The sequence below is a fragment of the Oculina patagonica genome, chromosome 13, assembly GCF_052425735.1.
Source record: "Oculina patagonica isolate OP01 chromosome 13, crgOcupat, whole genome shotgun sequence".
Taxonomy (NCBI): domain Eukaryota; kingdom Metazoa; phylum Cnidaria; class Anthozoa; order Scleractinia; family Oculinidae; genus Oculina; species Oculina patagonica.
The window spans coordinates 11,025,159-11,159,505 of record NC_135770.1 but is presented as its reverse complement, the minus strand read 5'-3'; the positions used below and the strand labels follow the sequence as shown (position 1 = coordinate 11,159,505).

Below are 134,347 nucleotides of genomic sequence, written 5' to 3'. Positions count from 1 at the left end.
TTCGAGTGGAATTTCAGCTGTTTCAGTCAAAGACAGCAAAATTCTTTCGTATTTCATCTTCAAATATAATTCGAAAGCATTCACTGTATTTTGGCTTTTGTTTAATCCTTCTTTAGCCCACGAAGAAGCTGTCTTGATATCCGACCCTCGCAGAGCCTAGAGAAAACGCAGCTTGAGTGTATCGATTTGTTTACGCCGCAATTATATGCGCAATGTTTTCTCCGACAGTAGTCGGAAATATCCGTATTTTTTTTCGTGCTTTTTCGTGGAGCAATCGTAACGATACGGCCTTGAACACATTGAACAGCGGTGTACCTATAACAATTCAAATATGGCGTCACAAAAACAAAGCGTCGAACGCATATTTTGCTGTTTCATTTGCTAATTTCGCTGCCGTAATCGACTGCCTCGAAAGGTCCTTGCAATTTTAAAGTATAGAATTGTCAGATCTTGGTGAAATTTGCACTGTTTATTTGTGTAATGTTGAGGAATACAGTCAACTCTCGTTATAGCGGACACGCTCGGGACTTTGTTTAGTGTCCGTAATAGCGAGAGTCCGCAATAGCGGGATGTGAGGAAAAAAATGGCGTTAACATAGGTTAAAAAATATAGACTGTGACAAGCTTATTAACTGTAGTGAAACTACTTAGTAGTCGTTGGTTATAGAGAATGACAATGGTCGAGGGTTTTAGGGTTTGATCTCTCCGAAGGAGTCGTCTGGAAGAAAAAGGCGCAAGCTGAAGTGAAAAAGCAAAGTCTGTTGAAAAGCTACTGAATCAGTTGATGCAAAAATAAATATTCCAGAAGACATCTGAAGTGTGTTTTGACAAATAGTATGCGCCAGACTGTAATTTTTCGTAATAATGTTATGTGAGAAGTTGATGGTGTTCGCTTTATCGCGAGTCAAAACAATAAAGTTGTTCTTTTGGTACCACGAAAGTGTCCGTAATTCCGTAATAGCGAGAGTCCGTAATAGCGGGAGTCATTTCCAGTCAAAGCTCTATAACTTCCGACGGGGATCTGGATTTTGTACGTAATATCGAGCGTCCGTAATAGCGGGGTGTCCGCAAGGCGAGAGTTGACTGTATGTGTATAAATACCCGGCGCGGACGAGCCATTTTTGACAAAATTATATGGCTGCATTTCCTCCGCGAAGATAGGAAATTGTTAAACTAAACTACAAAGCAACTGTAATGATAAGTTCGAAGAACAATGCACAGGATAAACCTTCGACTCATACTTCATGCAAAAAAGTCGGTATCTCGAAGAGACTTTGATTTACCTCTATTAAGCGGCCAGCAAATTATCTTTCCAAGCAAAATGGTCACAGATTATATAAGATGGTAACTGATTACATACTAACTGTTGATGCAAAAAGGCCTAAAAAACTTGTCAACGATGTTTTGCATATTTTTCTGTACATTATCAACCCGTAGAAATACTGGACATTAAAACTAAGTGCCCTTTGTGTTAGAGCTAAAACTATGCATGGGCTGTGAAATCCGAGATGGCGGACCAAGATGGCGGCTCTAATGACGTCACAGCCAACAAAAATTATATCATCTTGTAGAGTTAGCGAAGGGCTTTCGACTCAATGCAAAATGATTTCGCTGTGCCTTAATAGAACGAAAACCCTGGGGAGGGGTTCCTTCCACCCTCCTCCCCCCACCCCCCTTGTACGATGGTGGGGGTCTGAGTTTGCTTGTACGTCTGAGGGTTAAACCGATAGACTTACCAGTCATTTGATTTTCAAGCTTCTCAGGGACACGTTTCAATAAAAATCCTAAAGGATTCTTTAAAGGATCACGTTTTATAGAATCCCGATCCATGAAAGCACCAGCAATATCCTTGGCGCGATTCTTGACAGCATCGCGTTCTCGAGAATCCCTTTTAGCAGGTCGAGGAAATGACATCGCCACGCTTAAAATTATGAAGAGGACAACAAGGCACTTCATATTCCTTCAAAAATACATAACAGAAATTGGTAGATTGCCAATGAAATGTAGCTTGTAAACAGTATTAGATGCAATTTCTATTATAAAATTTCCCGAACACGTTTTTAACCGATTTTTAGCAGAATAACACATTTCTACCGAAAAATGTTGAAAAAGAGTAATGGAAAAACCTACGCTGAGGGAAATAAGTAGAAAATCTGAACATTAGTCCTAACATATAAGAATTGGGAATAAAGTGAAAGAAATTATACTTGTTATGTTCAGTGATTCATGATATTTCGTGATTATTAACTCTGATTAAACTCTGATTATGAACTAAAACAGTGGATAGCGTTGTTGGGGCACCCTCTGACTAGCTACTTAAACTCGGGATATCCTTTGCTATTCACCTCCGAGCAACTTGCACGGGAAAATTGTAATCGTTGACAAGAATAAATTAGTTAAAAATCATCCTTTTAGGATTATTTAATCTCAATATTTTAGTATATACTAAAACAACTAGAACAACCTCAGTGTTGGCAGCCAGCGGCGAGGAAAATATCCCCCACTAGCCACCTCCACTTCGATAAATAGTGGTTAAATTAAGCCGGGCTAAATGTGTTTCTGTGTTTTTTTTTTGCAGGTGGGACAGGGGGGGGCTATCTATTATTCACATTACATGTAGAGGGGTCGTGACCTTTCTTCTTTTCCTTGGAAGGGGCTCAACAACTTTTGTTTTGTTTGATGATGGATCTTGCCAGCCCACCCCCTGGCATAAATAATGAATGGTCCCTAATACGAAAGTGCGGCACCTCCCTACTAACTACGCATTTGTAAAATTCCACGTTCTACTGAAAGGAATACACCTTGCGCTCCGAGCAACTTTACGTTTTAGAAATTCTTCATAGCCAGCTAAAGAATTGATAGATTAAAAGTTAAACAATGTTCTGCGCCGTGCAAGCTTAAAATGCCTTAATAATACTGAGATAGTACTTACCTGACTGTTGATTGTCTTCACATGTACACTGATGGATCTCGTGTCTCGATTTTTACCGATATGAATGCGCTTGAAGAGTGTTTGCACTGAAATCGCACTTTTGATTGACGTCCAGTTTTACTAACCAATCACGCGAACCTTTCGCAGTGTTTACGAGAATATTACACATCACATGCGTTATGCAAATGAGATTGTGAAGCAAACTTGCCATTTTTCAATAAAAGCGTTTTTAAAAATTGTTAGATTGAACCATTCTAAGTCGATGATACAAGGCAGCCCAGACACAAAATTGGTGAAACGTTTTAATTCGCTTAAATGATTGGCGAATTCTTCAAAATCGATCTTTGCGTGATTTGAAAGGAAATTATGCAAATTACGTTTCTCATAAAAAGTTGGACCGCTTTTTATAGAAAACTTAAAAAATTATTTCGATCTCGATGTTTTCCTATGAGGAGTTTACAAAACGAACACGAGCTGTGCAATATCTGTAGGCTTTTGATGTATAAAAGCTAAAAGATTTATTCATGTGGCTTTCGTAAATTCAATTGTGTTCAGTTAGTTGCCTATGAGTTTGCAACTTTTGTTTTGGAAACAGCTTATAAGGCAGTTTGAAAGACCATTAGTTCAGGGACCGCCGAGAGGGAGGGGCTAGGGGAGCTTTAGCCCCCCCCCCCCTCCCCACTTTTTTTACAGTAAAATGAAAAAAAATATAATTAATAAAAAACAACGAAAAATTACTGAAAATATTTCGTTTCTGGACGCCATATTATTGATTTAGTTTGTAAAGGACGAAAGTAACAGCAGTTACTATTACCAAAATGGACTCGCCTTCTACTTAACAATTAGACTACGAGCCCAAGTTTTCTATGAGCAAATAGTCAACGAGGCGCAGCCGAGTTGACTATCGCTCATAGAAAACGAGGGCGAGTAGTCTAATTGTTTTAGTAGAAACTCTAAAGGATTGCAGTCCAAAACCTACAATATTGTGCACTTTGAAGACAAAAATCAGGAAAATTTACCGCTTAAAGAGCTACGCGAGCGCGCGACTGTTTTCTATCGGCGAATAGAAATCAGTGGGAGAACCAATCAGAATCGCGGATTTCCATTAGAACACAGCTAAGTTTCTACTAATTAGATATATAAAAAACAAGTAAATGCGGAAAATTGTCTTAAAGGTTTTCAGCTTTAACTGAAATATGTTAGGCTACTACAGAAGGGCGAGAGAGGCCTCTCAAGAAAAAGGCCTGTTTCATCATTGGCCAGTTTCGATCTGAACAAATGGGTTAAGTTTATAAGACAATACGATTTGTTTTCGAGCTCGTGTTAAATGTAATTCTTTTTGTAACAATGAACGTGAAGTTGTCTTTTCTGTTTTCGCTCGTTCTGGTAACATCTCAGTTGCTGGTACTTCAACATGGTGAGAAAGGTTCGTGTCTTGATGTGAGGTTTAAAGGGTCAGTGAGTAGTTATATTGAACGTTTTGTGGAGCAACGTCTCTTTATCACAACGTTTTGTCGTGTTAAGCAATACTTTTACAAAAAAGATAAGTGCTGAACGTTAATTTTTTTATTTCAAAAGCATTTTCCGGTATCTAAGAGAAATTGAAATTCAATTTTTCCCGGGGGAGAATGTCCCCGCCCCCCGCCCACCCACCCTAAGTTTTCTCACTTCCGGGTTCGAGTTTAAGCCCCCCACTCAAATTCGTCCTGCGCGGTCCCTGTAGTTCGGTAACATTTTATTTACATAACAACTTTCTGCAACAAGTTCTGTTATATGTTTCTTGTCAGTGTCAATTTGAAATCATGTAAATTTGTTACCATAATTTTAACACAAAACAAAATTTCAGGAATACGATCATGACCATCGCAAATACTTTTCGAACAAAAATGACGATACTGATTCAAAACAATTGAGCGTTTGGAATATGCTGGAAATCCGGTTTGTTTACTGTGTGTTAATGGCGTTTTAGGTTTACTAATATAGGATGCATTGAAATAACATGAAACTTTTACTTTTAGCCAGGGGATATGGGAAAACACATTCACCTCCTCGACAACGACAATTGCTTTCACAAAAATGCGAAGGTCTAAAATGGCCATATATAATACTATTAAAATTTATATGGTTGAAATCAGTAAAACAGACACGAATTAGGCGATTTTCCTAGTATTTTACGAAAAAACTTGGTAACTTTTACGTTCTTGTGTATATCTATTATCCTGTTATCCTTCGATACAAGTCACTGGGCCTGATAGCTTGCGACATCAGTCATCGGGAGACTTTGAGATCAAAGGACAAACTCTGCATATTATTGCTGTATTTTCCCAAGTAGAATGTAGCCAAACAACCCACCAAACTTGAAACAAGAACATAATATTCGAATAAAAGCAGATTGTGTGCGACTTTTACAAAGGAAAAGCTAGCTAATTATTGCGCCAAAAACCTAGTTGCCCCAAGCGCTTCACCAAATGGTTCACGTCTCGTACGCTCTCGAAGGTTCTTTGTAAAAAAAAATTCAAAAGTTGTCCTTCGCCAAGCCTTTCAACAATTCCAAACCGACGAAATTCGACAATTTAACGATTCTTTCATTAAAAAATTAAGGGAAAGAGGGCATTTAAGATAAGAATGAAAGAAGTCTAACCGTAAACACGTTATTTTCAACCCCCAAACACCTAAGATAGCGAGTAACCTACCAATGAAAAGAAAACCTGATGCTATCAGACGTTTAACGAAAGTACGGCACCTCCCTACTAACTACGCATTTGTAAATTCCGCGTTCTCCTAAAAAGAATATATCTTAAATTGCGCACCGAGCATCGTGGCCAACTAAAGAATTGATAGATTAAAAGTTCAACCATGATCTGCGCCGTGCGAGTTTAATATGTCTTAATAATACTGAGATGGTACTCACCTGAAATGTTGGTTGTTTTCACACTGATGGATCTCGTGTCTCAATTTTTACCGATATGAATGCACTTGAAGAGTGTTTACATTACCATGGTCCCTTTTGATTGACGTCTGATTTTACTAACCAATCACGCGAACTTTTCGCAGTGTTTCTGCATATATTACACGTCCATTATGCAAAACAGATTGTGAAGCAAACTTGCCATGTTTTCAATAAAAGCGATTGAACAAATTACGTTTCTCATTATTAAAAGCAAATGAGCGTTTGGAATATGCTGGAAATCGGGCTTGTCTACTTTTTGTTGATAGCGTTTTGGGTTTACTGATATAGGATGTATTGAAATTACTTACAACTTCTAGATATGGAATAACACATTCGCCTCCTCAACAACGACAATTGCTTTCACAAGAATGCCAAGGACTGTTTTGGCCATATATATTGCTATTAATATTTATTTCATTTAAATCAGTAAAACAGACATGAATTGGGCGATTTTACTTCCATTCGACGAAGAATTTAATTCAGTGGAACCCCGCTATCCGGTCACCTTGTTAATACGGCCATCTCGTTATTACGGTCATTTTTTATTGTCCTTGCGTAGCCTGCGAAGAAGGTGCGTGTGTGGTTTCGAGCGCGCGTATGGGAAACGCGAAAGGCGCGAGACGGCCACGCGAGGAAAAGTGGCCTTTTACAACAGGGCGCCCAAAAGTGTGACCACTTTTAATTTATTCACATTCTTTCGTGCAGATTTAATCCAATCAGAAGTCAACTGCAAGCTATCCACGGCTTTTGATTGGATTAAATCTGCACGAAAGAATGTGAATAAATTAAAAGTGGTCACACTTTTAGGCGCCTTGCTGTAACACGCGCGCATGAAAAACTGCTGCGCAGGCTAGTCCTGGCGAAACGCCCATATATTGCTTATAATAAAACACCGTTGATGCGGCCACCCTGTTGATACGGCCAACGCCCACATTCTGAAATCACAACCTGTATAATTCTTTATAATTTTACCCCGATAATGTCGCGCAGGACCCTTGTAATTATTATGTATGTATTTATTTAAAGAGTATACACGAACTGCTTCGACTGGAGCCGACAACAAACAAATATTGATGAGAATTTTTTTCTTAAGCTAGGCACACACTACACTAGTTGCAGGGAATAGTTTGCAGGGACCTATCCCTTAATGTGTACTGGTGAAGGGACAAGTCCCAGGGACTGGCAGGTCCATTCTTAACCACCATGAACTTGACGACCCTACACCAGTATCGATTCATTTCAACCAACCTGGCCATTCCATCAACGATGTTCTCCTCATCCCGCTTGAACTTATACGTAGCAAACGTGACTCAGGAGGAAGGCTCGTGAAGCTCATTTTATTAAACTCTACATCCTCTTGGCATAAACAGACGTGACGAAACACGTCATTGACACTTGTTAATTAGTAGAACCAATCATTCTTTAGTATTTTATTTTAAATTTTTCTATTTGTAACGATCCTTTTACTTTTCTCACTTTTTTCCCGCCCAGCCCCTGAGGAAGGTTTGTTTTGCAAACCGAAATATTGGGCAAAGTTTTTTTCAATATATTCTAGTTTTTTTTATCGACTTTGTTTATTTTTTACCGCTTTGATCATCAGGATCAGTTTGCCGTCTATATTTTCCGTTTTAACTACGTTACTGATCCAGGTCTTCAATAGATCCGGCACCACTCATCGGTTTGTCGCTGTGATATTATATTGCAGTTTTTTATTATATTTGGTCGCAACTATGGTCGCATGTACGGTACATACTAGGGGACCAAATCGTGGGATCAGAAGACAAAAGTCTAACCGCGAAAACAAATGAAGACCCACTTACACTCCACTGTTTTTTTTTTTTCAAATTGCGAATGGATGTGCTTCGAAGCCCGTGCCATCGTTTTTTCACAGCCTCCTCTGAGAGTAGCTCTTCTCTTTTCGAGCTTCGCCAACAAAGGCTTCAGCGTTTTAGTGATTATATTTTTTTTTTCCCATACTCTTTGTGGCTTTTATCCCACAAAAGATGGTTTTCATTGTAAAACTGGATAAGGACTCGGGACGTGGAAACGCTCCATCCTATTTCGACCGTTTCAGCATCACTTTCTGCTTCTTTTTCCTTTTAAAAAGGGCGCGATGGAAGCTGGGTTCTAAAAACGCGGCTTTGCATTGACTAGAATTGAGGAATCCAATGCCATGAACGGTGAAAACGGATACACACTAGAGAATTGACCGATTTGTGGGACTATTGGTCTTTACGACTAGTCCCAGACATCAACCCAGCTTAATTCGTGGGACTAGTCGCATGGGACCAAAAATGCGGTCCCTGCGATGCAAAATACGAGTACACACTAGGGGATGGGTCCCCGAAGCAAGTCCCTGCGACTAGTCCCCTAGTGTGCGACGACCTTTAAAGTTCTTTGTACAAGTGATTACACCTTATCGTTCCCAATTTTGTGTCCCGTGTGCTGGAACAAAGCGAATCATTATAATCAGCATACGTTGTTGTAAACATTGACTCGGAAGATCTTCGGAAGCCTCAAAACCTGCAGTCAGATTCGCGAGGAACATAAACTTGGTGTTCTCTATTCAGTTTTGTTTTGACAAAAGCGAATTTTGAAACGTCCTTCTCAAAATGAAGATAGCACGTTTCACGTTAGAAGCCATCAACTTCTAGAAGGTTTTGAAATCGAAAATTTACTTCTTGTCAGAACACAAAAGAGGTTATGATTTATCACTAGGTTATATAATCATTAAATTTGGTGCGCTGTTCTAGCTGAAAACTTGTACGGCTGGAGCTTTCCACAAGTTTATCGAGATTTCCCAAAAAAGTTGCCCGTAATTTCTAAAAAACATCGCAAAAACATCCAAAAAAACTCCAAAAGTTGCTCAAAAGTTGCCACTAAAAAATCCAAAACGGTGGCTCGTAATGGTTTATATATTCCCATCCTTGGCATTCTATTACAGCTACACCAATAATGTTGAGGGTAATCTTTTAATACAACTTTGTAAAGGTATTACCAATGATCAAATTTAAGTCACCGTGACGTCAAAAATCGTTACCATAGCAACGTCCAAAGTGGTCAAAGATACGCTATATTTGACTTTTTGAGGCTAAAATCTTAAAAACTTATTATTAACATTTTTTTTATGGACAAAACAACAATCTAACAATTTTTTTAAAAATTCTGTAGGTAGGGTTCAGAGCCACCTTAAATTTATGACAAAATAACGTAACTCCGAATCCTGCCAACAGATTAAAAATTGGCAAAAATGTTCCTGACGGGCATGTCTAATTCTGACTAAACTATTACGAGCCACCTTAATCATGAAAATTTCTCAAATATATGCTAATTTCCCTTTGAAGGTAAGATTTCTAAGCAGTTTCATAAAAATTTCACTGCAAAAGAAGTATCTAAATAACATTTTAAGGCAAAAATTTGGAAATATCGATGACGTCATGTTTGGTGACTAGTTTTGTAATGAGCCGAAAGTTGAAATGTTTACGGATGTTCCTCGGCAAACTTCGTTTATCTTCGGAAACGTTTGTATGCCCTTCGAACAACACTCAGACAATTTTCGGAGATCTTCGGTCTAGAAATTGTTCAAAATGCAACAGGTTGCTCGAAGGGGAAAAAGTTGCTCGAAATATGAAAAGTTGCCAAAAAGTTGCCGAGCAACTTGTGGAAAGCCCTTTTTAATACCCATTTTCAATCCAAAAACATAGTTTTCGATGAAGAAGGAGATCCTTGTGGCATTTCTAGTGAAAAAGAAAACAATTTAACAGGAAACTCAGACGTCAAAGCGAATTAACAAGGTAAGCGATCGATAAGTTTTCTAGCACATGGCTTCGCAAGGTCAACTCAATTGAGCATACGGTCTATAAATGCGAGGAAATACTCTTCAGATTGCCTTTTTACATTCGTATTGTAACCAGTTTCATGAAATATATCCATAAATTCACATATGAGAGTAAACGGCTGCGTTATGAGGCGGTTTAGGTCAAGCAAATTCAGTATGTTATGTTGCCATGGTGAAATGTAATCGGCCTAAAATTGTTCTCTATAAAAATTCATAATTTTGGATTTTTTTTTTTTTGCAGCCAGATTTTCATACCCTGGGTGCCACAGGTTGTTCTTGCGCGGCTTCCGGTGTCGGTCATGTCTCTATTGTGACCCGCGCGAAAAAAAACTCTGTAACACAAGGCTATTTCTTCGAGAGCGCCGAGCCAATGACAAGCCTATTAAAATCGATCAAGTCCAAAATCTGGACTAAAAAGGTGACTGGCTCCTAACAACCTTCCGCGCAAGGAAAACGTCTGGCATCCAGGGTAAATAAGAACAAAAGATTCCCGAAGAGGTGGGGGGGGGGGGAGAGTTGGTATAAAATCTCATTTTCCAATCTATTGTTTTCCAATTTTGTCTAATTCCAGTTCCAGGTATGATGATTGTTTGTTTGTGATTCCTAGTCCCGGTGATCCAAATCCCGTGTTCCTATTGAAAATTTGGTAATGGTCTCCTGCCAAATCCCAGTTCCAATTTTAACCCATTTAGGCCCTTCCCAATAAATAAAAAGCAAACCTTACTTGATATAAAAATCTCGATGATTTGGTAAGTGCAGAATGCAATATGGAACAATTGAAAGTATGATATTTTATATATGTTCGTGTTTATTTGCTTTATTTTACTTTCGGAAAAACTGTTCACAGGCTACTTGTACTCTTTCCCAGGTGTTCCTTACGCTAATCTTTGCAAACGTAACACGACACTTTTGTTCGTTTGTAACAAAATACTTTTGTCTTCCTTGAAAATGCGATAACATGAAGCTTTTGTTTTTTGTTTGTTTTACGGCGGCATCGATGACATTTGTTTAATTTAATTAAGTTACGGTTTAGACCTGCACGAAAGACGATTCTCAAAAACTAAAGAAACAAATCTAATCAAAAAACATCTTTTTCGACAGGTTTTTTAAAACGCAGTACAGCTAGGATATTTCTTTCCTGGTTATCAGGTGTTCACGCCGAAAATCCCGGTGCAAGTTTTTGCATACCTAATTACGAAAGCGCTGTGAAAGTCTCAAAATCTACTTTAATTAATTTGCGGTTTTTACTTGGCGCCACGAAGTCTGCAGGAATCCTACCACAAACACGCAATACAAGCAATGTTCATGAGAGTTCCAGCAAAAAATGTAGACTAAACTGCGCATGCGTTTGGCGTAAAGAACGTTGCCCTAGAACGTCGAGTAGTACCACAAGGAGAGCAAAGGGTTTTCTGAAACAAATATATACGTTTGAGATCTTCATATGAAAGTAACGTAGATGTGCTCCAGGTTTTACCTAGGGGTACGGTCAGGTGCTCCCCACCCCCACCCCCTCCACAAGGAATAATTAATTAATTGATATTAATTAATTAATTGCTGATTAAAAGTTTACACCATAGTGCTTTAGCGCTTGAGGGGTTTAGGGGTTTATCACACGACTGCCCACCAAACCATCACAAAAGTGCATTCTGCACTAAAAAGGCTACTGGCTAACAGCAAAAAACCTAAGCATGACTACTGATGAATGCCACTTGAGCTTTTATTTCACTCTTTAAAACTTGAATAACTTTGAAGCATTGAAACAACACTCATCCTCGTTTTCTGCGAATTCGCGGGAAAATATCTCAAACAACAAATGCTTTAAATATAGTTGCAGAAAATTAAACGATTTTACATGTGGATTCATTCTTTAGCTTGCAGTATAACAACACTTAAATACATAAGCCGGAGTTCCACCTTTTTCCAAGGCCGCGTCTGCCTTAAACACATATTTCAAATTATTCCAATAAGGGGTTCTTTCTTTAGGACATTGGAAGTCTGTGTTAAATGTCACGTGATCGGTGGATACTGCTTTCCCGTTTTGGCCACATAGTAGTTCAGCTAATTCCCATTGTGAATAGTCTTTAACAGTAACCTGCGGGCAAAATAAATAAATAAATAAATAAAAGTGAACGACCATTAAAGTAAAAAAAAAAACATTGAGTCAGTCAACCGACTGACACACACATTTTAAATCGTCGACAAAAACCGCAAAAAGATAAGCTTAAACATTGAGTAGAAGTTCTACTTTATTTTAGAACAAATACACAGCCGTAAAAGCCGATTTTAGAAAGCTTTTAAAAATAGTTACAATAGAATAAGTGAGGAAATTTGAATAATTATATTGGCAAGCTGTGACCACGCAAACTTAGGATGGTAAGCCTGTGGTCACACCAGCATGCAATGTCGTTCAACTCTGGTCAATCAATGCATCAACCAAAATGCACATGATCTGAATTTTCGTATGCCATGCAAAAAAGTCCTCTAGAAAACTGTAACAAGTTTCTCTCAAAGACAGTTTTACGCACCTCCACAACCTCTCTGCGAAAACGTTGAAAAGAAGCAGACTGAACTTGGGCTAAAAAGACGGTCATCACGGCAGCGAAAAGAATTTGTTGTGAGGTTGTAAACTTCATCTTCTTGACTGGACGCTGTACTGAAATAAAAAACAAATGAGCAGTCAATTTTAAATAGCAAAAATTTAGTAATAATGCATCGATTTAAAATCTGGAGCGCGAAAAGTAGCGACTTTACAACGCTACTGGCTCCCGTTTCATGTCAAAGTTTGGCTCGCACACGAATTTCGGAATCCTTTGCCGGTTGAGCAAAGTTACGGGAAGTCCCATTCCTGTTGCTCTTCCAAGCGTGAAAAAAGACGCTTAAGATAGAGAAATTGAAGGGACCGTGTCACGGATTTTAGCCAAACTTGAACATAGGAAATGGCCATCAAATTCGTTTAAATATATAAAATAACCTCGTAAAACAGTAAAGGAATATTTAACTAACACACCAAATGCAAAAGAAGGTAGTGATGGCGAGAAGTGTCGAAGATTGAAACGGATTGTGATATGGGTTTTTGAAATATGATCCAGCAGAACAGTTTTCAAAGTTAGTGTTTTCTGCTGTAACTTTAAATTATAACGCTCGGGAGACACATTTGGCTGCAATGAAGCTATGGTTTGTCATGTAGAATCATAGAATTTTAAAATTTCTTTGCAAACATTTAGTTTCATAACGAGTGTTTGGTGAAATTTAATATTAAACATAAAATTAACTAAGCTGTGACACAGCAAAAGAAATCCAGTAGTCTTCCAAACAGCAAGTCAACACAAAGAATAAAATGTATTTCATCGTTCCTCAAAGCGCCCAAGTTGCCTTCTAGACTACTAATAAACTGACACTGATGTACAGAGTTAGCGCATGATCATGACCTGTGAACTTTTTCTAGACTTTATATTTTTCTTATGAAAGGCTCGAATCGCGCAGGCAATCTTTAATGCTGGTTTTCAGTCCAACCAAGAGAATTGTTTCAGTTAACAAAAATCATGGGTGTTTCCCACATGATTTCCCAGCGAACACGAGGTGAGATATAAACACCAGCTTGCCGCAAAACTGAGAAATTTAGCCTGATAGCGAGAACTTGTTCTAAATACTTCGAGAGAACCAGTTAAAGAGTAGAAGAAGATTGATTTAGTGTCCGCGGAAAAAAATAGTTTTGTCAAAATATTCACTCGCGATGGTCTAACTTACCTAACAGGGAGTAACTGAATTTGTAGGATAACTTATAAAACTTGCAGTAGTCTTGTGCACTCTGTTATGGACTGCCAAACACTGACAATATATCAGTGAACTCGCTTAATATATTAGTGGAAGTGATTTAATGGGGACATCACATTGGAATGCCGCATTGTCCTCGGGATTAGCGGCAGCTTTTTGTGAAGGGTTTATCTGACCAAAGCAACATAATAGAAGCTAGTAAAGTTTGTCTGGTAAATCGAGGTTATGGAAGCCAGTTCTATCATAAACGCCCGTTTTCAGCTACACGAAAGCAAGGAAGAGACGCCCCTACCTCTACCCCCCAGAGAGAGACAGTGAGAACGAAATGCGGCAAAAACTGGAAGATAAAAGTATGACAGGGAAGATCGACTTTCCAAATATTTCTTTGCACATTTTCCAAGTCAGGTAATTAAGCGTAAATGGAACGTCACATTGTCCTCGGGATTAGCGGCAGCTTTTAATTTGTAAAGGGTTTATCCAAGGCGAACATAATGGAAGGTTTTTCGGGGTTTTGAAAGTCATTCCCTTTAAAAAAAATCCTGCCTTTTTGCATGAGCCAAGAAAACCTCTTACACATTTATAGTCCAGTCCCTGAACTGTCTTTCATGGCCCTTTATAGGGTCTCTCGCCTGGGTTGAAACCCCATAAAGGGCGCTCGAAATAAAGAGTTCGGTGACTGGACTTACACAACTTTTAAAACAGTCTCAATGACTTTGTGGTTTTTTTAAAGTCCTCAAAGCGTTTGAGCAATTCAATGTTGGTTATGCTAGAAAACTTTTGATGTAAACTTCCCTTCTTTAATGTTTTGGTGGAGTTAATTCATTTTCTAAGTATAAGTTTATAATTAATGAGCGTAGTGATAATTGCTTTGAATAGGCGTGTTCTGTTTTCGCTGCGGCGTGGCGGCAAGCTTGTGAAATTCCCTCAGCCGTATTCAGGACAGAGGAACTGATGAAGAATCTCAAGTTAAAATATTTATTTAATTAAACGGAGAGCCAGTCCTAGCTGTAAATGCGATCCTCGCCAAACTTTAAAAACCTTTTTGGAACAAGTACAGTGTTCTTTGAACCAATAAACTTTTTCACGGCCAAGTCGGTTCAGTTCTAGTGCAATTCTTATTCTAATTTCTTTTGAAGCTTTTCTTCTTTTGTATACTTTAAACACGAAAGTCAAATAGAAACGCCGTCACGTACCTATTGAGTTATTTTACTTGTAAAGGCGTTTCTGTTGGCAAAACGCATGTCCCACTGTCAAATCATTCCAGGAATAGTGACTTCACAGTGTAGTTGCCTTTCAAAACTGTTTTTCATTTTGATTTGTAAATTTCTTAAGTTATAGCGGAGCTCCTCAGCGCGCGCCAGCGCGCGGAGCGGAGCACCATGGGTAATGCGGGTACGAGAGAATTGATGTAAACCCAGGAGGCCGAAAAAATTTGGTGCGTACGCCCGCCGCGCCTACAGACTCTCGGGGAGGGGGACGGGAGTCCCAAGGCAACCCAAGCAGAGGGGGGAGGGGAGACAATCTTCTGCCTCCTTCGTTAACCAGAAATGAGTGAGGTAATCGACTAAGATCTTTGATATTGGACATCCATTTTATGGTCAATTGACAGCTGTCAAAACAACGTATCCGCTGGCCAGTATCACATGACCATATCGCGGGCTCAGGTTTAGAACTGGTCAAGGTCGCGTGTTTTTGTGAAGTTGACCGCCGACCAAGTGATAGCATTGCTATTGGTCCGCGGGCGCAAGTACTTTTTCATGGTCAGTCCATTTAGATTTACATGAAGGACAAAGTGAACAACCCGGTCAGTTGAAACCGAGCAGGAAAAAGAAATGTCTACGTAAATATTTCTCGGTCTACCCCGTCTAAAGGCTTCACACATCATGGAAGTTATGGCAAACGATAAGGGCTTACGGGGAGATCCGAAAAAATGGCACAGGTGGAGAGCGAGCGAGTTTCTACCGTTTCGGCGGCTGACCAGCTCAAGTAATTGAGCTAAACGCAATTAACTGAAGTGAAGGAAAAAAAGAAGTGTCAATAGATACACGGATGGAAAAGGCTGAAATAGACCTGCGCAGATAATTCAAAGGTCGGTGGTGCTGGAGTAAGTTATAATTTATAGCTTACACATGTACTACGCGGTTGGATAATAATACGAAAAACTGCGGCCGCTTCGCCTCCGATTAATTCATGAGCTGGTTGAAAGCTTTGCCCTGCTGAATTGCTGTGAATTGACAAGCATTCTCCGACTTCAAATATGAGGTAACAAACTTTGACTTTACTGAATACACTAAGTCCATGTTTTTTGTGAAAATCTGTAATTATATGCTTACACATGTACTACGCGGTTGGATAATAATACGAAAAACTGCGGCCGCTTCGCCTCCCGGGGGGGGGGGGGGGGCACTTCCTATAAATGGGCTAGTGGGGATGTGCCGCTGGATGGGGTCGCATTTTCACGACTGGACTGACTATAATGGGGTCACACTTTTCCGGGATTTTGAGAGTACGAAAATCTGGCAAGTTGTGATTTATGAACGGAAATATTCGCCGAAAAAAATGTTACCGTATTTATTGCTGTTGTTCAATATTTGACAAACGGCTCCCAGAAAGTGACTAAGTTGGGGTCGTAAAAATTAAATTTACCCAAAAGTGACTAAGATGGGGTCTATAATTGGCCATAGAATATGACTATAATGGGGTAGGGGTTCTGAGAGGCCAGCGGCACATACCCAACAAAAATTTACCCAAGTACCCCCCCGGGCTTCGCCTCCGATTAATTCATGAGCTGTTAATGACTTAATGTTTTTATTTAAACTCCCAGCTAAACTTAGTGTTTTAGTTTTTTAATTCATCTATTTATTCTTATTTACTCGCTGTTGGAATTCGTTTGAACGAACTATTTTAGGGTCGTGGACGAATACGCTAAGAGATCGTTACGTTGCGAATTTCTTGCGTTGACACGTTTTTACCACACCTTAGCAGAAACAAAAAAAAAACTCAGTTTATTTCCACATAAAACTATCTTAGTTAATTATTTTGAGTAATTTTATAAAACACAATTGTTCGCTCTACTAGTAATTCATGCCATTTTAGACACTGTATGCAGCTGTGTATGCAAACTTACATTGACTATCACTATGACAGTGTTTAATGTGTATCTTTGCAATGGCAATGTTTTTTCTATACTTGTAAGTAAGTTAACAAGAAATCTCCAAGTAGAAAAGCTAAATATCCCATTGTAGGAAGGAAGGGTCACTACACTGAGTGTATAAACGAAAGAGGCTAATATTATTATATTTGATGAGATCCATTAAATAAGACAGAATTTTTTATAAATTCTTTTTATAAACAGGGCCATTAATTAGAGCTAGTGTGGTGGTTTTTAATAGATTATTATGTCAATCCTTAATTCTTTTAGGTAGTGTTATATTCTGCCATTAAGCCGCAATGAATGAAGAATACCTACTGGCTACAGTCAAGTTTTGTTGAACTTGGTATAGAATGCTCTGTGCAAAGTGGACAACAGCAAAGTAAATCAGGTATCTAGTTTATATTAGTTATAATTGAAATATGTTTTTATTCAGTTTCGTTCTTTTTTTACCCAGCTGCTTTAATCTGCATTTGGTTGCTGCTGATCTTCTTACTTTGTGAAATATTTGCATTCATTATTCAACTCCTCAATGGATGTTGCCTATTCACCGAGTTAAGATTTCGAGTTGGATTTCAAGTTAGGATTTCGAGTTGGATTTTCGAGTTGGATTTTGGAGTTGGATTCCGAGTTAGATTTCGAGTTGGATTTTCAAGTTGCTTACCGTACTAAGCACTCCGGTTAGCCTACTATACACGCCAGTTAGCTTACTATGCACTCCGGTTAGCCTACTACACACTCCTGTTAGCCTACTATTCACTTTGGTTAGCCTACTATGCACTCCAGTTAGCCTGTTTATGGTTAGCTTTCAATAATTGTAATGGGTTTTGCTTTGTCAAAAAAAATCCAACTCGAAAATCCAACTCGAAATCCTAACTCAAAAATCCAACTCGAAAATCCAACTTGAAATCAACACGAAATCCTTACTCGAAATCCAACTCGAAAATCCAACTCGTAATCCTAACTCAAAAATCCAACTCAAAAATCCAACTCGAAAATCCAACTCGAAATCCTAACTCGAAATCCTAACTCGGGAAATAGTTTGTCTCTCTTCAATGACATTCAAAACAACTACAATGTATTAGTAGACAATTTAAATAATTAATATTTCATTTTCATGAAATGCCTAGATCTTGTACCAGAAAATATCTATACCCTATCCTCTCTGTGGAAGTTTAAATGGTTTGAATGTCACCTCCCCTCACAAACTCCTCACAAATTCCAATGTGTGGTTATGGCAGAAATCCATGGCCAGCTAATCCTCAGTGTATGAACCAGTGAAACAAGGCATCAAAGAGCCTCAAAACAACATGGAGCAGGAAAACAATAGCTTCAAAACAGACATTTTTCACAGGTTCTTATACCAAGGAGAACCCAAATATTCAGATCCATCCCATGTAAGGTCAATGGAAGTTCTAAAAGGGCTAGCGGGAGGGAGAGGGGGAGGGGGGTTGATTAAAGGCCAAACCTTTTAATTACCGGTAAGAGGGGGTGTTAGGGTTTGCAGTGATGCTTTGAGTTTATTAAAATATTTAGTTGACTTTGCAGTTATCAGTAAAAAAAATAGTCTGTGCTGATCCATCTCTGTTAAATATCTAATGGATCCTTTTGCATCCAGTGGTTTGGCTTCAGTTAAACAAGCTCAAGTTAAGTGTTTTGTTTTATAAATTATTGATATTGATGACAATTAATCAATTTTAATTTAATCTGTGGCATTTGACTTTTTTCAGGGTTAACATGAGTTGCAGAGTTTGCAGTGCCACAGACACAAAAACAGACAAGGACAAGGACATAAATAGAAAACAGGAAAGATTAAATCCAGCTCGATGTTCGGGTGTCGTCATGATGCTATTTAATTTTTAAGAGACTAGTAAATTACATGTAAATTAAAATCAAGAAAAGCTGCAAATAAGCAAAATTTAGATTTTAAATGTTAACCTATTTACAGTGTACTTCAGAAAACGACTTCTTGATTGACCTGTCACTTTCACATCTTGTTAGATGTAACAAGGGCATTATGAAGTGATCTTTTCAAAAATATGCAGCGAAAACAGTAACAGCAGAAATGGTGGTACTGTAGTTTAAAATCCCGGGGGGGGGTACTCGAAAAAGTTTTGTACGGGGAGGCTCCGCCCGGAGATCCAACCCCATACCCTTTTATATACCATTTTGATAGAAAAGGTACCCCTTTTATATACCTTTTATTGCAAAAAGGCACCCCTTTCATATACCTACGCGACATCACATTTACCTAAAACGGGAAGTTTTCTTGTCATTTTTATGTAGCGCTTAATAAATTAAGACGATACAGCCAAAAGTTGCGTCTGCTCAAAATATTTAATGTAAAGGCCTTTTAAAATATCATTATGGCAGATTTCCCTACCCTTTCATATACCTAAATTTGTGAAATCCCTACCCTTTTATATACCTGAAGCCTGAAAAAGGTACCCCTTTCGGGCGGAGCCTCCCCGTATAGGCCATTATAGGGAGTACCCCCCCCCCCCGGGTTTAAAATTGCTATTTTCAATGTTTTGACTGGTAAGAAACCACATGTGACCAAGCTAAAATCTGTTTGGCCAGTTAACATGACCTGCAAGTGTCCAAATGTTTTGAGCCCTCAACTACACAGGACTTACATGTAGTTGTCTAATTATATGATAAGATCTTTGGTTGACTTTGGGGGAGGTAGTGGAGTTACAAAGCAATGTAATTATTTGAATTTGGATTAGTTATGCTGAAACTGGTGGTACTGTAATTCTAAAGTATAGGTGAGTTTAAAACCGTTATTGCAAGCAATATGCATTACCAATTTCATTCTTATGTATTGTATGCTGTGTACAATTTATAAGAACAGCTATATTTTTAAAATAAGTGAAATATTCTAAAGCCAGATAAAATTTGCAGTATCCATAAGGTACCATGTAGCAACCAAATTGTGACTCACTTGCTTACTTTGTGAACTCCATGACAAATGGGCAACATGACTCCATAAAGATGTGGACAATAATACAAACAAATTTTTAAAAGAGTAGTCAAAGTATTGATGTTATATTTTTTCTTGCATAGTTTTATACACAAGCAGACATGATTCTATTTTTTTCTGGGTAATCAAATAACAAAACTGAGTTTGAGACTCGCAAACAATATTCTAGCTTCCCAGAATTTTTGCTTTTTTTCTGTAAGTGAAGTGAAACCCCTTAAGAGGAAGGGGAGTCAAAAGACATGTAAAAGTGAACAAGGTGCTATCTTCTTCTTTTCTTTTTTTTTTTTTTTTTGGGGGGGGGGGTGGGGTTGGGGATGGGGTGACCCTGTTCGGTGGAATGACAGAATGTCACTTCTTTGTTTCCGGAGTTAGGTTCACCCCTGTTTGCTCGCAGTTAGCTTTATTCATCTGGTTTGCTTGCGGTTAGCTTTCACTCTAGTTTGCTTGTGGTTAGCTTTCACTCCGGTTTGCTTGGAGTTAGCTTGGTTTGGGCAACATGCTGTAAACCATTAGCTATAACCTCTGCCATTTCCATTCAAAATTAAAATATAGGCAAATAGTGAAAATGAAAATGAATAAATGAGTGAATGAAAAAAATTAAAATCAACCTTATTATAAATGTAGATGTTTGTTATTTCCTTTATACTCTAAATGTAAAGTGATTTTTTCTTTCTTTTAAAGCTGGTAAAGCAACAACAAAAATGCCTAATTTGCCATGTGATATGCCTATCTACCCCGACATGCAGCCCTACTCCTCCCTCCTTTTTTTCTACATGAAGGTAACATAATTGCCCGTTTTGCAACATAATTTCCCATCCAGACTTCTTTATGATAATGCTTTCGGTGGAATTATAACATTTTGATTGATTTTGTTTGTTCTCTTATTTGGTGTTGCTGTACACGGTACCCGGAGGGGGGATGGTACTCCCATATAAGAGCTATACGGGTATGTGCTGCTCAACATGGTATGCTTTTTGTCTCTCCGACTCTGAAACAGGGTATACAAATCACCCTTTTGACTCTGGAACAGGGTTGATTGTTTTCCCAGAATCCTGATTAAACACTATCAAGTACATAGCTATGAAACTCCGCTCCTTTCAAGTCAAGTGAGAGCTTTGTGATGTACGGTAGTGTTTTTATATCTATCTTCATATATTTCCATTGTGGATATTGCTGGAACAGGGTACCTACTTTGCAGTGTTTGTCTGGAACAGGGTCGCAAATTGAACCTTTTGTCTCTGGAACAGGTCCAGAGTCTCAGCAACTCAACGGCACACCCCCATAGTAAATTTTAGGGAGTACCCCCCCCCCCCCGGACACGGTAAAAAAGAAATAAGGAAAAAATATTAATTATTATTTATTAAAAAAATAAAACGAATATAAAATTCTTAGCCTTAAAGTTTTACAATGGCCAGAATTCAGAGTTCAATAAAGTGCAAAATAATTAACTGGGGAGCTCCGCTTTTAGGCTTGCCTAAATTTATATATTATGTTCACTCTTGACACCTACAATTTTGGACAAAACTGGTTGAAACAACCCCGGCTTACGCAATTAATCCGTTCTTAGCTGACTTAGTAGAAACCAAGCACCTAAAGTAAACCAAAACATTTATTATCTTCGTTCCCCTTGTTTATTGTTGGTAGCGTTCAGAGGCGGTACCAAGCAACACTGATCAGAGGGGAGGGGAAGTGAAAACAATCAGGAAACAATAAATTTGCTCTAATCAGTGGGGGCGTCTCGACAGTTTGTCCGAAATGGTAAGTGCAAGGATTATCTTTTATTAAAATTTCCATCCAAGCACGCCTTTCTTTGTGATCGGTTCTTACAAAGGAAAACCTTAAAACCAGTTTCGTTGTAAATAACATGCATGAGTTAATCTACGAAAAACAATGCAGGTTCTTATAACATTAGAATCCCGATTTTTTAAACCCTGGATTTCCCGAAACTCCCAATAACTGCAACCAAAGTCGCTTCCGATTTCTCGGTCGAACACTGGCATTTTACCCCCGATTTCTCACAGGTGCAAATTATGCTACGAAGTACTTTTCCAAGTTGCCTGTAAAGTCCTTTGCGTAACATATCTCCCTTCTTTTAAAAAAATCTCCTGGTATTCGAGAAAAGAAAGTAAAAGCTCATCTAACAACAACAATATTATTATCTCAGGTAACATGCGAAAGTTCAACGTGATTATATTACAGTGTGAACCAGAAAACCGTGAACACTTCACTCTATCTTGCATGTGTAAATTCCAGGAGAAAACCATTGAATGGTAGCTCAAACTGCGAGAAATATAAACAAATGTACCGAGATGGAGCCAGTTGGTTATTTTTTGTGAATATTTGTCAACTATTTCCTCTACTTCCTTTTTAAAAAGTATAATGAAAGTGTTCACGGCTTTCGTGTTTTCGCTGTAAGCGTAACTAATAACATGGCAAAATTTTGTTCACCGCGTTTCCATCGCTAAAAGGGCAATCAATGATCTGCCATTGTTTGAAACGCCGAAAGAAGTACAGTAAAAGCCCGCGAGAAACAACCTAGTTTTTCCAGGTTAGCCCTTTCAGGTTCTTACATAAATGGTAGTTAACACAAATTTAGGCTACTTAGGTTCTTAATAGTTTCTTATTTTCTGAGGAATAATTTACATTGTTGGTAATAGAACTTTTATAAGTGATATTCGGCCTATTATTTGTATAAAATTTGCATACCACACAAGTGTTTATGTAAAAATAGGGCCCCAATGGGTCCATGTGTTTTGCTGCTAGAGCAAAGTCTTAGGGAACATGTTGATGAAAGACAAGTGAGTCGAGATTGAAATCCAACGTCTTTTATTGTCTGTCACTTGTGTGCAGGTTAATAATTGCACTATATTGTAGTCACTTTGTGTTAATTCAATCCTGATAATTTTACTGATCAATGTTATGTTGAAATCAAAGACAGCAAACATAATTTAATTACTAGTAAGTTAACGTAATGTCTGACATGATTGTCTCTTTGATAAAAAACAGTAACTCTTAACATTATAAAAAAATCTCAATGAACTCAATGTGATTCTTTTAGTGGCGTTATCTCACTGGTTACGGTTAGTTGTATTTGGAATCATTGTCACAATGGTAGCGTTTTAACAACAACGAAAAAGACAGAATCTATTGACCTTATAAGAACTCAATGTGATATATTTATTAGTGACAAGACAGTGGTTCTTTAACCACTTTCACCCAAATTAAACACTGGAACAACTAACTCTTAACAAACTTGTTGTGTCACCCTGAGTTAAATATGCAAAATTCAGAAATTATAAATAATCGCACGCGCACCGGCGTACAACAACAGAAAGACGGCGTTGAACGTAACGCAAAGTTCATTTTGAAAGCGAAAGTTTACAAATAATTATTATCATTCGTCAGTCATCCCTTCACGCATGAACACTCGTCGAATTTCAGTGTCTTCACAACAAGATCGGAAGATCGATAAGGACCAATTTTTGATTCTGCGAAAGTTCGTTTTCTTAAAGTTTTAGAAATTTGTGAAGTTGGAGGATTCACTGAGGACTGCGTAGCCGAAGATGCAGTGGCTCGCTGGACATCAAATTCTATTTTTCACGGCGTTTAATTAATCTTCACAAAATAAACATGTGGCGCCAGCGCGTCTGGCAGTCAAAAATTCATTTTTCAAAAAACTTTCCCTTTCCAGCTATTTTAGCGGGGCTTATACTATAGTACCTACCTGTCAGTCGTAGAAAAGCTGAAATTTAAGGATGAACTGTTTATTAAATGAAGACCGTATTATTTTTTAATAACTAGTAAACAAACTGGTCGCCACGCATTTAAACACGAACTGACGAATGTTGCATCTGATGCAGTGAATCTGGTGAATGAGAACTTCCTTTAATATTTCTTTGTTTTCGACGGTGTGCACCACTGAATAAGTTTCTTTCCCATTGTGATGTTACTAGTATTAATTCGTTTCTAGCTGTCTTTTATATAGCTCGAATACAGCTACAATTAGCGGTGCAGCCTACCAGCATGGTATATTCCTTTCCAGCTGTCTTTGCGTGACAAGTTACACGTTCATACATTTTATTTTAAAATATGAAGTTCAGAGTTAATACAGTACTAGTATGCTGTAGACAGTGTAGACAAGGTGAGGGTAAGTTTATTTTCAAAGCGAAAGTTTACAAACTGTGCACTAACCGGTCCTTTGGAGAAAATATTTATGACCTTCGGCGAGGTTCCAAGTCTTCGCTCTTTTCGTAAATGATGAAAACTGCAGAATAATTTTCTCATAAAACTGGAGTGGTCGCGCCACAGTTTGTTTTCTTTCCCAATGCGATATACTTTTAAATCGGTTTTCTGTTTTCCAACGTGTCCAACGTGGTTTGCGTTCGAATACTTTGGCCCGTAACTTCGAATGCGATCAGCGCTACGGTTCATTGGTTTCGATTTTGTTTGTTCATGGATTTGATTGACATCGGTAGTTCAGATTTCTCCTCTGTTACGGCACTTACACCTTACACCTTACGGTCCTTACGGCACAAACTTCAGCTCTCAATGTGTTTTGCTTGCAGCCATTGCGGCTGCAGCAAAACACAAAAATGAAGCACTAATCATTCAGAACATGACATTGTTCGGGGGTGGAAGGGGAATAATGAATAATGAATAACGGGCACCACTGCTCACCATTAGAGTTCTCAGTAGCTCAGTGGTTAGAGCGTCCGACTAGTGTACGGAAGGTCGTGGGTTCGAGTCCCATCTGTGAACTCAGAATTTTTTTCTGAGTTCATTCTCTCCACACATCAATCCATTGTTATGAATAACGGGCTAAAACAGAAGATGAATAAGGAAAATTTAAGGTTCAATGCTTGGAATAATGAATAAGTCATTTCCAGTAAAGAATAATGAATAGTGGTTATTCACCGTGCTCAAACATTATCTTCTTATCTTCAGGCCAAAGAGAGGGTGGGAAACTAAAAATAATTAATTTATGATGGGCATCTAAAATAGTGCAAAACTTCTACCAGAATGCCTGAAATAGCGTTTCTGGGGTTCAAATAATGAAAATTTTCCCGGGGAGCATGCCCCCGGACCCCCCTACTTTGTCAGTGTATCAGGCAGCATCAAGTCCATCTCACTATCTGGTTGCAAACAATTAAAGCCCACCCACAGTTATCGACACAGTGACAATTACGTCCCATCAATATACTACAGTATTTTTGTTATCACTTTAAACTGCAATTTTGTCTGATATTCGAAATTTAGCTTGATACGTTGTCATTTTTTGGGGGAGGGGGGTCATATAAAAAATTACAATATACGAATGGGGGCAGGGTAAAAATATCTGATGACGAAGGAGGGCAGATGCATTTTTCAGGCACTGTCGATCAAGTTCCACCCCCATCCCACACAATATGAACGGTCACTTTAGTTAGGCAATAGGGAATAAAGAAAATCAAGAAAAGTCTCAAACTGAATAATGAATACTGGTGAAAAATGCGAAGGAATAATGAATAAGTCACTCTGATAATTCCTCTTCCACCCCCGAACACTGTATACATGTACAGTAAAGCCTTGTCTAAACTTTTTTTCCCAAAGTAAACATTTTTAATCAATTTAAGAAAAAGAACCTGTTTTCAAATTTTAGGCTAAATAGGTTCTTATCAAAATGGGGTCTAATTTGCAAATTTTAGCCTAACAGGTTCTTAAATGTTAGGTTCTTATTCGCAGGTTTTTACTGTATCCGCATTGATAGTCTTCTTCAGTTCTTGTAAAAACCTTGTTAAGCCTATTCAGCAAGGAGGGTCTCGATGGGGTTGAGGCATTTACGTTTAACGGTTGATATTATGGCTTTTTTTCGGCTTACGTCTAACCCCATTGAGACCCTCAGCAAGTAGCCGACTACTATTTTGCAAATCCGAGGGTAAATTAAAGTGATGGGCCGCGGGTATGACGCGGGTACCCTCCATTCTTCCTTTCGCGTTTTGTCCCTCCCTTCCCCTTCCACTTTTTTATGCCTGTCACTCAGGCTAGCTTCGTTTTGTAGAGTTGTTGCCCTTGGGCTTGCCACAGGGTTACAATCCTTACTCTGTTTGTGTGATCACAGCTTTTCAATGTAATTACATTTTATGGTTATTGATATTGACAACAGCGAATCCTCCCTTGTCATGGACTAATGCATTATTGAACATAGCAGTTTTACAATGGATTCCCAGTTTCGTCCAATTTTTAGTGATCTATGATTTCTGTGAATTTTTTTGTGCCGTTTTCAACTTAAAGCAAGCTTAAAAAATCCACGTGGATTCTCCTGAACTACTCCCAACAGGTGAATATCTCGATAGCCCTGTTAGCAATCGGATTGCAGCCTTGGGCCCCGTCCACACTAACCCGGATAAATTTAAAAGCGGATCATCATTTTCCCTTTGGATAGACCAACCGAAAATGGAGCTTTTTGAAAATTTTCTCCATAGTGGAGAAATTTGACAACGCCGGCTAGGTGGTACAGTGTGGACGGCCGAAAACTGAGCTTTTCGAAAAAAAATTGCCATGTGCGTTATAAATCTTAGTATATTTCTTTCGCCGTCCTCTGGCTCGTCCTCTGAGCAAACGTGAATTTTCGACTTTGCCTGCTCAACTGCCTGCCCCAGGCTCTCCCTTCCCTTAGCAGGGGACCAACGCAGAGGACAAACGTAAAATGCCACTTGTGAGCCTTTGGGCTAATAACTGGGAGCCGATTTATTCCGAGAGGGTTTGAAGAAAACTTTGCAGTTAAACCACTAGCCCGTCAATTTATGATGTCATTTCTATGGTGCAGTGTAGACCATGGAAAAATGTAGTCGATAAATTCTAATTACTCTGCCTAACTGAAAAACATTAACGTTAATTGACAGAAATTTGCTTTTTGCTGTCATTCAAATTTGCCAAATATTTGAAGAAGGCAAAATTTAAAATAATGTATTTTACATGTCTGAGCTACAGTCTCCTCAGTTTGCTGGATGTGGATCATCACAAAAGCATTTTTAACCCTCTGGGATGGAGATGTTATTTCTTTGCACTGGAGACTTTTGTATTTAGAACATCTTTCAGTTGATTTTTTGTGGAACTTTTTTTTTTACATTATTGCTACCCGTGATAATTATTGTGAATATCATCACATCATAAGTTTTTTGTCATCCTATAGGACTGTAAATAATCTGGTACATTTTTGCAACTTAGCTTTGCTTATAAGCACAAATATATAAGCTTTGCAACATCATCATCATCATTATTACAGTAGAACCCCGGAAACTCGAACTCTGAAGGGAAACAAAAAGGTGGGGGAGGGGGGGTCGAGATATCAGGGTCACTTGAATATTCAATTTGCCAAGTTAACAACTTAGCTTTGCTTATAAGCACAAATATATAAGCTTTGCAACATCATCATCATCATTATTACAGTAGAACCCCGGAAACTCGAACTCTGAAGGGAAACAAAAAGGTGGGGGGGGGGGGGGTCGAGTTATCAGGGTCACTTGAATATTCAATTTGCCAAGTTAATAATTCACAACCTGGTTGAAGAGAGAGACCCTGGGAACAAGGTGGAATAATTCATAGTTTACTAATTTTTCAGCACTTCAGTATCCAGTACAGTTCAATTTAAATTTGTCTCGTCAGAAACTGTGATATGGGTCACTGCAAGATCAGGAAGTGTTTCTCAAATATATGATCTGTTCATTGCACTTATTAATTGCTGTAGTACTGTTTGAGAGTTTCAATCCGATAACATGACAAGAAGGACTAATGGGATATTTCAAAGGGCATTCGTGGCAAGTTGCAAGAACCAGAATTTGAGTTATCAGGGTAAGTTTTGATCAAGGGAAGTGGAATTTAGTTTGAGTTAGCAGGGAATTCAAGTTAACCAAGTAACCTGGGGGGGGGAGGACTGCCACATGAAAAAGACAGGGATGTTTACTGTTGTTATGTCCAAAACCCCTTAAGGGAGACCAAATTCCATATTTCATACCCCAACAAGAGAAAACACATTCCTGTCCCCTTCATATGGAAGTCCCCCCCCCCATGTAAAAGATGGAGAGAGGTGAGCTTGTTTTAGCTTTAATAGTATTTTTGCACTAGACTACCGTATTTATTTGATTAAGCGCCCAACCTCGAATAAGCGCCCACCCTGTAGGTAGGAAAAGTTAATAAGTGCCCAGCCTCGAATAAGCACCCAACCCCCCCCCCCCCCCCCCACACACTTCCCTAAAAAAAAACCCTGAAGTGCACAAGAGGTATTGATTATTATTGAAATTGCGATTGAAATTGACTTAGTCCTACTAAGAGACTTTGAAGACCGGGTTTTCTTAGTATTCTACAAAAACTTTCAATTATGATCAGTTAGAGTTTTGCTTTGGTATGTCTTAACGTTTTATTATTATTCATTGTTTTGTTCCATAACAAACTTACTACTTGCTAAAAATGGTAAAAATTTAATAAGCGCCCTGGGCACTTAATCGAATAAATACCGGTACGGTAAGTCAGTTATCTTAGAGAATAATTGACAGAATACATATTTGTAAAAAAATGAATGGAGGATTGCAGATCTACATTTTCCCTCATGCATATTTACAGTCAAAGCTTTTAAAAAAATGCTTATAGAGCTGGTTGCTTATGAGAATGACTCTCATAAGGGACCATGATAGAGGCTGGTCTCTTGCAAAAGCTTTTAGCATAAAGCTTGGAATACATAAAATGGTAGAATGATGTCTGGCCCTAAGGAGCAGAGCAAAATGGTAATAAAACTTTTTTAGTATCATTTTTTTTAAACGAACAAACGTTTCTGGCTTAGCCCTTCTTCAGTGTTTTGAAATAAAAAAAAATGAAAAAATAAAAAAAATTGCTAAGAGTTTTATGGATGTTACTTCAGGAGTCTTCAAAGAAAGATCAAAACTATTAGTGCAATTCTGCAATATATTATTTATTTCACTGTTAATGCGATAATGTAGTGTATATTTTTATAAAAGTATTAACTAATACGAAGCGGACTCTATGAGCACCGTAAATGATTGATTAAGCCCCATGGCACTTATTTAATTTTCCCTGTTAAAGGTGCAGCGCTTATTTCAACTACCGGTAAGACACTGAGGGGAATATAGAGAGAATTGAGTGAGGCGTGCATATATGTATTATAGGTATGCACAATTTAATATAAAATTATTTCAAATGAAATGCAAGCGGTAACATGAACACAGTTTCACAGTCTCTTTGTAAATACCCAAATTAGCACTGCGGCGCTTATAAAATTATTTTCAGTAAAGGTGTGGCGCTTACTTGATAGCGGCGCTTATTAGAGTAGAGGCGCTTAATTGATCATTTTTGGTAAACTGTTGGTGAAAGAGCATAAAAACAAAGGAAAAGTCTAGCTGGTAATTCCCAAACGTGGTTGTGTACTAGAGTTTCTAATGATATAGTTTCAGAGACAGTTCAAATGGGGTTTTGTAATGGTGGTGATAATTAGAGGTGGTCACCTACAAAGAGAATGCATTCATTTTATCTGATAAGACCAATATTTTTCAGTACAGTAACAATTGTAAAACCATTGTAAAAAACACATTTTGATAGCCCCCCGGCCTTGACACTTTGCTATTAATAATGGCCCTGTAAACAACACTGGCTAAATACGAGAGGCCTCCAAGACAGAGGTAATGCCTTGGATTGTTTACAAAAAAGCTAATATCAGAAAGAGTTTTTCCTCTTTACAACTTAGCTCCTGTTATATATTATATTGCAGGTATTCTTAATAATGAAAAGATTTACCATGAGTTGGCTTAATTCTATCTGGTGATCCTTGTGCCTTTTTATGAAATAAATTCTTAAAATGTAGCCATTTTTCCGGGACCTATTAAAAGAACATGATGTAATAATATAAAGAGAGGCTTTATAGTGGTATTTCACTCTCTGACCGAGTTATGGCTTAATTCTATCTGGTGATCCTTGTGCCTTTTTATGAAATAAATTCTTAAAATGTAGCCATTTTTCCGGGACCTATAAAAGAATATGATGTAATAATATAAAGAGAGGCTTTATAGTGGTATTTCACTCTCTGACCGAGTTATCAATCTTGATCTAATATCACCTTGATCTTGAAATTAATGTTCATGGGGTGGTGCTTATTATCACCATTTTCTACAAAAATCAGTGCAGATTACCTTACTAACAAAATTTACTGCTACGAGGAAATATAAAGTAACTTACAGTGCAGTTCGGCCATGTTCGTACGAAGTTGTAAACAGTGTTGCTTCTATCTTGAATCTTGGAAATCTTTCGATCCCTCTTTCTCCCCGCTACAATCAATTCCCACCGCCACGTTGTGCAGTTTCCTCGGCTAAAGGTACAGTTAAACATCGCTACATCGATCGACAAAGTCAGTGTACAAAATTGTGTTCAAACAGGTGTTTATAATACTCAGTAGAAACTAAGCTTATTGTTTTGTGCAAATGTCAAATTTGCTAGCTACAAAGGATTTTCACACGACTCCGCTTGGCGGCGGCTCAATGTAATCTGGTTGCTTGCTCTCTCCTGAAGATTGTTGCCGTGCTTCATCTTGCATACTTCTGTACGCCTTGAAATGCAGTAAGGCCTCGACAGCGAACAACGCCAGGCAAACGAAACCGAAGAAAGCGGCAGCCCCGGCGGTACTTGCTTGTGAAACACACCCATTAGCACATGAAGCTCCGAGCGACGCACCGATCAAAAAACCCACGACTGCTAAAGCACACAGCACTGTAAAAACCGCAGGATGGCGGAAAATCCACAGTAGCCTATCCCATAAGCCAAGCAGATGGATGATCATATCGATAAGTGCGTTGATGAAGGCAGTCCATGCCACGAAATCGAAGAAACTGAATTTCGAGCCACAGTTACAACCATAAGAGATAACTGACGAGCCAATAGCGCCAGCAAGAAGCGTGCATACCAGTTCTGCACATTTCAATTTCCCTATCAGGGTCTTGGTTATGTACTCCGGCGTAAACTTTATGAAGTCGTCGCCTGGTTGTGCCGCCATGTTGAATGCTTCGCAGTCGTGACAGGGGCGGTTGCGGAAAAAATGGGCAGAGAGAGGGGTGGGTAAGGAATTTATGCCTGCTGGAAAAACCTGTGTGATGTCATTGTCTACTAATAGAATTTTGCAAACAACGGTCAAAAAGCTAGCCTCCCACGCAGTCGTTCTTAGGGGCGTATAAAAATTATTTACTTGGCTATCCCCTCCGTTCAAGAGAAATTAAAAGGTCTAAAAGCAATAAAAGGCCACTTGGAAAGATTTGGTTTTCACGTGACGTCATCAAAATTCTAAATCCCTGAAATCCAGAATCGCGAGCCCCCTGACTTTTTATCCTTCACTGGTTATTAGGCGTCCTTTCCAGTATATATATCTTATTGAAGGTTTTCAGCTCGATTTTTTTTTTTTTTTTACTTTAATGCTTCAGAAGACTTACACTACAGTACATTACATTTTTATAACCCTACATACATTACATTACACAGTACATTATATTATATTACACAAACATACTACATTACTTACGTTATACGTTACAAAAGTAATTACGGTACATGTTAAACACCTAATCTCCAAAAAAACTTAATAATCTTATACATTATATTACAGAGAGTTGATAATTGGCTTCCACTTTTCAACGTGAGTTTTCAGTTTGTTATTTTTTAGGGCAATGGATCGCTCAATTGATTCAATGTTTTTTATTTTTATGATAACATGTGGCAAAAGGGGTAGAATATTCTTGAGCCGGTTAGAATAAATGACCTGTTTACCAATAATAATAATATGATTTAGAAGGGTCCAATTGAGATTCTTTTGGGCTAGGCCGAAAATGATACCGAAATCATTTAAAAAATCAATATTTATGTCTATGGATTTTAGGCAAAGAACAACGGACTTCCAAAAGGTTATGCTATGTTTACAATAACAAAAAAGATGCTCGAGAGATTCCTCAGACGTGTGACAGAAAGTACAAAGGGGAGAGCTGACTATTTTCATTTTGTATAGAGATTTGTTGGTGTACAGTATCCGATTGAGAATTTTGTATTGAAAAATTTTTGTATTCGTGTCAATCGTAACGACATGTGGGAGTAAATAAATTGTTTCCCAGTCTAGCTCGTGATTGTGAAATAATGTTGTATATTTGTGTCGTGCCGCTGGGTATACTTGAAACGTCTCCTCCAATTCCCAGTATAGCTTTTTCGAGTTAATCAAATCAAGCGAAAAGCATTTACCATTTAAATAGAGGGTATGTTGCAATACAGGTGGGCTGTAAGATTCAATAGGAATCCCATTCGAGTTAATTAGGGCTTTCCACGGAGAAGGAAGAGAGTCAAAAATACCCAGTAGTGAGAAAAATTCAATAAGCGTAAGCCCCATTGTCGCAAAAGAGGGCCAAGGCTTTAGCTTGCCATTCTTGGTCAGAATGTCAGAAATGAAGGTGATACCTTTTGAGAATAGTTTTCTGTAAAAAATAGGTTTGCCGTTGATGCGTACGAATTGATTGTTCCAGAGGATTTGCTTTAAAACTTCGCCACGGGACTCGGCAGGTTTGGCCGTTAATTTTGACCAGACATCAAGACAGTCTTTGTAAAAGCTGGGAATATGGTCTGGTAGGTCAGCAGGATTGAAATTGCAGTATAAGAGAAATTTACCGCCATAGTCCTTGAGAAAGAACGAAAGAAAGTGTTTTCATGGGCTGTCGTAATCCTTAATGTATTTTTTAGGACAGATAATGCGTTGGGTATCGATAAGGGTTTTAACATGAGGCATTCTTAGACCACCATTCTTATAATCACTGATTAGTGCTTAGCGTTTAATTTTGTCACATCCCTTCCAGATGAACCTGTAGATAATGGAGTTAAGCTCTTTGATTATTTTTTTCGTGGAGCACATGAGTAATGCGCGAAACATAAATTTTGGTATAAGAAATGTCTTAACGACCTGTATTTTGCCATATAAAGTCAAGTTCCGCCATCTCCATCCAGCTAGGGTTTCGGAAAGCGACCTTAGAGTTTCATCATAGTTGAGCTCTTGTTTTTTCTTCAAATCGTAGGTAAAATGAACGCCAAGAATTTTAATTGGTTTATTTATTTTGTCAATACCAGCAAGAAAGGGTTGGTCGTTATCGTGGCTGGTTCCTAGCCATAAAGCTTCGGTTTTTTCCGCGTTGAGCTTCAAGCCAGAACACAATCCAAATTTATGAAGAGTCGTGGAGAGATTTTCGAGGGAGTTGACGTCATGTAAAAACGTTGTCAGATCATCGGCGAAAGCTGCAAGTTTGATTTCCTTGTCAACGACAATACCTTTTATACTCACGTCACTTCTGATTCTAACAAGCAACACTTCGAGAGCAATGATGAAGAGGTATGCCGACAGCGGATCCCCCTGCCTGACACCTCTTCGAACGTCAAAAAGCTGAGAAGAAAAGCCGTTGTTTAAAACACAGCTCGATATGTTACAATATAGTACAGAAACCCAACGGATAAACGATTCACCGAAGTTAAAAGCTCGCAAGGCTTTTAATAAGAAAGACCAGCTTAGTGAGTCAAAGGCTTTCTCGAAATCAAAGGCAACCATTAGACCAGACAGCTGTTGAATCTTGGTGTACTCCATGATATCTTGAATGGTGCGGATAGCATCAAAGATCGTTCTTCCTCTGACATATGATATTGGTCAGCCTGTATGATCTCTGGTAAAATTTTCTCTAAGCGTAGAGCGAGGGCTTTTGAAGCAATTTTCATATCCACGTTAAGAAGAGAAATTGGCCTCCAATTTTTGATGTACCTTCTATCTCTGTCTTTTTTGTCAATTAATTTAATAATGGCTTGCTTTTGTGAGGTGGATAGTTCGCCGTGCTCAAAGGAATAGTTCTAATTATAGAATTCAGCTATGAGTCCGTCATTACCAGGGGTCTTACGATTAGGAAATTTATTTAGCGCTTCAAAACATTCAGCGCGCGTAAGCAGTCCTTCACAACTCATCGACGAATTGATATTTAACGTGGGTATGTTCGGATTTTCTAAAAAGTCAAAAGCAAATTCTTCGCCTTCTTCGGAGTCATGGTTGTTATATAGATTTTGATAAAAGTCTCTATGCTCGTTTATTATAGATTTAGGATTGACTGTAATTTTTCGGTGGAATCATAAAGTCGCCTTACAGCAGTTTTGCCACTCCTTGTTTTTTTCCAAATTTAAAAAGTATTTTGAGTTTTTCTCGCCGTTCTCGTACCAGTTGATTCTAGACCGCACAGTGTAGCCACGCACGACATAGTCATGGAGAAGCTCATATTCGTGTTTTGCAGCTTCAAGGTCGTTTACATTATTTTGTGAGGGGTCGTTGTTACAGATCGATTCGTGTTTCTTTACCTTCTTTTCCGCTTCAGCCAGGCGTTCTCTGCGCTCTTTCGCTTTTTCATTGCTGTATTTGATAGTAAAAGATCTAATCCTATATTCAACTAAGTCCCACAGAACTCGTTTGTCAACAGCTTCTTTAAATTCCTCAAGCCATTCAGAATATTTTAAAGGAGAAGTTCACTCCAGAATGGCCATTTATTTTCTTTACGCCAATAAAAAGTTTATACAATTTAATACAAAGATATGTTATTCACCAAAATTTCAGCCTCCAACGTGCGCTATAACCCTACGAAATCTTTCTTTGAAGTAGCCCAAAACTTGACAACTGTACGCCGCCATTTTGGAGCCTGGTAATGTATGCGTGACGTCAAAGAGCTCAGCCTGAAGTTTAGCGGGAAAATTTAAATAGTCGAAACTCCTTGTTTCTTTGTAGTGGCGTTTGTTTGTCAAAATACAATTGAGATACAAAAATCATTTCGCCGTCTTTCAATATCTAAAAGAAAAATTACTCAATAAGAATGGGTAGCGACGAAAAATTACTGCCAAAGCGAACACAAATATTTGTGTTTCGAAAGCTATACGGGAGACTGCTTTGAAGAAGATCACAGATACAGTCTCCTACGTGAAAATACCCACACACAAAAAAAGAAATAGCCAGACGAAATACCAACCACTGATGTGTTTATGTTATTTCACTTTTTAGTTGATTTCACGGAGGACTTTTAATCAACCAGAGAAACTCTTCTTGATCAAATATAAGATCGCAACTCCCAAAGTGAACTTTATGTCATTTTTGTAGTTGACTGACTGAGCTAGAAATGTTTGAATTATTTCATTTTAGATCAAGCAAAATTTTAACTTAACGTATTACTTGTTTGTATCTTTTTCTCTGTCTTTTTCTCATTCTTTATTTATTTACATGTACAACCCAGTCATTGCATCCAAAATTTTTAACAACTTAGCCTGTTTTGTTATTTCTATTCTGAGAAGTGTTGTTGCCAATTTAAGTCAATTTTTGTTCATGCTGTAATTATTTGCCGTCGCCGTATTTGCTCGAGTAAACGCAGGTCACCGATTAAATTCCGGCTTCGTATTAATAAACGTCGGGTCAAAAATGCTAACTTTTAAATAAACACCGGGGACGTTTGATCGAGGTCCCGGCGTTTATTTGCGGTCGAGCAAACAAGTAAATATATTCTCTTAAATAGCACTGCTACGACAAACTGGTACGGTTTGCTTCTTTGGTAATTTTTTTATAATGTTCAAGGAAAGTCCGGCGTAAAATAACTAGGATGGATGCTGTAAGCAAAATGAAACAGAAATATGGGCGTTCGTGTTATCATGACTGACGCACTGTTGTTTAATAAGAGTGAACGTTTATAACTGCGGAGGACGTTGGCGACATTGCCGTTTATGGACTCATTGGTTGTTTATGTTCTGCAGTTCGGTTTGTAACAAATCTTGTTTGCAACATGCACGTGCCGTATGCAATACTGTTACTTTGGTAAAAATCATCCTCGGAGACCCAAGAGCAGTTTGTCGGCCGGGACGGCGAGAAAAATCGTGGTTCTCGGGACTGAAAAAATAACAGAAAATTGCACTTCGTTAATAAACACCGGACCCCGCCAAGTTTGAAATAAACGCTGGAGGTGTTTGATTTGAGAAAACACAGTAAGCAAAATGGCTAACCTCCATTCTTTTCTTATTCTTTCGCCTCCTTTCGCTTGCATGTCGTTTGAAGGGAGTTACAGAAGAAGATTTCTTAAAAAGTGGTTTATATTGCGTCTGGCTTTTTCTATCTTTTGTGGGTATTTCCACGCAGGAGACTGCATCTCTGATCTACTTTGAAGCAGTCTTCCACATAGTTTTCGGAACACACAAATAGTTTTGTCCGCTTTTGAGCAATTGTTCTTTTAAATATCGAAAGACGGTGAAAGATGGAAGCTCTGTGTAAGCAAAATCAGTGGTGCTGCACAAACAGGCATTTTGACAAACAAAAGCCAATACAAAGAAATAAGGAGTTTCGAGTATTTAAATTTCCCCGCCAAACTTCAGGCTGAGCTCTTTGACGTCACGCATACATTACCAGCTCCAAGATGGCGGCGTTCAGTTGTCAAGTTTTGGGCTACTTCAAAGAAAGATTTCGTAGGGTTATCGCGCACGTTGGAGGCTGAAATTTTGGTGAATAACATATCTTTGTATAAACTTTTTATTGGCGTAAAGAAAATAAATGGCCATTCTGGAGTGAACTTCTCCTTTAAGGTGATACGTTCAACGTAGGAGGAATCTTCTAATAAACTGGAGTTGAATCTCCAGTAGGACGGACCATGAGGTTGTTTGTCCAGACTGTTAAGAAGCAGAGTAACTGCTGAGTGGTCTGACTTGATAGCAGGAATAATCTCAGTTTTAGATACATCGTCTTGAGTTGCTCTACTTATGAGCCAGATCGCCGCGAATACAGCCGCCTCTCATTCGCGTCCCGCAGCGGGACGCGAATGAGAGGCGGCTGTATTCGCAGGCTAATGGAACAGCATTTTCCAACTTTTCCGGTTGACTGCACGGAAGGCAAAACAAAATTTGCATATGGTCAGGTAGTGCGTCTAATATGGAAATTTCTACGGTGCATTAAAATAATGCACTGTTGCCGGTTTCCTGCACATATAACTCGATATTTTTGCAAATAAAAAGGATTCCGAGCACTGAAAATAAACGCCATGAATGACATCGTGGCTACAAATACAGGGACCTTTCAAAAGGCAAACTACAAGCAACGAAAACGTCGCCAACCCAAAAAGTTTAATGAGCAAAACAATGGCGTAGCCTGCACGCGCGTTATAAATATTTGTACATTTCTTTGCTGCCGCCTGCAAAACATCAACGAAAAACAACCGAGTTCACCAAAATTTTTTATTTGGAGTTTCAAGAATGCTTCCTTAACAAATCGCTAAATTTTCTGCCGAAAGAACTCAGGCTGAGTATAAAATGGTAGTTTTTTCCAAAATTTCCGGAAAAGAGGACAACCTCGCAAGGTAGACCCAAATTTTCGAAAACAATTTCCGGCAACTTTCAGTTCCATTTGATTTTGCTTCTGGAATTTCCGGGGTTTTCGGTTGAATGGTTCGCATTTCGGAAAGTCAACACTTTCCGGATTTTCTGGAAACTTTCCGAGCAAATTTCTGTACCATTCGTCCTTGTTCCGAAATTTCCGGAATTTTTGGTCGAATGGAAAGCGCCCCTAGTATCTTGTAATTTTCTACAACCTGAAATGTTCTTTTGACTCAATAGCTTTTTTTTTTTTGCAGCGCGTGACAGTATCATTACTTGCGTGACAGTGACCAGCCATATGCATACAATAAATCCCGCGAGTAAGAAGTTGCATTTTCCCAACTTACCTAAACAGGTTTTTTGGTAATTAGCACGAAACTAGGCTCTTTAGGTCCTTACTAGAGTTTTCTTAAGGACGTTCGCGCGAAAATCTTCTAACATTGCAATTTTTCTTAAACTTTCACCACTGTTAGTTTACGAGTTACTTATGTCAAAAATGTAAAAAAATTTGGGGGTCACCGAACTCGTTTCCGAGATACAATATCTGAAAGAAGGCGCTTATTTGCATCAATTTGACTTCGTCACTCGATATGACCTCAGCGACTTCTGGCGACAAAATATTTTAAATGAATTGATGCAGGCCAACTTTCTTTATCCGAGCTTATTTAAGTGGGTCTATTGAACAAAAATATGTCGCTTTTGAGGTGGCTTAAGGTAAATCTTGTCTTCCAGAACTGCATTTGCGAACATTCAAGACTGCAAAATGTGACTGATTTGATCGCGCGCGAGAAGAGAAAAGGAAAAAATAACATACTTCCCAACATTCAAATTTGGCCCATTTTTTGTCAATCGCAGGGGCGGATCCAGGGGGGGTGGATTGGGTGGCTAGCCACCCCCCTTGATCAACCAGAAAAATGAAAATAAACATATTTAAATAGAAAATAAGGACAATGTCCATCAACCTTTCATAGTCAGGCGGCCGTTCAAAGTTAAGGACGGCAAATTTTCCAAAATAGGAGATTTTCGACAGCCTGTTTTACGAAATTCTGTAACGAAACATGTGTGTATAATTTTAAAAATTTAGATTCCTTTTAGTTTTCAAGAGATGTTTTAGCCTTGCTCGAATGATTTTCTTCTCCATTTACATCTTTTTTAGCTAGTTTTCTTACCGTTTTTTTCGCATCGAAACGATTTCACAAGCAAGCAAAGTCGCCAAAGTTGTCCCCAGGGCACTTTGCCAAGGGCTAAAAATGTCCACGCACGTGGTTGAGCGAAAAAAACTGCACATCTTTTCTTTCCTGTAAGTTCGTGGCCTGTCAACTTTAAATTTCAGTCACTGTTCACTTCATAACTGAGAACTAGACTTTTTCTCCGAAATATAACTCAAGGTAAGTTGAGGACAGAATATTTTGCCGAATTTTCGAGGAAAATAATAAATTAATTGACAGCTGTATAAAGCTGCCCAGAATCGGGGAAATCACGTCTAAGAGGCTTCAACTTTTCAAAATTTTCTGAGGGAGCATGCCCCCAGGCCCCCCTAGAGGGATGGAGCCTACGGCTCCATGAAATAGAAACCTTAGACCCAAAATAATATGCACTCCCACTCTTAAAAAACTGCCTAAAAGCCTGAAACCCCCTCCCCCCCCCCCCCCAAAAAAAAACTGGGCCTTGAACAATATAGTAAACAAAAATATTGGTAAACAGCCACCCCCCTTTGAAAAATCCTGGATCCGCCCCTGAATCGGTAGAGATTTATTAGAAAAGGTTTTATATCCCGAAAAAAGTGGGGTTCACCGACCGTTTAAGAGAGGAAAATGCAAGCGAAGTTAACGCAGCAGCAACCTACCCTATATATGTTTAGGAAGTTTTTTCAGCGCGCGCGCTCGTGCATGACGTGGCGACTTGAATTACGTGCGCAGTGAGGATGCGCATAAACAATTCGCGCGAACGTCCTTAAATAAAATTTCCATTTACTATTTTTTATTTATATTTCTGTGATTTTAGCCTTAGAACAGGTTCTAGAAATTAGGTTCTTACTCAAAGGTTTTTACTGTATTCAATAAAATTCTTCACACATAAACGACAGTCATGAACAGAACGACAGTTACAAAATTGCATGCATAATACAAATGTATGGCGCTCTGCGGAAATCTTTCCAGCCATTTCTTTTTTTAAAAAATGCCTAAGGCCATCCCCTTTTTTTTTTCGTTTATCGTCGTATGTGTTTTCTGATTTTGTAAAAAAGCCGAGGAGGGACATCAGATTTCAGACTTCAGACTTCAGACTTCAGACTTCAGACTTCAGACTTCAGACTTCAGACTTCGGACTTCAGAATTCGGACTTCGGACTTCGGACTACAGACTTCAGACTTCGGACTTCGGACTTCAGACTTCAGACTTCGGACTTTAGACTTCTTTCTCGTCTCCCGACGTCGGACATGGGCTTCCGATTCTTCGATTCAAGACTATAAAAATATCTGCGGTACGTAGTTTAGCAGATATTTGCTTTCTGCACGATCTGTATTTCATATTCTCATTGTGTTTTTCACAATGAGGTGTTTCAGGTTACGTCATAGCTGTTAATTGCGTTTCATATAAATACGCCGTTGTCAGTTTGTGTTCTTCCTTCGGGTCTAAAGACGCCACACGATACACCACTACTTTTTTATCATGTCTGACTCAGAAGAAGCCAGAGCACGTGGCAGGTCATCTTCTGGAGTGCTGGATCCTTCCGTTAGTTCCGTCATTCAATCTACCGTTTCCGAATCCATCAGCTCTTTAACTGATAACCTTACGCAGGTTATCGAATCTCGTCTCAGTGATTTCGCAAAGCGATTTTCCGAGCAAAACAGCTCGTCCGTCGAACAAGCCGTTAAGAAAGCTCGCCGCGAGCAGTATACCTGCAAGAGAAAAGGAAATCAGCAGCAGCTAGACCACTCTCTCCAAGTTCTGGATAAGCTGGACGAAGCTTCTGATGCTCTCAAACACAAATCGTACGAAAAAGTAAAAGTCGCCGTTGAAGCAGGTACTGAGTTGGTCTCGAAGCGTATTAAAGCAATTAAATTAGCCGACAAGAGTGAGTTTGGATGGGCGACCGTCAACGAATATTTGTCTGATGAGCTCGCCTCGGACTCCGACGACGAGAAGAGAATTTACCGGGCCGAGAGGAGAGCCGAGAGGAAAGTGAATAAGGAAAAGCGTCGACGTGTCCGTCCTGTCGAGAAAGGAAATAGTTCCACTTCTGCATTCCGAGCTGCTTCTTCCCCAAGAAATTCGTCAAGCGATTTGGCTTCTCGTTTTGAGGCTAGGCCAGCTCGTCGATTGGGCCCTTGTTTTAAGATAAGTATTCAGCACTTTTTCGCTATACTATCTTTGTTCTTTACTTCGTCGATTATGGCGTTGCACACTACCCATAATCCAATATTCTCAGTGAATTGCTGTGTTTTGTTGACGTTCTAAGTTAGTGCAGAATATAAAAATATCTGCGGTACGTAGTTTAGCAGATATTTGCTTTCTGCACGATCTGTATTTCATATTCTCATTGTGTTTTTCACAATGAGGTGTTTCAGGTTACGTCATAGCTGTTAATTGCGTTTCATATAAATACGCCGTTGTCAGTTTGTGTTCTTCCTTCGGGTCTAAAGACGCCACACGATACACCACTACTTTTTATTTTTATGTTGCGGATATTATTTTAATGTTCGTTCTTTATTGCCTTTTTTGTTTTCAGTGTGGGGATTATGGTCATTTGAGTGCCTCCTGCACGAAAACCGCGGACACTTCAAAAAGCAACGCTCGCCGTGATTGACTAGATGGCGGTTCATTGATTACAGATGATGCTGAAGCTCAAGTTGAGTGTGATTTAATGCATTTATTGTCTTGTAGTAGCGATGAATTCAGTGTTAAGGGTGGTAGCAATGGCGTTAAGGGTCGCTTGAAGTCCTCACTTAACTTCTGGGTTGAAACTTTAGACGCACCAGATTTTGTGCTTGACATGATTAGGCGCGGTTACAGGTTACCATTTGCGGAGTACCCTGCACAGTGTTGCTTAAAGAACAATAGATCGGCTCTTCAGCATCCGGAATTTGTGGCCGAAGCAATAAGTGAGCTTCTTAGTATGGTTGTATTGTTGAGCATGAAGTTCCTCCGTTCTGCGTGAACCCTTTAACAGTAGCCGAAGGAAAGAAGTTGCGCTTGGTTATTGATCTTAGGCATGTCAACAACTATTTAGTTAAACCTAAATTCAAATACGAAGACCTCCGCTCGCTTTCTCAAGTTCTAGACGAAGGGCACTGGTTTTTCACTTGGGACCTCAAGTCAGGCTACCATCATGTTGACATTTGTCTTGACCACCAAAAGTATCTCGGGTTTGCTTGGCCTTTTTCCGGCGTTGTCAGATATTTTACTTTTACAGTTCTTCCTTTTGGCCTTAGTAGTGCCTGCTTTTGTTTTACTAAGTCAATGCGCCCGTTAGTTAAGCGTTGGCGTTCTATGGGGCACAACAGTTTCATTTATCTAGACGATGGTTTTGGAAGTCTACCTGACAATTGTTCCGCCTCAGCAGCTAGCTTAATTCAACGCAAAGAGCTTTCTTCTTCCGGTCTTCTTTGTAATGAAGAAAAGTCACATTGGTCCCCTATGCAAATTGGCGAATGGCTTGGTTTCGTCATCGATACTATTTCAATGTCTTTCCAAATTCCCGAAAAGAAAGTCTCCAAGCTTAAGGGCTTGCTAGATTTTGCAATTCAGGCCGGGTATTCTTCATTCCGCTAGTTGGCTAGAATAGCGGGTTCTATCATATCAGTTGCATTAGCAGTCGGCCCAATTGCTCGTCTTCTGACTAGGCAGATGTACTTCGCCATAGAAACCAGGTCTGCGTGGGACAGCGTAATTCATTTTCCTCCCAGTCTACAGCAAGAGCTAAAATTTTGGTACTGCAACATCGATTGCCTGAACGGTTATTCTATAAGGCCGCCATTAGCAACACATACTGTTGTGTTTTCCGACGCAAGTGACGTAGCTTTTGGGGGATATTCAGCAACTCTAGACGGCACCGTTGTAAGGGGCATGTGGGAAACTGAGGATATCGGCCAGAGCTCGACGTTCCGCGAACTGAAAGCCATTTATTATGTGCTGCTTTCTTACGTTGCTCAATTGAAACACAAGAGAGTCAAGATATTTACCGATAATCAAGGCGCCGCCAGAATAGTTGCTATTGGAAGCTCCAAAATTTATCTTCAGGCAATTGCTATGGACATTTTTAACCTCTGTCTTTCCAACAGCATCGTCCTAGAAGCGCAGTGGATCCCAAGGTCGCTTAATGAAAAAGCAGATCTTCTCAGTCAATATGTCGACAAGGATGACTGGTCCGTCAATCCTTCTGTATTCCAAGTTATTGACGCCAAATGGGGCCCGCACACGATTGATCGCTTCGCTTCCTACTACAACGCCCAGCTTCCAAGGTTCAACTCTAAATTTGCCTCCCCTGGCTGCAGCGGCGTTGATGCTTTCGCTCAAGATTGGCGAAACGAGAACAACTGGATCTGCCCTCCAGTGAGCGCCATTGTGCCTTCTGTTAGAGCTCTCTCTTCCTGCTCTGGTTACGGTACTTTGATCGTTCCGCAATGGCCTTCAGCCTATTTCTGGCCTTTTTTGCACGACAGCCCTTCCCAGTTCAAGTCTTTCGTTAGGGATGTGTTTGAGCTTCCATGTATAGAAGACCTCTTGTTGGAAGGTCCTGGCCAGAAACAAATTTACAGGTCGCATCCCTCGGCCTTCAGCGGTTGCCCCAAATTCAAAATGTTAGCTTTGAGGGTAGATTTTAGGTGAGCTCTGTCTTGCATATTTATTTTCCACTAGGTAGCTTATCTCTAAGCGCTACGCTGATCGCGTTGTTTTGATTTGTGTTTTTTGCCTGATTTGGCAGCGTCATTTTGGCGCGTAGTTTGTTCTCCGATTGTTTTATGCCATGTTTGCTATTTGTTTGTGTTTTGCCTGATTTGGCAGCATCACTTGGGTGCGAAGCTCGGCCTCCGTATTGATATTTTTTAGTACAAGTTGTGTTTTCGAAGGATAATTGGCTGTGTTTTATGCTTCTTGCTATTTTTATTTTCTGTATATTACGTTGTTATACGTCTTTCTTGCTTACTTATATTTTCTTTTTTAGATGTTCTACAATCCGGGATTTGGCTTGAAGCAAATTCTTTGTCCGACCCATCTTTGCGTAGGATTGTTCCAGGCCTTCTTGACTTGCAGTTAGAGTCCAAGGCTCCCTCCACCTTGCAGAAATACAGATCAGGCTGGCTGAAGTGGCGTGACTGGGCAGCTTCTAAGATCGGGGTTCAAGTTATTCACGCAAAGCCTCTACATATTGCGCTCTTTATTAGTGAGCTTACAAATAATTCAGTTAAGAATAATACGGGGATATCTCCAATAGAGTCGGTAGTTTACAGTATTAGATGGGGTCATAATCTAGCTGGGATTGAAAAATGCCCTACTAGTCACCCCCTTGTTAAGTCATCCTTAGAGGGTGCTAGAAGGAAACTTGCTCGCCCCGTTCAGCCCAAAGAGCCTTTATCTGTTGACACGGTCCTGAGGATCGCTGGTCATTATATTTGTAGTAGTTCACTCGCTGTTATTCGTTTTCTTTTCATCCTTTTAGTTGGCTTCGCCGGGTTTTTTCGTATGGATGAGATTCGTAATTTGTCAGTCAAGGATGTCTCTATTTGCAGCGAATACATGTCGGTTTTCATTCCGAAACGCAAAAATGATCAGTATAGGGAAGGGCATACGTCCTTATTAGCCAGGTCTTATAAGGCTACTTGCCCAGTAGCTATTACCGAGAGGTTACTCAAGCTTCTTCCTTCGTCCAGTGAGTCATCTGCTCCCCTTTTAGACGTATTGTTAAATCTAAGTCTAAGGAGTATTTTCATGCATCTAAAGGAGTTTCGTACACAACTCTTAGGCAGGAGTTTAGGAAATATGTTAGTCCTTTTGTTGATGACATTACTAATTATGGCACGCATAGTATCAAGTCTGGTGCCGCTTCGAATCCTGCGTGTAGGAGTGTTTCTGGTGATCTTTTGGACATGCATGCCGGCTGGAAATGTGCTTCCACTAAAAGCCGATATATTAAACACACTGTTAGTGATCGCTTGAAAGTTTCTAAATCTATTGCTCTTTAGTTTCGCAATATATTTGCGAAATAGTTTTGCAATATATTTGCAATATATTTGTTAGTTAGTAGTCTTGGCGGGGGACTTAAGTCGTGCCTGGCCCGCTCCAGATTTCCTATCCATTTTTTCCCACAGGGTTTTTTAGGTTAGGTTTTTTCTGGCCACCCTGGCACGGCTTACTCTAGTTTGTATTCTCGTTAGTTTTCTCATTTTGTAGGAGTTTATTGTTAAAGTATTGCTTCAATAAAGTGGTGTTATGGCGTTGCACACTACCCATAATCCAATATTCTCAGTGAATTGCTGTGTTTTGTTGACGTTCTAAGTTAGTGCAGAATTAACACGTTTTCACGCAACACTAGCTAGTAAAATTAACATAACAGGACTTACTGGTTCAAAGAACCGATTTTGCCAGTCATTTTGCCTTTAATTTCCTCACATTTTATTGATATATTTTCCTTCAAAAGATTGTGGCACTGTAGGAAAGAAATCTGACAAGCGTGATTCGATTATTTTGTGATTCATTATAAATATAAAATATACTCCAAGTATAATTGAGTTTTTCTTTTCCTAAAGTAGTCATTTTCAATAAATCACATGTCCAGTGAATTCCAAAATTGCAAAATCGCACGTTCTTTTTCCTTAAATAGTTAGCTTAATTAAATAAAGAATGCAGTTACATTAGCTCATACAGAATAAAAAAAAACTTTAAAGGACTTTGTTTACAAATTGTGCAATCTTATGTCATGAAATCTGACAAGTGTCATAGCGTGACTTTTGTCACACAATCTCTAATTAATATTTAATCACCAAATAATCGAGTCACGGTTGTCGGATTTCTTTCTTTCCTACAATGCCACAGTTCAGTTCTTTTGAAAAGTTCTATTGTGACTGTTAAGTCATGTTATCTGCCGTCAGTACTGTTGTGTATAAATTTTACTAGTGTTGCGTGAAAAAGTATAAGTCTCGAATCGATGAATCCGAAGTCTGATGTCTGACGTCGGGAGATCTACGTCGAGAGTAAGGGCCTGTTTACATGGAAGGCGGGTGCCGCGGCTAACCGAGTTACCCGGCTAACCGAGCTACACTGGGCGAGCCAACTTTTCATACGTTTCTTTAGAAATTGCACTGGAGCGTTACATACTAGACGTGAAACCCGCCTTGTCGGGGGCACTCGGTCTACTTGCCCCGCCGGGGGCACCCTTCTAGGCGGGATAGCTTTTTGCCATGTAAACGGTTATGCCCGGGTTATCCCGGCTTGCCGGGAAAAGTCTTCGCGCATGTTTTTAAATTAAATTTGAAGTTAATGACATAAAATGTATAAATTCTGGATCCAAATTAAAACAGTGCTATTTGACCAAAATTAGATCAATTTAGTTTTATCTGTAGGCTAAAAAATGCTTATTTGAGCAACAGCTAATTAATTCGAAATATTCGTAGGAAGGATTATCCTAGCTAATTTACGAAACAACAAATTTAATTTCAATTTGGCGGCCAATGACTGTTGAATTTGGATTAAATTCCCCCCCCCCCCTCCAAAAAAAAATGGACGCAGTAAATTTCTAAGAGCTTGCACATTAAAGTAAAATAGGTTTGATGACGGTGAGCCTGGATTATTCAGTAAAAAGTCATATTTTTCATCAATCGTTTGGAGCTACATGATTTTCCCTGTGACACGCTTCAATGACGCTGTCTCAACTTGGGTAGAAGGGCTGTGAGTTCTGCATGTAAAGGCGGGCCATGTTTCATCCCTTCTAGCCGGGTAACTCGGTTAACCGGGGCACACTCCCACAACGTTAACATGCCGTAAGAAGTCTGAAACCTGAAGTCTGAAGTCCGAAATCCGAAGTCTGAAGTCTGAAGTCTGAAGTTTAAAGTCTGAAGTCTGAAGTCTGAAGTCTGAAGTCTGAAGTCTGAAGTCTGAAGTCTAAAGTCTGAAGTCTGAAGTCTGAAGTCACTCCTCGGCTTTCGTACGACGCTTTCGTAGATTTTGGGTCGGTCGGTCGGAATTAAAAAAAAAAAAAATTCAAAAAAAAAAGTGGATAAGGAGTCTGGAACTAGGAGGCCCGGTACCTCAGCATAATGTCCGTGGAGCCTGGAAACAAGAAGACATGGTTACAAAGTCAACATGGCGGCAATGGAGGAAGGAAAAATCGACGTCGTGGTTAAACTCAAACAAGAACAGCGTAAAAAGGATCGATGGATGAAACATTATTTAAAATAATGTGTCATTGCCTTCTATACCTTCTGTATAAATTTTTTTTTTTTTGAAAACACGAAAATCTGGGTCGGTCGGACGATGCTAAACAGAGAAAAAAAAGGGGATGGCCTAAATGATTAAAAATATAATACAAACAGCTGTGATAAACAGAGGTGTATTATATTTTTAATCAAGATACGATGGCCTAAAACCAAGTGCCTAAATGATACTTTTTCCTACCCTTCCTATACTTCAACTTTTGAAAACCCTTTTACATTGCTCCATGCATGCAACCTGAATAAAAGCACTACTCAGATACTACCCCTTTAGCGCAAGGTCTCTCGGCATAAGTCGACTATAGCGATTAATTCTCTCCCCACCCCACACCCCTCGCTCCATATTTGTAATAAAGGGAGAGGATGAAAATCAGGCACATCCCAACGTAAAAGAAATTCCATGACTTTCCATGACCTTTTCTATGTCTTTTCAAAGTTTTCCATGACCTAAATTCGACCACTTTTCTTGGTTCAAAAGTTATCTTGATTTGGGGTATGTTTTTCCCCTTTCTTCACAAAAACTAACCTGCCTAATTTATTTTGTAAAATCAATACCATTTTCCACGACTTTCCATGACCCACACTTAAATTCCATAACTTTCCAGGCCTGGAAATTGAAATTCTAAAATTCCATGTCTTTCCAGGTTTTCTATGTCCCATACGATCCCTGACAGTTGCCGTTCAAAAACCTTGCTTTTCCAACATATATTTAATATCTAGTTATTATAGGCTCTATAACAAAATTAAACAAGACGCCTAAAGCTTAATGCTTAAAACCGGGCGGTTAATGTTTAACTACTTGATTAGACAAGTACAGCAAAAACTTTTAAAATACCATTTAATTTATATTGAGTAACACACAAGTCTGTGGATTGCTTGTCCATGCTTGCACAAATTCCTGCTTAGGCCTTCAAATTTTTATTTTTCTTCCGAATACTGAATAACCTAGGTATTGAAAACGTTTTGTGTGCAATCTTGAATAAATGAACTCAAACCAGTTGAATGGCAGTACAAATGATCTCCGACCAAAAAAAACAAACAATTAGAAAGATTTCGTTAAAAAACTAAGAAGCGTTTTTAAATATTTTTAAAAATGTACCACACCAAAAAATGGGAGTAAGAACAAGATAAGAAAGCTTTTCAGCTTTCAAACATGCAAGCTCTTCACGTCAATTTTGGGAAGCAGTCACGCAAACGCAAGTTCTTGATTGCGTGATTCATTGCAGGTCATTTCTCCATCGCCGTTCGGTTCCGACTGAAACTCAAAACCCTTGAATGAAAAACAAACAATATATATTTTATATTCCTCGCTAAAAAGAGCGGAGTAACCAGAGAATTACAGTATTGGCTCCTGCTCGAATAAAACGAGTCACATAAATAATAAAAAAAAACGAATAAAACGAGTCAAATATCAAGAATAACAGAAAGATTTCTAAACAAAATTACAAAAGAACATAAAAATACTAAAAAATCTCGATGATTTGGTAAGTGCAGAATGCATATTGGAACAATTGAAAGTATGATATTTTATATATGTTCGTGTTTATTTGCTTTATTTTACTTTCGGAAAAACTGTTCACGGGCTACTTGTACTCTTTCCCAGGTGTTCCTTACGCTAATCTTTGCAAACGTAACACGACACTTTTGTTCGTTTGTAACAAAATACTTTTGTCTTCCTTGAAAATGCGATAACATGAAACTTTTGTTTTTTGTTTGTTTTACGGCGGCATCGATGACATTTGTTTAATTTAATTAAGTTACGGTTTAGACCTGCACGAAAGACGATTCTCAAAAACTAAAGAAACAAATCTAATCAAAAAACATCTTTTTCGACAGGTTTTTTAAAACGCAGTACAGCTAGGATATTTGTTTCCTGGTTATCAGGTGTTCACGCCGAAAATCCCGGTGCAAGTTTTTGCATACCTAATTACGAAAGCGCTGTGAAATTCTCAAAATCTAATTTAATTAATTTGCGGTTTTTACTTGGCGCCACGAAGTCTGCAGGAATCCTACCACAAACACGCAATACAAGCGATGTTCATGAGAGTTCCAGCAAAAAATGTAGACTAAACTGCGCATGCGTTTGGCGTAAAGAACGTTGCCCTAGAACGTCGAGTAGTACCACAAGGAGAGCAAAGGGTTTTCTGAAACAAATATACAGTCGAAGCTCTCGTAAGCGGACACCCTCGGGACGCGAAAAAAGTGTCCGTAACTGGAGCTGGCCGCTTACGAGAATGGTTCTCGTAAGCGGCCACTGGAGGTATAGGGGATAGATGGCCGCTTACGGGAGCATATGCATCCCAGGATGCATGTAAGGGGTGTTTCGAAATGTAACCGGACGTGGATGACGGCAAAACAAACACTGAAATATGGTACTGTTATTACTGTAAAATCATTGTGACGAACGGCGATGTGAAGTTGATTGATAAAAATAAGATACAGAGGTTGTTAATAGGATTTTCTTTGGGGTGTCCGCTTACGGGAGCTTAAAAACAAAGAAAAAGTCTAAGTCGTAATCTCTGAAAGTGTCCGCGGCCGCTTACGGGAATGTCCGCTTACGAGAATGTAAAAATACAGAGTTTGTATGGGAGTTAAAACGGGGTTTCAAACAAGCCGGCCGTAAGTAGAGCTGTCCGCTTACGAGAGTGTCCGTTAAGGGAGCTTCGACTGTATACGTTTGAGATCTTCATATGAAAGTAACGTAGATGTGCTCCAGGTTTTACCTAGGGGTACGGTCAGGTGCTTCCCACCCCCACCCCCTCCACAAGGAATAATTAATTAATTGATATTAATTAATTAATTGCTGATTAAAAGTTTACACCATAGTGCTTTAGCGCTTGAGGGGTTTAGGGGTTTATCACACGACTGCCCACCAAACCATCACAAAAGTGCATTCTGCACTAAAAAGGGCATGCATTAGACCACACGTATTAGATAACAGATGCTGTTAAAAATCTCAACTAAATGTGAAAAAAAGATTCAAGATGAGGCGAAGAAACATTTGAATTACATTAAAAATTTTGAATCCTTAAAAGCCGTGAAAATAGCATGCCGTGATAAAATTTAATTAATTATACGCGCCAAAGGGCAAGTTTTCATTTTTGCCGGCCGTCTATTATTTCACACGATGGCTTTACCGATTTACATTCCATTCTAGTTTGAAGAAATTATTATATTATTACTTTGCATTTCCATTTTGTTTTCTGAGTTCTTGAAAAGTGTGCAAGTAAAGTTTTTACATCAAGAACAAAATAAGGTTCTTTTGTTGTGTAAACATTCAATTCGTCTGTGACACACGACTTTGTCGGCCCAGCTGTACACGGATGGACTGAATAGACAAAATGGACACAATTCTTGCTAAATGAAAAGCATCTTCAAAGTAGAGTCTGGAGCCGTTTTTAAATGCAGGAGCTTGCTGCAAAAACATTGCGTGACTGATGTAAAAAAGCTTCGACCTCAGCGACCTGTCGAAACAATCACCGGTTTCGGACTCCAGTACTGGCTTGAGTCTAACGCTTGAATAAAAACACAAAAATATATCTTTCACGTTTAACAGAAATCGGGGTATTAGATAAAATTTTAATTGCTCCTGCTGAGTAAATATCAAAAGTGCGGGATCTGAATCCTGGCCAAGAAAGCGGCCGAGTGAACTACTACGACAAATAACGCAAATATGTAAACATCACACGGTGCCTCAATCTATAAATAGATGCCGTGTTCGTTTCAAAAGCCTAAAAAGGCAACTAATACAAACGTGAAAAAATAAAAAAGAAACATGAAAAAACTTTTAGATGAATTTTTATTCAAGATGGGGTCAAGAAACATTTCAAAAGGCAAAAAGATTAAGAAAATTTCAAAAACGTGAAATTTTGCATGCCGTGGTAGAATTTAATTACATGTGTTAAATTACCCGCGCCAAGATTTCATTTTCATTTTGCAGACCATTTGTTTTACTTGCTGGCTTTACGGATCCCGTCACAAATACCATCATAGTTCGTAGAAATACTATACATTACCATTTTGTTTACTGGAGTCTTGGGAAGTGTGTAAATAAAGCTTTTACATCAAGAACCAAAATAAGATTATTTTGCTGTGCAAACATTCAATTGTCTCTGATATGCGACTTTGCCAGCTCAACTGTGCACGGATGAAAATGGACATAATTCTTCCTATTAAATGAAAAGCATCTTCAAAGTATTCCGGCTCAAAAATGCTCTGGCTACCAGCCGTTTTTGCGAGTTTTTTTGCTTGTTTACAAGCGAAAATAGGAGAATAGCAGTTATGTGGGGCAAATTTGGAACATTCTTGTCTACTCTCAAGGGACTTTTTTAATTTCTCAAGGGAATATTTTAATTTCTCAAGGGATTACTTTCCGCTGTGGGTGATCACGCGATCTCGTGGAAAAAACGTGACTTGTCATTTACAAACGTTATATAACAATGTTAAAAGTGACATGTCAGCTTTCTTATCTCAACGCACGTGTGTCTGAAAGGCGATCTATAAAAAGCGTCGCACAAACAATGGATTGCGTAACTAAAACACGAATAAATAGCCACTAGCACTTACATCGTTTAAAAATTACAAACGTCAAAAATAAACCATACCAAAAAACTTGCTCTTTTCAAAGATATTATTGAAGTTAAAACAAATGCAAGAGATGGGGGCTTCTTTTAAGGCTTCTTTTTTAGGCCAAATTTGGTCGCTACAAGCGCCCATTCTATTTCGTCATCAGCCTAGGTCGTTAGGGACGTGACCTCGCGTTGACAGCAATGTTGCATCACAGGCAGACCACCCTATGTGTTCGTGGTTAATTATTGTTGTTGACATGAGACGAACAAAAGAAATTTTGAAATCTATAAGGGTTACTGAAATAAAGCTCTGGAAATAACATATCTAACTACATTTCGCTCTAAATATCTCAATAAAGTTTAATGAAACGTTTATCGACTCATGTGTTGTATTTCTTCGCCTGCGCGGGCCGTTTTAAGCACTTTTTTAACTGATTTAGCCGGCCGAAGGCCAGTAAGAGAGAAAGAGGAGACAAGGCTTGCAAGTCGGCGGCCGCCAGCAGCGACCTCCTCCACTTCAAACCGGAATTAACGCCAAACTACTGAAAATCTCACCTATCTGACGACGGCTATCGATCGGTGAGTTGTTGATCTATCTCTTCGCCGAATTTGAACTTCATCCCTCCAATAGTTTCCGAGAAAATCCACGCTGAAATCATGCATACGGCTTTTTGACTGCACAGGATAAACCTTCGACTCATACTTCATGCAAAAAAAGTCGGTATCTCGAAGAGACTTTGATTTTAAAAAGCAGTTACGCGTAAAGCTTGCTGCAAAAACATTGCGTGACTGACGTAGCGGTTTGGAGCTGTCAAAACAATCACCGGTTTCGCAATCCAAACGCTTGAATAACAAAAAAATATATATTTCACGCTAAACAGAAATTAGGGTTTTAGATAAAATTTAAAATAGAAGAGTGATTTAATAGCTGGGTTTAATAGCTCCTGCCGAATAAATATCAAAAGTGCGTGATTTGAATCCTGGCCAAGGAAGCGGCCGAGTGGGTCTGGAACGATTTACCGACACGACGAAAAAATTCCGGGCGATTTATGAACCGGGCCGGCCCAGTCCCCGCCCGGTTAATTAAGCACAATAAATAAATAAAACGAATGTTCACTTACTAAACTTTAAGTTAATTGTAAATAATAAAGATGGTAAATTTTTTAAGCTCGGTGATAAATAATGAAGATGAATTTTTCAACAATGACACAAGCATGGGACAAAGAAAAATTCTGAGTCCCCGACGAGAATTGAACCCATGGCCTCCCAGATACCGGTTGGGCGCTCTAACCAACTGAGCTACGAGAGACTCGTAGTGACTTGGGCCATTTACTAGGTTGATATGTGACACGCATCCTGCATACTGCTAGGATCAGCAGTGTCGAAATCATTTGATGATTTCGACATTGCTGATCCTAACAGTATGCAGGATGCGTGTCACATATCAACCTAGTAAGTGGCCCAAGTCACTACGAGTCTCTCGTAGCTCAGTTGGTTAGAGCGCCCAACCGGTATCTGGGAGGCCATGGATTCGATTCTCATCGGGGACTCAGAATTTTTCTTTGTCCCATGCTCGTGTCATTGTTGAAAAATTCATCTTCATTTTTAAGTTTATTGTCCTTTAATAGGAACTAGACCAAAATTGAGAGCAAAGCCTACCAAAAGAACAGCCTCGTCCCCAGTCGTCCCCGGCGAATTTGGATGTGACGTCACCCGCCAAGCTTGTCGGGAAAGTTCGCCTATATGGCGGAGCCTGTCCAACGATTGAACTTCAGTAAACTTCTTGGAGAACTTAAAAACGCGTCAGAATTAGGCTGGGATTCCTTCATCTATGTCTTCCAGCAAACTCGTGAAGTAATTAGAGATTTTTTATTTAAGGTAGAAAAATTAAATGTCGATTTTTATGCGCAGCAAATTGTACCATCTAAAGAGCTTGAAGAATATGTTCCACTAAAAACTGTAACTGGCGATGGGAGCTGTCTCTATCGATCGATTTCTCTGTTGTTGAACGGAGATAGAATAGTGGTCGCTCGTGGAAAGTTGTATGATGAGTATTTTTGCTTCTCGCTTACACAACAACAACAGCGGTGAAAAGATAAAAGGCTCAAAGCTGATAATCCATCAGTACTTTCAACTGAGCTTTCGTGTGTGCTTTCTTTGTTCCTTTGCCTTCGCTTTTTTCGAATATTTTTCGCAGTTTTATCCAAGGTAAGTGAAGTTGTAACTATTTATTCGAAGTATCAGTAGCAAAATATATGACTAATTAAAGCTACTTATCAGAAAGCTGTGCAGTGGTTTGTTTTCTGGGAAACAAACGCTGCAATTCGCCTACTGTAGGTGACGATACCGAGTTGTGATGTGTCAACTTAGCTGCTTAACAGATTCAACTTCTCTCTTGTGAACCTCAGACTTGTGAGACTCTATAACATACCAAATTCATTTCGGCCACTAAGCATTGACAAGATTATGATTGTAAGGAAACAAAAAACTGTTCCTAATGGACTGGTATCAAAATGTTTAGAATGGCTACATTTCAGTTTAAAAGTGGTTTGTTACTGTTAGTTAATGTTATATATTGTTACTATACAAACATTATCCAGAGTATCTTCTAGATATACAATGTACTCTATTTGGATTCATTAAAGACCTTTAGCCACTTAGCTTGGCACAATCAATCAAAAGGCTTTATTCTTCTCTTATGCTTTAGACAGATGGGTTGGTACAAGCAGATCAGGTTTCATCAGCTGGTAATGTCATACATTTTCTATGGACAGACCTCAAATATCAAGAGAATATGAAAACATAATATAACACTTTCCACTGCCTCCAGCTTTCCCTGCCTCCTCCCCAAATCACCCCACCCTACCAAATGCACTCCCCTAAATTCCAATTACTACTAGTTTTAGTATATATTGCAAGAGTTGAATACATGTAAATACTTTTGTATACTGAACTGTGTTTATGTGTGTGTGTGTGTCAGTCAAGCTCAGTTTAATATCTCTGCAAGTAGGAGTTAAAAAGGTGGTAGTTTAAGGAATGGGAAAAATAGCCAATGTACCCATGTGAGGAAAAATACAAATATTTTTGGGCTGTCAAAAACGCAGAATGGGGCTCACAAATTAAAAAGAAGCTGGTCCAAAAGCCCCAGTAACCAGCTTTTCTGGAGCGGTTCAAACAATATTTAAACATTATATATTTTGATATTTTAATTTATTTGCAAATAAACATATAAACACAGTATATATATATTGTGTTTATGTGTTTCTTTGCAAGTAAATGTCAGAGAGAATAGCAGAACAATCATACTTTGTTAAACGAGCTATGTCTACAATGATGCAGTATGTACCTTGTCTAAAGGGGAAAGCAGTGCACTTCTGTTTCTTTTTTAACATCTCAGCAGGTAAATTTGTCAAAACTACACGAAAATTGGCAGCAAAATATATAAACTTCAGCTTAAATGCTAACTCTGCAACTGAGGAAAAATGAAATAAATTTCCACACCTTTTGGGCTGACAAGAACTGTTGGCCATTTAGTGGTGCTACACAATGGAAATGTTATCAATTCACACTTGAAATCTGCAATAAGTCATGATCAGCTGTAATTTTTATTTAATAAGCTCATTGAATTGACGAAAATGATTGAAGCATACTTGTTATATATAACCTGAACATGGCCCAGGATTTGGATTAACATCTCCTGCTAATGAAATGAGCCAGAGTATACAAGAAAAAGACAGGCTACATCAAGATCAAATAAAGTTTTGGTTTACGAGAGTTAGATTATTTTTTTTCTTTCTCTAAAAAGCTAAATAAAAAATTACAGGTAATCAATGACAAGCTTTAATACACGCATCGGGGGATTAGCCCTCTTCTCTCAAGTAAGCTGAATTGTTTCTTTGTTTTCGCACATAAATTTGTAAACAACAAAGGTCGAAAATCCCGACCCTAGCTCTATAAACATTGAGATCGACGCCTTTCAGGTTTAAATAAAACTAACACAGTTACTAGTACCTGGCGAACGTGATTTGCTTACCACAAAGAACTTCTAGATACATGTAGACCCATGTATCACTACGAGTAGTGAACGAAAACAATGATAACAGAATAATTTTCTTAAGGACGGTGCCTACTAATAACAAAGTATTTTTGCCCGGCCGAAGACTATGCAAGAAATGTAGATGTTACCAAGGGCTACTGAAATTCAAAAAGAAAATTGGGGGTAGCCACGCAAATTTTCGAGATAATTAGGTTTGAAATCTGGAAAAAAGTGCTGACGTGGCATTTTAAAATAAAGTAAAACTAAATACAATTTCCTTTCAAATTCCATTTGAAATTGGTTTTTCATGAACAAAATCAACATTAAATATAACAATCTTTACAATAACTAACAAATAATGTCTTCGGAACTGCGTGATCCACGTTTTTATTAACAAAATAATTGCGTTTGAGCCATTTTCGACTCTAGCAGCTCTCACTTGCACGGCCAGAAAATCGGCCTAATTTTTTTTTTTCATTTAATGAAAAATTAAACATGTGCTCTATAGACTTACCACTTACATTTTATAAAATAAAAATTAGGGGTCACCACGCGTTTTTAAAAGTTATACCAGTTGTTTTCAGGTTCTATGAAATCGCTTTTGGGGTCTGTTACATTTTTCCTATCCCCTCCCTAGCGAGTTAAATATTTGCATCTCGCGCGTGCACTACGCCATTTGTCACGGTTAGCAGTTTGCGGGTAACGTTTTAGCGCTTAGCGATTTGTTTTTAACTGTTAATGTGAGCCATTTTCAGTGGTTAGCGGTCAATGGTTACTGATATGTTGCTTTTCCGCTGTTCCTGGCTTAGGATATGTCCATAAACTGGATTTCGTCGCAGAGAAAACTTTCTCGATTTTTAGTCGCGCGCTTGCTCGCGTAGTTGAATTCGTCATTTTGAGCGAGCAAATTAATTGAAAGCGCGCGCGCCCAGTGTGATCGATGCATTGCGTGATGCGCAGAACAAGTGCGCAGTAGCAATAGGAGGCACCGTCCTTAACTCTATTAAATACGACCAATACCATTCTGCAAGGCAGGAAAAAAACGGCATTACAGTTCGTCTCTGCCATCTAAAATAGTCCACAAATGTTCAAAAGGGATGCAGTTTCCTCATGAACCAGATATATTTTCTTTTCCTCGCAGAAAAACGTATATTTTCGTCGAGCTATATTTGGGACTTTTTCTCGCTAAACTGGGACTTTTTTGCCATTTTGTGCCAGGCCTCGCGCTATCGCGCTCGGTTCCAGTCCTCCTCCGCTCACTCGCATAGCGCGGTATGGCCTGGGGACGAGGCTGCCAAAAGAACTGCCTTCACTAGCTGAAGACAAAAAATAGGCTACAGTATTAACTAACAGAATTGGTGAACGACAAAGCACCAAGTCAAAGACAATAGAAACCAAAAGCTAACAGTTTAATATTATAAGAAATATAATACTAATAAAACTGATTAAAAAATGTTTCACTTTTGCTAAATGTTTCACTTTTGCTAATACTTTTCGGACATGTACATGTAATGAATGGGCTTTCTCTCAATCAATATTACTGTAGGAACCCATGTAGCCAATGAAATTGGAAGTTTGTCAGCAGTCAGCCACCTTTGAGGGTAAGACTAAAACACTTTTGGAAAGAGGGTCTATTATAGGGGATCATACATTCCCAAACCACCATATTTATCTTTCTAGACCGCGGAAATCTTTCGTTGTCTCCTAAAGACCGAAACCGACATAATTTCTTGACTGTAAACCGCCAGATAATAGGAATGTACCAGCAATCCGACAGTCAAAATTGCTTTAAACTGCCAAGCCGACATAGTATAATAGACCCTCTAGAAACACAAATAAATATTGTTCTCTAATGGTCTTAGAGTTGTAGAAGCAGTTGTCAAATCTAGGGGGAGCTTAAGACTGTTGTATGTGGAAATCTTGTGTACAAATTGAGTTTCCACATTCTCTGAAGATTTAATTCCTGTTTCTATAGCTCTAAGTACAAAACAGTAGTTTTAGTTAGACATAATCACTATTTTTGGCCTTGCTTATTAGGTACATTAAAAACAGCAAAACTTTAGGTTAAGAAAAGAGTACCTGCTTCTTCTTCTTCAGAGTTCTCTGTTTATTTTAGGCAGAGTTTACAGTATTCTATGCTACTAAATAAACTGCTATGGCCTTTGAAACTGTCTCATAAATATAATTTACTTATACAGTCTAAAACTAAGTAGTGTGACCCCTTCTAAGCAGGCACTTTTAGGCTATAAGTGTTTACTCTTAAACTTGAACATAAACTTTTTATATATACCATAATTTTATTTTGTTGTGCTCTTGGCCCTTTAAAAAATTATACTTCTTCTTTTAATGTTCTGTAATATTGAAAGGTAACCTTAAAAACCAGAACCATTTAATAATTTTATCATAGAGAAATTTTTGATTGAGTATCATAAAATCAAAACCAAAGTAATCACTCTGACCAATCACAACGAAAACACACTCCAGTGTAACTGTTCTGTGAACCAATTAAAACACAAAGCAAGATACAGTCAACTCTCGTTATAGCGGACACACTTGTTATAGCGTACACATGTCGTTTAGTGTCCATAATAGCGAGAGTCTGTAATAGCGGGAGTCATTTCCAGTCAAACCTCTTTCGCCAGGGATCTGGATTTTGTCGGTAACAGCGAGCATCTGCAATAGCGGGGTGTCCGCAAGGCAAGAGTTGACTGTAGACTTATTACACTGCTACCTACTGCCTAGACCCCCTCCTCTTCCTAGGGGTACTCCTTGTGAAGACAATACATGGGGAGGCAGAGTCCGTCGAGCTTGAAGCGAAATTTTTTTTCAAAGAGTTCGTTGGGCTTGAAGCGAAAAAAAATTACGCGGGGAGGAGGTGGGGCGAGGCGAGAAGCGAAAAAAAATAGGGACTACCCGCAAAGCCACAGGACTCTCGACGGACTCTGCGAAAAAATAGGGACTGCTCGTAGTCTAAATTGTTCATAGATTCTCCTGATGTGAAGGCAAAACACACAATAATAATTATAGTGGCCTGCTAGGCCACTAGGCAAGACCATAGACTTTACTTTTTAAACTGTACGCTTAATATGACCTCAATATATAACATTTTTAATATTTAATGCATCTTCTTCTCTTCTTAATTCAGCACTTGTAACTTTATGCATCCACAAGTAAGTTCTTCTTTACCTGTATGGCTCAACCTATCCTAAAGATGATCAAGATAGGGGCATAAATAACTTTTAAAGCAATAGTGACTTAAATAATAGCTATCTAATGTTTTGAGACAGGGTTGATGCCTTATGGCTAGCATGTTGGACTTTGGTTTGGGACGCTGGGGTTTTAGTCCTGACCAGGGTTACTGTGTTGTGTTCTTGGGCAAGACATTTTACTCTCACAGTGCCTATCTCCACCCAGGTGTATAAATGGATAGAAGGGCAAATTGGAAAATGCAAGGGTGACCTGTAAAAGACTTAGGGGGGGGGGGGCGGTTGGGGGGGGGGATGGTGGTGTGGGATAGGGAGGCTGTTCACAGTTTTACTCTTAAATTATGCACAATTTCCCTGGCTGGTCTGATAGTCTGCCCTGCCCCTAGAGTGTGCTGATGATAGATAGGAAAAGTGTTCAAACCATATAGACTGAGAAGATTATAACAAAACATGACATTTTACACCTTGGTTAAATTGTCCAATATAGTTTGTTTTCAAACAAAGAGAAAGATGGTTTTTACAAGATTTAATGTGACTTTGATTTTTGTCCCATCTCAAATATTTGTGACTTGATAATGCACTTGCCATTGGCTCCCCTGTGGAGTTCGAGTACTGGGACAGCTTGGGGGGGGGGGGGGGGCAGTTGTGTAGAGGAATTTTGTTTACATTATCTTAAAATTGCGTGGTTCCAGAAAATGTCCATACTCCCCCTACAGAAGGGATTGTAAATTACTGGGGGTGGGAGGGGTCTCAAAGGCCAAAAACTTTAAGGAAATGTATGAAGCTTAATTGGAATTACCAGAGGGGGTGGTAGCCTGAATTTCAGACATCCCTCTGTGCTCGCCTGCTTGCCAGAAGGGACGTCTGAACACATTTGCGCCTAATGCCGTCCGGTGACGTCACTACCCGAAAACCGGGTAGTGATTTTGATTGGTTGATTTAAAAATTATTTGCATATAATTATGTGAAATTATGACTGAATTTTACCGTGCGAGGATTGTAATTTGAAAACGTTTGGAAAGAGTTCACCTTCCCAGAAATGAATTTATTAGTCATTTACCTTGAGTTTATTACTTTATTAGTTTACCTACAGATGAAGAATAGTAATGGCAATCGGTAGGTTTTAAGTTGGCGGCATTCGTCGCTTCGACATGCAGTGTTTTGCCAAATTTATATATGTATTCTTGTTTTGTCAACAAAGCCGCTCGATGCTTATGTCCTGCAGCCTCGATCAGCCAGTGATTTCTGAACTCAGTGCCCACAGTCAAGTAGCCTGGATATTTTTGTATTGAATTCCGTTTCTTGATGCCTCTGTAACCGTCTAAATTGATTCATTTAAGTACTCACGAGTGTGTTGTATTTGTCCGCTGCGTAACATATATATATTTTGATCGCTAGATAAGTTTAAAGCAAATTAGTTCAGATTAAATCGGTTCCGTAAAAGAATATAGCGTGCAGTCGATTAAAATCTCATTCATTTGTCTCAAGTTTTCAATAGTTTACTATTAAAACAATTTTCTACCCTGTTATCCTTTATTGAAGCGATTTTTCTTTCACAATTTCATGGCCTCGACAGAAACTTTTCCGCATGAATTAAAACCAAAGCGTAGTGACGTCACCGGACGGCATTAGGCTCAAATGTGTTCAGACGTCCCTTCTGGCAAGCAGGCGAGCACAGAGGGATGTCTGAAATTCAGGCTGAGGGGGTGGGGGTATAGATAATTTATGGAACTACAGTTGATTCCCGATAACTCGGACCTTTAAGGGAAATCAAAAAAGGTTCGAGATAGCAAGAGTTCGAGTTATCGAGGGTACAATTAGCAAAAAAACAACCTGGAGGGGAATCCGAAAAGGTTTGAGTTAGCAGAGGTTCGGGTTATTGGAGGTTCAAGTTATCGAGATTCAACTGTACACATTAAAAAAAATAAGGTGGGGAATTTAAAAGTTTAAAGATCATGGATGGCAACCACAGGAATATCATAGGATTTTGCCACCATTCTCAACCTATACACATTGAATGGCTGACAATATGGAAGTTAGTGAGGAAAATACACCTCTTTAAGCCAGAGAATTTCTTCCAAACAGCAGTACAAAATGCTTCCCAGACAGTCTCAAAATTTAATAATTAAAACGTAAACTTGTGTATCAAATTTTATACCAAATTTGCATTGTTGCATTCTCAAGTTTGTGTTTGAATTTTTTCCTTTGATTACAATTTGTTTGGCAGAATCTGGTAATGGAAATCATGATTTCCTTTCCTTCAGTGAACATTTAACTGTTTTCAATGTTCTTGACACGTACCAGCAATAACCTCTCATGATTAAGTAATGAACTTCTGTATCAGATTTCAATACCAAATTTGCATGTTGTACTTTCATGTTTGCATTTTAATTTTTTGTCTCTGATTACCGTAAACACCCGCGGATAAGCCGCACCCGCAGATAAGCCGCACCCTGAGTTTAACAACTCAAATGCTGGAAAAAAAGTTTTTTGAAAGTAAATCAAAGAAAATCCAAAGTCGAGTCAAAAATCCAAAGTTGAGTCTTTGGGAAGGCTAGTCTTCTTCATCAAACGTAAAACTCAATGAACATTGAAACAGAAAAACTTCAGTCTTACCCACAATTTGAGCTCTTTAATATAATGAAAACCAACTTTGACATATGGTTGATCTTTTTCTGGTATTTGTTGACAGGTATTTCTTCATTCAACACAGTTTTTCCATAGATTTTTGTGTCACAACAACAAGAACTTGCGTTGTCCGAACGTTCGTAGCTTAGTAACCAGGCATTTGATCGGACGCAAAATATGGCACTAGGGCGAGAACGTAAAGCAAAACAAGATGGCGATGGAGGCGTTCGGGTTTCGTGGCTATGATATGGACAAATTAAAGAGATTTGGGAGCCATCTATTGGAGATAAACTCATTGCATGAAGAGAGTTTCGTAATCAGTTCGACAAATTTTCCATCAAAGTGCAAAATGAGAAAGAAACAATTGGCCATCTTACTCGTGAATACTCGTGGTATTTTCTCGCTCGTAAAGTATCAATTTTACTGTTAAAGTTATAGGCCATTGTCGACACTGCAAACAGTATAGGAGCTGTCAAACTTGCAAAAGCAATGACCGGTACTCTCTTGTAGTTTTATGTTATATTAATTTACATAATTTGCCATAAATTAGCATCAGTTCACGAACATTTACGGCACCTTTTCCGAATGTTCCCGCAGATAAGCCGCACCCGCGCTTTGGAGCGAAAATTTTTGGAAAAAAGGTGCGGCTTATCTGCGGGTTTTTACGGTACATTTTGTTTGGCAGAATCTGGTAATGAAAGTCTCTCTTTCCTTTCAGCAAACACCTAGCTATTTTTAATCACCTGAAAGGCATCCTTGTTTGGTCTAGAAAACTTACAGGCTGAATCATCAAAACTTGTTTTTTTTGTGGGTGTGTACTTCACAGAACTATTGACAGAACTATATATATTTCATAAAGTTTATTTAATTCTTAAAATTTTGCCTAGAATTTAAATTTTATATTGACAAGATTTGAGTGGCATTTCAAGCAGCACACACCCAGGAATTTTGTGTATTAACCTAACTACAGGAATCAATTATTCATCTCATTTTTTCGTTCTGCTTAATGGCTCACATTGAATCAAGTTGAAATTCCTGCAGAGAAAATTTTGCCTTTGAATTTGGATAAGCACTAAATTACATTTTGTGAGTCACAACTCACAAAGCAACGAGAGATTTAAAAATCAGCTGGCTTCTTCAGTTGCTTATTTATAATTAAATTATTGCACATGCTTTGGTTCTAAGTTATTGCAAGTTGTTTCTTGATCTTGGTTCAGACCCTTCAGCAAATTATTCACTTTCAATACTGATTAAACATTTTGGCTCCATTTAAAAATATTATCATTTTCTCACTGCTTGAAAACTCCACAAGCAATCTGACGATACAGAATCTAATGCATTCTAATCAGTTTGGCAACAACTAGATAGATACAGGATAGACAGCCAATATAACCCTGTGTGAATCGCATGTGTAACAGATCCGATTCTGTTCAATCGGGTTCAATTTGTTCAATTGAGTTTGACTGGTTCGGAAATCGTACTCACACAAAGTTCGGTGTTCGATTGAGTTTGATTGCCGAACTTAATCAAATTCAGTCCACGGTTTGGGTTCGATTGCATTTGATTTCTGAAATGTTCAATTTACTATGTCAGGTGTTTTGGGAAAGATTTCCCCAGAGCACTATACATTAATTATCCATACAATTTTGTGACTCTTGTTCTGTTCATGACTGCCGTTTGTATGTGAAGGATTATATGGAATAATTATTCCATATAATTATTCCATATAATCCTTCACACACAAAAGTATACCTGCCAACTGTTTCTTGGCGAAAGGGGTGGGATTTTTTTATCCTGAGAGTGCCAGGATTACCGAAGACGATGCGACAATGTCCGACGCCTCCCGAAAACGTCTGAGGCATTCCGAAGACGTTCCGAACATCTCCCGATCCGAGTGCATGGAGTGTTGTGCTAAACACGACCCCGTTCCAAATGCTTTTCTCGTCAAAATTCTGAGATTTCAGAGAAAGTATCATCATTTACTCATTTTACATGGAGTTATCGTTTTTTACATTGGTTTGAGTTTACATTTTTTAGAAAGTGTATCCGTTTTGGTTGTAAAAACTCACATTTTCGACCAGGCGTGAGAAATTGGTTCGCATGCGTGAGTTGGTGTGAGATCGAAGTTTTCAACTCGCAGGCATGAGACTCACGCCCAAGGCGTGAGAGTTGGCATGCAGGTATACAAATGGCAGTCATGAACAGAACAGAGTCACAAAATTGCATGCATAATTAATGTATGGTCCTCTGTGGAGATCTTGCCGCTCTTTCGCTTCGCTGCACAGCAGTTAAGTTTGCTCGACTGATTTTATAATACCCTCTGGCCGTGGGCATAGTGGGGGACAGCTCGGCAGTCGACCCCACAGGGAGTTGATGACACATGCACAAAATTCTATAGACTGTCCACAGCCCTCTATTTTTTCATGTTTTTTCGATCGATGAGCGCGCAGTGAGAATGGCGAGAGAACTGGACGTCAGCACAAAACGGAAGAAGCAAGGGGGTGGGGAGTGGGGAGCGAAAAAAAATAGAGGGGCTGTAGACATCTTTGGAAATATTGAATTTCCCGTTTCTCCAGAAACGGAAAATTCCCATTGGTTGAAAGGCGGCAAAAGTGTCATCTCCTTGACAACGGCCGATCATGATTGCTTGCACGCGGTGTCTTGCGGTTTGCTCGAGTTGTCATCATTGTTGACATGTTGTGATTTGCAATGGATCGATTATTGGAATGCTCTACGGAGAAATTTCCAAACGTTTCGTCGCTCAAAGACGAGCAGAAAGAGGCTGTTCGCCACCCTCTTTGTTCGAAGGATGCAGACGGAATTTTGACGACTGGTTTCGGAAAAAGCTTTATCTACAAGCTGTATGATACGACGAAACAACTGCATGAAGATGGGAATGTCGTTGTTCTTGTTGTTTTGCCGCTAAAAAGCATCCTGAATAATCAGATTGAATTACTTGGCCGGCATCACCTTTGCAGCATAACTTTTGGCGAATCACTTGGCCGGCATAACTTTGCCTCGCAGAAGACGTGTGAGGCGAACGTGACATTCTTTTGAATCGCTCGTCACGATCAACTTGCCTTGTTGTAGGAGATTCTACGCGCTAGATATTTCTTTATAAATTCAACATTGCTTGCTGCAAGTCTAGCTTAGCTTTAGATGCACAAGATGAACACACTCTACTACAGACCTCTCAAGTCTCACGATTTTGTCGTGAGACTCACGGTTTTCACTTCAATCTCACGATGAGAAACAGAGATCTCACGGTGAACAGAGTAACAAGTCATTTGATTAGCGCCTGGTTTTAGGACTCTTTTAGTTATTTTTGTCTGTCAGTTGATCAATCTCACGGTTTTTACTGAAATCTCCAGATTTTTTGACCTCACTCTCCAAATTTCCAGTGCTTTGAGGTTGAGAGGTCTGCTACTAGAATGAATTTCGTCTTCTTGCACTGCAATTCCGAAATCGACCAAGACGTTGCCGACTTTCGTCGTAAAACCCCTCCGCGTTTTGGCTCGGCAAATAATTTTTCCGTAGAAATGTACGATGTCTTGCCCAAGTTCCCCAAGCGAATCGCAAATGAGCACCCGCATATTCTGCAAAAATCGGAGGGACCACTTTATTTCGGCTTTCTGCCTTATTTTGCATGTTTTTGGGGGATTGAAGAAGTTGTCTCAGACGACATCCTCAATGACCGAAATAAAAACTCTGGTGTTGTTGTCACCACACGTGTAGTTGTTTTGTAAACTGAAACTTGTAGTCAATTAAACAAGCACTTTACCGCCTAAATTTAATTGGTACGATTTAATTGAAAGGTCAAGGGGCGGAGTTCTTAATTACAAGGCGATGACAAGGGGAGGAGTCTAATACTTCCACTTTTATTCAAAGATGTCTAAAGCCTCTATTTTTCTTTCGCCCGTTTCGCTCGCTCCCACCCCCCCCCCCCCGCACACTCGCGCTTCGCGCTCGCTTCGTTTGCTTTTTTGCCTTGAAAAATCGAGAGGCTGTGGACAGTCTAAAATTTCTACTCTAGTCCTGCCCTTTTATGAGAAAGATATAACTTTAACTTTTGTACTGTTGTAAAAATGAAATAGAAAATTATTTAAATAATTTATAATACGATCAACTGCAGTTCACAACTCACCCAATATCCTATTTCAAAGCCAGCGCTAGCTCAGTAGGCTGGTTTGGAAGGCTGCACGAAATCATCAACTTGAACTTCTTCGGTCGGTTTTTCCTCTGCACGATGTTTTGGTAATCGGCGATAGAGAAAGACGTAATAGAGCCCTTCCAAAAAGAACAAAACTGTAGATATGAATCCGCACACCCCAGAAGCTTCCAACTCTTCTAGGTTAGAGTAAGGTTTTCCTTTAGCGAAGACTATAGCAGAACCAATGAGCAGCAAAAGGGCGACCAGAAAACACCCGACTATACCTAGGATTGGATGTCGGAGCGCTGCCGGGAGCTTCTCAAACAGATGTACCATGCGAAGGATGATGTGCAGGACCACAAAGACGAACGCGGTGGTCGCTACGAAGATCAAGAACTCGCCCGGTTGGAAATCAGAAGTGTAAGGCCAACTCGACATAATAACGAACGTCAAGAACGTCATGATTGCTTCAACAAGCTTGAGCCATCCCTCTTTTGTAGTCACGACCCATAGAACATCACAGCAGCTGCAGCTGCACTTTCGTTCTGTGGTTGTGGTTGTGGTATTTGCTTCAACGTCAGCCATATTGCTTTACATGTGGAGTTACATGCATGTGGAAGGGATCAGGAAGGCGGGACCTCGAAACTAATTCCGCTTTCTAAACCTCTTACTTCCGGTGACCTCGTTCCCAATGTGCTTCCGGTCCAAAATTCCGCTTTGGATCAACTTTTAATACTCATGATGACTCTGCTGGCTAAAATATTTAGTAAATAAACCCCTTCAGGCGGCTGGTATATTATAACAATAGAGTTGATGTTCGCGGGCGTAAATATGTTTTTGGCCCGACTCAGGCTCATTTTAGCCCGAGCCGCAGGCGAGGGCTAAAATGAGCTCTGAGAAGGGCCAAAAACATATTTACGCCCAAGAACATCAACTCTATTACTATTATAATCATTTCAGAGGGCATTAAGTTAAGGAATCAAAAACAGTAAGCGATAACTTGAACACTGCCATTGCGAGTCGGCGTTTTATTTCTGATTGAAAACTAGGTTTAAAAGTTTACAAAACTCGGCAGAAAACCGCAAAATTACTCAAAACAATCTTTGCTTGAAAAGGAAATTACAAAATTCTATCGGCAGCAAAGAAATAGTCGCCATTTAGAAGTGTTAAAATTACTTGTGCTGTTAACTGAACTGGCAGTTTGGAATACCGTAATGATTCGATTTAGCGCCCTCCTTCCAATAAGCGCCCCCTTCCGAATAAGCGCCCCCCTTCGAATGTGTTTTTGTAAATAAGCGCCCCTATTCCAATAAGCGCCCCCATTCTTATTAGCGCCCCCATTCTTATTAGCGCCCCCATTCTTATAAGCACCCCTATTTTAATAAGTGCCCCTATTGTGGATAACTGGCCCTACTGAAGTCATTGACGTCAACTAGATAAACTCCTGACCGTTCACCGTACAGTTCATGTATATATTTACTGTTAAAATGAAGAATTATTTTAAAAGTAACTGAACTTTTAACAATTTCTAACTGTTACAGTTCCTGTTATTACAAGATACATTTGGTTGTTTCTCAAAAAATTAAATAAGCGCCCTGTCCCGAATAAGCGCCCTGTCTCGAATAAGCGCCCTCCCTTGAGGTGCCAAAAGTAAATAAGCGCCCCGGGCGCTAAATTGAATCATTACGGTATGCCTGAAATTCAACTGAGCGAGTTTCGCTCGACGAAGACAAACTTACATTCACTTCGCCCCCTGGATTCTTCTTTGAGTTTCTGTAATTCCTCTTCATCTAGCTGAGAAGACTGAAAATTTGCTTTCCCTTTCAGTCCTTCAAACATTTTGTCGTTATAAAGCTCAAAAACAGTTTTGAAGCGTGCTTGAAATTATGCCAGCTTGTGCCAGCCAGCAAGAAAACGGCGCGAACAGTTGAATGGTTTTCAGTTCTGATTGGCTGGCTTCGTTTTTTTCTTGTTTCTGATTGGTCCACCACACCGGGCTAAAATATATTTTAGCCCGCTGAATTCTCCATTTTAGCCCGCAAAATACGCCACAATGCCCGATGAAATGACTATAAATACTACTTATTAACCGAGAGTGAGGGCATTACAGGGGAATCTCAGACCGAGGCCTTGATGTATTGACCGAGCGACAGCGAGGTCAATACATCAAGGTCGAGGTCTGAGATTCCCCTGTAATGACCGAACGGACGAGGTTAATAAGTTATTTATTATATGGCCTTTAAGCACTATTCAAAAAAAGAGTATAATCAAGGGAAAAAACACTGGAGGTAAAACTCGCTCTTACTCTCGCTCTCTGTGGCTCTCTTCGTCGCTCATACTAAAGAAGTATCGGTATGCTTATATTTTTCTTTCAGTTATTGAAAAGATAGTTATATTTTGTCTGCATTTTTTGCTGTTTTTGCCCTCTCGCTAGTAGCTTTTACTCACAACTCAAAAAACCGTCGAGCCGAGAAAAATTTTCATAATGCCCGGTCATTACAAGAAAATAATGCCCGCTCAGCAGCCAATCAGAGCGCGCGTACTATTGTAGCCATGTAATAATGGAGGATAATGCCCGAGGCTGAAAGATTGTCGAAAGATGAACAGTTGACCGAGAAGCGAAGCTTCGAGGGCAACTGTGAAATTTTGAGGACAATCTTTCAGCCAAGGGCATTATCCTCCAATATGCCAGCAAGCCAGAAAGGGGTTTATTTATTTTATAACCCTCCGATTAATTTCTACAACGCGCTTTATCGCCAGTAATTTATAGGAAAAACCTACGTAATAAACCCGGCGTAATTGTAGTTAAAACAAATGTAAGTTGATAGGTTTACGTGATTTTTTAACTCGGTGATTTCATTTAAAGTTAGAATTGAGTATAAGGTGACTTCATTCGTTTGTTTTGTGCTGCCTACAAAATCGGGCGACGGATATCAAATCGGACGGGGTATATTCGCTGATACCCGTCGTCCGATTTTGTACCACGTGATGCGTTTTGTCCAATGAGCGCGCGCAAAAATTAATGGGTGGCTTATAATGTCCAATAACCGGGCCAATAACGTACTACTTTGCCTTTTTGCCGTATTGCCAACCTTGCAATCAATATAATTTGGCTTCCAAAGGAACTTTCGATCAAAGACCGGGTATGAGGTTGAGTGTTCATCGGACTGTTTTTCGGTAATTCCAAAGGGCACCCACACAAACTGAGGATGTAGAGGGCCGAGGGTAGCCTGAAAAGCAGGTAACCAGAGAGGGACGTCTGAAGTTCAGACTAGGCAGAGGGACTTTGTGCCTTGCCGTCCTTGTGGCTCTATTAAAACAGCGAACTTTTGCGATTAACTAGATTTCGCTTTGCCGTCTACTATCTCCCGGCATCGCAAAACTCCGTACGACTTACTTCTCACAAAGTGAATCTGGATATGGAAACCAAAACATCGTATGAGAGGTGGCAAAGGTCGTTTATTCGTAGTATAGGGATATCGAATGGTCTTTGCGACATGCGAGACGGTACTGCGTTTTTCTTTGCGAGCACGAGCATTGACAAATTTTAGCCTCGCGAGCAACGATCTCTTCTCATAAAACTACCTCCACTTAAAGCCAAGCATGCGAGCACAAGCATGCGAGCATCCACTAAAATTTTGCGAGCATACTGAGCAGAAGCCTAATTTTGCGAGCACTATGAAATTTTGAAGGGCCATTCATGACCTCTCAGTTTCTGTAACCTCCAGTCAGGAGCTTTCCCGCCAGAGTATTACCGGAATCTGAGGACCTAGCGCGCTTGCCGGGACAGAACTTGGTGCTTTCGTGACTCGCTTTTTCATCTGGAGTGCTAACTTGTGGAGCTCTGTGCCTGACACTACAAAAGATACACCGATTCTCTCTCAAGTTTTAAAAATAAACTAAAAAAATGTTTCTCTTGTCGGAAGAGGGGTTTTTGAAATAACTAGTTTGTAACACTTCCACGCAACGAGAAGTGTAGAACTAAGTAAAGAAAGCTAAAGAATGACAAAGTAGAATGGCTCGGGGAAGGGTCGTTATATTCTCTTGCATGGCAAAGTATTATGCACTTTAACATAAAAAAGTGTGGAACTATAATGAAGTGAAAAACCGGGATTTCCTGGCCAGTGCTGGACACATTAAAGGAAAGCAAGGGATTATATTGTACAATAGATCTTCTTCTGTAACAAATACGAATACAAAGTAACAGTAAAGGCAAAATAATCCTTTATTTATTTTATTACAATGCGAGTATTTCTTTCATGTTCCAATTGATTTTTTTTTCTTATAAAATGTTCCAGTTCATTACAAAAGTCAATGTTCCTTTCATAATTCGTTTTTGTTTGTCTTTTTGTAAAAATAACAGTAATAACAGTTTTTGTACAATATTTCCGGTTTATAACAAAAGTCAATGTTTCTTTCATGATTCGTTTTTGTTTCTCCTTTGTAAAACAGTGCAGTTATAACAGTTTGTGTACAATATTTCAAGGTAACGTTTCCTTTCATTACAAAATCAGTTGTTTTCTTTCGTGTACATGTAAAGATAGTTTATTAATTTATTATCACGAAGGATTTGATTTTAAAAATAGTACAGTGTTTATCCTGATTGTTTCTTTGCAACATTTCTTTTAGAAGACAGATTTTTTGTTTTTGTATTTTTTTTTTCATTTTCGCGCAATTAAAATGTTCCAGTTTATAAATAAAATGTTCCAGTTAATAAAATGTTCCAGTTTATAACAAGAGTCAATGTTTCTTTCATGATTCGTTTTTGTTTCTCCTTTGTAAAACAGTACAGTTAACAGTTTGTGTACAATATTTCACGGTAACGTTTCCTTTCATTACAAAATCAGTTGTTTTCTTTCGTGTACATGTAAAGATAGTTTATTAGTTTATTATCACGAAGGATTTGATTTTAAAAATAGTACAGTGTTTATCCTGATTGTTTCGTTGCAGCATTTCTTTCATAAGACACATTTTTTGTTTTTGTATTTTTTTTTTCATTTTCGCGCAATTAAAACCGGGGTGTGGTGGAGGGGTATGAGGAATAGTGTGAGGGAGTGCGGTGTGCATATATGGTGATAGGGTGTTGGGGTTAGTTTTGAGGGAGAGAGTGTGTGTGGAAGTTGGGGTTAGAGCTTAGTTTGGGAAGTGGAGTGTGATTGTACTGGGTTGGGGTTGGTTCGGGGGGAGGGTAAGGTGTGGTCTTGGTTGGTTTTTGGAGATATGGAAAGTGGTAGTGGCCTGGTAAAGGGCAGTTTAGTGGTTGGTTTTGGGGGATGTGGAGTGGTGGTGGGAGAGGTTTGGGTTTGTGTTTGGGGTACATGGTGTGGTAGGGCGTTGGATTTTGGGGAAGCGGAGAGTGATGGAGAGAGAGGTGCTCGCTTCAGGGAGAGCAGAATTTGGTGGTGGAGGGTTGGAGTTGTTTATAAGGGGAACGATGGTTGTGGTGGGAGGGAAAGGATGGGATGTTGCCATAAAAATTGATAAAAAGAGTTGGACAAGATGAGAAAGCGAACTTGGAACCACCAAACGTCTTCTTGTTGAGACCACCACACCCCGGCCTGTGTCGCTTTAGTCTAACTTTAGCAGTGATGTACAGCTGTCAGTCACTTCTGCAGCCTGTCCATCTTCCTGTCGGGAAAAAGATCACATGTAAAATATTAGGCACAGCTAACACTAAGTTACTTGCTAATTGTAAGATTCAAAGTGCGTGGAACTTTAAAAATAAAGATAACAAACTCAGTTGCTTCTACGGTCGTTAACTGTTGTAAGTTCTAGCGTTTGTATCAAACTATCGTTAAGGTGTCATTTTTACCTTCTTTGACAAATCTTTCAATTTTTTCTGTCTATTTTGCTATTATCTTAATTATTGTCAAATAGTTTTACTAGAATTTTACGACTGAGAAAATACATAATTTCCGCACGGGACTTTTCTTTTCTCTGCTTCGAAGAGTAAAACAAAGGGTTCTCGCGCCAGCAAGGACTGTACCAGAAGTGAGGCCGATGCGATAGAGCAGTTTTCAATTGAAAACCAACCAAAGCAATTACTCTGGCCAATCACAAAACACAGAGACAATCAAGTGGACCAATCAAAACTCGAAGAAAATACATGTAGCTGACGCGAAGCGCGGGAAAACGTGTGTGGTTTTGGTTTTAGTTTCGATTGGTCGAGAAAGTGGCGCGAGATTTCTAAACCAATCACTGAGCGTAGTAATGCAAAACCAAAGCAAACGCAAATAACTTGCGACACTCAAGTGAAAACCGCGTGTTAGTAAATCTTTGTTACTACTTACTGTATTATCATCCTGATCGTTATCTTCGCCTTGGTGTCCTTGGTAGTAATTTCTCCAGCCTTGGTACATCAAATAACCTCCACCAATCACTAATCCAACACCAGCGCATACAAGCAAAAACCTCTTCATTCTTCAAAGCTTTGTTATCGTCTTTGTAATCGTTTCGATAAGAAGCAGCGTCTATAAACTGAAAACTTTGCGAGTTACCTCTTACGAAAGCGTAACTGATTATAGTGACGACATAAAGACTTGCTTGCGTGTTTCATAAAACGAACAAATCAATTAATACTCGATTGCCGTTATTTAAGTAACGATATTTAGAAGGGGTGGTAAGCAAGATGCGCATTTCTTACAATTAAAATCTATCGATACTAGAAAATACAAGAGACTCATTTATAGAGAAAAGAGACTGTTCATTTAAAGAGCAGACTTCTGCCCACACGTTTGCCGGAGTTTGCGCGAGCAGGTAAGCCGGAGAGAGCCAGCTCTCAGCTCAGGTGCATTTGCGTCAGCCGAGTCATGATTGCTCCTGATTGGCTGTACATACTTATTGATTACAGCACGTTATAAAAGGCTAATCGTGAGGTTTGATTTGCAAAACTGAAAGATTTGCAATTTTCAAACTGCAACGAAGATTTCCAAAGTTAGTACGAAGCCGTGCCGACGGTTATCCGAGGTATTGCAAAGATGACCGAAGTTCCACCGTTGCCCTCCGACAATGAACGAAGACCATTAGAAGACTTCCGAAAATCACCGACGACGCTCGAAGACATCCAAAGATATCCGAAGATCATCCAGAGTCCAGAGGATTTCTGAAGATTTGTCAGACTTGGGTCTCAAAAATTCGCAAACTATTTAAATTTTTCAGTTTTTCAAGCGAAATATCGCTCAAATTATCACGAAAATGTACTCAAATACTGGAGCGGAATTGCGCTGAAAGCTCGCGGGGAAAAAAATTCGTTCACTTCAACACTGTAGCTACTGTAGCTGTAACAAGCTTATTGGGAACACTCTGTTTAACTGCTTATTTATGAAAAAAATATAGAAAATAGCAACGCTATCTTTTCAAATGAGAACTTCTATTTTGGAACTCGATTTGTTGTCAGCGGTAAGCTTCAGTTCACTCATGCGAAGGAATTTAAATAATGGCGCACGCGCTCAAACTTCCTAGCAAAGCATAGCGTGCACCATTCAATAATATCAAACTTTTTATTTGTCTCCGCTTTCTTTGAAAAGCGAGGTTTCCGCTCATGTTGTATGGTAGACATGCGAATAGATGATTCAACCGTTAGTCCCACTAGGGACGAACACAGGGAAATGATTTTGACGTCGAGTTCGGAGACAGCACTAAACAAATCAAGCGTACAAACTTTGGGCTGTGGAGACAATTGCCTGAATGGCATTAAATGGCCGCCCGAGCACCACACAAAGAGTACGACTAAAGGAGGTAAAAGAGAGTTTACTTTGAACGGTTTAACGCTTAATCCCACTCCAGTTATCACTCATGGTGGAAGAACGCTAAAAAAGCCCGCACGATACATGGAGTCAGACTCGGACGACGGGCCAAGCTCGCGCAGGAAGTTTCATTCGGTGAAGAAAAGAAAGCGTCTGTTGTCCGACTCGTCGCGTCCTAAATGTAGGAATGGCAGAACAAAGTCTATGGAAAGAGACTCTTCTAGTTTTTTGTCGAATCATAAAGTGAGAGGACAAATGATGTCTCCAAAACGGCAAAACGGCGAGAGGACAGATTTGGAGTTCGAAAATATGGCTGGCTTTGGTTCGCCTTCTGGCATGGTTAGTTCTTTGTCATCATGTAGTAATTCTCGTAGTCAACCGTCTGAATCTGTTTGCCTGAAAAGGACGACAAATGATCTTCAAACGGAGTCAGAAAGTTCAAATCTTAGCGAGACACCTACTAAGCGAAAGAGGGGTAGACCTCCAGAAAATCTATCACAGTCTTCAGAGAAATTGCATTCAGTTGACATTCGCTCGCCACATGGCAATTGTGATACAAGTGCCACGAAAGCATCTCTCGCGTCACCTTCAACTTCAAAATTTTGTAAGAAAAGAAAACTGTCGAAAGGCACACGCAATTTGCAAAAGAGCTGCGTTTCGTCCAGTAGCGATGAAAACGAAACCGCGCCAACAACTCCCAGGAGAAGAGGTCGGCCGCCGAAGAAATTGTTATCAGGTTGCGAAACAAAACACAAAATATTCCGTACACAAAATGGCGTGAAAAAACCTTGGGTGCGGCCTCTTTTGAAAGCAGTAGACAAACGCAAATTGCTTAAACCTTCAGAAAGATCCCTGGATTATTTGCTACATTCACCGGAAACGTTTATGAGCAAGGTGAACTCCAAGTTTGTAGGGGTGAACGGTTGCAGGCTCCTGTCGCCTGGCAAGGAGGTGAAACGTAAACGCGGCCGTCCACCAAAGCCGAAACCTGAACCATCATTTGAATCAGACAAGATTGAAAGTGATGCTTTTCACTTTACTGGAGAGGAGGACCAAAATGGTGGCACGCCAAAGTTGAAACGTAAGTTAAAGAAGTTGAAGTTACAAAGAAAGGAAGACAAAAGACCACTTGGAGCTTCTGTGTTGAAGAAGAGAGCTATTGCAGAGAAACTCAAACGTAAGGCTTTGAATATTAAAGCCAGAAAAAATCTTAAGGTAAGAAGTGAACTGAATGTTTCTCAAAATGATTGTGAACCAGTGATAGGAACTGAACAAAGTCCTGATAACCTTCATAAACGTAGAAGGAGAAACAAGGCTGACAGAATTCTTGGAATGAGACGAAATGTCTCAGGCATGTATGAGTATTTAGTCCAGTGGAAAGATGGGACCAGCTCTTGGTCTCCGTCAAATGAATTGGCTGATTACGAACTAGACTTCAAATGTTTCCTTGGGCACGACTGCCAGGACGTGACAGTTGTAAACAGACTGTCTTACCATGCATACTGGAAGGATGACTTGATTGAGTGTCATAGCAACCAGTCTGAAATTGACAGATTGGTATCAACCAATGACATGCCTTTAGTGCAAGTCAATTTGAAAGAAGATGACAGTGTGCAAGTTGACGAATCTGAGCCTTGTGAGAAACGTGTTATTTGCAAAGAAGTCTCTGTGCAAAAACTAGACGATTGTCTTCATGTCACTCTCGGTCGGTCTTCGAGCAAGAGAAGAAAAATCAATCAGAGAATTGTGGACTCGCTTACTCTGGTTATGGAGGATGCAGCCACTGACGAATCTGAGTTTGTTGTTATAAGCGGTTTAGGAGATGAGACTTTCTGTGGTGTCGATCTTAAAGATCTCACAAGAGTGCCATGCGAGGAAGAGCCCAGGCATTATAGGAAAGATGTGGATAAAATAAGGTATGTTGCTAAATTAGGTAGAAAAAATCTACAGTAAATAGTTCTGAAAAATTATATGTGTTTAATAATCCTACCTGTGAAGATAACAGAATTAATACAAGCAACAGAGAGTTAACGTCATCTAGTTATTTTGCGTGGTAAGATTAGATATTTATGTACAACATTACAAAACTGTCTTCACAAAAGTTGATAATTCTCTGGATTATCTACAATAAAAATAAACAGTTTTGTTGCCATAGAAACTGGAGTGATAACAGAAATAAAAAAAAGGATTGTCACTTTAGTAACATTACATAATGTATTCATTTTCAATGCAAACATGCTCTAAGCACACCTTTGTCTACATTATTTTGTTATAAGCATTAATAACAGACGGCCTGCCAAACAGGAAATTGATATATTGACAGAACTTTTGACACTTTGTTAGGGTGTCAAGTGTTGGAAAATTTGTTGAACAAGATAAAAGTTAATGTGTAATGTCAAATTGACATTATGTGTACAGGGTGTTTGTATAAACACCCGGCCATTTGATTGTTTAAAGCAGGTTTCCCTTCATTAATTTATGCTTGGACTGAAAACTTGTACTATTTCTTGTTTAGTCTAAATATCACCTACAATACCAAGAGTGTTTCTTTGTCTTGCTTTTCTTGAGCCAAGATGTGTACATGTATTTCGACACAGGCATGGCTTCATAATTTGGTATTTTTTTTAGATCAACTTTTGTCACATTGAAGTAAAATGTTGATCATGTGGTAATGACAAACAAACCACCTGATGCATGTTTAAACAGGTGCATCTGATCTGTGTTTGAAACAGACTTGTGTAAAAGCACTTGGCTGTTTGTCAGATTCTGTTTTGTGCAAAAGTCTTGTTTAATGTGTGGTTAGAGAAAATATCCATACCCCCACCACAGAGGGAATTGGAAATTCTAGAGGGGTGGGGGGTCAAGGGCCCAGGAAATTCCATTTTTAGTGCAGAATGCACTTTTGTGATGGTTTGGTGGGCTGTCGTCTTCTAAACCCCTAACGCGCTAATGTGTAAACTTTTAATCACCAATTAATTAATTAATTAATATCAATTAATTAATTATTCCTTGTGGAGGGGGTGGGGGTAGGGAGCACCTGACAGTACCCCTAGGTAAAATCTGGAGCACATCTACGTTACTTTCATATGAAGATCTCAAACGTATATATTTGTTTCAGAAAACCCTTTACTCTCCTTGTGGTACTACTCAACGTAATTTACACCAAACGCATGCGCAGATTAGTCTATGTTGTTTTCTGGAACTATCATGAACATCGCTTGTATTGCGTGTTTGCGGTAGGCTTCCTGCAGACTTCTTGGCGCCAAGTAAAAACCGCAAATTAATTAAATTAGATTTTGACACTTTCACAGCGCTTTCGTAATTAGGTATGCAAAAACTTGCACCGGGATTTTCGGCGTGAACACCTGATAACCAGGAAACAAATATCCTAGCTGTACTGCGTTTTAAAAAACCTGTCGAAAAATATGTTTTTTGATTAGATTTGTTTCTTAAGTTTTTGAGCATCGTCTTTCGTGCAGTCTAAACCGTAACTTAATTACATTAAACAAATGTCATCGATGCCGCCGTAAAACAAACAAAAAACAAAAGTTTCATGTTATCGCATTTTCAAGGAAGACAAAAGTATTTTGTTACAAACGAACAAAAGTGTCGTGTTACGTTTGCAAAGATTAGCGTAAGAAACACCTGAGAAAGAACACAAGTAGCCCGGTGAACAGTTTTTCCGAAAGTAAAATAAAGCAAATAAACACGAACATATATAAAACATCATACTTTCAATTGTTCCATATTGCATTCTGCACTTACAAATCATCGAGATTTTTTTGTTTCCAGTCCCCCGAAACTTGTCAAGTGGTTTGACCGAAATGCACTGGTGTCGAGCGTTGCTTGTTTCACGTTCGATCAAAGGAAAATCATCCTTGTTTGTGAAAAGTTTCATGTTTGTTAGCGATGAAAATAGCATAATGATGTCAGAGACTCGAGATTAACTTGTTCTTGTTATTTCTGGCTATTTGTTTGTAATTTTCATGTCAAATTTGCTTTCTCAGCGAACATTTAGCGATTTTGTGATCACGTCTACGGTGAATGTTTATATCAACACTTTTCAGACCCGTGTTCTGTCAGATACATTTAACGGTTTTCTAAAGCGATTAGAATGAAAAGGGATGGATGGTTATACAACAAGGTAATTTGACAAGTGACTACCAGATATTTTGTCTGTTTACTTTTGAGGAAGTTTTTTGTATTTTGTCTTCAACAGTACATGTATTGTTTTAACATATCTTCCGATCGATCAGTTATATACTATAACTGTTTACAAGACAGATGGCCTAAAATTTAGAGCATTGTACAATTTATCTTTTTTTCCAGAGGGGCTGGGGGGTACGCAATATACTTTTTGAAATTCCGGAGGGGTGGGGTGGGGTAGGGTTTATTTTTCTTAACAAAAACAGAAATTCCAGAGAGGTGGGGGTCATACATGAAATTGCCTCAGTGGTGGGGGTATGGATATTTTCTGGAACCAGTTGTTACAAGTCAGTGTTTTTCTCCCTAGGTATCTGGCTCAGGTTATGATTGACTTTCCAAAGCCAATAGTTGCTGCACTGAAGAAGCCGGCTCAAGGACTGGGTGCAAAGCTTGTGTCTCTATGTGACTTGGTCTGTGATGAGGTGAGTGCAATAGGCACTGTAAGGTGAAGTCTGTTACATTCCTTGGAATCAGTGAGAAACAAGGCCTATCATTAATCAATGTTGGCACTGAACTCCTGGGGGGACTCCCATATGCAGGGCTGTAACGTAATCCCTGTTACAGCTGAGTCTACTATTTCTTCCTGACCTGAAACAAGACCTTTATGGCTAGTAATATTGGTGTTCTTTACTGAAAACCCTTAGTAAGACCAGTGTCTATAACATTTACATGTACCTTCCTAAGGGAGATGACAAGCATCCCTGCCCCTTTCATGTGGGACCCCACCCCCCCCCCCCTGAGTCAAACATGCAAGAGGGGGCGTAAAGGTTTGTGTTATTGGTGTGGTTTTGCAGTATTTTATATTTTAACCTGCAGTATTACAGTTTACTAGACTAATCAGTTTGTGGAAATTTTTGGCTCAATTCGATGCAGTATTGCAGTATTACAGTTTTTTTAAGTTTTTTCTGTGCGGTTATGCCCCTCTCCTGCAATTTTGTCTCAATTGCTTGAACTTCTGATTTCCTGATCTAGTTTTCATTTCCTGCTGTTGAGAAAGGAATTCTGCTGTATTTTGCAAATGAGACAAGGGATATTTTTTGGTGATTTTTACTCTGACAATCATAGTAATTTTGTGTATTCTGTGTTTCAGGCATCTCTTGGCGAGCCAGTTAGCCTTCAGAATGTTTCCAAGGGTCGGGTTCCTTATGGTTTTGCGAAGCTCATGGGACACACGTCAATAAATGAACAAATTCTTGTTGGGCACAAAGTACCCACTTCTCAGCTAGACTGTTTCAATTCAGCATCTGAAGTCTTCAATCACACTCGTTACACTGCCACAATGTCAGCGTCTCTAAAGGCCATGAACGTGCCAAATGGAATGTTGTTTGATGATTGTTTACAGACGCAATGTACCACTGATACACTCTCGGAACTAGAACAACAGCTTCTGCAAGAAGAGCAAAAAGCAAGAAATGAATGCATTGACGAGATGAAAGCACTTTGGCAAGAGGTGTTATCTCAAAAGGAATATAACTCAAAGTAGATACTGAAAGTTAAAATTAATTTTGCTGCCCTTGATCACAAGCCATGCATTGCATATCTAGTAGGTATTTATTTATTTGTGAACCTCGAGGACTAAGCATTCCTAGTTGAGATTATGTGATGTTTGCTGTGGAAAAAAAGGGAAAAGGTTTGAGTGTGTTAAATGCCTTTTGGTGAACAAATTCTTCTTGTAGATAACAGATTCCACTGCCTGCAAATCAATAGGGCTGATTTAGACGGTACAACTTTTTTGCATGCGAAAACTTACGGCAAGTTTATGACACTGCTTGTTTGTGATGATCAATCTTACAAAATCAATAATAAAAAAATTATTGTTTGCAACTATCATTTAAAACCCTTTGACCATCATAGCATCAAACAATGTTATACTATCAAAATCACTAGAGTGGTAAAGAGCATAATTTGCTAAATTTCATCTGGGGCTGCATCAATCTAGATCATGTGAATTTAAAACTTTTATCACATGGACACTGTTTCTTCATCAAGAAAGCCAACACAAAGCTTTGTGTTAAGTTTCAAACAGATCTGAATCCAAATTTCTAACAGCAGTTTTACCACTTTAGTTGTCGTATATGGTTTTTGCATGACATAGGCAACATGCACAACAAAAGTCACATGAAAACAAAGTTGTGCAGGTGTACATGTACCTGCTAAATCAGCCCTTACATAGCCACAAGCGGTTTTCACTTGAGTGTCCAAAGTAATTTGCGTTTGCTTTGGTTTTGCATTACTACGATCAGTGATTGGTTTAAAAATCTCGCGCCACTTTCTCGACCAATCAGAATTAAAACCAAAACCAATTGTGACTTGCTCGCGCACGTTTTCCTGCGCTTCGCGTCAGCTACATGTATTTGCTTGTCTGTGTCCTTTGTGATTGGCCAGAGTTATTACTTTGGTTTTGGTTTTACGACACTCAATACCCGATTCCCTCTATAGCGCGCGCCTGCAGGGAATCACGGTAGTTGTATTCATCAAACCATGCGCGAGACTCGGCAACGATGCACGTTGCCGAATCTCGTGCATGGTTTGATGAATACAACTACCGTGATTCCCTGCAGGCGCGCGCTATAGAGGGAATCGGGTATTGAAAACCTTTCTGAGTAATTAGCAACATACTACTATTGGGCTTTGTTCTTCATTACTATAATCCCACTCTACTTCACAACATGACCAATTTTTTTTGTATAGTAATATAAAAAAGCTGGCAAAAAGCTTGTTTTGATAGACAAAGAAATTATTTCGTTTTTGTGACTACCATTTGTAAAGAGATTGTAATATTATTATTGTTAGGAATGTTTTGTAGTGGGGTTAAAGATACACAAAATGCTTATAAATGTAAAGAGACAATACAAGATTTAGTTACGATACCTCAATATTTCTTCATACGTGCATACAAATTATAAAGTATACATACACTCGCCTAGAATTTAAAATGATCGTCATGAAATTTTTGAAGTGATTGATCCAAAAATTCAGGAAATTAATTTATAAAATTTAACGCCTCTATGGAAAGTATAAAAATCCCAGATGCCAGTTCTAATAATATTTCTGGTACCCAAATCTCCAAAACTTTGTTTCATAAAATTTGTTACAATGACCAAGAAAAAGTAAAAAGATTTGTATAATGTGTTTTGACAATAGCTAGTCATTAGTTTAAGAGATCACTAAGCCTTTTTTTTTAAGGAAACCAACAAGTTCACATACATTTGTAAAATATTTTTTTGGGCTTTCTGAAGATCAAAAATTCAGTGCAACAATGATAATAGAAAAATGTACCTCCTAGTCAACTTACTATCAGTGATACACACAAAGTGTTGCCTTGTAAAACACTTATGGGGTGAAATTTATGAACTTTTCAACTAAACAAATAATTTACAAACTCGTTTGTTACAGAAGGTTGCAGCAAGATGTTTGCAAAATTTGAAAGTAATTCCTACACTAACTTCTCCATGTTCATGTTGACTCCTTGTCATTCTGTTACCAGTCATCCATGTTTTCAAATAAATTTGTCATGTTATCCAATACTGTTCTTCAGAATCAATCCATTATTGAGCATATTTCTGAGGGCAAATAATGCAAACATAGTTGAGTTACCCTTCCACAAAGAAACTTGTTGAAGTATGAAATTGACTGAAAAATAACAAGTTGTTAAACAATATGCCCTTTTATAGTATAGCTGTATTTATACATAGTGCTGTATTTATTGTACACTCACTGTATGCCATGTCTCATATCACCCTGCCAGCAGTACATATCCACTGCTGCATAATCCAGAAGATGTTTATCATGTACTCGCAGACTTAAGAAAATTAATAAATACCCATATTTTTGTGCATTTTGTGTGCCATGTATAGATAGGTTTTTTGATATTGTTACCTCATGAAAAAGATATTAAAAGTGAACATAACTTGTTAGAAAAGCTTGTTTTATTTGGTATTCTTTCAGTGCTACAATAAATCCCTCCCACAGAACACTGAAAGCCAGATTAACAGGTTGGAGTCCTGAGCCGTGCTGTTCGAAAGCTGATTAATTAACACTAACCCAGGATTAAGTGTAAATCAAGAGTTTGATTTCTCTTGTACAAAAGTGTTTTTATTGCTTACGTTTTGTGGAGTTTGGGATAACTGAATGGCAAAACTACAGGGGAGAAAATATAAACAGAAAATCTCACTAAAAGGCTGTTTAGCTAAAATTAAAATACACGCTAATCCTGGATTAGCTTAATCGTGCTTTGAACTACCTGGCCCTGGCTGGGGTCATTGTGTTGAGTTCTTGAACACAATTTACATAACTCAGTGTCTTTCCTTCCAGGTGTATAAATGAGTACAACAGCAAAAGGATAGCGTGGCAATGTACAAGCATTCCATCCTGGGGGAATAGAAATACACCTAGTCTCTTTAAGGGGTGATGAATGGTCCTTCAAGTAAGTGGGTCTCACAAAATTTTAGCCAAATTTCAGGGGTCTTGTCTCAAATTTTTCTTTGATGCCTTCTCGAAGTCTTGATTTCTTTTGCAAGGCTAAAAAGGTCTCGGGCTCGCAGAAAAGATATCAGTCTGGCCGTCTTGCAAAGTCTTGCATTTACCATTCCAGACCTCTTCTTTGTTCCAAAAGGAGAGAGACCATATTCCTTCGGGTGGGGATGGGGGGGGGAATTTTTCAAGGAGGGTGAGCAGGGTTTGTACCCTTTTGAGCTTTTTAAATTCCATGACTTTTCAAAGTTTTCCAAGACCTATTAAAATTTTACCATTTTCCTTGGAAATTTTTTAAAAAATATCTTGATTTCAGGTACATTTCTACCTTTTTCTTCACCATAAATAACCTGCCTAATTTAAATCTTGTACGGTCAATACCATTTTCCATGACCCACACTTGAATTCCATGACTTTCCAGGCTTGGAAAATGAAATTCTAAAATTCCATGACTTTTCGGGTTTTCATGACCAGTACAAACCCTGATTAGGGGAGGTCAATCATTACAATATCAAATATTGCCACCAAAGGGGGTGATTTTTCAATGGCGAGATTAATCAAGGGATGGTTGTTATTCAAGGAAATTTGATAAGTGGCAGAGCCCGAGTGTAGTGGCTTGAATAAGCAATAGGTTTGAAACACGGGTGTTACCTTGCGCACTGATTTGTTTTGTTTGAGAATGTGGGCTCCTTTTCCAAATGGCAGCTGGTAATCAACCCCCCCCCCCCTCCCCCCCCCCACACACACACTGCCTCCGGGGGACTCCCACATAAAAGGTACAGGGTTGCTTGTAGTGCAAATTATTGATTTTGGTCTCACAAATATGTTTAGCTTCTTAACAAAAGTCTTGCTTGGGGTTTGCATGCAAAGAATTAAAACAACACTGTCGTAACTGTTCAGTGGTCTAGACTAATCAGGCAAAAATGATATCTTTCAGGGTCCAAAAAGCTCGAGCCACACCCAGATTGGTCTCCATGACAGGTTTAATTTTCTGACGGCATCCCTGTCCCTTTCATACGGGAGCAGCCCCCCCCCCCCCCTCACCAAGCCCAGGATCAAGCATGAATGAGTTTGTCCTTGATGAGTCAAAATAATGTATACATAAACAGAATTTTTTTATCATGATGTCAGCGACAGGTTTACAGAGGTTAAAGCCAATGGAAAATCACACAAATAATCATTACACATACACCAGATCTGGACATTTAAATAATGTAATATCAATATTTACTACCAGATTCAATTAAGTACACAAACAAACAACATCACAATGTACACATTAAAAAAGCCTATTCGTTTGGTAATTAAAATAAGTTATATTTATCCCCTAAGCAATAAATACTGTACACATGGCACCTTAATGAGCCTTGTAAGTTTAAAACTTAGTGTGAGCTGAAGTACAGTATCTTAGATTAAATGCTTAGTGCAAGGGTTCGTACACATTTTCAGACCAAAAATTCAAAGACTTTTCAAGGACTTTCCAGGACCCTTCTCAGAAATTTCAAGGACTTTTTTAATGAAATTTACCACAAATCAATCATTTCCGGTCTGTTATGCCATTGATATGCGTGCTGAAGAACTAAAAAATTCGCTTATTTTGGTGGTCTTTTCATTGGCTTGAAGCCTTTTGACGTTCAATAAAAAAATCAAGGACTTTCAAGGACCAAAAACCAGTTTCAAGGACTTTCAAGGCCTTGAAATCAAACTCCTGAAATTCAAGGGTTTTCAAGATGCGTACGAACCCTGTAGTGCTATTTGGAGCACCACTACCAGTTTCTGGGGTATTTTGTAGAATGGTAAACACAATTGATACAAGTCTTACAAATTGTTCTGTTACAAGTTGAAATGTAAACAAGTTAATGTATTCTTTTTCTTATCAGTTCTGATTTAAACTTTATGTTTGATGCTAACAATTGTCAGGGGAAAAGATAAAAAGATCATTAAAATATCCTCCAGCATTGTCGCCACCACCAAACACAGCAATTTCTTCTTTGTCTTCCTTTTCACTCTCTGCAGGTAAATAAAGAGCTACATGCCCTGCGCGTGGTGTAAGACTGTCACTAGTTTGAACTGTAATCCAGGTCAATGTTCCTGAAGAAGATGAATTCAAAATTAAATTCAAGAAATATTACATAATGCTCAATTTCAACACTGCACATCTTAAAAAACAAGTTTTCGACATATTTTGGGCTTATATCGTTCAAAGGCTTTTCGGTGACCTTGAAGTGAAATGGGGGGGGGGGGGGGTATTTTGGAAAAAGGAGTATTTTCAGCAGGGGCATATTTTAGGATGGCAAGCTTCAACTCAAAAATAACGCATGTGGGAGTCATAGCTAGTGGCCTTAAATTATTCACGAATTCATGAATAATTTTGTCCTTGTGTTATGTTCTTCTTTCAAGAATGGAACATTTTATCTATGTTAGTTCCTCCCTTTCCAGTGTAATGTGGGGTAATTGTAATTGTTGGGGTAATGTAAGTGGGGAATTGAAAATGGACTAGAACAAAAAAGACATTGCTGGGTAGAATTAATTTCACTTGGCTCAGAGAGGGAGGCGCGATAGCCTAATGGTTAGCGGGCTGGACTTTGGAACGAGCGGTCTGGGTTAGAGCTCTGGCTGGGGTGGTTGTGTTGTGTTCTTGGGCAAGACACTTTACTCTCACAGCGCCCCTCTCCACCCAGGTGTATAAATGGTTACCGACGGAGTAACCCCGCTATGGACTAGCATCCCATCCAGGGGAGAGTAGAAATTCTCCTAGTCACCTTTTGCTACTGAAACCAGGACAAGTTCCGGCCTGATGAACCACTTAAAAGCAGACTATACCCCGACTCCCCTCCCCCCTTAAACTTTAATGTAAGTGGGGAAGTAGGGGTGGAGGTTGGTGGGAGAATACATCCCAAACCTTCCTCTTCCATGTTCTTGTCAGATCCTACTGTTACCCTGGATTCACTGTCATTATAAGAAGACCTTTCTAATCTAAAAATAAGAAAGTTTATACATGGTTACATGCAGATCAAGCTGGCACAAACTGAACTTACCGAGTTCAAAAACAAATGAGTCTGTTAGAATCTGATTACCGTCATATCCACCATGAACAAATATCCTTTGTCTTGGAAGAACAGTTGAGGCATGCCAGCTACGAGGTGATGGTAATGTGCCAATCATAGTGGGACAGGAAAACTCCATCATAGCTGCAACGTGTAAATAAATTAATTATGATATTGCTGTCAAATACCTTATTATAGGAAATTAATGCTTCATGAAATTAACATGAATTTTGAAAATTCGCGTTAATTTGATGCATAATTAATTTTTGTTAACATTAATTTCCGCGCCTATAATTAAGTGGAGCATTAGTTTCCATGACTTTAATTTCCATTTTTTTGGACCCAATTTCTTGATACAGTCCAGATGTTCTTAACTCCTAAGAAAAAGAATTATTTTTAACAGGGTGGAACTGCCGATATTATTAAAACTGTGAAGAACGCTCGAATTGATCTGATTCCTTCGCTTAACCTCTCCGTTTGGGAAAAGTACCCCAAATACTGTTTCCATTTAAGATATATACGCCTAGTATTGAAATAAACTTGTTCCTGTTGTCTCAACAAGTTAGTTTTTCTTTGTGTTTGTCACGTTTATTTCCTTCAGTTTGAAATGTTACACCCTCTTTTTTGATAATTTCCTTTATTGGAAAGTTAATATTTCCTTCAATTAGCTTTAATTTTAGACACCTTAATAAACACGAGCATTTATTTCCGATAATAAGGTACCATTTTTTCCCATGGTGTACACCAATTATAGATCATAGAAATGACACCATAAAATGTCCAAAGCTCAAGTGGCACCAAAAGCTGTTAGTATAGGTAAGTGGTTACACTACAAAGTTTTGGGCATCATTGTTATGGCATTATTCCTATGTTCTATAAGAGTGTACACCATGAGAAAATGTGGTTGATTTGTTTGACACAATAGCATGGAAAATTTACAGTGAATTAGATGGAGAATCAGTGCAAAATCACTGCAGTTGTGAGATCCTGCTATAAACTAAAATACAAATTCAGATCTTTCACCAGACTTACCTAAGTCTATAATGGAAACATCATTGAAACATTGTGGAAAATCCCAGCCTCCAAATACAACTAATCGGTCTCCTAACAAGGATGCTGAGTGACTGTATTGAGTGAGAGAAAAATCAAGTTAATAACTTAGTCGTTAAAACACCAGTTGGCCTTTAGTTGCATGATGCAAACAAAATTAATGATACCAAGGTTGCCACAGAAATCAGTTTTCAAAATTGCCTGACTTTTCGTTGATAAAAATAAAATTTCCCTGACCAAATAAAATATAAAATATTATAGTAGCAGCCTCCAGCCTCTGCATCCAAAAGAAAAACATTGCTAAGATCACACTGACCTGAAATGTTTCTTCCAGCCTTTAATCACTGAATGGTATAAAATCAGCGGTGTTATAATTTTTAATTTTCCCTGATCTTTCTTCAATATATGTGTCAATTTTCCCTGACTCAAAATAAAATTGCCTGACCTGTGTGGCAACCATGTAATACTTTTATTAGAAATTTAGTCAAAGCAAACATTTCGTGCTAACTTTAAACTGTCAAGGGGCAGGGGGGGGGGGGGAAGCAACTTCCCATACATTCTCTTATATGAAATCTGAGCGATGCTCTCACAACTTGCAAAGCAATCATCGGGGCGGTAGTCAGCGGATGTCTCTGAGGCGCATGAGCAGCTCCTTTCTTTGTGAACTTGCCAAAACAATAACAACATGGGACCAGTGAGAGAATTCGATTTTTTTATATATGTAGTAATAAAAAAGACTTTCTAAGTTTTGTCTTTAAAGCAGCGAATATTTCTTCCGAAAGGTTCTTGGTGTCAATATGTGGTGTTTGTTATGAAATAAAACCATCACGGGAATGGTAATGAAAACGTGGCGATCGAATATTCCCGCGCTGGTCGGAGCTATTGTTCTTGCTCTATTGTTTCGAGGTTGTTTGTTAACTTGGTCTTTCTTTGTTTTACTTCATTTACAATCCCCATGTGGGCCAGTTGAAAATCGTGGTACAAACATTTGCATTTTAGCACTGAAAAGTAGCACGGCATCACAAAATTCTGCGTTCTTAAAACTACACGACGATGACGAAATTTTCGGATAAACCTGTGCTTTTAGATTTTTAGTTAAGAGAATTGAACCCCTTTATAATAAGTGATTCCATGGCATAGCAGCTTCCATTTTGCGGGAAAAGATTGCCTGTTGCATCATCGTCCAAAAACCGCTGACTACATCGTGAATCGATCGCTTTGCAAGTTGTGAGAGCATCGCTACTCGGTCCCAGACCTCGTTTCTTCCCCCCCCTGGTCAAGGGGTTTCAGGCCCACTCTTTAAATTTAAGGTGGCTGTAAACCCTTTTGACAGAATTTTTAAAATAATTATTAGTAAAACATTTCAAGTCAAAATACCCTGATTTGGGGCTGGGTGGTGTCCCACTAGTGATTGGTTTGTACCAGTTGTTTGCTGCAGTGTTGAAGATATAAAGCTTGTTACTACAGCCATCGGGCTGTGGATCTGGGTTAGGGAACACTCCTCCAAACACAAGGAGCTCTCCATTGAACAAGTTACAGCTATGATATGCTCTGGTTGGTGCATTGCCGACAGCCTGCAAGGGAAATCAGGAACTTAGTTTATGATGTGCTGAATGAGTGCCATTGAGACCCATATTCAAGTTTAATAAGTTAAAACTGAACCAGCTGTTAATAAAATAGCTTTCCATGTAAAGGATTAAATTATTAATAAAATGTGCAGTAAAGAAGTCGGCTTTTATTAATTAATGAAGGTAGCCTAGATTATGAGAGCCTAATAATCTCATGAGTCTAAAATTATCTGTAAACAGAAAGGATGGGTGTTTGAATTTGTCAGGACCATTACTAAACATTAAATTATCAAGCTGGGATCCTTTTTTACTTAATATGATTGTTTAACAACTACATCATGGTGTATGTATGCCTGGGATGTCCTTCCACTGTGACCAGCCAGCACTTAGACAGTAAACTACTCCCATGGTCGGCATTCCCTGCAACCCAGCCAAGAGCGCCCCATGTTTAGTCCTCCAGCCACTCGTTACAATGAGATGACATTGGGAAGGGATGGGAGTGGGGGCAGAAAGGCATTGACAAAAAAAGAAGAAGAAAAAAAAAAAAAAAAAAAAAACTAAGCACCAAATTTAATTTGTTTAACAAACCTTGACAGCTGACCAGGTATTTGTTTGAAGGTCTAAAATGTTTACATCGCTAAACCATCTCTTTGTCTTTGATCCACCATACACGTATAAAACTTTCTTGTCTGGATCATAGGTGACTGTGTGTCCTATCCGTCTATCAGCCCCGCCTCCCTCGCAGCTCTCTTGGTGCCAAGACGTGCATCCTTATAAATAAATGTAGTACACCAAGTTAAGTTGATAAGTCAAGTTGAATTTTATTGTCACTAAAAGGGATGGTCTGACATGGGTCCACAGTCTGATCTCTAGAAGTATCTTAAAAATTATTTTATTTATTGATCATCAAAAATTCCCCAAGACCTCCATGGACATAAGTACAAGGGTCTTTCAAAGATTCAAGATCTTGGTGAAATATCTTAGAATCATTAGTAAGAATGATTTTGAAGTTCTCGATAGGATTGTCAAAGATCCTTATGAAAATCTTTAGAGATCCTTAAAATATTATCCCCAGGGATGCCCTATGCTCCTGAGAAGGAGTGAAGAGACTCCAAGAAGAAAAAAATTGGCAACGTCATTCTCAGGTACTTATAAGCACCACATCTACATGTAGTGTTTTAATAGCATATCTGCACTGAAAAGAGTTGCTGGTATTCAGTTTACTGACCTTGTGACATATTCAGTGTCCAAACTGAATCTTTAGCCATCTGTAATTTATTTCCCTGTCCTCCAATCAGCACCGCTTTCCTCTTGTCAATCAAACACATGTCATGTCCCCATCGACCTGAAGGAACTAACAAAATACAACAAAAAATTTGCTTAAAATAATTAACTTCAGTTTGTCTTGTTGTTTCTGTTGCATCTGTCTAGTTGATGTTTCTTGTTTTTTTTTTTACCCATTGCTACTAAGGAGTTGAGGCACATAAATAATTTACAGCCTACCGAACATCATAGATTAAACTTGTCACAAATAGATGAGCTTGGGGTCTGGTGCCTTGAAGGTTAGCAGGGTGTCACATGCAATAAGCTGCAGGTAGGTAAACATGGTAACCCTGGAAAGCGGGAATCACCCAAACAACATCAATTAACTGGCACCGTCACTGGGTCTTCACAATCAGCAAGAGAAATCAGAAGTCATCTACCATTTGACAAATGGCCAATATCATGTGATAACCTGACAATTATGTAAATTTTCCAGCTTACCATCATCCAAGTTGATAGTTGATGGAGTGTCAGGTGGGGTCGGCAGTCCAGGACTCTTTGCTGAATTGTTTCTTGGATTCTTTTTAACACTTCCTGTACCTTGTTGGGAATTTTGCTTTTGAATTGGACTTGAACAAAAAAAGCAATGTCAACTAGAATAAATTTCACGTAACTCTTACAATTAAATTATGAAGACTATGACTCCATTTTTGTATTTCAAGACCTGTCCACAAGGAACCCAATTCTCCCAGCACTGTTAGAATTATTTCAGGTGGTTATTGAATACAGTCAACTCTCTCTAAGAGGGGCATCATTTAGACTGGCTCCAACTGTCAGATTTAGAGAGGTGTTTGCCCTATAGGGAGGTTAGTCATACTCACGTTTCAGCGTTGCTCCGTCTTCTTTTCTTTGATGGCGGTGTAATTTTATCTTTTGCAGTTTCAGGACAAGCCTCTGTTCCTTCACAATCAACAAAACTGAGCTTTTGCTGCTTCAAGTTCTTAAAATTTCCTGGAGTAACAGGGCTCTTTAAAGCGTCTTTTTGCGGTTCCTGTGTCGGTGACAATACTGTTCCTTCTTTACCCTTCTTATTTTCCTTATCATGACAAGATTTCTCCTTTACAGTTCTTAAGGTCAGCTTAGCCATTCGCCCCTAATAAGGAAAAAAATCATCGGTCTTTAAATGACATTCTGTGGTATGCTGTATACCAGTTGACTAGGTATGTTAATTATTTGCCAGAATAGATTGGTGAGAATGACTGTTGAATAATGGTATGTGTTTTAAATGAACAAATTGGTAAGTTGACCGAAAGACATGGTGCATACTGTTTATAACTTAGTTTCTGTTTATTGTTCTCCCTTGACAAGAGACTGGAAATAAGGAGAAATGAACAAATTGTACAGAATTTTCAGACGGTTTGTACCAACTGGAATGAAAAAAAACCATCTTAAAAATTCTTAAGGGCTATCTTAAAACATCCATGTCCAATATACACGATCTGATACGGATCGTAAAAACCATTAGACGAATCGTACGGTTGGTACGGTTCGTACGAGTCGTGAAACAATAGTTTACGAGTCGTACAGTTGGTGAAGTGCATATGATTAGTTGGACATAGTGTGTCCTAACAGTGCTACGAATCGTACGAGTCGTACGGTTCGTACGAGTCGTGAAACAATAGTTTACGAGTCGTACAGTTGGTGAAGTGCATATGATTAGTGGGACATAGTGTGTCCTAACAGTGCTACGAATCGTACGAGTCGTACGGTTCGTACGAGTCGTGAAACAATAGTTTACGACTCGTGCAGTTTGCTAACTGCATAGCATTAGTGATAAAGCGTGATACTGTAATCAAAACACACCAAGCATAATGTATATTTCTCGTTCTGTAAGCGTCACGTGCCCAACACGGTAAACACAATGTATATTTCTCGTTCTAAAAACGTGGAAACCCAAACACGCTTTAGAATGGCCCAAACACGCTAAACGCAATGTGTATTCTTCGTTCTATAAAAGTGTGCTAGCGAAACTCGCTAAACACAACACGGTAAACACAATGTATATTTCTCGTTCTAAAAACGGGCAAACCCAAACACGCTTTAGAAAATGTCCCAAACACGCTAAAGGCAGTGTTTCTCGTTCTAAAAACGTGCAAACCCAAACACGCTTTAGAAAATGTCCCAAACACGCTAAACGAAAAACACACCAAGCATAATGTATATTTCTCGTTCTGTAAGCGTCACGTCCCCAACACAGTAAACACAATGCATATTTCTCGTTCTAAAAACGTGGAAACCCAAACACGCTTTAGAATGGCCCAAACACGCTAAACGCAGTGTATTCTTCGTTCTATAATAAGCGTGCTAGCGATACTCGCTAAACTCAACACGGTAAACACAATATTTCTCGTTCTGTAAGCGTCACGTCCCCAACACGGTAAACACAATGTATATTTCTCGTTCTAAAAACGTGGAAACCCAAACACGCTTTAGAATGGCCCAAACACGCTAAACGCAATGTGTATTCTTCGTTCTATAAAAAGTGTGCTAGCGAAACTCGCTAAACACAACACGGTAAACACAATGTATATTTCTCGTTCTAAAAACGGGCAAGCCCAAACACGCTTTAGAAAATGTCCCAAACACGCTAAACGCAGTGTATTCTTCGTTCTATAATAAGTGTGCTAGCGATACTCGCTAAACACAACGCGGTAAACACAATGTATATTCTTCGTTCTAAAAGCGTTTGATGGCCCAAACACGCTAAACGCAATGTATTCTTCGCTCTATAAAAAGTGTGCTAAAGAAACTCGCTAAACACAACACGGTAAACACAATGTATATTTCTCGTTCTAAAAACGTGCAAACCCAAACACGCTTTAGAAAATGTTCTAAGCACGCTAAGGGGTGTCGAATGGTAAAATGCGAGACTTTGCAGTTAATTAGTACATGTCTGGAAAAGTGTTTCGCGTTAATGGGAGTTCTAAAAATCAAAAATTTTTACCAAATGTTTGTTAATATTTGTTTATTTGGATTGCTATGGAACACTCTGACATATCAATTATTTCTAAGCGACTATTTGATGAATTATTGTTGACATAAATGCATTGCCTATCTAATTCTAGACAAAGTATGTTTTGTTGTTGAAGAACAAATGCCAACTTGGTCTTTTTATGATACATACTGTATGGTTGGGATAACTACAACTTTAATTAAAGCAATTAAGTGTTTAAGTTTAAGATCATGATCAACGCATTACTTTCATCACCATAACACTTGGCTTTCAACGTCCTCGTTGTGGTTGTCCAACGCATAAAGCATCCAACTGTACGACTCGTAAACTCATTGTTTGACGACTCGTACGAACCGTACGATTTGTACGAGTCGTAGCACTGTTAGGACTCACTATGTCCCACTAATCATATGCCCTTCACCAACTGTACGACTCGTAAACTCATTGTTTTACGACTCGTACGAACCGTACGAACCGTACGAATCGTAGCACTGTTAGGACCCACTATGTCTCACAGTAATCATACTAAATCATACTAAGTCTCACTAATCATATGCACTTCACCAACTGTACGACTTGTAAACCCATTGTTTCACGACTCGTACCAACCGTATGAACCGTACGAATCGTAGCACTGTTAGGACCCACTATGTCCCACTAATCATATGCCTTTCACCAACTGTACGACTCGTAAACTCATTGTTTCACGACTCGTACGAACCGTACGATTCGTACGATTCGTAGCACTGTTAGGACCCACTATGTCTCACTAACATATGCACTTCACCAACTGTACGACTGGTAAACCCATTGTTTCACGACTCGTACGAACCGTACGATTCGTACGATTCGTAGCACTGTTAGGACCCACTATGTCCCACTAATCATATGCACTTCACCAACTGTACGACTCGTAAACTCATTGTTTTACGACTCGTACGAACCGTACGATTCGTACGATTCGTAGCACTGTTAGGACCCACTATGCCCCACTAATCATATGCCCTTCACCAACTGTACGACTCGTAAACCCATTGTTTTACGACTCGTACGAACCGTACGATTCGTACGATTCGTAGCACTGTTAGGACCCACTATGTCCCACTAATCATATGCCCTTCACCAACTGTACGACTCGTAAACTCATTGTTTGACGACTCGTACGAACCGTACGCTTCGTACGAGTCGTAGCACTGTTAGGACCCACTATGTCCCACTAATCATATGCCCTTCACCAACTGTACGACTCGTAAACTCATTGTTTTACGACTCGTACGAACCGTACGAACCGTACGAATCGTAGCACTGTTAGGACCCACTATGTCTCACAGTAATCATACTAAATCATACTAAGTCTCACTAATCATATGCACTTCACCAACTGTACGACTGGTAAACCCATTGTTTCACGACTCGTACGAACCGTACGATTCGTACGAATCGTAGCACTGTTAGGACCCACTATGTCTCACAGTAATCATACTAAGTCATACTAAGTCTCACTAATCATATGCACTTCACCAACTGTACGACTCGTAAACCCATTGTTTTACGACTCGTACGAACCGTACGATTCGTAGCACTGTTAGGACCCACTATGCCCCACTAATCATATGCCCTTCATCAACTGTACGACTCGTAAACCCATTGTTTTACGACTCGTACGAACCGTACGATTCGTACGATTCGTAGCACTGTTAGGACCCACTATGTCCCACTAATCATATGCCCTTCACCAACTGTACGACTCGTAAACTCATTGTTTGACGACTCGTACGAACCGTACGCTTCGTACGAGTCGTAGCACTGTTAGGACCCACTATGTCCCACTAATCATATGCCCTTCCTTTCTAATTTCTGGACTGCATTTCAAAAGTGGTGGTCCGAAAAACAACAAAATACAATTACTCTTTCAGAACGCGATATCCTTTACGGCTGGCATGACAACGCCATACAAACAAAAGATATTTTAAATTACATATCACTTGTAGCTAAGTATTATATCTTTTGTACGACCCAAGACTGCGATGATGTACCTTTTGACGGCTTTCCTCCTTTTCTAAAAAACAGATTGGATACTCTACAACATATTGCAGTTAGAAATAAAACTATTAACAATTTCGAATTAAAGTGGAAAGACTTTATGTAAGCTTATTTCCTTGTTTATTTATTTTTCTTTATTTATTTATTTATTTATTTATTTATTTTTTTTTTTTAAATATTTTTATTTATTTATATTTTTTCATTTACTTTATTTTCCTATGTACCTGTACCTTTATTTTCATATGTAAATTGTAACAGTTTATAAACTACGTAACTTAATTGTAACTTACGTCTGCTCTTTTTTTTCTTACACTGTAACATTTGTACAATGTTAAAATGGCAATAAAGATATTAAAAAAAAAAAAAAAAAAAAAAAAAAAAAAAAAAAAAAAAAAAAAATCATATGCCCTTCACCAACTGTACGACTCGTAAACTCATTGTTTTACGACTCGTACGAACCGTACGAACCGTACGAATCGTAGCACTGTTAGGACCCACTATGTCTCACAGTAATCATACTAAATCATACTAAGTCTCACTAATCATATGCACTTCACCAACTGTACGACTTGTAAACCCATTGTTTCACGACTCGTACCAACCGTACGAACCGTACGAATCGTAGCACTGTTAGGACCCACTATGTCTCACAGTAATCATACTAAGTCATACTAAGTCTCACTAATCATATGCACTTCACCAACTGTACGACTTGTAAACCCATTGTTTCACGACTCGTACCAACCGTACGAACCGTACAATTGGAGTGATGATTTTTACGATCCGTATCAGGTCGTGTATATTGGACAACCCTCTCTTAAAATGTCCTCAATTTCCAAACAGATTTTCCAGAAATTAACTGTGCCATTTGCTTTCCAACTGAAATTTCTGGGATTCTTGGTAAGCACCCCAAATTCTAAAGGTGTTTCAATGAAAAAGTGAGGACCAAATGGTCTAAAAATAATTCAATCACTCCAGGTACTATTAATTTTAATCTGGGCCTCAACTGGCAACATTTCACTCTAGAGCAGTATAAAAACAAACAACTAGTTTGATTTGCATTTCCATTGTTCCAGATTTACTGCCATAATCCTTAAACAAGAATATAAAAAAATCAAACTAGTTTTAAATTTCATTTTGACTTGAAGTTCATTATAAACTACAACACATACCTCTTCACAAAGTTGTTCACTTCTTTTCAAAAACTTGGTTGTCCAACCTTCATCCCAACAGAGTACTTTGTTTCTGCATGTCAGTGTACCTATCTTCTGAGGTGGAATCTCGGCGTCAATAGAAACTTCAGCAATAATTTCCAGCCCCTTAAAGTGTGGTTCCCATTTTCCAAGGCTAAAAATAATTATTTGCTCTGGGAGTGGTAGTTGGAAATGGCAATGGAAGCGTTTCTTACACTCTCCTTTTTCTTGATCACTGCAAGGGAAAATTATTCATCCAAGTAGTTGATTAAATTGAAAAATTACTGACAGTACGATTGGATCCTTGTCATTAAATTGGGTCACACATGGCCCACACAAAATTAATTTGGCTGTACAGTCAACTCTCTCTCAGATGGACACCGTCAGGACTGGCTGAGGGTACATGTAGGTATAAAACATGGGGTATGCCATGTGTCGTTTGCCATGGGGTAGGCCATGACCTAGGGGTGGTTAGCTATCTTAATGAACAAAAATAATAATAAATGGTATACTGTAAATGCATTTGGTATTAATGTATAAAATGCTTACATAGAGTGGGTGAGGGAACTTATTCTTTGAGTCAGGAATTTGAGTCAGTTAAGCACGGATCCGCCCTGCGAGCAGAGCCTCTTTTAACTTCCCTTTAGTTGAGATTTGGGAAGTAGAAAGAGGCTCTGCCTGAATCTTGTCATTTCTTTGAAGTCGCCGCAGCCCCAAAGTTTGGGCTGGTCAGCCCGGATTAAACCGGTTTTTGCTGCGCAGGCATAAATTTTTTAGAGAAACTGACGGTCAAGACAGAGCCCACAGTACGCTCTCGAAAGCACAAGAGCTGACGAATGCTCTCGCCATCTGCTACGTTAGTGTGCGCGTGCAGCTTTTGGATCATTTAAGATCTCGGTTTTTCGCAAACCAAGAAGAAATTTCACTGTTAAAATCGCACATCTCTACCATAAATTCACTAATAATACCTCAAGCGGTACTTGACGTGTTTTTACTGAAGGAATTCAGACGCTCTTAACAAAAAAGAAATTGTGAAAGAAACACTTTGTTCACGCTGTCGTGTGCGATCCGTCACGCCATTCCGCGCGCGCATGCCAAGATTAAATCGTCCTCGCGTAAGCCCGTGCAAGCTAAACGCACAAGCATCGCGTAAACCTCGCGCATGCTCAACAAAGATTTTACACGATTCTTGCAGAGCCCTTTCTTCTCAAGTATATCAGTGGAAAAGAGAGGGCTCTGCTCGCAGGGTGGCACGGATCTTGAGTTGACAATCAAACCATGTCTTAAGAGTTAGGATCGCAAGGCAGTACATTTTTAATTGTCTATTATTTTCGTTCATTTTAGAAAATTAACCACCCCAGGTGAAGGCCTACCCCATGTTTTGTAACTACCTGACTGGCCGACGAGTCAGCCTTATATAGAGAGTTGAGGTATTTGGGGCTGGCTGATGGAAAAAAAAACACTCAGCTTAACAACAACAGATCTCTTCTCCCACACGCTCCTATTCTGGCTGATTCACTGATTAGAACATATAAGCTTAAAGCTGATTTCCAGTCCGTACTGCGCAGACTCGGGGTTTGTTTACGTTTTTGTTTTGAATTCGTTGAAACGTTACACTTCGGTGACAGCATACATGACGTTTTTTAGTCCGCCATTACAGTTCGTTTCGTTCAAGAATTTCCGATGAGCTGAAACGTCGGTTTGAAATAGCGTCAAGGTTCTTCTACTCGATATTATTTCTTCTGTAAGGATATCTGGCGTTAATTATGAAGAAAAAGGTAAGTTTGTCGCGGAATTTTTAGTTTTGCTTGTAAACATTCCCTTCGTGTGAGGCTCACATAAACATTGCAGCCGAGATTGCGCAGTACGGACTGGAATTCATCTTTAAACCTTATTTATTCAACAGATTGATGAAGAATTTCGTGAAATAATCAGACTGTTATAGACTCCACAAAAACCTCGGGGAGCCGCTCTGCGGGGTAACTTGACATTAATAACCCAATTACATTTTCGTGTGTTAAGCTTTTAACACTGGATTGAGTGTGAACTGATTAGCGTCATGAGTTACATGTGCATTGTACTTTGATCACATTTTCGAAATCGACAGTGACGGAAATAAGGCTTGTGTCAAAACAAATAATGAATGAAGTCACAAAAAGAAAGCGGATCTTTCACTTCCTGCAGGGTCTAAAATTATATTAAGCCATATATTTAGCAGCTGAAATCTTCTCAAAGTTTAATCACAATGCGACTGAAAACGCGCGCAAAAATATAACCAAACTGTAAATAGAAAGCTTACCTGATAGCGCAACTTAAACGCCTCGGTGGCTCCCAGACATTGAGCACCGCGTAGAGCGACAGCGAGTCTTCATCTGAAAGATGCCTTACTCTCGGAGTGTCCATGTCGAATAACTGACAAAAGATCATGGACTCGTGAAAACGAGGAATATATAATCAACAAATTCATGAAACTTACTTGAAATATGCGCGCTCTTTTTTCGAAGGCGCCCGTAAATGCATTATGGGATATGAATGCTAAAAAATCTCTTGGGGGTGGGAGAGGAAGTATGCTTCTCTTAAGAAATCGATAATTACGACCACTTTGGTTGTCATAAATTGCAAATATAAAAAGAAGGAGCGGTAATAAATGACTCTGTGATTATATTCAACGAACACATATTCTAGAAAACAATAACAGTCACTGAAGTTGTTAAAATAGCCAAGGGGGTCCCCCAAGGGCAGATAACCGACGCGGAAGGGCTGCTGGGAAGACACTGCCTACTTCCATATAAGGATGGGCCGATACCGGGTTTTTAAAACGATACGATATCGATACGATATTTGCCTTTTTTCTCGATATCGATATCGATATCGATATTATGACGTCATTTCCGTATTGACGTCATTGGTATGTCACGTGATTTGTCTGACCACACAAAGGACAGTCTTGGCATTATAAATATTAGCCAGGGATGTTGATTTTTTGTCTTTTATTTCGCTATGGACTAGATCAAGTCAAGGCAATAGAAAAATCCAAATATCGATAAGAAAATCAATATTTGTTTGCGCAAAAGTGCATTTTTAAACCTCAAGTGCTGACCAGAAGACCGCAGGCTCAGGTCACGTGTGCAGTATCGAAAACGTATCGAAAGTGCGATATTTCTCGAAAGTATCGATACTTTTCAACATTGTCAAAATATCGATGTATCGAATATTTGGTATCGAGTATCGGCCCATCCTTACTTCCATGACAAGGGACGGTCGGTTTTGGCAAATAAGAATTGTGTTCTGGCGAGGTTTCTGCAAATTTTGAGCTTTTGAAATCGTTTAGACCTTTCGATAGCAACATGCCGGTGAAGATTATGATCACCTACTGGTAAGTGCGGTATGCATTTTCTCGGCGTTATTTTATTTCTATTATTTCTACATGTGAGCTTAATCTGAATCGCTCGAAACTCAAGCTGTTTTGCACTGAGTGACTCTGCATAAATGTTATTACATAATATTTAGTGAAATCTAACCTGGAATGCACTGAGGCCAAGTACATGACGATTTTCAGCCCGGGATGATAAAGGGGGTAGAAAAGAGATGTTTGTTGCGATAACCCAGCTGCAATTTTGGCCCGCGTGGGCTGAAATACCCACATTTGTCATGTTCGTTATCGGCCCATGCTCATTTCTATAAAGTCCGGGCTGAAATTTCATTCTGTTTACATTGGCAGTTTTACCCTTTTTGGATCATTTCTTAAAATTCTAGCGCTGGGATTTTCAATGTTGGTTGAATTCATCCTGGGATGAAATTTTTTCCAGGTAATTGATATTTTAACAGGATTCTGGGTTGAAATTTTAGGCTGGGCTAAAAATTATTCGGCATGTAATCGCGTCAGTGCCTTTGTTTACAGCGTAATAGTTTATCACATATTTGTGACCTTGCTAATGAAGTGTACTTCCCTTGCAGAGGTGGATGAGGGTACAGGCCCAAGGTACGTTATAAAGACAAGTTTATACTAGGCATCTTTGGCGATTTTTGTGGCTAGTTATTCAACTTAATGCACGATTCCAAATCACAGGTGTAAAATAGCAGCAATTTTAGCATTGCAATTTGTCACCGCAAAATCAAAACTGTTTTGAACATGCTTGAATCTAGACAAAACTTACTGGCCATTTTCATTCAGTTAGTGAGTAACAAAATCTATGTTGGCCGCAAGGGTGTTTTGCTACAAACGGCATGGCAGATGTACAGTATGTGGCCCTTGGTCCGGACGAAAAAGATGCAAACGTGTATTTCTCAGCTTAGAAGAAGAGCAGAGAGTTGAGATTTGTCCTGTAAGTTACCGTGCCATCCAGCTAACATGTGAAAAGACAACAGCTTCTGTACTTACTCGATTACACTGTAAAATCGAAAACGGTGGTTTGGTTTGACGGCCCTTGGTCCGGACAGGGGGTCCTTAGTCCGGACAGCATGCAAAATTTCAACAACAGTTATTGTTCAGAATCTAATCTAAAGAAGCTTCTTGCACATTTTTAATATGTTTTAGTGAAATTCAAAAAAATGAAATAAAAATTTTAGGGAAGAGAGCTTTATTTCATCTCATCAAGAAGTACTGTGAATATAAACTATAGCGCTTATCACAATGATAAGTGTGATTTGCAAAGTTTGAATAAAAAATTCTCGTTTTAGTTTTACTATGAAGTTTATTATGCCTTATAACTCAAATGAAAGGTGTAGATTTTGTTAGACTCTTTTTCTTTCAGTATTATTCAGCTTGCCGCCTTCAGAAGTTTGAAGTTATATTTGGTTGCCGTCAGTGTCCGGACCAAGGACCCAGTCAGGAAAATTACTTAGAAATTTTAATTCGTTACTTTGGACGGAAACTCAAGCGGTCGATCAAATTTTTTGCACTAGTTGGAAGAATATTTCCTATACATCGATTTTACCAAAAATTACCTCCTTTAGCGCGCTCAGTTCAGATATACAGGAATGTGAAGAAAACCAGTTGAAAATCTTTGGAAAGGTTCGGCTTTATTAAAACTTTGTTTCCTATCGGAAAAATGCAAGATGAACCAAAAGTGTCCTGACCAAGGGCTGTCCGGATTTAGGGCCACATACTGTACTGGTAGCCCAGCTGTCACGACTTCCAAAAAGTCTTTGTTTTTCAAAGAAAACAAGAAAACTTGCTCAAAATTTGTGGCTTAACCAGATTTTTCACTGCCGACGGTTTTTCTTTGACAACAACAAAACAACAAAGAAATAATCCTCAATAGCTGTTTGAGTCACCTCTACACCTATTTCCATCTCAGTTTATTTGCAACAAAGTACAGAAATTCGTATGGTGTGATCGTCCGGGTGAGAGTAGTTCTGAGAAGAACTGTTGTTGGTGACTGACGTTTCGACAACCTGAGCGGAAGTCATCTTCAGAGTCAAGTGGAAAGTTGTTGTCAGTCGATGATGTTATAAGTCTGGTCCGTTAAAGTTGATTGGTCAGTTTAGCCGTGATGTTATTGGCTGTAAGACTCGTGTAAAGTTTGTCAACAGTAATTGGTCAGTTTCGATCCGTCTATTGTCAGTCAAATTAAGTCGTTCTGTTCCGTCTATTGTTAGTCAAATTAAGTAGTTCTGTCGGCGTTTCGTTTGTCGGTCTTGTTTACGTTGTGAATAAGTCGTTTGTAAGGTGCCGGTAGTTGTTGACATCTGTTAATAGGCGTATGTTCTAAGTTTGTGTACCAGCTTTCCAGAGTCAGTCGTTGAAAATACCTTATTATAGGAAATTAACGATACATGTAATTAACGCGAATTTCAAAAATTCGCGTTAATTTCATGTACGTTAATTAACGTTATAGTTAATTAAAGTCATGCTATTTTACAGCATTATTATTTTAAGACTTCTTCATTTCCGGCAAAGTTATGTTTCCACGTCCATCTACTTCTCCTTAAAAGCTACAGGAATAACAGAGGCAGTGGTCTGTTTAAACATCTTTGTTGTGTACATGGTTTATCAGAATTAAACCTCAAGCTCTGTTGTTGGACGTTGTTCTTTTGTCTTTTGAATGACGCAGGTTGCTGTAAAAAATACTACATGAAATTCGCGTTACTTAACTGCATGTAAGCACACAACACACGAGAATTCGCGTTAATTAAATGCATGTTAACATAAATTTTCGACAATTCGCGTTAATTTTATTACGCGTACATTTTGTTCGCGTTGTTAAAATGCTTCGTTATATTCCTATAATAAGGTAGTTAGTACTGTAGGTTAGGCATTCAGCAGAGTCCCAGTCAATTTTGTGGTTAGTAAGTCGATGGTGTTCAGAAATGTGATTGTTAACATCACCATTTCTTGTCGCTCGTTTGTGTTCAGTCAGTCTCGTGTTGAAGTTTCTACGGGTCTCTCCGATGTAGGAGGCCTGGCAGTCGGAGCATTTGATCTCATAAATCGCTCCCTGTCTGTCGTTAGGTTGGTCTCGGTCTTTAACGTTGGTCAGTAAATGTCGTAGGGTAGTTATAGGTTTGTGAGCTACACGGATATTGTAGGGTTGTAGGATCCGCGCAATAGTCTCAGAAGTGCCCTTGATGAAGGGTATAGTCGCTGTAGTAACAGATGTCAAGTTTCTGTCAGTTTCGGTACTTTCAGTAGGTCGGTGAGTGTTTCGTCTAATAACGTCAATGTTGTAGTTGTTCTTGTGGAAAACGTGGTCACAGTAATTGTTTTCGTCAGATAATCTGTTCGGTGTGTCACAAACTAGTTGTGCTCGTCTTGTCAAAGTCTTGATAGTCGTGGCTTTGTGGAAAGTCGGGTTATAGGATGTTTCGTCCAGTAATCTGTCAGTATGCATCGGTTTTCTGTACACTGTAGTTCGTAGTTCGTTGTTGTCGCGGCTTACCAGACAGTCTAGAAAAGGAAGTTTTCCGTTTTCTTCGATCTCTCAGGTAAACTGAATGTCGGCGTTCTGTTCATTGAGGTGTTTGTGAAAAGTGTTGATTTCGTCTTTGTGTACGGCGGTAAAAGTATTGTCAACGTAGCGTAACCAGAGCGGTATTGTTTGTCAGTGCTAACTACTGGCACCTTACAAACGACTTATTCACAACGTAAACAAGACCAACAAACAAAACGCCGACAGAACTACTTAATTTGACTGACAATAGACGGATCGAAACTGACCAATTACTGTTGACAAACTTTACACGAGTCTTACAGCCAATAACATCACGGCTAAACTGACCAATCAACTTCAACGGACCAGACTTATAACATCATCGACTGACAACAACTTTTCACTTGACTCTGAAGATGACTTCCGCTCAGGTTGTCGAAACGTCAGTCACCAACAACAGTTCTTCTCAGAACTACTCTCACCCGGACGATCACACCATACGAACTACTGATACTCCTGGGTTCAAACCATTACGATTAACTGAAGGTTAACTGAAGGTGGCAGAACTTTTACCGTGACTGCTTGTAAAGAATGGAACAGCCTACCCCTATCTATGCGAAAATTATCAACGATTAAAGCTTTTAGGAACTCTCTTTGGAAGAGAATTTTTAAAGAACAGCAGCTTTTAAATCATTTTATTCTGTAATTTAGTTACACTTTTACACTTTTTACCTTTTTAATATTTTATCTCGTATTTCTTGTATTTTTATTCGTAATATTTCATAGTTTAAATTTATCCATAGTTTTAATATTCGTATTGTTCTGTGTATTTTTGTATTTTATTGTAAATAATTATTGAGGGCCTCTGGTTTGTTAGTGTTTTTATGCTATTTTAGTGCTACCCTCGTTAAATAAAGACTTCACTTACTTACTTACTTACTTACTTACTTACTTACTTACTAAACCATTTACTGTAAAGTACAGAAAATATGGTACTTTTGTGATTCTTGTTAACACTGCACATGTGCAGTGCTAACCCCTACAAAAGATCACAAAATTGCCAAAAATCATTATCAAATTGCCACTAGTTTACACAAACGATTTGGAACTAGCTATAGAATTGCTACAAAAATTGCTTAAGAATGTGCCCATGTAAACAGGCTAAACTGTTGTGTATAAAATGTATTTCTTTTAGATTTTAATTGGCTTGCATTGTAGTGATTCCCATTGCACGGGGTATTCAGGGGTTTTCATGACAAATTTTAGAGATGTGCATTCTAAATAATTTTTGTGTTTAGCACTTTAAAAAGGCTGTCAAAAGAGGCTTTTTATTGAAAATTACTGTAGAAAAAAAGGGAGAAACTAAAACAAATTAGGCAAACTCAACATTTCACAATAATTATTTATTAATCTAATTAATTAAATAACTGATTATTGATTTTGTTCTGGCTACTCACTGCTGACCTAGGAGATGGTGGACTCTGGGCTCAAGACTATTGCAACACAGAAATCTAGCAGACAGTTGTTCGTGGACCAACAGTTTCTACTTAGTTAGAAGAGATTACACTATTTTTATATTAATGCAAAAAGACAAATTGAGTAGACCATGATGGACAGGAAAAATGGGCATTCCCTACTTACTTCATATTGTTATTGTCTTTAGTTTCAGAAAATCCAAGAGGAGATTCTGAAAAAATTTGATGACACAGAAGTGGAAGTGGTTCGTAGTATATTGATTACATGATCTTTTATATGGCTCAATGTAATTTAGGCAAGGTAAAACGCGATTCGGTGCTAGTGGCGCTCCATGGCAGTCATGCTTATGTCTAGTTAAAATGGTTTGAGACCAAAGTTAAACTCATCACCAATAGATGAGCTTTGGAAAGGTCTCTGTGATAGTGGGTGGTGGTTCCATGGCGAAAAAACTAGCTCATGCAGGTATCTGTGGCAACTCTGATAGCGGCAACCACCCACCAGACACTGTCACACTGGCCAAGTCAGTGGAAGTACTTACCAACCCTATACTAACCAAATCCACCAATGAGGGAGGGAGGGTAAGGGTGAAAACAGCAACTCACATGCATGTTTCGGAGCCAGAAACGAACTGCACATCCACACGCAGCTGGAACACAAGATACCTTATTGTTACTTATTTTCGCGGGAACTTAATTTCGCTGAAAATGGAACAGACATATTTTGCGAGACTTAAAGTTCGCGATTTATGGAACTAAATTTCGCGAAATTGTCAAAATACTGGTCTGCATTACCCAACAAGAAGTCTCAAAATTGACACAACTGATTTTAATAGCAATAGTTTCCAGTGACACTGAACAAAACCATACAACAAAACGAAACTTAAAACAGTTTGACATGTTCCTTTGTAACAAAGTAGAGCTAGTTTGACGACTGTACCAAGATAATTATGTAGAAAACTGACAGTAACGTTGATTAATTTTAACGAATTATAAAGAAGGGTATTAAAGTTCGCGTCATTATTTTTCGTGAGAACCTTTTTTCGCGAGTCTTTAATTTCGTGATTTTTTGAAAAGCATGAAAATCGCGAAAATTAAGTCCCGCGAAAATAAGTAACAATAAGGTACGTGTACCGTATTTTCTTGATTGAACGCTGGAATGCAATATTGTAAAACATTTGAAATTGTTCTTTGTGCTTCAGGAAGGAAAGTCAACACCAACGATTACAGGCTACTTGGAGGTAGAAGTGGATGGAAAGCTTGTGCATTCAAAAAAGGTATAATATTATTGTGTTCAAATTACACTTGCTTGCCCCTGTGTATTTGTGTTGCAGTGTTAGACTCACTGGGTTGAAACAATGAAGTCAAACGTTCAAGTCATTGTTTAGCTTCTTTCAAGCAGAAACAAACAGGTTTTCAAGGAATTCAGTAATGTAGGCCAATTCTCGTTGGGAATGTTTTAAATAGTTTAAAATAGTTTTCAACCCTCCAAGTTAAGACCATTTTGGAGCTGGCAACTTAATTGGAACTGAAGTGGCCAGCCTGGCAACTAAAATTGAGAAGAGGGATTGAAAGTGGAGCTTAATTAAGCGACTAAAATTTTTCACTGGTGACCAAACTTGAGTAGTCGGTGGCCAAATGGCCACTAAGGAAAAAAATAAACTTGAAGGGTTGGTTTTAAATAATTTTAAATAACTTTAAATACCGTAAAAACTCGTGTATAAGCCGCACTCGTAGATAAGCCGCACCCCCAAATTTCAAGCATAATTTTGAGAAAAAAATAAAACCTGGCGGAAAAATGCCCAGTTGATTGTGAAAAAATGCTGGATTATGAGGAAATTTCAACAATCAATAAAGCTAAAGTTGATTCCTTGAGCCTTTCCGATCGATGTGCAGGATGTACTATAAACACATAAACGGAAAACACTCCAGTCATACCCAGAATTTTTGAACTTTATAGAATAAACATCATTTCTGCCAACTTTATCATTTTTGATCTTTTTCTGCCATTCGTTGACAGGTATTTCTTCGTTCATCGCAGTTTTTACATCAAATTTTGCACCTGATTTTGCGCTGTGTTCGTGAAAGCGTTCGTAGCTTAGTAACCAGGCACTAGTATCCAGGCCCATCGCCAAAAGACACATGGAACGCCTGGGGGTTTAAAATTATTCACGGACGAAAAGCGTGGTTTTCGTCGCTGTTTTGAGAGGAAAAACTTTTTCAAAATGATCAGTCTCCTTGTTATTTTTGTTTGTGAGGATAGTAAAGAGCTGCTTTGTCGCTTATATGGAGCAGTTTTTCAGTTTTATGCGCAAAAATGCGCAGAAGATGTGGAGGATGCAGTGTGAGCGATTTATGCAGATTTATGTGGACCCGCACGGCCGCACCACCGCTTCGTGTCAGATGCTCTTTAAAATTGCATGCAATGGTCTCGTAGATAAGCCGCACCCACGATTTTGAGCCCAAAATTTCGGCAAAAAAGTGCGGCTTATACACGAGTTTTTACGGTAATTTGATATAATTTTAAACAATATAAATATACGGTATATGTAATGAAAGTTTACTTACCTACCTACCTACCTTACTAACTTACTTACTGACTGACTGAGTTTTTATAATGAAAGCAAGCCCAGTAGAAGACCAACAACTGCAGCAAAAAGATAAGAGAAGAAAAAAGAAAGAACAAAAAAATACCCAAAATAAAATTCAAATTTTGATTTGTGCACATGCCCAAGCAAAAATGACATAAAACGCAGTGCTAGTGGTAAGCAATGTATGCCTTGTAAATGCCATTTTTTAGTAGTTTAGATCCAATTTAATTTGCAACTGGCAACCAGAAAATGCTAATGTCTCAAAAAATATGTTTTTAAATCCAGGTGACAAAGGGTTAATGTCCCATAAAAATTCCCAGATTCAAACTTAAAATTATTTTGTGAAATTTTATTTGCAAGATAAAGAACATTATTTACTTACAACTTTGTGTAAATGTTTTTTTCCAGAGAGGAGATGGATATGTGGACAGTCGTGCAAAGATGGATAAAATCCTTCATGCCATTGAAGCTAACATTCACTGATAGTCCACAGCGTAGTCAAGGGGATTGAGTACAGTAGAGGTAATACATGTTACCCTCTTGATGGGAAATACAAGGGATGCTGGTGCAAAGCCTGGGACTAATAATTATCAAAATAAGGGCAGGTTCAAGCTAAATGGTGCATAATGCCAGAGCTTACCCCAGTTTCGATAGCATTAGGCAGCTAGGAATATTTCTACTCCCCCCTAGATGGGAGAACACAATGCAGTGACCCCGGCCAGGCTCGAACCTGGAACGTCCACTCTAGAGTCCGGCAGGCTAACCATTTGGCCACTGCCCCTCCCTAATAATAATTATTATTACTTCATGTAAAAAAGACCTTGATGAATGAAAACCGGTAATTTGAAGTTTCGACAATGCTGCACCTGATAGAAAGGTTGTTAAAATTGTGGCACAGTTAGTTCATTACCGGTATGTCGAAGTCATGTACAAATAAAATGCTTGTGTATGCAAAGGTCTGCATACATGTAAGCTGGTTACTGTTGACTAGAAAGTTAATAAAAGGTCAAAGCTGTGCTCTTAAAATAAGCCCCCCACCCCTCTGGACAATTCCATTGACCGTAGATGATGTAATAAACGCCCACTCTCAAATAAACGCTCGTATCTAATAAACGCCTCCCCTGATGTGTAGTTTGTATAAATTTAGACACCACTCTCTAATAAACGCCCCATGTCTAATAGACACTCCCTAAGAAGAATCTTGCTTGACTCGGACATTGAAGAGGCCACGATGCCTTGGCATCGATGACGATGAAGACATCGATATCAAACTATGAACAACATCTCTAGGCTTTGCATCAAAAGCATATAACCCCAAAGCGTTAATAGAGCAGATTAGAAGAGTCTCTTATTCACGCTGTTTTCTATCTTATTCCACGAACAAACTACACATCTTTTTTGTTTTGTTGACGTTGATTCAGTAAAATTGTAATAAATACCTCTTTCCAATTAACGCCTCATATCTATTTAACGCCCCCCTCAGGACCCCTAAAATTTAATAGATGCCCCTGGCTATTATTACATCATTTACAGTAAGCTTCATTCAAGTCTTTCTGTGTGTGGGGGGGGGGGGGGAGAGGGTGTATGGACATTTGGTGGAACTACACAATGACATGTTAATAGTTCTAATGATTAATAAGTATTTTATTGTTTGATTTCAGTTGAAACAGATGTTTGGAGCAGGTGGATGATCTTGAATGACGGGAGCAGCCTAAAAACACAATGTTTGGTTGTCTTCTTGATGAACGACAGTGATTTCATCTGGCGACACTGTGGAGAACCCACTGTGCATATTAAACCTCTTTATATTTGTTCTAATTTATACATGTAGTGCATGTTTTGTGATAAAAACTTTTCTTTTTCTTGTAGACTGAGATTTCTAGCATCAAAGGAGCTTTCAAGCTGTAGTAATAAATTATAATATTTTGCAAATTAGTGTAAAAGGAGTTTTCAAGATATATCATTGACATGATGTAGATAAGGAGCGGTAAATTTTCTGTCAAAAATATGCATCTTGTCTAATTTTTGTGAAACTTCAATGGTCTCATTGTCGCAGAAATTTGTTTGGTAATTCAGTTTTGGAGTCAATTTTCTTGTCTAAATTTGAATATACTTTTAATATTGTTTTGCATGTTCTACATCTTAAACTTTTTTGATGATAGTTATAATTTTATCGTCACTTATCAAAATTAAGGTGTTCTCAGTCTCTAGAAGTTAATAGGCTTGTGTGTGTGTTTTTTTTTTTTATAAACTGTGGCAGTGGTTTTGGTTTTTGCGACTATCATATTGCAGCTCCTTCTGTTGTGATATTTTTGTTACGACTGACAGTATTACATATTAAAGTATTGTGTATTTATTGCCACTGACTTTCTAAAAGTTACTCTAGTATTGATTAGTTGAACAGTAGATTGACTGGACCATTCAGTTGAATGGTTTCTACCATTACTCTTTAGTTATATAATTTCTTTGAATTTGATACCTAATAAACAGAGGTGTTTGCCATTACAAGTAGTGTTGTGGTGTGCATTTAATTTTCCCCAAGTAAATATCCACTTCAAATAGAAATACTTCTAGTTGTTTCATGCTACAAACACCGGGATAAGCTTCGTTCAGATGGACCACTAGGCTCAAACACGAGACTTCCATTCAAGCGCCTCAAACGGTTGCCACCTGACTTAGTTTTTGACTTCTTTTTGACAAGTTTTTGATTAGTTTGATAGCTTCTGGTTGCACAACGGATCTGTGAAACGTACAGTTTCAACCAGTTTTACAAACGCAGAAGACTTGATAATAATTGATAATTAAGTCTCACAAAAATCTTTAAAGTGCATTTCCTGTTCAAAAAGGTTAACTTTGACCAAAGTTTTGTCGGCATAAAAAATTTTTATCGCCAGTTGCGAAACGTTATTAAAAAATTCAACTCTGAGGTTTGACGACGAATCATGCAATGGTTGATAACCCGCCTTCCATTTTTCAACGCATCTGATTGGTAGTTTAAAGCAACGAGAAGCCATAAAAACTCATCACTAATCAAAAACTTGTCAAAAGGTTTGTTGGGTGGCTTCAGTTTGAGGCACTTGACTGTAATATCCACCTCAGTTTTTCATCTGTCATCTGATAAGTCTGAAGCTAAAATCCTCAAGGGCTCAACTTGGTTACTTGTGTTTCTACTGCAGAAACCTCAAAGGGGCCTTCCTTCCAGAGACTTTCTATATAAATCTTTAAGAGTTTTCCAGTGACTATTATTTGTAAATTCCCAAACAATAGAATTTTTTTACAAAAGAAAAGAGCTCATAAGTTTCATTGTTTGGCCATGGTGGTATCATGTGGAACTTCCTGTGTAAATTATTGCAAAAGAAGCAATTCCCCAGAAGAAACGAGCCTAAAAGTAATAGTATGGCAACCTTGTTATTTTGCAAAGTATAATGACCTCTCAGAAAATATTGACACAAACACACCCTTCTCGTTCCCCGATGAAAAGTGAACATAATAACAAATCCATCAATTAAAAACCGCCAGAAACCCATATTTGGTAAAAGAATTCACTCTAATGGGGCTTAAATGACAACATGAACCCAAAAGTAACACCCTACCTATCCTACCCCACAAACCCCACAATTCCCTCGACCGAGCAGGAGCTGGGAATGAATATGATATGGGAGCGTTGACTCTTGGGAAGGGCGAGTCGAGATTGTTTTGTAACTGATTTGCATTGAACTATTATCGGCAGGCTTCTGTATAAGGTAAATCTTGTATTTCAGTCACGGTATTTCAAGCCGTTCCTTGGTCGGATACAACATGCTGCCAACAGAGAAGGTTCTAAATCAGTTCGTCTGACCAATATGGTAAGTTGGTACACGGATTTCGAGAATCCTTGAAATACGTTTTGTAGAAATCAAACGTGTAAACAATGTTCTGGAACTGCGTGTAACTTCTGATTATTAAAAGGAGATTTTGTTGCATGTTTGTTTTAGAGGTGACTCTACATGAATTTGAAGTGGCTGAAACAAATGAAGCTATAAGGTTGAAGGTACATGTATTTGTTGTTTACTATTGGTAGCCTACATCTTTTAAAACTGTTTAAAACAAACCAAAGGAAAAAAAGGGGGGGGGGGAGGGTGCAGCCCCCTTGGCCCCCCTCTAAATCCACCTATGTTTTCAAGGACTGAGAGGGTGCTTACCATTTACAAAAAATTTCCGGAAATTCCGGGCGGAATGTAAATGGCACACGACTTTTCGGTTCGTTCCACTGGAAAATTCCCGAAAAAAACGGACAACCTTAAAAGGTAGTCCCGTTTTCCCGGTGGAAACTTCCCAATGGAAATTCGTGTTCCATTTACAGATTTCTCGTCTTTCTCACCAGTCCCAAGCCTTTTTCACAGCCGGGTCTCACGGCTCCTCAACTAAAATGGCGGGTCAGTCTTATGTATAAATAAAGTTCTTCATGGTTGAGTTTTCAGGGTTTAAACGATTGCTCTACTCAAGTATTTGCATCAGTTCTACAAAATATACTGCATCACGATAAATGGTAGGTAAAATTTGTGCCTGAAGCCAAGCTTTCTTTGGGCAAAGCAAGTATATTAAATTCATCGATCGAATATGCTGACAAAAAACATTCAAAATAGCGTTACTATTGTGGCACAGGTAGCGTCTCATGAAAGTTGCAGCCGCTGCAAGGATACTTTTCCCCATAATCTTTTGAATTTATCAGATTTTCCTTGTCAACTACGAACTTTATGATTTCATTCATCACGGCATTTGAGTATAAACATCTTTCGCAGACGATTCGAGGGAGCAACAGAAACTGAACAGAGAGGAGCCTGTGAACGAATGAGACCCGTCTAAATGGAACGCACTCTTCCCAACGGAAATTTTCCGAAATTTTTTTGTAAATGGTAAACACCCAGAACCTCAAAACCATTCCGGGCGGTACTACTCAGGGTTTCAAGTGACGGGGATGATCAAATGAGGGCAAAAATCAAGACCCCCAAAAAATATCCCTAGGGCTTCCAACAACACCCAAAAAAATCCCTAAACCAAACATAACCCCAAAAATATCCCATGCCAAATTTCTGGCCCTTACATTTCCAAAAGGGGCAATGCTATAACACTACCATGAGTATTTAGATTTTTTTGAATACCCCCAAAAAATCCCTACTTAAATCAAGCCAGCCCCAAAAATACTTGCCATACAGTAAAAACCCGCGTATAAGAACACCTATTTTGGCGGTTCAGGCTGATTTGGTTCTTATATAAAGGGTTATAATCTGCAAAATCAGCCTGTAATTGTTCTTAAAAAAAGTTTCTTAAAATAAGGAACATACTAGGCTACCAATAGATGAAATCAATATATATGCACACAATTGTATTTTAATTTTAATAAAATTGATAAATCAAGGCAATACTGTACTGTAATTGGGGTGGAACTATTATGTGTGCAATGAAAAGTAGTGTTGATCTTTGATATTTTTCCATATAAGAACAACTTTCATTTTTCAGGCTGAATGTGTTCTTATATAGCCTGCGAACGCAGACGTATTTCCGGCTGTCGTTTCTCTCCGCCGAAAAATAGCGTCTGCGAACCCGAGCCACAAAACGATTTCCGTGACGTCAAAATCTTAAGCCAATCAGAGTTAGGCTCAGAAAAACCCAGAAGTGCCACGCGTGTAGCCTGCGAGGGTATCGCGCAATTTCGTGGAGAAAACAGGGCCGATAAAGCAGACACTGAGAATCATTCGAGGATGGGAAAGTTTGTGAAGTGTTTGGATTTGAAAAGTCAAATCAGCATCACATTAACGCTTGAAAGTACTTGTTCGAGTCAGATGAAGAAGACGTCTTCGTGAATCTTCCGACTGGAATATTGTGGTCATCGTTTTGCCGCTTGTAGAATTGAATGTACCTTATCGCCCCGAATCGTCGTCGCTGATCGAAGTGCAATAGCCGGCGCTCAATAACGACAAACTGAACGCCGAGTAAAGAAATGTTGAAAGAAGCGGCTATTCTGTCGTGCATGGATCACCAGAATTCTAAAGAATCTTGGATATTTAAATAGGTGAGATTCTTCGTTACGAACATTCGCTCTTGACGAAACACTTTATACTTGTTTATAATTTTGTTGTCGAAAGATCCGGTGTTGATTAGAATTTATGATCTTTAGTATATTTACACATAAAGGACAAACCTCTCCTGAAAAACTAAGAAGGATAGCAAATAAAATAAAAATATTAATTGAAAGAGGTGTACTTTGGTCTACCTAAAGAAGCGATTTCTCTAGCGAGTCTCGTCAGAGATTCGTCTTCGCAGCGCTGTTGATACATGTATTTGAAATAATAATTTGAGCTGTCAGAAATCTGCGAATGTTTTTTAGATTCCTTTGAGACAAACTTCTGGGATTCGATGGTGCAAAAAAAAAACGCCTTAGAATTTAGAACAGCCAAGAAACGCCTAAGGGTTTAGAACTATAAAGGGATCGGACTTGAAGAAATTTTAGAGCTTGCAACTGACGCTAGTCGCAACTTAATTGTGTAATTTCTCGGAAGGTGAACTGGAAGATTGTCACCTTCAATCGAGTTCGACGTGCTGCTAAAATCTTTTGCAAATAGTTTGACACAAAGTGGGCATCACCGACAAAACTCTTCGAATTTCTTGCCCAATTGGGTACAAATTTTGTAAGGCGTTCTCTAACTGCAGAAATTGACTGCAGCACTTCAGTTAATGTTGGAAGCGATACAACTACAGCTTTTCTATTTTCACAGTCCACGTAAACATACAAATTTACTTTTGTTAAGCGATTTATCAATGAAGGTATGCCTAAAACACTTTTGCCGAATAAATTAACCTTTTCTTTGAACCTGAAAACGTTATTCTGCAAAGATTGTATGTAACTTTCACCGCTGTGAGAAATCTTTGGCCTTTGGTGTTTCAATCAAACTCTGTGTCGCGAGGGAGCCGCGCGGTGTGCACACGCGTTTCATTCTGTCGTGTTATCTGATTGGCCAAAGAGAAAACAAAAGATTCTACGTCACGGAAATCGTTTTGTGGCTCGGGTTCGCAGACGCTATTTTTCGGCGGAGAGAAACGACAGCCGGAAATACGTCTGCGTTCGCAGGCTAGTTCTTATATAAATGGTACTTTATTTCCTAAAATCAGGCCTGGGTGTTCTTAATCCACTTGTTCTTATACGCGGGTTTTTACTGTATTGTCCTACCCAAAAATATCCCAGAATGAAAAATTTCAATATACCCCATGTATTGGAGTTCCCCCCTAGACACAAGTATGATCATAAGATGCCCTAACCACTACATATCCTGCAGTAACCGTATGAGTCCATGTTTGTTTATTTTCTCTTTTCTTTTGATATTTTTTGACAGTTGCTTTGTCACAGTTAAGAGATGAAAACTTAAAAGACCTTACTGGCTATAAACCTTCTGTAGATTTAATGCTATAGGTAGGTGGAGTGAAATTCAAATGTTCTCTTCTTCAGCATTTGATGTATTATTAACTTGTTACCAAAAACATTAAGTTGTAAAATTATACTAAAATGACTGTTATACAGTTGGACACTAAAATGACAGTTTTCCATCTCTAGTTAAAACAAGAGTGAAATCATGCCAAAACAAGGATATCATCTTTAGGTTGTTGCCTGTAGTTTATGCTTATGTTACAACAGATGGCATTTGTTGTTTTGTTGTATCTGCTGCTCCTGCTCCAGGAAATATCCATCTCCCCCATGGAAGGTTTCTCAGTTTAAAACTCCTCCCCTTGGACTTTTGAGCCCCCCCCCCCCTCAACCCCTAAAATTATCTCCACTGACCTTCCTTGGGATGTGTATGAATATTTTCTGGAGCCACGCATTGCTTAACGAGACCTCTCAAATTGACATGTCTTAATATTTTTATTTCAGCATGGACCTAATGTCCAGTCATAATAAGTGACTGCAGATGACAGGATCAGCCGAAAAACTAACTGTTAGGTTGATACCTTGAAGAAACCAGCACTTTATTATCTGACTTGATGTTATGGACAAAAAATATATTATATTTTATCTAGGGGACAGCTTTGTTAATAGTGCTTAACATAATCAGGTGAAGATAACATAATAATTATGTTTACGTAGTGTGACTATACCCATGTCTAAAATTATTGTAACAAAGTACGGGGTAGTTTATCCAGTTGTTGATAATAACATTTTGACAACCTAAGTAGACAATGACTACTGCTTAGTTTGTAGAAACATCAGTCACCAACAACGTTCTTTCACCTGGGCGATCACACTTCATAAATTAAGGAACTACCGGTATGTCACATTGGTATTTTTTCCAAGCCTCAGAGCCAAGTAAGAATTTCAATTACCTCTCTAAGCTAACACTGTCGGGACTGGCTCCAACTCTCCCTCTTAGAGAGGTGTCTGTCCTATGGGGAGTAAAGTTACTAACAGTAGAATGACTGAAAAACGGCAGGATGGACCAACACCAGGTGTCCGTCTTATTGCCGTTTTCAGTGAAATGTGAACTCTGAAATTCAATCCTCGACAACCGGTTTACGTTTTTTGCTGCCGTCAATCATCTTAGGGGACCTCTTGGGAAACAGAAGTTCACTTCAGCCGGGTCAAAAGGTCACATCTGTCAGTTGTGATTGGTAGATTTTGATCCATTTTGTTTGTTTCTGTTTGTCATTGTCCGTTGGCAGTCACCATAACCTATGACTTACAGCATCGAAAAAGCAATTGTTCCGTGGATTTTGAATTTCAGAGTTCGTATTTCACCGAAAACCACAATAAAGAGGTGTTCATTAAGAGAGAGTTCTGTAATATTGAAATTTGCCTTTTGAAAGTAATTTTTTACATCAGAAAAAGAATAATGACAATGACAGTTACAATGATAATGATAATGATATTTTGGTAGGAGGCTTTGCTCACCAGTAGTTGATTTTCAGGAAGATCCTACAAATTAAAAACATCTTGCAAAATTTAAAAGCTAAAACTTATAACAATCATGTAGTAATTACTGCAGTAGTATGATACTTTTTTTTCTAATAAAAGAATTTTTTAGACACTTGTCCTTCAGTTTATTGGTGGTGCAAAATATTAATTATGATGACATTATAATTTTGATAGACTGTTTGGGATGTTTGGCTAGTCAGGGAACATTGTGAAGAATACTGTGTACATTTTTTTAGGGGAGGGGGTAGCTGTACACAGGCTGTGTGATGCATGGCAAATGGAAAAAAACGCTATGACATTGCTATCACCTTGTTTTACCACTTAATTCTTCAACCTTCTCAAAAAACCAGAACAGGGGAAAAAGGCTTTTTTTGTGAAAATTTAAGAGACTGTATGTGTGTTTAATTTTTGTCCATCCGTCCCAGGGGGGTACTACGGCTTGTAAATGACGGGAATGATCGAATGGAGGCAAAACTCAGGACCCAAAAAAATCCCTAAGTCTTCCAACATTACCCAAAAAAATCCCTGGACCAAAAATAACCCCCCAAAAAATCCCTTGTCAAATTACCCCTAAATTGCCAGGAGGGGTAACACAAAGAACACTCGTTTTGTTTACCAAGGCACTTTAGTTCGTTTTTAATACCCCAAAAAATCCTTTATCTAAATCAAGTCACCCAAAAAAATACTTGCCAAATTTTCCAACCCAAAAAAATCCCGGAATCGAAAATTTCAAGCCCAAAAAAATCCTTCGATCATTCCCGTCATTAACAAGGCAGAGTACCCCCCCCCCCCCTGGGCCATCCGTATGGTACCTTTCTATTGTATTTGCTGTGCAATATATTTGGTGGCCATTTTCTCATGTCAAAGTTTGACTGAAATCTACGAAACAGCTCCTTTTAGTCAAGTGATGACAAAACGAGTTGACTGTTTTACTTCTAGGCATAAATAAGAATAAAGAAATTGAACAAAAAATTGACACCAGTTTCTTGCATAATTTATGTCCTTATATTTCTTGATTATTTACAACAAAGCTGCCAGGCTGCAATAATTATTATTATCGTTGTCAAACAACTGGAATAAAACTTATAATCATTCCAGTCACTGTGTGAGTTGGTTATCCTCGGAGTAGTTCACAAGCCTTTTCCACAATTTCTATTGCCTTGACACTGGTGCATGGAAATGAGTACATAGCTACCAGGATTCCGTAAGGTAAACTACATACTAATATGCCAGATCTGTTCTGTCGTGTCATGGCATAGACACTGAGGATGAAAATAAACAAAATTATAATTAATCAGAGATTGGCTATTGCTGGGAGCCTGGAGATTCAATATGCCATATACTCTGGACCATATATAACTACTGTGTTCCGGGACCCAGAGCACACCTGCATGTAGAATCCTGATTTCTTGAAACCCTTGATCTTTCAAACCTCCCGATAACTGTGGTTTCCCTTCCCTTAGTCAAACCACAGGCAGCCCATATGTGACATTGATGTTGGCGATTGCGTTACGGTTTCAGCCGTAAGTTGATGTATGGAATGAGAAATTTTATGCTTGAAAAATTGCTCTAAATACTACATGTGTTCAAAACCTTCGAAAGTGTAACTCACCTAAACAGCTTAAAACCCACTTTTGAAACACAGAGAAGTCAAAATAATGCAAAACAGCGAAATGTTAGCCAATTTTATTTCAATATTTACCACATGTAGTATTTAGAGCAAATTTCAAAGCATTCTCATACCTTGTCTTACCACTGAAAATGTAATGCAATCGCCAACATCAATCACCTGTCCCCTGGCGCCAAGTTGGCGCATAGGGCCTCCACATGTGCTCTCCATCGATTCCTGTCTTGCGCTGCAGTGCGCACCTCTCTCCAGGACTGCCACCCTGCATTGGACCTCTCCTTTTCTACTGTGCGCCGCCAGGTTGTTTTTGGCCTGCCTCTCTTTCTCTTTCCCTCTGGGGTCCATGTCAGGGCTGTAACACAGTCATTGTCAGGTTGTTGTCTGAGGATGTGTCCAATAAATCGCCATCTCCTTCTTCTTACCTCTTCACTCAACCTCTCCACGTTAGCCCTTTCCAGTAGCTCTCTATTACTAATCTTATCTTGCCATTTAATCTTCATTATCCTCCTCAGGCATCGGTTCTGAAACACATCGATTTTCTTAGCATCACCTTCGTTCATTTTCCATGTTTCGCAACCATACATGAGAACTGGTTTGACCAATGTTTTGTATAGCCTGATCTTCGTCTTCCTCGACACACTGCTGGAATTCCATACTCGATTTAGCTTCACAAACGCTCCCCTCGCTTTCCCTAGCCTAGCCTTTATGTCTTCTTCTCCGCCCCCTTGCTCACATACTGTGGCTCCTAGATAAATAAACTTCTCTACATCTTCCAACGCCAGACCGTTCACTGTGATGGCTTCATTATTCTTTGCATTGACTCTCAAGACTTTGCACTTCCTGACATTTACCCGAAGGCCTGTCCTTTCTGCATTTTCTACCAGCCTGTTTGTTTTCAACTGCAAGTGCCTTTGGGTTGAGGAAATTAAAGCTACATCGTCAGCGAAGTCTAGGTCCTCAAGTTTTGATGTAAATTTCCACCTCAGCCCGGTTCCCTCCTCTTTCACAGTATGCCTCATTACCCAGTCTACAATGAGCAGGAAAAGAAAGCCAGACATTGTACATCCTTGCTTGACACCAGTCGTTAGTTCGAACCATTCTGAGGTTGCTTCTTCCTCCGCAACAGCACATTCAAAGCCATCGTACAGCGCTCTAACTATGTTGACGATCTTCTGTGGGATACCATACTGATTCATTATCATCCTGTGCCTGTGGTCACACACTGTAATTTTACTCCCGATTTCTCAAAAAAAAATTAATAATTTTTGTTTTCCTTGGAGGTTTGAGAGATCGAGATTCCACTGTTTAGTAGTGTTTAATGTATGCAAGAGGCTAGCAGAAAGGCTTGTAGATGTTTATTGCCAATGCACTCCATTGACATACCTACCTGCAAAAGTTCTTGCTGTAGATAATGTACTTTATTTCCTGATCATCTTTGTCAGTTTGCAGAACAAATCCTTTTTGGCATAGAGCAGATTCTGTTGGAAAAAAATGGAGGTTTATTTACACATGGAAGTTCACAGAGGAACCTCCAATTTTTAAATTAGAGCAATTTTTAAGTTTATTAAAATAAACTTTTCCCCAAGTCGCTTGTAAACCTTACCACTTTTGATTTCTTTTTGTTTGCATCAAGCACAAAATCCCCTGGCAAACTTCCCTATTAAAATGACCGGGGTGCTGGTCGGAAAATTCTGGATACACCTTCCATAATAGGTACCAGAATCTCATGTTCTGGGTGTGGCCCAAATCCACTTTTCACCCCCAAAGAGGTACCAATTTTAAAATAAAATAACTGGCACAGGCAATTTGCTGATTGGATGGTTGTTTTCAAGTAAATAATTCAGAAATAAAAGCAACCTCGTTCCCAGGGTTTCTCTCTCCCCTCTTGGGGGCGGGGAGAGAGAGACCCTGGGAACGAGGTTGAAATAAAAGTTACTTGAGTAACAAATGCATAACTGTTAACATCATTTTTCGGATTGACAATTTTAAAGGCCCTTATATAAAAGGTACCGCAACAACTCTAGCAGCCATCATTTTAGGTTTAAGCACCCTAAGCGGTACCAATCCACAAATTTTATCCTCTTAAAGAAACGGTTAGCCCCCTGTCTTTTTTATAGAGAATACCCCCTTCCCTGAGAGTCACAAGATCCTTCTTCGACCATACCTTAAATGATCTACCGGTAATAAATGCCTGGGGCATCTATTAAATTTTCAGTTCCTAGGGGAGACGTTAAATAGATATGAGGCGTTTATAAGAGAGAGGCATAGTAAATTACAAAACAGAGTTTGTAAGTAGGAGACTAATCTTATCTGCGCTAATGCAAAGCCTAGAGATGCCATTCATAGTTGGATATCGTTATCTGGGTCAATTATGTTGGCGTTGTTGGTCTCTTGGATGTCCGCGTCAAGCAAGAATCTAAATAAATTGCGTGATTTTACTCCATGAAGCATTTCCTTGGTTTTTGAGGTGATTCTTAGAGGGGGGCGTCTAATACAAACTTTACACTTCAGGAGACGTGTTTATTAGATACAAGGCATTTATTTGAGAGTGAGTCTTTTATTACTAAGTAGATCATTTACGGTAATCATTATCTCAATCAGAGCTCTTTCCTTCCGTGTCCTGCTGTTCTTTAGATTGGCACAACATATATAGTGACTGTCATGTGGGCTAGATTTGAGCAAATATAATTACCTAGAACACAGGTATGCAATGCATGCAAAGATATATGTATATTGCTCCTTATATTGCTAGGCAATAATAACACATTAACTTTAAGTGACCATGTAGAATTGCAAGGAAAAGTTGTTCCCAAAAACTGCCTTTAAGTGTCTTGAAGTAAGAACTGGATAGTTTCAAAAGAATCATGGGATGAACTGTTAAAAATTCCTTTTTTGACTAATTTTTTTTTATAAAATGGTGAAAATACCTTGCTCTTCAGAAGTTGAAGTAAAGACAACAAGAAACTGTGAGTAGAATTTCTGCAAAAAAATGAACAATCGGTAAGACCATCTTACATCTTCAAAACAACGTTGTCCTGGAAAAGTGAGATAACATCTACATCATTTTCCCACTGATTTTGAAATCAGTTAAAAAGCATTCTCACTTTTAATACCACCTATATTACAAGTTTCTGACCAATATGTTGCAGAAAGCTTAACTCCTGTCTACTTTGAACGGTAGCTTGAGACAACATACCACAACTTGCAATCCAGGTGGTAATGCATGCAATAACTTGCAATGCAACATTGTCACTTGACAGGGTGGCAAGAAAATGTTGCCCACATTGTTTGGCCTACACACTAGCTCTTGCCAGAACTTGACAAAACACAAAATATATAAAAAACTCCCGGGGGGGGGGGGGGGTACTCTCATAAATTTCGGATAGGGGTGTGCCGCCAAGGTTCTTAAACCCTGACCCTATTTAAGGATAAAGAAAGTGAAAATTGATACCCTTTTTAAGGCCCAAAACCGAAAAATGACACCCTATTCAAGGGGAGGAGAAGCGTTCCGTGACGACCCAACTAACGGCTAACCGCGCACGGCAAGACACAAATCTTTATAAAATCGCTTTTCTAATACCTGAACAGAAAATTCAGTTTTAACATATCTTTTCTTCGTTTAGCTGGGTGTTTATTTTAGCTAATAGAATTTAGGTACCCTATCTAAGGATCACACCGGGAACACATAATAATTTGCCAAAAGGAGCAAAAATGATACCCTATTTAAGGACCGAGAACCTCAAAAACCATACCCTATCGGTCGGCACATACCTATATAGGCCACATATGGGAGTACCCCCCCCCCCCCCCCTCGGGAAAAAACTATAACACAGACAATTATTTTAATTTTTATAAAACTAATAATCTACAGAATACTTTTCATAAGCAATGCCTTACAGTACATATGAAAATTCAGGAAACCAGCTCAAAAGGGTAGGACTTACTAATAACTTACTGATACATAGTCCAATATACTTGAGCTTAAAAGATTGTTATATAATACTGATCTAACATAAAGTTACCTGATTAAGATCTTTTAGTTTGCCACATGAGTAAATCGAATCTCCACGTTTTGTCAAGACAATTAGACCATCAAGAACGTCTCCCACCAGCAAGTGAGCTAGGCGTTGTAAAGTGAACGACATTCAGCAAATTAAAATATTATTAGCACCACAAACTATTTACCGAGTCACGAACCCAGGGACACGAAAGGAAAACTGCACAGTTGGTTTTGACATCACCGTTTTGATGACTTGTTTTAGTTGAATTTCATACAGCAGAACAAATTTTAAAAGCGAATACCTTCCACGAATTCTTTCCAGCTTTCCTGTGATTGCATTAGTTTATAATTTTAACCTTCGTACCGACTTCATGAGTCAAAACAAGCTCTCCACCACCAAAGCACAAATTCCGACAGGCGTTCCAACCTTTTTGGTACCAGTCTCCCAGAAAGCGTACAGTTTTTTCCAGGTATGCAATACGTGCGCACATTTACACCCGGAAACACGTTGGAATGTCAATGCTTCTGCGTGGTCAGTAAAGGTTGGTTTCTGGACAGAAGCACAAGCACAAGAATTAGCATAAGCGCGTAAGACAAATGTCCTCATGTGGCATCATCATAACATAAGTACAAGAAGAACGTTATGTGTTTCTGTTCGCCTGTAAACGTGTGTGTTAAGGAGTTAACGTTTATGTTATGATATGTTTGTTCCGTTTTCAGTTTTTTCACTTTCTATTTTTCTTCTTTTTCTTACAGATTATATGGAAGGGAGCTTCTTTCCAGAAATTGAATATTTTTGCTGCGAAGCCTTAGCGTAGCAGCAGAACTATTTTTGACTGTCCGCGCGGGGCCTGGCCGCTTTATATAGACGACACACTCGATTTGACTTTTTCACTGGCGATGATTTTGAGTTCATGCAGTACGTATGATCAGCGGCATGTAAAATGTGGAAGCTGCATTTGTCGTTTGCGATGTCCTTTTCGCTAAAGAGCAAGACGTTAAATTTTAAAGCGCTGCCGCTTGCGCTTCTGTTCAGTACTTTGTAAATGCTTCCCAAGAAACCTCTCTTGAGCAACTGAAGATGGTCAAGTATAGTGCCGGGGAAACGGTCTTTTCGTCCCTTATGCGCCAGCTCTGATGAATAACGAATTTACGAGGCCTTCTTATAATTCGCTTTCATAATTATCCATTACTAAGTTAATTTAAGGGAAAAAATACTTTCTGTGCTTTGAGCGCGAAATATGTACAGCAAAAACTACGAAGATTATTTGCGAAGGCTCCATGAAAACGTTTTCATAATGACCGCGCGCTAGAATGGAACGAGCTTTGAGCTTTTTGATGTCACGGGTGTTTCTGATGGCTTTGCGATCGAATTGCACGTGCTTTGTTATGTTACATTGCTTCCTTTTCTCAATGTCACTAGCATTTCACACGCTAAGAAATTAAAGATTAAATCTTTCACATCTGAAAATGTGAAAATCCGAAACATTCCTATGACCTTCCGTTCCGCTTCTACTATTATAATTAATATTCTTATAACTCACTTCGCAGCACTTAACTTGCTATCAGCAACTCCTAGTTTAGGTCTTATGCGGCTATGCGGCTTTACTTTTAAGTTAGAAAACTATATACGACTTGAGCCGAGAATCTTTAATAATGATGCTTGAGAAACATCGTTATCTTGAATTAAGATTTTTACTACTATATTGTACAAGGTATAAACAGAAAGTAGTAACAGCACTCCGAGAAAACAGGCGCTGTTTCACTCTTTTAAATTGGTCCTTGGACATCATTTCTTCTTCAAGAAATAAGTTGTTTATGATTCGCATGTTTGCGCGCGCTGTTAGCGCAACACGGTAACACGAGAGTGCTGCCGTCGTTATTTTTTTAAAATTTTTGTTTCCACAACAGGGCGCGCGACAAGCAAACTGTAGCTTATTCAGAATATATTTTTGGACAAATATAAGATAAGCAGTAATATTTAAAAAAAAATTATCCTGCATCTGAAGTTTCAGAATGAATATTTTGTCAAATAATTGACAAAAAGCCAATAACAAGTTATCAAATCTCCGCAGGTTGCAAACAATTTAAAATCAAAATAGCTTATTACCATTTTTTCCATGACCAATTTTTGTTGAAATGAAACATGGCCAGCTTTAAATTTTTAACGATGATACAGAAAGCCGAAAGTTTTAGCTTTCTGTTTTACTTTAACCGTTATTTTGAATTAAGGTTAAACTTTGCCGTTTTCGCGCGCTAAACGTGTTTCGCACCCAGGTTTCTCGCTACTTTTCGTGACGTTTTAAAACAGTGACGGCACAATCAGTTACCATGGGCGTAACCATATCAACTGCTCAGATTGGAAACATTTTCAATTTCGTGTTGGGCGCTTGCTGTAGCACGGTTCAGACATGGATACTTCATGGTTATCAAAAACTTCAAGTGGAGTTTTTAACTACTTATACAAACACATTACAGGCGAAGAAGAAGAAAGCATAACACCATCCAGCTCGCTGGAAGTTCTTTCTAAAGCCAATGTGTGGATTACGGATCTACCCACGAACAACTACGAGCCGCTTGAAGCTTCGCATGGGGCGCGGAGATCGGCGAAAAAGGTGGGCGTTTCCCTTTTGTTGACCTCCGTTTAAATTATTTTTTTTCGTCGTCCGACGAGTGGAAATTCTTTTTTTTCGAGGATCTCGATGTTTCCCGACGCAATTTTAACACAAATATTTGTCGCTCTGTTTCAATTTTGCTTTGAGTTATCCTTTTTTGCAGTGTCTCTTTCAAAGACTTTAACTTAAGTGAATGGCGTATAATACATTTTCTCCGTCAATTAGTTATTTGCTTCGTGCAATGTATCTTCTCTTGTTAGTTAAAGTACTATTTTTTTAGAAATTGTTTGGTTTTTTGTTTTTATCTGCAGACAAGAAAAAGTAAAGCGCGCGCCAAACTCGCCTCTATTATGACGCAACTTTTGTATTCCATTAACTAGAAAGATTAAAATATTCCATTGATTTTATTGTGATAAACAAACCAGATAATCGAATTAAGTAAAAATAATTTTCTTTTGTATTAAGCTCACTCGCATATTATATTATCCTTTTATTTTACTAACAAGATGCCAAAATGTTTAATATGCTTAAAGCACGCGCAAAAATTTGAATTTTTAAAAACCGCGCTTCTTAATTCTAAAGTAGATTTGTATTTACGTCAGTAGAGAATGAAAGATGAAAACGACTAATTTTTTGGTGATGTTTTGGTAGCTCTGCCTATTTATGTGTTAAAAGGTTTATTGATTACAAAAGTATTCCTCTTTTCTCCTAGTGTAAGCGAGAACGAGAACTGCAAGAGAAGATTACCTTCCTCAAGGAGCAGTGTGATGGTAAGATCTGTTACAGTTGAAAAATTGAACAATGTATTTCGTCCAATATGCATTAGCTTCTGACAAATTACGCAAAATTATCGGAGAAAGAGAAAAAAAGCTAAATACACGTTTTGAGCGGTTAGCCACTTCGTAGGAGCGAAGGACAAACGCGGTCGAAACGCAGCTTAAAATTGTTCCATATTAGAAACTTCCCGCAATATTACAAAATTTTGGTGCGATTTTTTAGTCATGTTTTTTGGTGCATGGTTAGTTATTTTCGATTTCTCTTGATCTGTACTTAGCTAAGAACCAAGAAATTGCTTGCCTTGAGGACAAGCTATCAGAGTTGCGAGAGAATGAACAGAAAAAGGAGTGCGATTTTGGAAAGAAAATACAAGAAAAGGAGTCGGAGATAGAGAAAGCGAAGAAGGACATTTCTCTGACCAGAGAAAATTGTCTTAAAAAGGAATCAGAGGTCGAAGAACTTAGCAATAAGCTGAATTCACTGAAAGGTATGTATCAAGCGCAGGCCTAGCGTTATCAGCCGATTTAAATTGAGACGCCTCCCTGAAAAAGTTTTAAGACAGGAAAAAATTGCGCAGATAGTTGTAAAGTGTGCTAATCTCATCTTGGCACCATGTGTATACTTTACACTGGGTGAATTTGAAATTTTGCATTTCTTTCCAGAAGAAGAAAGACGCATACATTAAAGCTTTCTGATTTTCGCGAGAATTTCATTTCATTTCGCGCTTAAGGGCTGGCTGGCTGGCTGATTAACTTAGTAAAACATTGAGAGATTGACTGACTGACTGACTGACTAACTGACTGACTGACTGACTGACTGACTGACTGACTGACTGATTGACTGACTGACTAACTGCCTGACTCACTGACTCACTGACTGACTGACTGACTGATTGACTGATTTACTGACTGACTGACTGACTGACTGACTGACTGATTGACTGACTAACTAACTGACTGACTGACCGATTGGCTGGCCGGATTGGCTGGCTGCCGGAGTGACAGCCTGACATACTGGCTGACACTGACTGACGGACGGAAGGACCAACCGACCGATTGTGACCGACTGACTGGCTGGCTGGCTAACTGACTGACTGGCTGGCTGGCTGGCTGACTGACTGACTGACTGACTGACTGACTCACTGACTGGCTGGCTGGCTGGCTGGCTGGCTGACTGGCTGGCTGACTCACTGACTGGCTGGCTGGCTAACTGACTGACTGGCTGGCTGGCTAACTGACTGACTGACTGACTGACTCACTGACTGGCTGGCTGGCTGGCTGGCTGACTGACTGGCTGGCTGGCTGGCTGGCTAACTGACTGACTGGCTGACTCACTGACTGGCTGGCTGGCTAACTGACTGACTGACTGGCTGGCTGGCTGACTGACTGACTGACTGACTGACTGACTGACTGACTGACTGACTGACTGACTGACTCACTGACTGGCTGGCTGGCTGGCTGGCTGGCTGGCTGACTGACTGGCTGGCTGGCTGGCTGACTGACTTCCCGACTAATTGAATGATTGACTCATTTAACTGAAAGTGTAACATTTTCTTTATTTCGTATTTTATCACAGTTACATTTGCAAACTTCAAACGAACGACTCTGTCAAGGACCAACTCGCAGAACTAAAGATGGTTTTGGCGAAAAGAGAAGAAATAAACAAAAAGCAAAACCAGTTAGCCAAAATGATGGCTGTCGATGCCCAGAACAGGTTGAAGAAAGCTTCGGCCGAAGTTACAAAGCTGACTGGAGAGCTAAAGACCTGCAAAGGTTAGTACTAGTTATTATAACAAATGGTTAGACCATTTTTTGCCAAACCTAAGTATGGTCTTGAACATCCGCCAAAAATTCCTTGACTACTAGAGATATAGCAAGGAAAACCACATCATAATAAAGGGAATAAAAGGAACGCAAGAGAAATGAGAAGTACAAATTAACACATTTACACGATTTGTCGTTCTTTTTCTTTGCATGCAATTATAACGTACTTACAACGCTCTCTCACTGCAAGGGAAGCCGTTAGATAGATATCAGAAGCTGCCCAAAATAATGTTGCAACGTCTGAAGAAATAGAAAATTTATCTACTTTTGCTGTAACTCCTCTCGAAACCCCGCGAGTTAACTGGGTGTGCAGAATGTTTGGCGCGTAAGTTCTCGTAGGTCTTGAAAAAGCCATGTTTCTGGCCGATGAGCTTGCCGTGGGTAACCAAACGACGAAAAAATAAAATTGCGTATGGTTGGGCTGAAAGTTTTTCTAATGGCTATTTTTATTGCTTTTGTAGAAGAGAATGCCGAGCTAGTAACACTAACCAACTCCCTTCAAAGTCGGGAGAAAGAGTTGCAGCAGCAACTGAATGAAGGAAAGGAGAAAAATTATCAACAGTTTGTTTATATCACTGAGTTGCAAACAACCTTAGTTGATACTGACAAAGTATTGAAAGAAGTGTCAGATGACATTCTGAAAAAGGAAAACGAGCTTAAATTGCGTAAAGGTAAGCGGTATGAAACTCGAAAAAGCCATTTAATTACATTTGAAATTGTATAAATTTGTAGACCCACTGAAACAATAGCGTCTAAATTAAACATTGCACGTTGTGAATTGCTGTTTTTTGGTCTGTCAAATCTTTCTGTAATTTAACATGAGGCCCCAGTTATACAGGCAATATTTTCTTTCATCTTGACTCGCAACATTGTTGCACTAAATTTGTAAAGTGTTTAAGCGTATTCCCTCCCGTGTTGGTAGACATGATATCAACTTTGTGCGGACATGTTGCCGTAACTTGCAATACGCACAACAACACTTGCAATACATATACAGCAATATAGCGAGCCAAGTTAAAAAAATTTTGCCCATATTACTGAGCCTTTAATTTGACTATAGTTGAGAAGTCAGTTAAATGCTTTCTCAGCCAGATTTAGTTTACCTCCCTCAATAATTGATTTCACTTAAGTTATTAGGCTCATTTCTAAGTCAAACGACACTGCATCTTAAATCTTTTACGCAAAAATTCCCACTATAACGAAAGAAAATTGGTTAAACAGGATAAATAAGAAGTGAAATATAAAAAGTGTATAGTTATTCAACCTAATTCTTGGAATACTTTCAGAACGAGAAATGTGCTTGGAAAAGACGAACTTCTCCCTGAAGCAGCAACTTGAAGAACTACAAGAGAAGCTGAATGATATGAACAACACACAAGCAATGGAGAGAGTGGCGATCGATAAAGAGCTGGCAGATAAATCTCAGCAAATTGCTGAATTGAGCGCTAGGGATGCTGCGTTGGAGAAGGAAATCAAAGAGAACGGCAGAATAACTACACAGCTTGATAAAAATAAAGGTACGGTGTCAACCTCCAGAGGCACGGCGCGTAATTTTACGTGTTTTACATAACAAGTTAAGGTTAATTCTGCGTTCGAGCCTAGTGGCCCATCGGGCCGGAGCTTGTTCCAGTTTCGCAGGAACCACGGAGCCGGGGGGGGGGGGACTGGGGGGACTTAGCCCCCCAATATTTCCGAAAAAATAAAGACTTTCTAAGAGATGAGTCTCTAAAGTCCCCCACTTCAAGTCACTAGCTAGTCAGCCCCCCCCCCCCCACCCCCCAATTGGAAAAATGCTCCGCGGGCCCTGTTTAATTCGATAGCATGAAGCGACTAGGATTGGATGCCAGTCCATCACAGGGTTACCCCCCAGCATTTAATTCGCCGGTACCCATTTATACACCTGGGTGGAGAGAGGTACTGTGAAAGTAAAGTGTCTTGCCCAAGTTTTATATAACAGTCACAACTATAAAACAGACGGAAAATTGGTTTCGACACAGTTCTAAAAGCATGACCTACTTAGATCATAATACTTCCAGGAAAAACTTATAAAACTGGATACAAAAGGACAATCCTTTGCCACTAAACTAAGCTCGCATGATTATTTCAGGGTCAGAGAGTGAACTGGAAATTATGGCCTCCTCCTTGAATGAACTACAAGAGAAGCTGGAAAATGTGATGAACACTCATGCAGTGGAACAAGAAGAGATCGATAGAGAGCTTGAAGAAAAATTGCAGCAAGTCGTTGAATTAAGCTGCAAACTAAGTGGCAGGAATGATGAGCTGGAGAAGGAAAACAAAGAGAAAGAAGGGATAGCCACGGAGTTTGAGAACTGTAAAGGTACAGATTTCATTATTAACGATGAAATGATAATTTATTAATCTTTTGAATGTTTTGACAAAGAACGATTATTTGTCACTGAGCTTGAGCTCTTGTTATCATTTCAGAGCGGGAGAAAGAATTGGAGAAAATAAACTCCTCCCTAAAAGATCAACTTAAAGAAGTTCAAGCGAAGCTGGACGATAGCGCCGATGTCCAAAACCAGAAAAGTGAGGAGGTCATTCTGGAACAAGCAGAAAAATCTAAGCAGATAATTGATTCAGAGAACGAAATAAGTTTCAGCAATGCCGCATTGCAAAACTTTGATGCTCACGGAAAGAAAATGGCGGAGCTACTGGCAAGTTGTAAAGGTATAGGTTATATATAAATGATATTCAATTTAAGATAATGCTACAGTAATGGTATTGATACTGAATAACATTGCTACAGTGTGCCAAATATCTTAAAAAGTAAATTCAATTTACCATTATTTTTATTTGTCATTGACAGAGGAAAGAGAGAAAATTGAAGAAGCATGTACCTCTTTGAACGAGATAACCGGAATTGTAGAGACTGTAGATGTCCCAGAAATGACTGCTGATGTCGTTAACGTGTTTAACGGTACGCGTGATAAGTGATAAGTGTGATTTTATTTGGGTTAGATAAGGTAGACACGACATATATGCGTGGTACATGCCGACAAAATGCGATTACGGTTGTTCTATTTCATAGCTGTTGATCGACTTAGAAGTTTGGAAACTAATTATAGAAGAAATAGATTATTATATTATTATTATTATTATTATTAAAGATGGAAAAATGCTGTACATGTGGTTGGTTTTTCTACAGTGTAGTGTGCATATCTTTATAGAGCTGGTTTTGATTGTCCGTTTTTTTGGCTTAGCTGATGATTACTTCGGGGCGAAGGAATCTCCTTTCGACTTTCTGACAAACGAGGAAGTTGGAGGACGACCCGATAGTCTGGAAAACGCGCTCGACAACAACAAAGGTAATAGTATGTATAAATGCCACAATTTTATTAATCACTGCCTAGAATACCATGCTAAAAAGTATGATTGCGAAGCTCTAATTGGTTTAAAATGTCTGACAACATACTCCAACCAATGTAAGCAAATATGACGCTTCTTTCAATCAGAAGCAAGAAAATCTAACATGTGACATGCTTATGCGCGTTTCCCGCGTTCTGCGCCTGTTGCATGTGTTTACTGCGCGAGTTTTACAAAAAAAGGTCCCAAAAGTGTGACCACCTTTAATTTATTCGCATTCTTTCCAGCAGTGTAATCCGATCAGAAGTCAGCTGCAAGCTATCCACGGGTTTGATTGGATAATGACTACACGAAAGAAGGCGAATTAATTAAAAACCGGTCTGACTTTTTGGCTCCTTGCTGTAATTGGTTCATGTGATTTTAGTTTGTTGTGATAGGTCATTTGTTATTACAATTCTTGTGAAAACGAGAAAACAATTCTTGTCACTATTTAAGTTTAGTCTTATGATCATTTCAGAGCAACGAGAGGAGCTAGAAATAACGAACTCTTCCTGGAAAGATGATCCGGAAGAATCACAAGAGAGCTTGGACGACATGGCCAACATCCAAACAGAGATAAGAGATGAGGCCACCTTAGAGCAGGCAGACCTGTCTCAACAGTTTGTTGAGCTGCATAACCAAATGAGTTCAAGCAATACTGCAATGAAGAACTTGGATGTTCAAGAACGGAAAATGGCGGACCTACTTGAGAATTGTAAAGGTACAGCAGATTAATGTTGCAGTTATAATAGTGCCACTAACTATGTACTTTTAGTTACCTGAATTATTCCAATTTTGTCAGGCCTCGAGTTCGCACACTTATCTTCGATAGAACAGATTCCTATGAACAAGACTAAAACAAATCGCAGCGCTGACTAGAATGTTAACACCTGAAAAGTTTAGCTTGAAGTTATTTCCAGTTTTGAGCACTTTGTGGCCTTACAAGAATAGATCGAAATTTTAACTTGATACAGTGTGCAAAATCTCTTTGATACCCAATTTAAATCTAGCTTTTTTTCATCAACAGAGCAAAAAGAGAACCTCGAAGAAACATGCAGCTCCCTTAAGGAGACAGCAATATTGGAGATTGCAGATGTTTCGGAAATGTGCGCTGATGTCTCGAACGTGTTTAACGGTATGAGTGATAAGTGTTAGCGTGACAAGTGCTATTTGCAAAACATATGATCGGTAGATGGGATAAATAGGAATTTTGTCACAGTATTCGTGTGGTGGATGTTGCAAGTTGTCTCGTAGCACGTGCCGAAAAAAATGCGTGCAAGGTTGTATAGTAAGCTGTTGATTGGCTGAAAACCAATAGAAAGACGTGGGAAACTGAGTTCTATGTGCGGTTGTTGGTTCTCTGATTGGCTAAGAAAGTTGGAAAAACAACAGAAAGATGTCAAGATGTTGTCAGTTATAAGTTGCTGGTGTTTTGATTGAGCCATACGCGAGGGGTTTGTAAAAAAACAACAACAAAAATATGTAAAGACGTTGCGAACAAGTGACTTAGTTCAATATACATGTGCCAAGTTGTTGGAAATCGCCGGGCACTAGATACAGTAAGGTTCAGTTGATGTGGATAACATTATAGAACAGGTTCTTATTCTTGTCTGTTTTGTTGTTTAGCTGAAGATTACTTTGAGGCAAAGTCATCTCCATTTGATGATTTCCTGGCAAACAAGGCCGAAGTAAAAGAACAACCAGTTAACCCAGGAAACGTGCGACGACAAAGGTATAATATGAGTACCAAAAAATTTAAGAACTATTGGTCAACGTGAACGCGAAGCAACATTATTGGGATTTCAGGGAACAAGAGAACATGGCCATAAAATAAATGGAAACACGGGAACAACGACAAAATACTTTTAGGGAACAAGGCAGCACAAGGGAAATTTTTTTGGAACAAGGGAAAATGGACCCCCTCGCCTTGGGAGGAGCTCAGAATTAGGCGCCTTTGCTCAGCTATAACCATTTAAAACTGTGATGCAGCGCGTTGAAAATTGACGATTTTTTCTTGCTTGAAGATCCCCGCATTGTTTTCGAGCGCTATGACATTGAAATTTGTTTTGATGGTTTTTTAGGCTGTGGTTATTTGAAGGACCAGCCACAACTGTCCGTCGCTATGACCAATAAGGCTGATGTCGAGCAAAACATCCCAGCCCCAATTAAAAAGGTCGAAACGAAGAAACTGAAAGCTGATGGATCCTCTCCAAAAGCATTCAACCAATTCTCCAGGGCTGCCCTGAAAGGTATGGATAGTGAGACAATGAACATACGATCTATGTTTTTTTTCTGTTGCTTGATGCGCCCAGTTGTGAAAAGTTGAGGCGAGGTTAAGTCTGAGCTCAAGCAATTGCCTACACAAGGGATGCAGCCTAGCCTATAAACCTGTACAGAGGCTTTTAAATTTTATAGCATACTTATCTTCAATCGTGGAGTTATAATCAGTATATAATTAGCTAGTTCCTTTCGGAAAGTCTTCAAGACATAAATATAAATACTTCCTTGAGAACATAACTCCAAAATTTGATAGGGGTCTCCAATTGTATTAAAAACTGACAACAAACACGCCTATCAGCTAAAATTCCGTTATAGCAAAGGGACTGTATTTTTTTGTAATTTTTGTAACGTGTTTTCGGGTAAAGGTCGCCACAAGTCATTTGGCATTCCTATGACCACTGTTCCTGGTGCACGCGTTGTTCACGATATTCCAGTTCTAAGGAAAAGACATGAAACTGAGAGAGCTGAAGGATTCAGTAGCATTAGCGAGACAGTTCATCCATTCTATATGTCTGCTGAAGGTAAGGCTGGTGCGACACTGTGTCATAGGATATCAATTTTTAAACTGAAATGGAATAGATTCCGTGAAATATCTTTTCCGAGATGATTACCAAAATGACTTTAAACCTGCTAACATTGATTAAGTGTAAGTTTAGGTTGTGACCTAAATCTTCTTCAAATCTACAATCATCCTTTATTACGCTCTCCTCCCTCAGATCTACTTTTAATTTAGGCCCACCCCTTCTAGAAGTAATCAAACGTTAATAGACAAGTTACAGAAATTAAATTAATTTTTTGAGTGTTTTCTTCAGCTGAAAGTATCCAGTTCCAGCCTCGACCATCGACGTTCCTTCCCGTCCCGAACCCAACTGCATCTCAATTGGCTCAAACTAAGAAAGATGACGATTGGTTCCCTCAGAACGAGGTCAAAGTCAACCTTGGCTCTAACAATGGTATGTTTTAAAGCATTAATTTGCATGGCTAAGAAAGAAAAAAACGAATCAATGTTACAGTTTGATGTGGTGTAAAATAAATTATATGTACAAATGGTTGTCAAATCAACTCGTGGTTCTCGCTTGTGTGTCAGGCTAAAATCCGTTCCAGGTAATTTACTGGTACAAAGCACCATTATATTATGGTGAACACACGTTACATCCGATGGAGATTTATGTTTTCGTTTTCTTGTTTTGCAGAAGAGCAAGGATTCTTTAGCAGAACAATTGGCAGATGGTTTCGATTCTAGTAAGTGTTTTTCGTCGTTATAGTCTTTCCACAAAAAATTTCCGCTGCTTTCTCAAAGACACAAAAACCAAGACTTTTCCTTATTACCCCTGCTGTTTCTCTTGTTTTGAACCTGTCTTATTCATTTGTTTCTTTTTTCTTTTCAGATTGTTTGCTCGAAGAAGCTGTGTGAAAGTTTAACGAATTCTTTTTTATTTAAATGGCTGCAAACACGTTGATACAAACATTTAAATATATTAATATCATTGTAAATATGTGGACATAAAAAGTTGATTGTAACTATAGACTGATATGAACTTCCAGACCATTTTAAAAAAACAAAACAAATGTTTATGAAATACCAAAATATTTTCAAAGGATTTTAAATGCTTGCAAATTTGTAAATATATGTTGTAAATATTTCGAAAGCATTGATTTCGTTTAAGAAGAGTGCAAATGTATATATCGACAGTGACTTCAGACCATTTTAAAGCGTTTTCTCTCACTCGGATATTGTAATTAAATATATAATTGTACGACGGAGTGGAGACATTTGTGATGTTCATTGGATATCCTCGTAGTGGTCACAGCTTAGTGGCTGCCATATAATTTGCTGTTATTTGAAACAGCACTAAATTGTAAAATAAAGAAAACAAGTTCACAAAGATATTTTTTTTAATGCTGTATGTATACAGTTGTGTGTATATGCACGAAGCAATTATTAAATTTTGTCAAAAATGGTAAAGAAATGTGTAATAAATGGAATACACAAATTTGGTGTTTCCCTGACGAACTGAACCACATAAATGGGAACTTAATTCTTGCTGCCCCTTCCGGAAAGATTCCCGTTCTCCGCCTTCTAAAACTTACCGCGCGCAATAGTTTCAACGCTTGTCTACTGTCAGCCATTTTCTGCCTACTGGTTCATCTAGGGCTTTTCACAAGTTGCTCGGCAATTTTTTTGGCAACTTTTCATATATCGAGCAACTTTTTCCCCTTTAAGCAACTTTTTTCCATTCGAGCAACTTGTTGCATTTTGAGCAATTTCTAGAACGAAGTTCTCCCAAGATTGTCCAAGTGATGTCCGAAGGCCATATGAACGTATCCGAAGATTAACGACGTTTGCCGAAGATTTGCGTGGAACATCAGAAGGCGTCTCGACATTCGACTCAATCCCCATTAAAACATTACAAAATTAGTCACCAAACATGGTGTAATCGATGTCTTCACGATTTTTCTCGTAATTCAACACATTTTTGAATTAAAATGTTATTTAGACACTTCGGTTACAGTTAAATGGCATGAAACTGCTTAGAAATCTTACCTTCAAAGGAAAATTACTATATTTGGGGAAATTTTCTTTATAAAAACCGCGCTTTGGATCTTTTGAGGCAACTTTCGAGCAACTTTTTTAATCAAAAGCGACATTTTTGGATTTTTGGAACAACTGTCGAACACCTTTTGCAGAATTTTAAGCAACTTTTTCAACCATTTCGAGCAACTTCTGGCAAGCCCTAGCACGAGGTTAATATGATGCCTTAAGAAAACTCAGCACCCACTTGAGACACAATAATCAAGCACTAGGACGATATGCTGCCCTCAGATGACATGAGTTCCATAAGGATGAATAAGGAACTCACCACACAAGTAAAACATAATAATCTAGCACGAGGTCGATATCCTGCCCTCAGATAACATGAGTTCCATAATGAACTCACCAGCCTGGTAAGACATAAAAATCTACCACGGGGTTTAAAATATGTTAACCTCAAATGATATCAGTTCTACAAGGAACTCACCACCAAAGTTAGCCTGCGAGCAGGCTCTCTATCGGGGGCAACGTGAATATTGAACCCTAATATTGGGGGCTCGCTTCGCCCACCGCACTCGCGCCTTCGGCACTCGCGGGATCGCGCCTTCGGCACTCGCGGGATCGCGCCTTCGGCGCTCGAGGAGTTCAATAATAATATATTCACGTTTCCCCCGAATAGAGAGCCTGCTCGCAGGCTACACCAAAGTATGTCATTACAATAATCTAGCACGAGGTAAATACGCTGCACTCAGACAACGTGAGTTACATAAGGAACTCAATACCCAA

At 38.9% G+C, this 134,347-nt stretch overlaps 9 protein-coding genes and 5 long non-coding RNA genes across 14 annotated transcripts; 8 read left to right on the top strand and 6 right to left on the bottom strand.

Moving 5' to 3' along the window:
- Window positions 1-11,423: 11,423 nt before the first annotated feature.
- On the bottom strand, window positions 11,424-27,071 carry LOC144636190 (uncharacterized). The gene is made up of 3 exons (XM_078495351.1): window positions 24,305-27,071; window positions 12,245-12,372; window positions 11,424-11,811 (listed from the first exon to the last, which is right to left on the bottom strand). Exons 2-3 carry the CDS (start codon window positions 12,350-12,352, stop codon window positions 11,587-11,589), a joined length of 333 nt encoding a protein of 110 aa, XP_078351477.1. The 5' UTR covers window positions 12,353-12,372; window positions 24,305-27,071; the 3' UTR covers window positions 11,424-11,586.
- Window positions 15,375-20,250, top strand: LOC144636197 (uncharacterized). Its single transcript, XR_013567485.1, has 3 exons — window positions 15,375-15,755; window positions 16,915-17,035; window positions 18,375-20,250. It is a non-coding gene; the product is annotated as an uncharacterized LOC144636197 (long non-coding RNA).
- A 1,479-nt stretch (window positions 27,072-28,550) lies between the features above and the next one.
- Window positions 28,551-30,686, bottom strand: LOC144636178 (uncharacterized). The gene has a single exon (XM_078495342.1). The coding sequence runs from the start codon at window positions 30,657-30,659 to the stop codon at window positions 30,120-30,122; it is 540 nt and encodes a 179-aa protein (XP_078351468.1). The 5' UTR covers window positions 30,660-30,686; the 3' UTR covers window positions 28,551-30,119.
- Window positions 30,687-39,513: 8,827 nt separating this feature from the next.
- LOC144637224 (uncharacterized) lies at window positions 39,514-40,509 on the top strand. The gene has a single exon (XM_078496351.1). It carries the CDS (start codon window positions 39,721-39,723, stop codon window positions 40,507-40,509), a length of 789 nt encoding a protein of 262 aa, XP_078352477.1. The 5' UTR covers window positions 39,514-39,720.
- Window positions 40,510-56,472: 15,963 nt separating this feature from the next.
- Window positions 56,473-65,693, bottom strand: LOC144636176 (uncharacterized). The gene is made up of 2 exons (XM_078495341.1): window positions 65,061-65,693; window positions 56,473-58,287 (listed from the first exon to the last, which is right to left on the bottom strand). The coding sequence occupies exon 1, from the start codon at window positions 65,649-65,651 to the stop codon at window positions 65,091-65,093; it is 561 nt and encodes a 186-aa protein (XP_078351467.1). The 5' UTR covers window positions 65,652-65,693; the 3' UTR covers window positions 56,473-58,287; window positions 65,061-65,090.
- Window positions 65,694-69,267: 3,574 nt separating this feature from the next.
- LOC144636193 (uncharacterized) lies at window positions 69,268-71,574 on the bottom strand. Its single transcript, XR_013567481.1, has 2 exons — window positions 71,357-71,574; window positions 69,268-70,694 (listed from the first exon to the last, which is right to left on the bottom strand). It is a non-coding gene; the product is annotated as an uncharacterized LOC144636193 (long non-coding RNA).
- A 944-nt stretch (window positions 71,575-72,518) lies between these two features.
- On the top strand, window positions 72,519-80,939 carry LOC144636137 (uncharacterized). The gene is made up of 3 exons (XM_078495273.1): window positions 72,519-74,727; window positions 77,325-77,439; window positions 78,108-80,939. The coding sequence occupies exons 1-3, from the start codon at window positions 72,614-72,616 to the stop codon at window positions 78,498-78,500; spliced, it is 2,622 nt and encodes an 873-aa protein (XP_078351399.1). The 5' UTR covers window positions 72,519-72,613; the 3' UTR covers window positions 78,501-80,939.
- A 1,749-nt stretch (window positions 80,940-82,688) lies between these two features.
- On the bottom strand, window positions 82,689-97,171 carry LOC144636148 (kelch domain-containing protein 2-like). The gene is made up of 10 exons (XM_078495285.1): window positions 96,967-97,171; window positions 94,647-94,902; window positions 89,300-89,571; window positions 88,920-89,047; window positions 88,384-88,509; window positions 87,744-87,925; window positions 86,965-87,161; window positions 85,570-85,661; window positions 84,529-84,681; window positions 82,689-83,581 (listed from the first exon to the last, which is right to left on the bottom strand). Exons 1-10 carry the CDS (start codon window positions 97,092-97,094, stop codon window positions 83,397-83,399), a joined length of 1,719 nt encoding a protein of 572 aa, XP_078351411.1. The 5' UTR covers window positions 97,095-97,171; the 3' UTR covers window positions 82,689-83,396.
- Window positions 97,172-97,911: 740 nt separating this feature from the next.
- Window positions 97,912-107,636, top strand: LOC144636195 (uncharacterized). Its single transcript, XR_013567483.1, has 6 exons — window positions 97,912-98,043; window positions 98,625-98,649; window positions 103,203-103,259; window positions 104,214-104,288; window positions 106,011-106,124; window positions 107,264-107,636. It is a non-coding gene; the product is annotated as an uncharacterized LOC144636195 (long non-coding RNA).
- A 1,656-nt stretch (window positions 107,637-109,292) lies between these two features.
- Window positions 109,293-114,658, top strand: LOC144636196 (uncharacterized). The gene is made up of 4 exons (XR_013567484.1): window positions 109,293-109,447; window positions 109,577-109,632; window positions 112,973-113,049; window positions 113,506-114,658. It is a non-coding gene; the product is annotated as an uncharacterized LOC144636196 (long non-coding RNA).
- Window positions 114,659-115,346: 688 nt separating this feature from the next.
- LOC144634476 (uncharacterized) lies at window positions 115,347-120,962 on the bottom strand. Its single transcript, XM_078493426.1, has 5 exons — window positions 120,473-120,962; window positions 120,193-120,290; window positions 119,098-119,149; window positions 117,558-117,648; window positions 115,347-115,805 (listed from the first exon to the last, which is right to left on the bottom strand). The coding sequence occupies exons 1-5, from the start codon at window positions 120,507-120,509 to the stop codon at window positions 115,658-115,660; spliced, it is 426 nt and encodes a 141-aa protein (XP_078349552.1). The 5' UTR covers window positions 120,510-120,962; the 3' UTR covers window positions 115,347-115,657.
- Window positions 120,963-121,772: 810 nt separating this feature from the next.
- On the top strand, window positions 121,773-123,890 carry LOC144636201 (uncharacterized). The gene is made up of 3 exons (XR_013567488.1): window positions 121,773-122,144; window positions 123,508-123,555; window positions 123,840-123,890. It is a non-coding gene; the product is annotated as an uncharacterized LOC144636201 (long non-coding RNA).
- A 21-nt stretch (window positions 123,891-123,911) lies between these two features.
- Window positions 123,912-130,526, top strand: LOC144635427 (uncharacterized). Its single transcript, XM_078494536.1, has 11 exons — window positions 123,912-124,049; window positions 125,138-125,334; window positions 125,847-126,056; window positions 126,672-126,902; window positions 127,493-127,723; window positions 127,831-128,073; window positions 128,213-128,323; window positions 128,607-128,711; window positions 129,227-129,469; window positions 129,776-129,883; window positions 130,375-130,526. The coding sequence occupies exons 2-11, from the start codon at window positions 125,196-125,198 to the stop codon at window positions 130,524-130,526; spliced, it is 1,773 nt and encodes a 590-aa protein (XP_078350662.1). The 5' UTR covers window positions 123,912-124,049; window positions 125,138-125,195.
- Window positions 130,527-130,833: 307 nt separating this feature from the next.
- LOC144636182 (uncharacterized) lies at window positions 130,834-132,862 on the top strand. Its single transcript, XM_078495348.1, has 5 exons — window positions 130,834-131,000; window positions 131,391-131,549; window positions 131,841-131,981; window positions 132,222-132,270; window positions 132,417-132,862. Coding segments are annotated over exons 1-5 (480 nt in total). The 5' UTR covers window positions 130,834-130,870; the 3' UTR covers window positions 132,418-132,862.
- The last annotated feature ends 1,485 nt before the right edge of the window (window positions 132,863-134,347 follow it).

Coding starts and splice junctions, on each gene's coding strand:
- LOC144636190 (XM_078495351.1), bottom strand. CDS start 12,352: ATGAAGTTTACAACCTCACAACAAATTCTTTTCGCTGCCGTGATGACC. Junction 11,812..12,244: donor TTCGCAGAGAGGTTGTGGAG/GTGCGTAAAACT, acceptor TTTTGCCCGCAG/GTTACTGTTAAAGACTATTC.
- LOC144636178 (XM_078495342.1), bottom strand. CDS start 30,659: ATGGCGGCACAACCAGGCGACGACTTCATAAAGTTTACGCCGGAGTAC.
- LOC144637224 (XM_078496351.1), top strand. CDS start 39,721: ATGTCTGACTCAGAAGAAGCCAGAGCACGTGGCAGGTCATCTTCTGGA.
- LOC144636176 (XM_078495341.1), bottom strand. CDS start 65,651: ATGGCTGACGTTGAAGCAAATACCACAACCACAACCACAGAACGAAAG.
- LOC144636137 (XM_078495273.1), top strand. CDS start 72,614: ATGGTAGACATGCGAATAGATGATTCAACCGTTAGTCCCACTAGGGAC. Junction 74,728..77,324: donor AAAGATGTGGATAAAATAAG/GTATGTTGCTAA, acceptor TTTTCTCCCTAG/GTATCTGGCTCAGGTTATGA. Junction 77,440..78,107: donor GTGACTTGGTCTGTGATGAG/GTGAGTGCAATA, acceptor TCTGTGTTTCAG/GCATCTCTTGGCGAGCCAGT.
- LOC144636148 (XM_078495285.1), bottom strand. CDS start 97,094: ATGATCTTTTGTCAGTTATTCGACATGGACACTCCGAGAGTAAGGCAT. Junction 87,162..87,743: donor ATACCTGGTCAGCTGTCAAG/GTTTGTTAAACA, acceptor TTTCCCTTGCAG/GCTGTCGGCAATGCACCAAC. Junction 83,582..84,528: donor CTCATTTGTTTTTGAACTCG/GTAAGTTCAGTT, acceptor CATCTTCTTCAG/GAACATTGACCTGGATTACA.
- LOC144634476 (XM_078493426.1), bottom strand. CDS start 120,509: ATGCAATCACAGGAAAGCTGGAAAGAATTCGTGGAAG. Junction 120,291..120,472: donor CTGGAAAGAATTCGTGGAAG/GTATTCGCTTTT, acceptor TACAACGCCTAG/CTCACTTGCTGGTGGGAGAC. Junction 117,649..119,097: donor TTCAACTTCTGAAGAGCAAG/GTATTTTCACCA, acceptor TTTTTCCAACAG/AATCTGCTCTATGCCAAAAA.
- LOC144635427 (XM_078494536.1), top strand. CDS start 125,196: ATGGTTTTGGCGAAAAGAGAAGAAATAAACAAAAAGCAAAACCAGTTA. Junction 125,335..125,846: donor AGAGCTAAAGACCTGCAAAG/GTTAGTACTAGT, acceptor TTGCTTTTGTAG/AAGAGAATGCCGAGCTAGTA. Junction 129,470..129,775: donor CCTACTTGAGAATTGTAAAG/GTACAGCAGATT, acceptor TTTCATCAACAG/AGCAAAAAGAGAACCTCGAA.
- LOC144636182 (XM_078495348.1), top strand. CDS start 130,871: ATGACCAATAAGGCTGATGTCGAGCAAAACATCCCAGCCCCAATTAAA. Junction 131,001..131,390: donor CAGGGCTGCCCTGAAAGGTA/TGGATAGTGAGA, acceptor TGTTTTCGGGTA/AAGGTCGCCACAAGTCATTT. Junction 131,550..131,840: donor ATTCTATATGTCTGCTGAAG/GTAAGGCTGGTG, acceptor TGTTTTCTTCAG/CTGAAAGTATCCAGTTCCAG.